This window comes from Fusarium graminearum, chromosome 1 (genome assembly GCF_000240135.3).
Source record: "Fusarium graminearum PH-1 chromosome 1, whole genome shotgun sequence".
Classification (NCBI taxonomy): Eukaryota; Fungi; Ascomycota; class Sordariomycetes; order Hypocreales; family Nectriaceae; genus Fusarium; species Fusarium graminearum.
The window spans coordinates 3,768,359-3,903,324 of NC_026474.1; the positions used below are offsets into that span (position 1 = coordinate 3,768,359).

Here is a 134,966-nt window from a genome sequence, read left to right on the forward strand (position 1 = left end):
CCCCTTTATACGATCATGATGCGCTTCGCCAATACTCCAGATACTGATTGATGCGTCGCATAGAGATGTTCTTCGACCGTGGTAACCATTACGAATTCCTGTCCCTGAACCAAGAGCTTGCTGCGCCTGGCGAGCTTCAGCACCCTCAGACCTTCGACTTCAACTTCAAGAACGTCGAGAAGCAGTACGAATCATACAACGGAATCAACGTTAAGCTGCGCTATTTCGTCCGCGTCACAGTCTCGCGCCGCATGGCCGACGTCATCCGCGAGAAGGATATCTGGGTCTACAGCTATCGCATCCCCCCCGAGATGAACAGCAGCATCAAGATGGACGTTGGTATCGAGGACTGTCTGCATATTGAGTTCGAGTACAGCAAGAGCAAGTACCATCTCAAGGATGTTATTGTCGGCCGTATTTATTTCCTGCTCGTCCGCCTAAAAATCAAGCACATGGAGCTCTCCATCATCAGGAGAGAGACAACAGGCGCCGCTCCTAACCAGTATAACGAAAGCGAGACATTGGTGCGCTTTGAGATCATGGACGGTTCGCCATCGCGAGGAGAGACAATTCCCATCCGACTGTTCCTCGGTGGGTTTGATCTTACACCCACTTTCCGCGACGTCAACAAGAAGTTCTCCACCCGTTATTATCTCAGCTTAGTTCTCATCGACGAAGGTCAGTCAATCCCTAGCTCGTCTCAAATCCCACTTAACTAACCGATTCGCAGATGCTCGACGATACTTCAAGCAGTCAGAAATTATTCTGTACCGTCAAGCCCCTGATGCGGCTCCCGTTCTAAACGCCGGTACCTCATCACTGCCTGAGAACAAGGCGGTAATCGCACAGGCATAAAAGCAGAAACAGAACCTGGCTGTTGGTCTGATGTATATTCACAATCAGCTTAATGCGCGTCCTTTAAGCATCGGTCCTGGCGTTTCGGGTTTCAAGACGGGAAGAGTAAGATGGAAGATTTGTAGTTCTTTATTTTTTGTTTAAAACCAAACCATCCTCGAAACAAATTAATCAATTCCACAATATGATGGTTCCCAATACGTATAACATGTCCGAGGTATCGCGCCCCTCCAAATTTTCAAAGAATACACCCCTAGTCTACATGAAGTGACCTAGCCTGTCCCAACTCTGCGCTCATGAAATTTCCATAACGTCGTCCGCCTCAAAGCCGAACTGGTTGTTGTGAATCGCCGTGATTCGGTCCAGCTCGTCTTGGTACTGCTTCCTAATATCCGCCAGTGAAACCACCTTGCGCTTCACTACATCTTTCTGGCCATAGCCAGCTGGAGCTTCATCATAGATCCAAGCCTGCTTGGAATCCACACAGCTGAGGGCGTTGATGAGCAGGAGGTACTGTCTGGTCACCGGAGTATCAAGAATGTCCTCTCCTGTGGCCTCGTCGCCTTCTCCAGCGCTTCGTAGCTTGTGAATTCGGTCCAGTACGACGGATGCAGCGCCGCGGTAGTTGTTGTGCTTGATTCGCCATGAGTAAAGAACCTGGTGGTAGGGGAAATCTTCTATAATATCAAGTGTCGCCTTTGTCTTCTGTGACAAGATGTCATCGACTTCCTGCTGCAGACCTGGGAATGGCATGGATACAAGCTCGATGTTGTGGTAAGTCGCACACATTCTGTCAACCAGCTTGCGCAGGTTTGAGATCTTCATTGCCTGATCCTTGATTGATACTAGTGTTGTGTGGGCGAGCTCAAATTGTGATGTCGCGACTGCAGCATTGAACAAGCGGCTTTGCATGTCAGTCTTAGTGAACATGGCATCTTGCTTGTTGCCAAGGAATTGCATAGCGAGACGAGCAAACTCGATCACGTAAGAGTAAGCCTTTTGCTTCTCGAACAAGGCGACGACGTGCGAGTAGTACTTTGCAGGGCCGTGGTTGAGCAGGTTCCATTCAGTATCGTCAAGCAGGCCGCTGCTGTGGCGGTCACTTTCGAGGTTTTCCGTGCCTAAATCATCGTTAGCTAACATCAACAAAGCACCAGTGGCTGACTCACTCATCCCGATGGCTGCCTTTCTGAAGTAAATAGCAGCAGTATTAAAGTCCTTCAAGGCCAGCTGCAGGCGACCTTGTACGTATGTAGAAAAGGGGTTCTGGTCACAGAAAGGTGCAATATCCAGAGCCAGATCAGCCCTCTCTCGCTTTATGAGAAAGCACTGGATCAATGATGGTGAAACCTCGATATCGCTATCGGGAGCACACAGGTTGGTAACCAGGTCAGTAATGTCGGTAGCAAGGGGTGTGCCCTTCTTGGAGAAGCCAAGCAGGTGACCAACATTCGCCTCTAGTGCCGTTACGCACTGGGCATCTTCAACAATCTTTCTCGAAACGGAACCGTTCTCGCTCTTCTCTCGGACGCTTGGCAATGTGATTTCGGTCTGGGCGAGCCACTTTAGCAGCTCCAATCGTCGCAGAGCTGCAATAAGCTGTCTGAATACATTGCCGACGTCGACTCGGTTATGAAGGATATCCGCCTCGTTGTCGAACTCGAATTCCATGTGGACGAGAAGAATCAACTGGCTAAAATACACTCTCCACTGCAACTCAATGTTGTCTTGAACCGCCTTCACAACCAACTTCTTTCCAAAGTCAGTGAGAGGATGGCGCAGATTACGGGTTTTGGCCTCTTCAGGTGCAGAAATGAGGTTCATCACGTCAATGTAAAGGTCATCCGTGACGGTGCTGAAGTTTTGACCGAGGACATCGACAACTTGGTTGCAGTCCTCATCAGTAATTCCCCGCCAGAAGCCAGACTTGTCGGAGAAATACTGAATACGCTCAAGATCAGTCTTGGACGAGTCTTCAAACAGCTCAGGTCGCAGTGTGGCTTGACAAGATTGTGTTAAATACTCGGGGAATCCTTCCACAAATGTCAGGCCCGATCCAATCAGGGCCGCTTGAGCCAGCTGGTCTTGTTCGGGTGAGGATATGTTGTAGTATAGTCGTTCCAGGCTACTGCATTCCCGGATGGCTGAAAGGAAGTCAGCGCAGACAACCCAAGCCAGGCCTGTGTGAGGGTCGAGGGTTAGTCCAAGTGCTTCTCCTCGTTGCTTATCCAATTCGAGCAATAGACGGTAGAACCTCAACCACTGGGCCTCACTCGACGCGCGAAAGGTCTCATATTCCATCGTGCCTGAGGAACCCCGATCCAGCGTTGCAGTCGATCCCAATATCGAGCAGATCGCCTCGGCGAGCCCTCGACCCTTTCCGGCATCCTTTGATTTTCCAAAGCCTCGCTCATAAATAGACAATGCTGCCTCGAGGGTCGATTTCGTAAATTGACCGGGCTTCAAAATGAGTTGAAGCCACTTCTCGGTGACATCAGTTGGATCGGAAGGGCCAGACCCCTCGGCGGCCTGGATCAAGTTGTCTGCATATACGCCATCCCAGTTATCCTCCCAGCTCTGTGAGATATTCTTACGATCCACTTCGAGCTTCTGCACCCTGTATGTCATGTTGTTCTTCCATAAGGTCCAAAGTTGGATAGCGCTCTCGGCGGGACAGGATAGAACGAAGTCGGCGAGGGTCCATACATCGGAAGAGGATGGCGTAACTGGGACCAAAGAGTTGTTTGGGAAGATATCTTCGACAATGACGCTGAAGGCATCCTTTGCCGTTATCTTCCAGAACGAAACTCTGAATTCCACCACATGGAGCTCAGCGCTGAGCTCCATGTGGTGGATTCGATTTCTCCTCGGGTTAGGATATCGCTTTTTCCAGAATCTGGCCATCATCAATGTTCCATATTCGCATTCTGTGGTCGAGACAGATGGTGATCGCAAAGAGGCCGTCGTCCAGCCCGAGACTGGTGACCTGAATCGATGTGGCTGAGCTGTACTCCATGTTGATCTTGCCGTGCTTGATTGTGTGCTTTCCTTGAAAGGGAAGAAGGCTTCGGAGGTTCTGCGCCCATCCCTGCACATTGAAGAACGATTCCTTCCAGACATTCGACGACACTGTAGATATTAGCATATGGCCCTTCTACATTTCGCTGCAAACTCACGATCATTTGTCTTAGTTTTATCCAGCCTGATCATTCCTCCATCATTCACCGTCACCAACAGTGTCTCCGCGTTCACGGCAATCATACGGTGTGGGTGCTTGAAGCCCAATCCCGCTGGTGCCTGGACCTTGCCCAAATCAGAAATCCCAGCATCGATGGCCGATCTCTTTCTGAACAGATCCGGTCGGAGATGGAAGCTGTATAGTTGGTATGCCTGATCGAGAACAAAGACGCAGAGTGAGTCGTGCTCTTCGTGATCCGAGAATGCCACACATCCTGGCTGAATCGGGACGGAAAAGTGAAAGTTCAGGAAGAGAGGGAAATCGGCGGCCTGTGATTTCTTGCAGACATCGACAGCCCGGATGCTGAGTAGTGTACCATCCTCGAGAATTCGCCAGAGGAAACTACGCGGTGTGTCGTGCCAAATTCGGTAGTAAATGGATGAAGAACTGGCCAAGTTCTTCACTCGAAATGATGTCTCATCCTCCGAACTGTTTTCTCCTGCCGCTTTGCGATGGCTTCGGCCATGTATCGAGTTTGAGGGTACTCGAATCGTAACAACAGAGGACGTCGTGGGAGGGTCGAGGTTTACTCGTGTCTCTTTGAAGACATATTGGGTATCGCCTGAGTCCATTTCGCCCCCATAAATCGGATCGATCGTGACGAGATGGTGTCGTGGGCTGGGCGATGTCGTTATTGTGATGGTCGCAAAGTGTTAGACTCTGGCGAGCGAAGTGCGGTCGCGTTGCCTAGCAGAATTTCTGAGGTGGGACTCGTTATCGCGACCGCGCTAACCGAAACGGGCAATCAGCTCTGGCTCACTGAGTTACGAATCACAATTGAACATTGACAACAAACGATTGCCTTTGTTTTATCACATGTTGAAAGGAACATTATGGCAGTTAATTAGATTGAAAAGACTCAATACTACATTAGTTAATCATTTTCATAGCCCGTACCCATTTCTAGAACAGCTCCGTCCCATTTCAAAAATACCACTCCATGAAACGACCATTGGAATCTACGCCAACCATCAACCATGCAAATAATCATCACCAGATACTCCAGCGCTTGTATAAACACAAATCGTCAATCAAAACTAATCCTTCTCCGTGTCCTTGGGCGCTGGGTCACCAATGCCCTCCTCACCAATGGCAAATAGTGTATCACTCTCTGGCAGACAAGGGCTGTCGTAGATTTTGGCGATACGAGTCTCAGCTCGACCCTTCTTGAGACTGATTCTTGTTGTACTGGCGTGAGCAATGATATTACCACCGATGGGCTTCTTGGGGTCGGGGTTGAACATGGCGCTTGGGCCGCCATCGACCTGAGCCACGACTTGATTTGTAATAACCACAGCGATACCGAATTCGTCTGCCAGTCGCTGAAGTGTCCTCATGAACTTGGCCAGATGAGTCTGTCGATTTGAGAGCTCACCACGACCACAGAAATCTGTTCTGTATAGTGATGTCGCGCTGTCAACGATGAGGAGGGAGAACCTTGTCTCGCACATCATCGCGGCAGCCTGGTTGAGTAATTGAAGTTGATGATCAGAGTTGTAAGCGCGGGCGTATGCAACATTGTCCAGAACTTCTTCCCCCGAAAGACCAAATCTGTTGGCTACTCCTAGCAATCGGACAGGTCGGAATGTGCCCTCGGTGTCGATGTACATGCACTTACCCTCGCCACCACCCATGTCAAAGGGCAATTGACAGGTTACAGCGAGGGTATGACAAATCTGACTCTTTCCTGTTCTGAATTCACCAAACAGCTCAGTGACTGAGCCGGTTTCGATGCCACCTGCGAGAAGTGTATCAAGGTTCTTCGATCCGGTGGTGATCGAGATGAGTTCGCTGCGGCGTTGGTGCATCTCTGTGGCGGTAGTGAAGCCCATTGGCACAAGTTTGGAAGCTGTTCTATCGTTAGTGCCGATTTTGGTAGCAAATTCGTCTCACATACCCTCAGCTAGAATCTTGGTCGCCTTCTGCTCAGAGATACCCTTGATCTGTTCCAACACTCGTCGTGGTGTGTAAGCCACTGACTCCACGGTATTGTAACCTCCATCGACAACGAGCTGAATATCTCGCTTGGTCAAACCAGCAACTCCCTTGAAGAAACCAATGTCAGCAAACAGTGCAAATGTATTTCACTACGCAGAAACTTACCTCCAGAGCGAATAGTGGTGTTGGGGCACCAGGACCGGGCATGCCGCCTTCCTCGCCCATCTGGGACTCGTCGTGTTCTTGACTCATTTTGACTCCAATTGTATTCTCTCAGGCGATAGGAACAAAAAGAAAGGAGTCAATGTCAGGTTTGAAGTGAAGAGGATGAGAAAAATTAGTCCAGAGGTAAAAGAAGGGGGGGAAGTTAAGTGAAATCGCGGTGGGACGCGTCTAGTGGGAGGCAACAGCGCCACCATTGTACGCCAAGTCACGTGTCGATGACTCTTACGATCCACATCATCTAGGCTGCCCATGTAGAAGGAAACCTAGTAGGTATTAAGATTCTCATCTCTTTTCAGATTAACAATGAGTCTTATCATCATGCTTCAGATTCGATGAAGCAATATTAATAAGTAAGGTACGAAGTAATCATTATTGCGCTTAGGAAACATTTTTTATGAACATCACTAGTTTGAGGCACTGGGAAACATTGTTTGTTATATAGTTGAATTATTATCTGCTACCATACAAGGAGCGAATGGCCAAATTGGCCTACAGTGAACATGCTAATGAACTTCCAAAAGACCCTTCCATGCAAGCTAAAGTCATAAAACTGATTCATTGTTGGCCCCGATATAAGGAATAGCCGCCGATAGAGTGGCTTTTATCGAGATCCGTGATGTGTTGAGTGCTGTGTGGTTGAGTTTACTCAACGTTGATGCGTCGAGACTCGTGCTTCTTGGCCTTGGGGACAACGATGCTCAAGATACCATCGTTGAATTTAGCAGAGACGTTTTCCTGATCAACACGAGTGGGGAAGTTGAAGCTGCGAGAGAATTCGCCGAAGCTGCGCTCGGTGAGCCAGTACTTGGACTGGTCGACGGGCTTCTTCTCAACTTCCTGGGGCTGTTCATGGTGGGTGACCTCGGTGCTGGCCTCGTGAGCCTTGGCTTGCTCCTCGTCTTCGACGGTGGCGTGGTGGGAGTTGCTGTGTTCCTCGCTGTCATCAGTGATGGCGCCTCGGGCTTCGGTGCCCTCGACGAGACCAGCGGGAGGGGTGCCGGCAGTGTAGGTGCGCTCGGTCTTGCCGCGGATGAGCATGGTCTGAGGTTCAGTGAACTCGATGTGAACATCAGACTTGTTCATACCGGGGAGCTCGCCGTGAAGCTCGTAGGATTCTCCAGTCTCGCGGACATCGAACTTGGGCTGCCAGTGGCTGAGGCCGCTGCGGCGAGCGCCACCATTTCCGTTGGTTCCCTGGCGAGAGTAGCTGTCAAAGTCGTCAAGGAGACGGAAGAGAGGAGTGAAGGAAGCGTCGGAGTTGTAGAAGTTGCGAGGGAAGAAAGCCATTTTGTTGATTGTGTTGGTGGTGGGTTCGAAAGTGAAGTGCTTCAGGTTAATGGTGTTTGAGAAAGAGTTGAGTGTGAGAGTATGTAGAGTTTTGAAGTGGTGATTGTTGCGAGTGTTGTTTGCTTGAGCTTGTTTGTGTTTGATCTGATGAAGAATAAAATCCAGCTTTGGAGGAAGAGAAGCCTTGCTTTATACTCCATGATGCGGAAGATGCTCTGGATATGGGACTTTCCTTACCTTTCGCGAAAGATCGATGAAACCTGTCACTTGGAGGTTCTAGAAATTACAAGAGTGCAAAAGAGGGGCATGGAAATTCGACAAATCAATCAGGCGACGATTTCGACGCAATATTGACATCAAATCATACGAATAAGCGAAGCATCACCAACTCGGTTGGCTGCTCGCACGTGCAAGAAACTGCTGGATTGTGGTAGAAGGTTCCAGGGAATACCAGCTGCACGCGGACATAGCAATTACACAATCGGATCGCTGCACTAGGTAAAAATCATCAAAGTTTCTCGACATTAAACCAAAAGCTATCAGAACCACACGGTATTCTCAAAGCAGCTTATGTCGGTAGACCACTGAGTATTTTCTGCTTTCCATTTCATGTTTGATGTACAGATGATACGCGATCGAAACGTCGAGGTACATCTCAACTCGGAGAATTAGTCCGTGCGCAGCAAATGCTGACATAATGATGTCAGTGGTATTGAGGCTACCCTATATCATTCGCCCCTCTGCGACTGGAAAACTCAAAGGTTACAGCTTCAATGAAACTGTGTTCCTAGGTAGCTTGCTGGATTTACTGGGCTGATTTCCTTATTTCAAGCATGAGTATTTTGTTGAGGGGTACTGTGTGGTTACACTGCTTGAAGAAATCGTCTAGTGGGTTCCTATAATGGCATGTTGAGAACGTGTTCACCAAGTACATAAAACAACGAAATTAATCAAAATATTTTAACAAATAATAAATTAAATAGTTATGCATACCGAACTTTTAGTATTACATTATATTGTGATTTCTTCTTATTGGTATTTGTATCATATCTTAAGAGTAGATGACTAGTGGAACAAAATAAGAACCAGACAACTTATCTACAGAAACCAAAAGAAAAAATATCAACGCCTGTAAACATACACTAAAAAACAAAGAGTACAATTTTGATAAAACGATTCCGAGTTGTTATTGTTGATATTATGGTAAAGTTAAATACGATGCTATGTCAGAGAAGAGGCTATCTGATACTGACAGCACCCAGAGCAAATAGTCAAAGCATTGGATAGTGAAAAATGTTGAAATAATTTAATAAACAAACTAAGAGTCAAGAGCGTAGTCCGTAAAGAATGAACACAAATAGAAAATTATTGAGGACTGGGGGCAAGACACAGCAGCTTCCATGTCGTAACACCATATCCTGGTCGAGTGGCTGGGCCATCCGGGGAATGTTGCAAAGTAAGATGTATTTGAATTGTATGATAAACGGTAAGAAACATATGAATGGTAGCGAGGAAGGTTCTTTGGTGCATGTAACAGTATTCCATGTGTCTTTTGACTGTGTTTTACTGACTCGTCCACCAACAGTAGAGAAACGATCAGGTATGAACGCGTCTACTTAGATCGCGATTCAAACACTATGGCACACAGAACAGAGTAATTTCATAACGGGAAATAGACTGTAATGAACAGAATGAAGAAGAACTCAAACCTCTGGCAAGCTTATGTCCCTGAACAATAGCTGTCGTTGATACCAGGATGAATGCAACTAGCAGGCCATATCTATCAAGACGACTTTGTTCGATAAACTGCATTGTACATCACATGATGAACTGCAATAGATAGTGATGGGCTTGTAGTACTCTTGGCAGTTATGTGATGAACGAAATCCTGAATGGTAGGCTTACTGAAGCTAGCAATGAATCCAGTGAAGAACGACAGGATTTTATAAGAGCTACCAGTATGTCCATAGCAAGATAGCTTCGGGTAGATGTGCAGAGTATATCAAGTATTGTGTTCGAAGGAGGTATGATATCGACGAGGTGTATTGATCGAAAAGGAATAGACATGGCCCCAGCTTGGTTAGACTGCGGTATTTACGACGTGATAGACTCGATTCGATCCTGTTACCATACAATTAGCAACAAGTCCTTATGGTAAAACGCAATGTCCAATGTGAAACTTGTAGAAAGTGAATGATATAATGAAAACACTCTCTGGGTATTGGGAATAAAAGAGTCAAAGAAAGACTCCCATGCCGACTGAGATTAAACCGACGAAATAATCAAGAATTGGATCCAACCTGATCAAGCTGTGATCTCGAATCGACCAAGAGACTTTCAATGACATATGAAAGCCACGTTTTCTTGGATGTTCTGGGCAAAACCAGGGTTCATGTTTAAAGTGACATCGAGGTGGATTTGAGTCGACATGGAAATCCTACAATGATTGTATGACGTAGAGATGTCAGAACCAGAGAGAACAGGGAGGAAAAGGCTGTGTATTGTACTGTTTTGTGTCACGATCTAGACAAGGTAATGAATCATATTGATCATCGTACGATGACCAATTCGCCTTGTCGATGATTCTTATTCGGGTCTCCATGCATGGGAATGGGAATGATTGCCATCACGTCAAAATGCCGACCCCCACATTCAAAGACACCAATAATTGATGGTGGGGGATCAGAAAGGTCTCGCCCGTCGGATCAACAGGGTCTAGAACATGACGTAGTCCATGACGCTCTGTGCCTCTTGAGCTAGTGCAAGTCCGAGCACTCGGGTCATTCAGTACTAGGTATCCGTAGGTGTGCCCCAGAAAGCCAAACCAGCCCAGCCCAGTCCAGCCCAACCCAGCATAAGGGATGCAAGACTGAGTGGCTGGCAGCCTTGGCAGTTGTGTGGCATCCCATGTGTACCTGTCCGTCGTCGGTCATTAAAATGACCTACTAGCGTTGATAATGCTGGTTCAGTTAGTATGTTGCTCTTTTACTATCTTTGGAAGACACACCCCACCGTGCCTTTTGCTTCAGCCACAACGTTGCCACAACGCTCCCAACATCAGATCGTCGTCTTATCGATTTGATCTATCGTCCTAAGCGTATACAACGTCAGAGACACGCCCCGAGGAAACTCGGACATGAGAGTAGCGGCCCGCCCACGGAAAGCAACGGGAAGCACCACCAAGCCATCCGGACTGACCGTTGCCACCTGGTACCTGACAATCCAAAAGAAAGCCACTGTTTGACCGGACCAGACTAGACCTGATCGACTTTTTGCCATTTTGATGATATTGTCAATACGACTTTGGTTCACAACCTCACTTGCCCGCAGCAAAACCGTTGGAAATTAGCTGATTATAATAATGAGACGTAAACTACCACATAGTGTCATTTACAACTAATATGAATGACCTTACCCGTAGTAACATGCCAATAATGCCCTGCATAGATTCCAAATCATATCATCGTATCTTTGAATTACCGTCTCGGCAAATGCACCTGCAAGAGCACTCCAACATGCCAATACCAAGATTACCATTTAGAGAACCTGTCTCGTTTCCAAACCGTCCCTCATTGTCCGTATGGCCGTGCTGGGGCGAAGCTTTGCATCATGGCCATGGGAACCCGCACACCCTGATGTACCACCTCTGGACTCTGCACGCGGTTGAAAAGCCCAATAAGTCTTCGACCAACTGAAGGTTCAAGCTCGGTTCCGTCTCGTGCAATTTTGACCTCGCGATTGGAATTCCACGGGTTGCGCAACCCTCGTGTACGGTAGAATGGTAGACGGCTTGTCGACAACCACTCAAGCTTAAAAGGCTTTCCCCACGTCTTAGTAGGGACCCCTTCCCCAGCATTGCTCTTGATGCTCAACACCTCAGCCTCACTCTCATCATCCGATAACGCCTCGGAATCCTCCCGTTCAGCTTCCCAAAATATAGTACCCCTGGCGGAATCGTCGATGATGCGGCCCTTGGGAGCCTGTTCAGTCGCTTCGGTCGGTATGGCTTTTGGAAGGTCGAGGTCGTTGGTCGCTTGGGCCGTTGGCGCAAACTCGATAGCTGCTGCAGGGTCTTCGTTGATTTGTGATACCATTCTAGCATAACCGTAATATTCGCCTGACTTGTTGGCCGAGAACACCAAGTAGACGCTGTCAGCAACCTATTGAGAACATTTAGTTGTTGCACCAGCTCGGAGGAATGGCTATGGTGACATACCTTGAACGCATTGTTCAATGCGTCCTCATTGTGCGATTGGGTAGCCCAAATGCCTGTGTTAACACTCAACTCGAGGTCTTCAACCGTCAGACTCTTGAGGATAAAAAACTTGTCTTTCTGTGATGAAGCATCGCCGGCGATAATGGGCTTGGGGGACACGTCCAATTCGACTATTGGGCCAGCCACTTCGGCCTCTACTTGCGCCTTGTCTGGGACGGGGTCAGTCTTGGGACCTGCCGTGACCACTGCTGGCCCAGTTGGGGCTGTAACACCAGCAGCACTCTCCACTGTACTCTTGCGCAGCCTGCTGACAAGGCGAACCGATTGGAATTTCGAATCGTGCAATTTCTGTTGTGCTGCGCTGCAGGTTTCTTCGTCCTTGAAGTTGGCAAACGCACAATTGCTCTTGGAGATAAGAAAAAGGGACTCCAATCCTGATGTTTCCTTGCAAACGTGGTGGACGAGGATCATAAGGTCGGTTTGTGGAGGAAGATTACCAATCCATATCGCGTGTCCTAATAACACAGGGCTTTAGTAAATGTTCACAGATTGTCAGGGTGGATTATCTTACCACTCTGTCGCGGCTTCCTAGGAGGACCCCGCACCGCACTTTGTCGTCTCTCCCTCTCTGACCCATCTGGGGTTCTCTTTAGCTCAGTTTTAGTAGGAGGTTGTTTCCCAGCCCTACCTTGTCCCTGCTTGTAAGGCTGTGGGTGAACTACTCCATACTCTGCCTGTTGCGGCATGATTCTTGGTTCGTTAGGCATGGACCCTCCACCAGGATAGTGTCCAGGGATGATGCCGTTTGGTACTGGCTGCGTGTGAGCCTGGTACTGGGGTCCGGGTGGATAGTAATAAGTTGACTGCTGAGGACCCATCATCATCTGGTTTGGGTAATATGCCATGTTCTGCCTTTGAACCATTGCATTTGCTGCTTGACCCTGGGGCATCTGGTTCCCGTAGTATGGTGGCATCTGCGGCTGTAGGTAGTAACCCTGCCCAGCGACTGACATTGACGGATGCCCGGGGAACTGTGACATGTGCTGCATCATTGGCGGTGACCCTGCGGGGTTCATACGTTGCTGGTTATTCGGAGGGTATTGTCCAGATCGGAAGCCCATCGACGGGAGAGCGTTGGCAACAGGTGCCATGTTGTATGGCCCGGGTCGAGGACCTGAAGGGAGCTGAGACATGTCGAACTGTGCTGCGAAAGCGTGCTGGGATGCATTATGGTGCTGTTGGGGCAGAGGAGGGAGATCGTGCTCATGACTGGTTTCTGGCTTGCCCTGAGTTGGTGGAGGACCACTAGGTGCCGCTGTGTTGACAACCTTTGGGGTATCCTGTTGAAGTGCTCCCATACTCGGGGCTTGGGTGCTAGCTATGTCTCCCATTTGTGTTGTTTCGTAGTTGCGATTCCAAGTGGTGACAGGATGGCCTGCTATGGTTTCAAGTTGATTAGCAAATCGGCCAAACCGACACAGTATCCCATGTAGAGTATTACTTGAAGGAGAATATCGTACCTTGAGTGCTGTATTTCGAGAGAAGATCACTTACAAACGACCCTACCAGAGGAAGTCGTGTCGTTTCAGTCCGAAAATAGGTGTACTTGCTAGCTGAAGCCACAAGTGAACAGGGTTTAAGCTGAGGAAAAAAAAACAATGACCTAGCCCTCTTTTGATGGCTGTGACTGACCAATGCTGGGGAACAAGTAGGGAGGGGAGTACCGAGCAATTTTGTGGCCGAGAACGTGTCAGAGCCGATAATGTTGCTCAATGAGTGGGGGATAGGTATGGACCCCACGACCTTGGACCCGAGAAGATGGAGATGAACTTATTGCTCTGTCTCTTTGTATGCACTTCTTGGGAGGCCAGGTGGCGGTGATGGTAACGACAATTTCTGGAGGATGGGTTCGAAGAAAGGCGTGCGTTGTCCCAACGGGGAAAACAGTAAAATCGTTGGGCAACTTGGAGCTCAATGCCAAGTTTTCGAAATGGAAAAGAGTTGAAATGGTGATATGATCGATAACGGGCACTGACTATATTTCCTTTGGACGTAACAGGGATATGAGCTTAGTTCAGGGACCAGTGCACTGCTCGAGGTGAAGTGTCGAAGTGCAACAAAGCCGCCTCCCAAACTGACAGTCAGCCACGCTGCTGGCTCAACGCACAGGCACTTACAACAGCACAAGACGATGAAATCTAGTGGCCGAAAGGCTTCCGGGGCGCCGGTGAAGAAACACAACAAGGAAACACCTGTAGAGGCGTGTGTAAGACCTTGAACCGTGTGAGGACGAACTAGCCAGCCTTGCTACAGCTGTAAGTGAATGCCCTTGAAGGTGTAAGTGGATTGGCAAAAGCAATTCCTCCTCCAGGGACGTTCAAAAGAGAAACGGCCTCTAAAGGGATAACAGACTAAAGAAGCCTGTGGAAGGGCAAGGGGCGAAATCTCAGCCCACGATCAAACAGTAGAGGCTTTAACAACGGAGATAGCGAGTGGCCAACAGTCCAAGCTTCCGAAGCTAGGGCTCATGAAAGGCTTGGGAGACACTGCACAGCAGGGACACACGCAGGGATAAAGGGAATAAATGACCAAGTTCAGACTAGATGAAGGGGTGCTAACAGGATAGACTCATGGGGGCGTGAGCCACAGATTCGTATGACAGATGGGAAATGTGATGGGCGATCTCTAAGTTGGCACAGCTCAAAGATGGGAATTTGCTAGGGCCGTGCCGGTGGAGGAGTGGGTGGAGGAAGTGGAGGAAGAGAGTTCGGACAAGAATAGCAGGCAAAGACAAGTGTAGCTATTGCCAGAACAACACTACCAGAGAGCTATGGTAAAACTTGAGAAGGATCAACAGTGTCGATAGGCCTTTAAGCCACACGATTGATGATCGAGAATTGGAACTCGTTGCGGACAATCTATGGGCAATATTCCTGGTCCTAACGAGACTTGTTGACAGCGACTCGGATCTACATCAGTCTGCCCGTCAAGTTTCGGCATAAACAGCTGCAGTCCCCCGTTGGGCAGTAGCAATATGTAAGTTGGAAAGACTACCGTCTCGTCAGACACTGGTGGCTGAGGTCACGTAAAGAGCTACCATTTCCGCCACCGTCCATCGGTCCACCACTTCGACGAACATTCAGGTACCGAGTGCCACAGATTTGCATTGAGAACGTAGTCAAGATGCCGTTGGGAACTGTGATTGGAAGCAAGGGCTTGAGCCGAGAAACGGTGCTGGTAGCAAGGAAACAGGGTCCAAGCAAGAACAGCCACAGCAGAACCTAATTCAGATTATAGAGAGAAGGGGGCGTGTTTCCATAGTCAAGGTTTCCACCTTGACAGGAGTCCGTCCATAGGTGGAGCGGCCATTAGTGGAGTGTACGTACAGTACAAGACTATTTCAAGGCCAAGACTTGAAATGATGTGGCGCGTTGCATATGAAGGTCTTCTTCTGTATGTAAGTATGCCGTTGCTGTGGAGAATTGGTTCTTCAAAATCGAAATTGCAGTCTACAAGTTGAGTTCAGTGCCTATTACTGTATTTCAAAGCAAAGTTCCTTGGAAACGGGTATTGGTGGGTTCCAGTATGTACAATCTCCGAGATGGAAAAGTCTCTGCTCTCATGGATAAGGTCTTTGAGGTAAGGCAGACAGGCATGAGGTAGGTACTGTATGCATGCATGACTGTGACTTTGCCTGTGCTTGTCTAACTAATTACCGGTATTAGCTTGAAATAGTAATAATAATTGTGATCAATGTATTATTGGGAAAAAAACATACACACAACTGGCACTCAGACACTCCAACAGGGCATAGTGCAACAGCGAGAGTACCTACCTTAGTAGGTAGTAAGTACGTCAAAGTTACGAAAGCACCACACAAGACTTGTGCGTGTGTGGATGCTTGTCAATGATGGTGGTGGCTTGAAGCGTAATGAAACATAAAACGGGCCTGAAGATTCTGGCTCTGACGTTGACTTGTATGTATGATCAAAGTCTTTTACTGGAGATGGGAACGTAAAACTCCCCGTCCCGCCGGGGCTGGTAGGAAGGAAGGAACCGTTTTGCCACCATGTCGTGATTTGTCCGTTTATGGCTGACAGGTCGTTACTGCCCCAGAATTTTAACTCTCTTCAGCAGGCAGTACTTGCTGGAGCAGTAAGAAATGTTACGGTGCTGTATGTGTTTGCCTCCGAGAGTTTAACATTTGGGTAGCGACTGCCATGCAAATCCGACACACACTAGAAAGCCTCAGCCTTTTTCATATTGGAGTCTTTGACTTCATGATAATTAGGTGGTATCTATCGAAAAGCACTCCACAGACGAGAGATACACGGTACATGCAATGGAAGATTTAAATGCCATGAGTTATATATGGCCAAGTTAACCACCCGGCATCGATTTGGAAACAACTGACCCTGAACCATGCAACTGTCGTGTTCTTCTCAGCGGACATGCAACCGCTCGCGATTCAGCAACGCGTACGAAGCTATCGCCACTCAGGCTTCGCGGGTAGCTTTCAAAGCTTCGCAGGGAAAGGATCTACAAGACAAGAAACAGCCGAGCGCGGTAGGGTGGAGGTCCCTGAGATCCGATCGACACGCGCGCGACAGACCCGCCAGTGGCCTTACCGTTAGGTACGTATCATTCGCAAAGGAAAGAAAAAAAGTCAATTCGTCTCGATGAAAATTAACTCGATTAGTAACCAAAACGTCGAATATGGGCTGTTTGGTGTCTAACTTCACTTACTACTACCAACCGTTACCCTCACGGTCCACCATGCGACCCATCGGATACCGTACAACTCGATATTTGATCCCCATGTTCGTGTGGCAATTGTTCCGGGCCAGCTCCGGCATCTTTGACGCTCTTTCACTGGCTCTCTTAGTTTTCAATGACGGGGGCACAGGGGCCTGAATCACTTTAGAGGGTCTAGCCCGGTCTATGTACTTGGGCCAATTCGTACACCGGCATTTGATTCTCACCGGAGGTTATGGAGGAAAATTCAAGTCGATCCTTATCAACCACCCAAGCACCACTCTCAGTGCAGCAAGTCTTTGCATGAGACTCAAAGTCAGGGTCTTGGTGACTTACAGGCACCGGTACGGTCACTGCGGACATACACACTCACATCACTGCTGTTCTTATCAATCACATCATGGCAGAGTAAGAGGAGTGAGTGCCTGCATATCACGAGACAAGAAGCCCTGAAACGTCACTGGTCTACAACAATTACTGTAGGGCCAGAAAAGCGCCATTTCTGGGCGTGATCCTTGCCACCACAGCAAGCCTCCAACATGTTGCATGAACAGCAGCATCAATGAGCAATGGCATGTTCCCTCAGTCCTTATTGAGAACGTCGATTGTCAAAGTCCATCCACCACCAACCTTTTACAGCACAGCTAGTGCGCCGGTGCCACAAGCCTCCCGTGACACTAGTATTTTATTGGAGGCAATCATACTAACCTGATGACTTGGGCAATTTTGTGGCTTCCCTTGAGAGTTGAGGTTCATGGGACTGGGTCCATTCAGAGGAACAGGAAGATATCCCCAACCGGTAGATCCGCCATGGGATTCTCCAACTTTACGATGTTGACCCAATCGCCTTTGGTGGTAGGCACTCTTGACAGCTGATGCACGTTAAAACTTGAATCTGCAGTGTTTCTCAATCTCAACGGCACCGAACTCGCATTGGAGCCCAGTTCCCATGCAACCGCCTTCGCAGAATGACGCCGACCAAGGTCCCAACGTCAGCACTCTTGTCGGTGCCGTTTTGGCTTGGCCAACGACCCCAGCTCCTGATGGCTTGTATAACCGCTATTTGGACTAAACACATGTGCGCGCCCTGTCGCCAGCCATGCGTCCAGGACCCTTGGATGGGTTACTGAAGACCAACGGCCAATGAAACGGAGCCAATGATGTTGATCGGATGAAACGCTCCGATGGGCTCTCAGCTTGTACACTCCATGATAAATTCGCACTACTCTCCGGAGTACGGAGTACCGTGTCTTGGTGCTGTATTCACGATTCTGCTGGTAGATTATTTCCAAGGCCACTTCTGAGATAGGCAGAAATAAATGTGGAAGATGGGAAGATTGTGGCACGAATTATGACCATGAATCAAAGTTATTGGGTCTTGGGTAGAGGGTCCAATGGTCAATGTTACCTGCTTGTCTGGCCCTTTCGCCACCCGCCTGTCAACAGGGATCCAAAACCTTTATCGCTGATCCTCGCCGTTTCAAGCAACCTCAACGCCCTTTATGTTTGTCGCACAATCAGCAATGACGCCATGACGATGATTGTCTGTTTTCTTGCCGAAACACTAACAGGTCGTCTTTGCTGATGTTATCCGAAACAGCATGCCATGGCAGACTTACTGTACTCAGTTGAAGCGCCGAAGCAAGGGTGAGAGCGTGGCTTGTGAGACAATTCATGGCAATGACCATAAGGTAACCCTTACAATTGAGGCTTGAAGCCAAAGTCCCCGATGTTCAACAATCACTCCTTTGATGATAGTCGGCCACGATAGATTTTTTTCGTCCATTTTTTTTCTCTCCAGCTAACTGCCGAAGACTGCTAGTCTCTGGAACGTACGCCGGAGATCCAAGAGAAAAATGTACCTCGGCAGTTTCCATGTAGTCAAAAGTACTATACTGCATTGTATGCATCCTTGTGGGTTGAGAACAACAGCTCACTCCCCGACCAAATTTCATTCCGATTTCAGCCTCGCAGAATAGCAGCAAAGCCTGTCCAGAAACCGTTGAAGAAGTTGGTAGGGTACGTTGGGCCTCGACTTCTCATCACATGCCTTCGTAAGTGAAAGGTGGCAAATGTCAACCGTACTACAGTGACGACAAGTCGTCAGCTTTAAGAGTTTAGATACTTCCGTTTAGGCTGGGATGTCACTGTCACTACCCAAGTCTTCTACGAGTGACATCTGTCGACACCAGCGCTGGCATCAGACTGACGAAGATGAAAGCCCTTGCAAGACAAATTATCCGTTTGACCGGCCAGTTGATACTCAAACTTGCTCGATATGTGCTTTCAACACGTCATTGTTTTCCTCCAGTGTGGGAAGTAATGCTCCAAGACATAAATGAGTATGTACGTAGTTTTGGCAGACAGAAGCAGACAAAATGACCACGTGTGGCTGATCCATCAAACTTAAAAAAGGACGTCGGGTCAAGCACGGAAATAAACTGGATGTTCCAATGATTCGTCATGGCTGTCTCTTTTGGACAGCCAAGCTTATTACATACATACAGCCAGGAAGCATTCGCTCATGTTAGCGTATAGCCAACCTCAAACCAACGACATGCATGCTACACCAGCCAGGCTTATCATAATACTACTACAACTTTCCTGGTTGTCAACCAGTCCGTGCCTAAATCTAGTGACACCACTCGCAGGAAATACCACTACATACCTACTTGACTGCAGCTCACGCTCAGGCCTTTGGGGTGGCAAATAAAATATCTGTCTAGCTTCAGTGGTGGCATGCCGAAACCAACAGCAACTATCTGCAGAAGCCATTCTCAACTGTTGGTTTGAACAAACAGCTATGCCAATTATTAACACCAGACTGCCTGAGACAAATTGTTCTGCTGCACATAGTTCTATTATAATCACCGGACTAAGCATTGCTAGAAATGCATCAACCCTCGACACAAACTTCCGACTCTAGCAAGACAAGACAATTCGTCGAGGATGGGCGATATCGGGCACTCCGTGGCGCACGATTCATTGAGATTGACAAGAATGCTTCATACGATCAAAAAGAGTCAAGCGTGCAAGGCACATTTCTCACCACAATAGAGAGTTATGAGTGGTAGACAGGCTGCCCACCCAGCTGCGTGATAATCACTGCATGATATTCTTAGTACTGGCTATTATGTCTTAAGCTCATTTCCTCGGGCACCAATACCAAGCCGAAACTAGGATGGCGGACCCCTGGACAGCTGAGGAGGCGATATGTCAAAATTCGATACCTCGAAAGATGCACAAGTTAGAAGACTCCAAAGTCGTGGGGCGGATTTGGATGTGGTGTCCAGCTAACGGCAGTGTATCCTTGCTTCGAGCTTCGTTCAGGGTTATACCTTGTGCGATGCTTTTAAACGCCACTACATCTGTTTGGTTACCCAAATATCTCATTAAACATGACTGTTGGTGTTTAGCCTGGCAGAAGGGGCACGGCAAACTCCGTCTTCGGGCTTGCCCATGTCTTTGTTGGCTCCATTGGAGTATCGCTTAGCATAGCCGACAAGTCTCGAGGGTTTGTGGTGTATATCCCACTCGTAAAGCCGTGAAGCCCTAAGGTAGCAGGACGGACTACCAGAGCCGTTTGATGCTGTAGGGTCGATGTAACCCCATGCCAAACAGCTTTGGCTCTATTGGAGCCCATGCTCCTTGAAAGACTGTTTGAAAGTGCCCGTCCTAGGCTTGTTCAAGTAACTACCGTGACTTGACAAAGAGCCTGGATGCTCTCGGGACCGAAGGGACTCAACATTCGATCCCTCAAGTTCCTCAACAGGGACCTTTAGCGCAGCGAGCCAATTCGTAGGTGTGTAACCTAAGGGTGGCCATGGCGGCGTAGGCAACACCAACCAGGCATGTCTTCGGAGTACTGGAAGTAAATTCGACGTGAGCATGGACTATGAACTGCGATCTATTGATTCCCCTGCCCTTGGAAGGATCGAGGCAGGGTCTAAGGACGGACCGTTGAACGGGTAATAAGCGCTCAAGGCTAACGGACCAACGTGGTGCTGCCATTTGCCGCGGTCATGGTGCCATTGAGGCGCTCCAGAAGAGTCTAGACGTGCTCTCAAAAGTACAAGTGTGTTTTACTCTCCCGGATGCAATGCTATCCGTGAGTTGGTGTCATTTAGAGTCTGTTTTGATCGTAGAAATAAGGCTGACTTCAGCTAGACATGGATCTTTAACATACTGTCCGTCGACGGCATCAGAACTCGTCAACGGTATTCCTGCCCAACGTGTGTGGCTGAGACATTGGTGTTGGTGAACGAGGAGTGAGGCTGCTCGTAGTAGCTTCGTATGTCTAATGCCATGCAAGCGCACTCTGCATCCGGGCAGGCAATTCTTGCAATCCTCGTGACATGATCAGACTACACGACAATCCCATTGTTCGTTCTAGGCGTGCCTTGTAGGCCACGACAAGATCGAGTTTGTGGCATGACTGTATTCTGATAGCAGATGTCAGTAGACGTCCTGTTGCACAGCTGGAAACAACATTCGTTCTCCAATGCCATAGCCAGGCATGTCTGTCACGCCATGAGACATGTTGATTCACCAGTTAGTACACAAGTGTAGAAAACGTAACCTTCATATTTCATCATCAAAGGCTACTTGTTGTAATAATCATGTCTTTGACATGGACAAAGCATCGCAGGTGACCGTAAGAAAGGCCCGTCGATTCTGTGACGTCTAAGTAAACCCTGTTGTACATTCTTATCCCACCACTCGTTTAGTCCTTCTTCAAGGGCAAGAATGTTTCCTCAATACCATCCGCAGTGATAATGAGCATTTGGAGGTTGTCACCAACTTCGATGTGTCGCTCGACTGCACCATCAAAGGCGTCCTTGACGACGGTCTCGACCTCAGTTCGTGTCAAAGGACGTCGTTCTCTCTCCTTCAACTCGTGACCCTCTCCGCTTCCGGGAATGTACTGGTTCTTGAAGTTGACCTGGTTGTCGAGGAAAGGCATGATCAAACTGCCCGCAGCGCCGCCTGCACGGCATTGCTCTCTCTCGTAACTTCCTACAGGATCATACGAGTATACAGCGCCCCTGCCCTCCTCGTCCAAACCGCCGAGCATCGCATGCGAATAGTATGGGAAGAATCGCTTGCCATAAAGAACTGTAGAGAGACGCTTCGCGCAAGCGTTGACAGACATGGGCTTGCCGTGGCGATAACGGTAGATCTTGCAGATGGTGTCGAGGTGATCGCGGAGGGCTTCGCCGTCGGCGGCAAAGCCAACAACTGATAGGACTAGTGTGGCGTCCTCTTGGGATGCGGTCGTGCCGCCAATTCGGAACACCTTGGGGGACATGCGAGAGTTGATGCTGTAACCGCTGGTGTGGCGAGTGTCACCGGCCATGATGGTGAAATCGGCGCCAGCGATGGCCAGAGTTGAGCCACCATTGTCGGTGTATCTTAACTGAGTTAGCTGTGAGCTTTGAAAATGCTCAAGAAAGATGTCTCACGGGTTGAATCGATGCTCACGAAACTCTCCATGGTTGGTCTTGGGAGCTTCGGAGAATGAGTAGTTGGGCCCATTCATCAAGGGGTTTTGGCTAAACATGGCAGCCATGGTTGCAGATTGTGATGTGAAAAGAGCGGTAGTACTGGGGGCAAAATTATTTTTGATGCGCAGGGCGACGAGAGTCGATTTCGGTGGTTGGTGAAGTTGACGTTGATGCTGCCTTATCATTGACGATAGAGCTGAGGTTGAGACGCACGCGTCAAGCTTGCAGCCTTGCCCACCTAACCTATAGAGCTGGGGTAGCTCCGATGACTAAGCTAGAGCTTGACAGGGGTTCACCTCCTAAGTTCACCTAACAACAATCGTCATTTAGAAAGTCGCATCTGAGACACATATTTGTTGACATTGCTCTCTCTCTAAGTCTGCTACCTGACTTACTGTGCTCTGCAGTGGTTGCGCTGCCTGTTTATTAAAAATGACAGGCGACATCCGCTCCAAAGCGCTACAAAAGATAGCTTCGCTATCTGCGAACAGCTCTACGACATCGTTTGACAGATCTGATCTCGACCGACTGTGTAGGGCCTGCCATGCTGGCGCGAAGAGCAAGGACTATGTCAATGGCAATCAAAATAGAAACTCGTTAGGCCGAGTACCTATAGTAGGTTGTTGATGGGTTGTGCAACTATAATAGTGGGAAATTGACACTTGCAGTCCATCCGCGAATTCGAGGTCCTAATCGCATTGTGTAAAACGGCACCCAAGATCAAGTCGAGCCAGAGTGCGCAAAGGCTCTCTTACCAGTTGTTTCCATACATCCTCGAAGCCCACGTACAACTGTTCGTCCCATCACCCTTCTTTCGAAAGATCGATCCATCTCCCACCGAAGCTTTGGCCTTTCATGTGACAGGGGCCCTCCTGGCTCTTGGCATCAACTACAACGACCTTCAAGAGACTGTCACCGATAAAATCTGGTCTTTTGTGAACTCTTGTAGACGAGCCAGTGAGAGTATCATCTCTCCTCAAGCTGGAGACCCCGAGAACCCCCACCTAGAAGACGCCATTCGAACTGTAACAATTGCCGTGGCCTTGCTCGGTTTTCTCGATGCGGCTGCAGCTCAAGCCGACTTTTGGAGATCTGGCGGGCGCCTGGCATTGATTAAGAAAGTCAGAGAGATCTTGTCTGAGCCATTCCTGATTGCAGTGGAAACGGCACTATCAACAATCCGCAACTGTCACAGTCAGGACCGCGACGTTAAGGAATGGAAGAGGTACTTGCGACAGTACGCCTCATCAGGCCGGCCTTTGGGAGCTATGCTCTTGCACAAGAGCTTCGCTCATTTTGTCGTTTCCAGCACTTCTCTAATGGTGAAGGATCCAGCTTCTCTGCGACAGTCTCATGTGCTTGACATATACATTTCCCAGGGTGAGAGTCTGCGCGACATTGCCTCAATTACTCTGGAAGCCGAGTTCAAGACTGTCGAGGACTATGCGCTGTTGGCGGTTGAGGAAATTCAATACATCGAGGGTGGTGCCGATTTCATCCGCATGGGATCGCCTGACCAGCAGAGCCTCGCCTACGCTGTCAAGGCTGCGGCCCTTATTTCCTACTTGAACTGTGCTCTGCTCAACGAAGACGCTGCTGACCCAGAGATTCTTATGAACTGGCTTCAGGAAACCTTGGATGACGATGTGCAGATGGCTGATCAAACTCTTGCCTCTGTCACGCTTCGGTGCCTGGCTTTGATCTGCCAGATTTCGCCGTCATTCTCGTCCAATGTCAGCCGTATCTTGCCCAGATTCATTGTTCAGGATGCGCCTCAGAAGAACATTGTTACTATAGCCTCTAACAGCCTCGCGTATGCTCTCAAGATGCTTTCAAAAGATGCAGTGATTGGCACACTCTACACCCTTGGAAACGTTCTCAGCCCTGGATCAGACCAGGGATTTGCGAACGACCAAATTGATGGCACAGCCAGTGAAACAGGGCTCAATCCTATTTACGCCAGGCGGCAGTCTATTGGAAGCTCCATCTCTGTTCAGCTGTATGGAGAGGAGGAGACCGCAATTGTCTCTGGCAATGTCGTGCAAACCATCTGCGGAATCGCTGCCGCGTTCCAGGACGAAAAGATCACTGCTTTAGCTCAGTCAATGCTGCAACAAAAGCTCGAGAAGGTCAACACAGGCGTAGACGCTCGAATCATTAGCGGCGCTGCTGCTCTGGCTCTAGAAGGTGGCCAGCTTGAGTTCCGGTCGTTGCTCAAGCTGTTCAGCAAATTGTGTCATACTGGAGTTGTCGACAACCAGTTGTTCCTACTTGAAGCCGTATGTTTACCCACCCCCTCATGTTTGACTGGTGTACTGACTACTGTAGGTGAGAAATGCTCGTACTTTCATATCGGCCAACCTGCGACGCGATTCGCAGCTGTTCGATATCTACTTCGAGTACTTGCTTGACGACATCATTGGACTTGGTGATGTCCACTCTTCTGGCCATACCAAGGAATCCGACGTGCAAATGGCTGCCAAAGAAATTGCTGAGCTCTTACACCCTCTAGCAATTTTCATGTCAAGCAACGATTTTGCTTCCAACCCGGTCACTGATGATGAAACTTATTCTCTCCTCAGAGATGCTTGGTTCAACATCGTTGTGCATGGCTTTGCTACCAACACAGATCGTGGAAAGCAATATTTGAGAGAGTTGCGTATGATTGCGATCCACTCACCACCCCTGGTGGCCGAGCAGCGAGGCGAACAGGTCGAAAGTGACATTGAACTCAACACCGTTCTTCGACGAGGTATGAGTAATGATAGAGAGTCTTTGCAGAAGAAACTCCTCAGCGAACTCGTACCATCAAAGGCCAACGAAATCAAGAGCCTCAGCTATCGCAAGGTAATCTTCCTACAGGCTGCCTACCTCATGGAAATTCTCCGAGCCGATTCGGGAGACTGCACCAAGGTCTTGTCTTATTTCTTGGAACCAAGCATGGCCAAGGGTGATGTTAGTAGCGCCATGGAGGGTGTTGCTGCTGCTGTCATGGATAAGTATATCCAGAAGACCCAAAGTGGCATGGATCCTACCTTTTCTGCCCAATATGCCGCTGAACAACTCGCTTCCATTTTCTGCAGCTGTTGCCATCGTATCGAGCGAGTGCAGCAGGCTGCTTTTGTCTGCGCAGACCGTATCCTTCGCGATATACCCTCAGCCCTTTGTCATAGGTCATCACTCTTTGCCTTGATAGAGCTGCTCTCTCTCATGTGGTTCAGCTGCCTGGAAGCAGAGACAGATGTGTACGCTCCTCGATCAACGTTTACATCAGAGCTCGGTGGTGTGACTGTGGAGCTGTCAGACGACTACGACTTCCGAAGATGGACGGTAGACATTCTCAACCGCAAGGCGAGGGTGTGGGTAAATACCGCTATCAATATTTCTCCTCTCGATGTCAAGGGCATTTTGCAGACCTATCTTTCTGAATTTAGCGACGAGGGAGCCTATGGTCATGTCTCCCTGGGAAGGTCGTTCGCTCTCGAGCTCGGATCAACTGTTCCTTCAACGGACAATCGCCTGCAGTCCATGGATAAAATCGGTAACTCGAGTGTCAACACAGCATCTGCCTTTGTCGCGCAGTATACAACTCGCCAGGAGTATCGGTATGGAGAGACACTTCCAGATCGTGGCACAGAACTTATGAGCTTCATGAGCCACAACCGCCGAATGTCATTTGCGCAGTCATCCGTGAAAGAGAGTGCTAGTGCCACTACTGCATTGGCTCACATTGAGGCTAGAATTCTTAGCAAGAAAAGCACATCTACTAATGAGGTTCGCGACATACTTCGCAGAGCAGCAGCTCTTCTTTGCCGCACAGACAAGGACGAAGCCGCCGTGGCTCATCATCTTGTGAGCATTCCATTTGCTCTCTTCACCAAGCAGTCTATAAACCTTGGTGTTTCTCTATGGCTTGGGGTAATCAATGAGAACCCGAGACAGGAGTCGAGGCTATTAAACGAGATTGTCCAACAATGGGAATTCACCCTCGGTCGAAAGGTCGGCCTTTTCAGCCCGACTTTGCACCATGTTGACCCATTCTTCTTGAAGGAGGAGTTTGCTCCCAGTGAGCTGGAAGCTCTGGCTAAGAAGAAGCAGATTGTGCATGACATTCTCTCCCCCCATACTCGACTGCTACAATTCTTTGCCAGCCACTACAACGCTACCAGACTTGGTAGCCCTGATATCCAGAGAGTGTTCCTCCGCATGTTGGATCTGACGCTCGAGGCGATGAAGCAATCTGCAACCCATCCCATGGCTAGAGAAATTCGCTTCCAGCTCATTTTGTTTGGTCTGCGTGTCTTGAAATCCAGCACTACTCTTAAGCATGCGGCACAATGGAGGCTCAAAGAAAGGATTCTCACGGCTGGCCTGTCTTGGTTCAGGTCAGCGCCCAAGTGGTCTTTTGGAGGTAACCTCTTGCAGATGAAGACTGAGATTCGTCTTATTTCCGACGTACTTGCGGCTTTACAGCTTGTCTCTTCTATCGGGGTTCAGACTGCTGGTAATGTCAAGTCCTTGCAGTCGAAGGAGCAGCTCCTCGACCTCATGCTTAGAAACGAACAAACCCGTTTGATTGTCTGGGTCAACCCACTCAACAACCCAAGTACCCAGGCTTTGACTCAACCGGCAGGCAAGGCACCAACTGAAGCTGCCCTCTTACCACTTATACGCACTGCTTGGTGGCAAGACCCTGCCATTGCCATCGAGTTGGCGACCCGATTTCCCTTTCCTCGCTTGCAACGCGATATCAGGTTCCTGCTCCTTACCATGCCGGAAAAGGCTATATTTGAGCCTGAGGCTTTGAACCTGATCTTTGGCGGAATTCTTCCTGATGACGTTGGTCCTCAGCAGCTCAAGGTATGTTTCGTATGTTGATTTGCATTTGCAACCCTAACCTTTGGTAGTATATGTTGTACTGGGAGCCTGTGAACCCCATAACGGCCGTCACCATGTTCCTGCCAGCCTATCAGTACCATCCCTTCATCATCCAATACGCTATGCGTGCGCTCGAGAGTCATTCCGTGGATGTGACCTTCTTCTACGTTCCCCAGATTGTCCAATCTCTCCGTTACGACAGTCTTGGATACGTGAAACGATACATTCTGGAAACGGCACAGTTCTCTCAGTTGTTTGCTCATCAGATTATTTGGAACATGAAGGCCAACTCATACAAGGATGATGATGCTCAGATCCCTGATGAAATCAAGCCAACCCTTGATACAGTCATGACACAGATGGTTGACGAATTTGCGCCCGAAGACCGTGACTTCTACGAGAGAGAGTTTGCGTTCTTTGATGAAGTCACAGACATCTCTGGCAAGCTCAAGCCCTTTATTAAGAAGTCCAAGCCGGAGAAGAAACAAAAGATTGAAGAGGAGCTACGCAAGATCAAGGTCGAGGTCGGCGTCTATCTTCCTAGTAACCCCGATGGCGTTGTCATTGGAATTGATCGCAAGTCCGGAAAGCCTCTGCAGAGTCACGCAAAAGCGCCGTACATGGCGACATTCCGCATCCAGAAGAACAAGGGCGGCGTGTCTGAGGTGGACGAGATGATGGACGAGAAAGACGGAGGGGATCACGGAACTCCTGAGAAGACGATCGAGGTCTGGCAGTCGGCCATTTTCAAGGTTGGCGATGATTGTCGACAGGATGTGCTGGCACTGCAGATGATTGCTGCATTCCGAGGCATCTTCCATGATGTCGGCCTCGATGTCTACGTCTTCCCCTACCGAGTCACTGCCACTGCCCCCGGCTGCGGTGTCATTGACGTACTGCCCAACTCGATCTCCCGAGATATGCTCGGTCGTGAGGCCGTCAACGGTCTGTACGACTATTTCATCTCAAAGTACGGCAATGAAAACTCGCTTAGGTTCCAGCGTGCCCGCAGCAACTTTGTCAAGTCGATGGCTGCTTACTCGGTCATTTCCTACCTACTGCAGTTCAAGGATCGACACAACGGTAACATCATGATTGATGATGCCGGCCACATCCTCCACATCGATTTTGGTTTCTGTTTCGATATCGCTCCCGGAGGCATCAAGTTCGAGCGCGCGCCCTTCAAGCTCACAACCGAGATGGTGGCTGTCATGGGAGGTTCAATGGAGCACCAGAGCTTCAAGGCTTTCGAGGAGCTCTGTGTCAAGGCCTTCCTCGCTAGTCGTCAGTACTGCGAGAAGCTCAGCCAGATCGTCTCGCTCATGATGGACAGCGGCTTGCCCTGCTTCAAACCTGAAAGTGTCAAGCACTTCCGCGAGCGTTTCGTTCTGGACAAGAGTGAGCGCGATGCCGCCAACTTCATGAAGCATCTCATCAAGACCAGTTACTCGAGCCACAGCACGGGTATCTATGATCAGTTCCAGCTGCTGACAAACGGCATTCCTTATTAGGGGAGGCATAATACAAGAGGAGGACTTGTCAAAGGATTGAAGTTTTTAATTTCATTGTATTCCGACACCTGTGCAGGACTCCGCCCTGCTCTTCCAGGATGAACGGTTGCAGACCAACATCTACACCCGCAATTCTATAGTAATTAGCTTAGCCAAGCATTTTTGATAATATATATTGTACAGCCAGTTTTTCCCATATCCAACGCAATCCAAAATTCTGTACCATGGCTGACCTGCGGGGTTTGTTCTGACATAGATTTTTCGAATCTCCAAGAGCCTGGCCGGGAAGACTCTGGAAAACGAGTCCTTCCTTCTCACACATACAGTGAGAGAACTCCCATGGTCGCTGTTTGCTGCTAATCCCTAGCACAACTTTATTTCGGCTTCGCAGCCGATCCCTTGAGCATATGAGTTGGGGCGTTGTAGCTCGTGTAGTCGACATGGACAAACGCTCTGTCGACGATAGGCACAGACTCAAGGAAGTAGGTGAGAACCTCGCTAAGATCGTGGCTGTCTTTGAGTGGCGTTGCGGCAGAGAGCACAATATCGACCTCAACAAACAGCTTGTCGCCGGCGTGGTATGCGCGCAAGTTCTGAATCTGACGAATGGCTGTGGCAAAGCGCATCGTCAGGTATAACAGGAGGTTGCGCTCGTCAGGCTGAGCTGAAAAGCCCGAGAGGTTACGGACGTGGTGCGCTGATGTTTGACTCCAGTTGAAGATGACTACTAGTGAGAGAAACAATCCTCCGAAGGCGTCGAGCCACCAAACTCGTCCGTAGAAGCCGACTAGAAAGCAATGGTTAGTGGGGGTTCGGTCTTATGTCGTACATTGTGAGCACTTACTAATAGGGAACAGGATGGAGCCAGTGTTAAAAATAACATCTGTCTTTGCATCTTCCGCTCTGTGCTTTGATTAGACGTTTTCAACAATCGAGAGGATAAAAGTCAAACTTACAGTGCCCTAACACTCGAGTTCTTAACGACGCGGCACCAGATCCAGCAGGCACCCTTTATGACAATGGTAGAAACCATGATTGCGATGGCGGGAACGCCCAGTTCGAGAATAGGATGCTCGGGGCTCATGAGGCGCTGAATACATTCGAGTCCGACCTGGCAGAAAGACGTGATCATGATGATAGAGAAGACGAGAACACCAAGAGGTTCGAGCCTGCAATGCTGTTAGCTTACTTCACGTCTGCGCTTGACGGAAACTGTGTAACTTACTTGCGACGACCGACAGGATAACTGTGCTGGTCGCTTTGGCTAGAAGAAATGAGACGTGTGGTGACCCATACGATAACAGTACTGAGAAAGTCCAGCACGGCATCGACCAGACTGGCAAGAACCGACATAGAGGGGACGGACATGATGACGACAAGTTTTCCGGCAAGGAGAACGGCGTTGGCAATGAAGTTGACCCAGATAGCCAGAGTGACAATAGGATCATCACTGTCAATTTCGGCATCCTCTAGCCATGGCAACAAAGGCCTGGGGCCGTTATCGTCGTCCTTGTTAGCAGGTTGCGAGGGCTGTACCTCGTGCTCTTCATCATCATCGTGATCCTGGTGCTGTAGCAGAGGCAGGTTCTCGGACGACCGGAAGATGTCTTGAGGTGTGCGAGTAGCAGGAAGCTTGGTGGAAGAGTTGCTGTGCTTGACACTGATGGCGCCATAAGATCCTGGTGTGATTGAGGCAGGAGTCGAGGTGTTAAGAGGGGAGGTCTCGGATGTGCTGATCGAGGGCTCCTCGTTGATGGTATCCGGTACGTCAACTGGTCGGAAAGCAGATGCATCGAGCTCCGCCTGATACTCGTTCAGAAGATCGTGGGGGATCGCCGAGTCGAGGAGAGCATCGATGTACAGGTATTGCTGAATGAGATCGTTTGTTCTCTCATAGTAATCGCGCCTGTTGGGTTTAGTTAGCACCTGCGCGCAATGGCACATCTTCAATCGCAGGATCCTAGACTTACAGATGCTTGGGCATAGAAGCCAATTCTTCCTCGGGTCTCCAGTACTGCTCCCAGCGGTATCGAGGGTTGCTTCGGCCAATTAGCTTGGCGCTGCGGTTCTGGGGACCGTGAAGCAGCTGGGTTAGACGGCGCTCATCGGCAAGCAATCTGCCAAGCTCATCGTTATCGTGGCGAAGCAATCCAGTCTCCTCATCGTCGCCCATCCAGAAAGCACCAGAATGCGCAGGGAGGGAGCTGCTCAGACTCTGCATGCTCTGTTGGGAGCGACTGCGGATTAGTGACTGGAGATGGCCACTGCGCGTGCCGAGGGGGTTGTGGCTATCATCGTTGGAGAGGAATGAAGGGCGACGGAACTGGCCATGGCTGCCGTGCTTTGAAGGGGTATTGGGAGAACTCATTATCGCAAGAAGGGTTATCGCTGTTGTTCGCAGCGACTTGCGAGAAAGCTGTTAGAAATTGGCTTCGAAGGCGCAATATATATCGCCGAGAAAATAGGATAAAACGCAAAGCGAGTCAGGTTTGAGATTCCCTGCGGTTATCTGAAGCGTTAAAGTTGATAGTAGAAACAAATGCGACTATCCGATGGCACCTCAAGTTACCTAGTTGAAACGTTTCTCCGCGTCTCCGACCTGATGCTCAAACAGGACCCTTAAATCCTGAATAGATGTGAGAATGAAAGAGAGAAAAAAGAAGGAATTGGCATGTAAAGTAAACAAAAAAAGAGAGTTTCAAAGGTTTGGCCGAACAGACCGAGGCAGGCGAAGCCAAAAAGTACATTTCGGAGGTTCGGAAACGGAGAGAAAGAGCAATTGAGATTGATTAGATTCAGCTTGTCGAAGCTATCCGTTTGTATGCTTGCTGCTCCGCTGCAAAGAAGTGCTACCCTGGCAGATTTGGCCTTGGCCTCTCTGATTTAAGGGTCCCTTGAGTCTAAAGACGGTCTAGTGAGATCCCCTTGATGGGTCATTGTAACCTTTTTCTCGGCTGTTTTAATGTTGTGCTGCGGACGATCCTTGAGAGGTAGGTAAAGAAGGGTGAGCGATCGATGCAATTCGCGCGCGAGTAGGAGTTTCAAAATAGTAAAGAGCTTATGTGAGCGTTTTATACTAAGGGTCCAAAATCTTTCTTTTTTTTTTCTAGGTCGTAGTATAAACAAATGCTAATGTTTGTAGATATCGTAGATATATTCCATTACTTCTCAGGTTGATCTTACCGATATAGATCTGCATAACAGATGGAGATTTACCTTAGTAAGCGGAGCTCATGATCTCCGTGGATGGCAAGGCGACCTGGACCTCCTGGGTACCTCCTTCCTGCCTGGGTAGCACGGAGGTCCCTCGGCGGCAAGCCTCCACTATAAAACTCCCAACTCGAAACCTTTGGCCACTGGAAGATACTCCATCCGATCAGCGAACGAGGCGAGGCAGTGAGGCATCATGAAACTTTGATTGGATCTTGGTTGGGCTATGTTGAAGTTTCGACAAGACGGGACAATTACAGGGGCAATGCAATTACCCCTGGTTGCAGAGAAGATGGGGTAAAGGCCAAGACCAAGACCGAAACCAATACCCTAGACCCCCATCAACACCATTAACAAATGCCGTGAATACCTTATTTGTATGCTTATTGTGATTATCAAACGCTTCTGCGACCAGACTGTTCTCCTTACTGACCGATTGGTAATAGTCTGTCGTTGGTCTAACAACCCGACTGCCTATATATACGAGATGCATTCCAGTTACGCATGCAGTGAGTGCATAGCGTATCCGCCAGCCTCATCAAGGTCAATTGACGAGGTTGGTCTCGACATCAGCACGGAGAATAATGTACGGAGCGTGGTCAATTGATTGAATGATTTTTGATTGACTGCAGCACACAGAGTACACCATTACGGGAACGGCGTATCCGTCAATAGCCACTGTGGGCCAAGACACGATTGCAAGGACGACTATCGTCATGGCCACATCACAGCCTACATGACATCCATACAAATTGGACATCCAAATGTGCATAAAGGAATGCGCAAGCACCGTTGGTGGTGACTCGATGATTACTCTGCAGAATTACGCTTATCAGTCAGTCAGTAGAAGCAAGCAGACAATCAGATAGAGGTCATATTTTAATGTTTGTTTGCCTGCAGATTTCCTTCACAACGGCTGAGATGGCAACACGTTGATCGATATCACGATAAGCGGAGGTTGGCTGAGTTGTGGCTTGGCCTCTTCTCTGATTGACTTTCACATGCCCTCACCAACACCAATTCGAAGCAGAGCACAGACGAGGCTGCTACAGATTCGTCGATCAACGCCTGGTCTGGAATGCCGCTAATTGTCTTACTATTCCAAGAGACAGGCAAAGTAGTCGACGCGTGGTGATAGAGTTGAGATATATGCATCGGCTGCATGTCTCACACATACACTGTGCGGCGCGCATCGCGTCTTTGAATCCTACCAAGTACTCTTTACCTGTCGTCAAGTTGGTGTTTCGGAGGGGGGAGCAGGTTAGCGTATCGGGGATAGATCGAGGAGGAGCTGATCCCAGATCCACCAGGCCACGCAATTCAACCCATGCGTGTGTCTTGAGACTTGTTGACGTGCATGCATCGTCCAAGTTAAGCCGCCCCATGTTTATCGTTGTTGGAGCTGGAGCCAGCCAAACGGAACACTTTGCTTGACAACCGCGGAGAGCATAAAATCTATGAGAGACAAGAAGCATTTCTCAACAAAGCACACAAGTGGAGTCGTATGTACTCATTTTCTCTCTTCCTTGGTTGATCCCCCGGTTGTCAAAACCCATCTGCTGTATCATCCGTTTTGATGGCTTAGGTACTTAGGTTTCGAACAAAATGAAGATGAGCAGTTATGACGAAAGGCTCGAGTGATGAAGAGTCATTTCATTTATCCCTGATACAGTTCCGCGTATGATGGAAAAAAGAAAGGAGAGACGACGGCTATTAGGCTATGTACCGGGTTGATTGATCACCTTGTCTTGCCATGTCTTAGACGCGCTTAAATATTAGCAATGGCAACAACAACACGAACGAAATAGAGGAAAAATAATCGCAAATCTTTAGTACGGTCCCCGACTCAGTGGAGAATCCAACGTCTACTCCATACCAAGAGTTACAGGGAAGTTCCAAGGAAGAAAACAAGCTTTGCTTTGGTGTTGGATCGGGTGATTTCTCCTGTGGGCGATTTTGTGTGTGTCTCTCTTTCTTTCTTGGATGAAAATAATAATAGAAACTGTAACTCAGCCCACCACGTAACTAAAGCCTTATTATTAACCCCAACTCTCATCGAGTTGATTTCTTTTTTTTGTGGGCAACTGACGTGAGACGGCAAGTAGCCCAGCCCTCAGCTGTAACTGTGGCTACCGTATCATCATCAACTATCAACTCGTGTTATCTGGGATTGAATTGGATTGGATGGATGTTGATATAAACGTTTACGTGATGGCGGATCATCGTCTTCAAGTCGATAAACTGTCAGCCTGCACCTGGCACTCCGCCACTCGTTCTATGGCGAAAGTTGCCATTTCTATTCCCTGGGTCCAACCTTTTGTAGCGATTAGATAGTTGTTGTTCTCTTTCCAAGATGGAATCCGGGTAGCTGTCACTGTCCGTATCCGTACTCCGTCGGTTGACGCATCAACGGGAGAAGAAAGCTGCTGTGGCCATGTTACACGGCAGATGCTCGCTCATCGGTCGTACAGTACACGAGCTTACTTTACTTTTGTGTAAAGTTTCCAAGTCAAGACAAGAAAACGATGCGGAAATAACTTCAAAACACTCATCATCTCCGTTTTCTACTATGTACGATGTCGGTCGTCTTTCTCTTTCTCTCCACAGGTTGAGCCCCTAATTAAGAAGCATTGGCCAAGCTTTGATCTAAAAGGAGACCAATCTTGATCCACTCACACGCTCAGCCAACAGGAGCTAGAGGCGACGAGAATTTAAGAAAAACAGGGCCAGTGGTGAATCTGAGTTTTTTCCAAAGTGTCGATGATTTTCATTCAAAGCAGCCGCGTACCTGAACTTGACCCGATCAGGCTTGAGTTTCTGTGACGATGAAGTTTGGCTAGCACTCGATTGGGCTGCATACAACAAGACACAGTGCGGAAGCATAATTGACTTTTGTCAACTTAATTAATTGATCAACTATCACTCTTATTTTCTTGTTGTCAACCTGGGAATCCGGGTTCTTGACCAAGTTTTTGGATGCAAAACATGCCAGAGTACCTACATATCCACATGCCGTGAAGCCCGAGTTTTGCTATCAAGATCGTCAACTCCCAGCTCCTCCTGTAGATCAACGACGTCAGTGGAAAGGTAAGGGCCTGTTTAGAGTGAAGGGAAGAGATCGAGAATAGAGAATAACCAGGGCCAGGGCTTTTGTCTCCTTGTCATTCATGCCATGCCATACTTTACGGATATATCCAAGCATGATATGGATGGGAGTGGAAACTGTTATCGTCGACCAAAGTAGCCCTAGCCTTCATGAATGGAACGGAACTTCTTCATCTCAGTGGAGAATAACCCAAGGGTCAGTTGTTCAGTTGTTCGGCTGCCGTGGATCATAGTGGAGGCGACCGTCCCCATGTGGGCTGTGCTGTGCCTGAAGTGCGCCTGTGCCCGCAACCCCCAGCCCGTAACAAGCCCAAGAGTACAGGGGTTGGGAGTTGTGAATGGAAGGGTCACGGCGGGAACGGCGCAACCAATTCAGCCAATAATTAACCCTCCAGCTTGTTCTGCTCTCTTTCAGAACCAATATCCGATGAACCCGGGGAATATAGTCAAGGTACTAAGACAATATGTTGTGACGGTACTATTACATGCAAATATCAACTAACGTGATAGAAAAAAAAACAAGCAAGCAATTACCCCGAGTGGGCATTGACTTGCGATTAATAAACGCCAAGCAAGTCGAGCATCATTGAACCCTTATCTCCACAGGAACTCCAGTCTAGACGCTGCTGTACTGTGCGTATATTGTCAGGGAGATTAATAGACCAATGCCTTGACTCTGTGCCCATAGTTGGGAAACACCAAGGGGTTCGGCACGGATCAATGGACTCACTGTCCGTATTCTGATACCATTTTGTCTGTGTGTCTATGTCTGTGTGTGAAAGACAATATTGAACCGTGAACCATTGCAAAGCAAAGCCCTCCACTTTCGTCTCAGCAATGTCAACCTATACGTGCCCAATTAATTAATCCTCACAGTATCTATCATTCCTGCATCGATTACAAAAATAACTAAGCCTTGGCCAAGAGCGCAGATCATGGACATGCCGTTCGTATTTTGTATCGATCCTTGATGATGTTGACGTCTTCCCCCCTTGTTTTCCATGTCGGCCATGCTCATTTTTAAGGGTACGTATAGTACAACAGAGAATTCGAACATGACAGAGTTTTCTATGAACGTGGAAATGAATCTGTGAAACGAGTGGTTCATCATGAGCCAGGCTCACCCATCGTCATCCGCCGCCTACTACCTAGCACCCTTGAACTTAGATCGCTTTACGATAGAAGGCTTAAAGGCTGAAGGATTCTTGTGAGCTTTGATAAACAAAACTTGAACGACTTCAGATGCACGAAACAGCGCTACCTATTGACTGAACAGAAAGAGTATGCACTATCTGGATGTTGGTTGCCACGCAATTTCCCCCTTTATACACACGTCCGACCTAGAGTAATTGGGGTTTTAGGGTCCTGCACTTTGCAACATTGAGTAGCTGTTCTAAATAATTAATATCGGAACTATTGAGTCTTTGGGCGGCTTTGCCCGTCCTGGCTTGGCCTGCCACACCTCTTTGGAAATTGGAGATGAGCCTGCGACCGCAGTCCAACCCAGCCCAGCCTCAATATCAGCTTCAACTCGCCCGAGAGCTGGAGGCTTTGGAATATTGTTTCGGAAATCTAGAGACTAGCGTCTGTTTTATTGACGCTGTTGGTCTCGGTGTGCGTGCATCGGTATTCAAACCATGATTCGACGCCGTTTGATTGTTTTGTTGTGATCTGCCGGGCTGCAGTTGCAGAGGGCATACATCATAATACAGGGCAGCTGAACATAACATAACATGACATGACATGATATGTGTATCATTGACACTCGCCCTTGAAGTGTAGCCAGCCATGGGTTCAACCCACAGCGGTGACGGCGGTCCAAGAGACAAGGATTGTTCGTTCAGGTTCTCTCATCTCATGCTAGTGAGGTGGTAGTCGGAACAAGAGGTACGATACGGGATGTCGCCTGTGAGTGACGATGGATGGGGCCGACAGGGGTGCTGGATGCCATTCATCATGAGCCAAGAGGAGAGACTTTATTATCGGGGCTTTTCTCATGTTTGTAAAAGATATTCTGGATCCGATTTTTCTGGTGTGTTCGATACTGACAGGAGTTGCTGGTATTGAGTGAGTTGTGGGCAATAAATAGCTGTAGGCTTACGAATTGAGCAGTTGGTTGTTTTTATGGTTTATGGGGCTTGGTGTGGTTGTAGAAGTTCCCGTCTTTTGAGTTACCCAGACACGTCGTCTCACCAGTTCTTTTCTACTCACTCTTATTATTTGACACCCTGCTGGTAAATGAAATTGATTATTTTCATTTTCTATACTAACAGGCTTTAGAAATATATATCAGATACTGTTATCAATGAATCGATTCAGATGCCAGATTCAACTCACAACCTCCGAGAACTTTCCTCTGAGAGATACCCACCAAGTTGGACTCTATCGAGACGGAGGCCGTGCGCAAGTTAACGTTAACGACCCGACGAGGTTCTATAACCAAAAGCGTTGAAAGGGCTCCGCCGCCGCCCATTACGAAGAACTGTGCATGTGCACTGTGTGAGTGTGTAACGCCTGACCCTTACTCTTTTGCATTTTGGGAGGTACTAAGTTCTTAGTTCACTCAATTGCCTGTGCTTTTTGCTTGTGCTTGTGCTTCTTGCTTGGCTTGCTGCTAGGTACTCTGTACAGCACCTTACATCCATCCATATCCATCCATTTCATACATGGATCCAATCCATGACCTGTCGGGCCACTCAATCCATCACTCCAACCAACTGACTGGGCTGGGCTGGACTGGGCTGTAGGGACCTACCTAGACCTAGACCTTGACCTGGACCTGGACTCGCTTTTCTTTCTCTCTTTCTTCTCGTCTCGTCTTGTTCAAACCTCACCACTCGCTTCTTTCTCCCCCCCCCTCTCCCCTAACTTAATCATCTCCGCTTCCTACTTTCTTCCATTGCTTTTCTGTTATTGACGTTAGCCGTCTGTCTGTCGTTGCCCTATCGAGAGAAAGAGAGTGAGAGAGAGTTTTCTTTACTTTGTTTCAAGACCAATCAACCAAGGCAGAGACGAAGCGTGAGATCATCTCCGTCTTTAACTTCATTCTATACATACATAACATACTTTCACTTTCGCTCTCGCCTTTGCCCGATCGTCTTGTTCCGGCTTCCACCAGCCACCTTTTTACTCCTAATACAGACCAAACCGTCTTTCGTTTCTGGATTGGAGATCATATACATAATGTGAGTCAACTCTTTTTTACCTTTGCGCTTGAAATGGCACATGCCGGTCTCCAACCACCTGGTTTCTCGTGTCTCTCTCACTCTCTTGTCATTTCGTCAACCTAGAACTTGTCTCTACTCTTCATTCCGATAAAGCTTCCCCGTCGCCTCGCCTCATCTCGCACCCTCTCATACCCACTGCTGTTATTATCGCTTGCTTCTTTCCCCTGTACAAAAATCCAATCATTTACGTGCCCAACGACTGCGACGACCACGACCCTCTGTGCAATTTTTTTTTTGTTTCTCAACCTCGGCTGACTTGCGATCCCATCATGCAGTTACCCGCATTTATTATACGCATCTTGCTACCTTGAATCGATCCGGCTTGAATACCCTCGCTAGTCAACAACCGCACTGAGACCCCGACTCAGAACCCTTGTTTTATATTCCTTTCGATTCCATACCTACGGATCCACTGCCCCCAAGTATATCGACTCTCATCAAAAGACACCCCAAACAACTCGCTTTGAACTCGGTCTGTTCCGAGTCTCTTTTATGGGTTGCACCTAATACGGACCATTATTCCCATCCTGCCATCATAACTTCTTCTACATGCATAAATTCAGTGTTGCGTTCAACAGGCGGAAGTCAACCGCGACCTCGGAGGATTTCCAGAATGGCCCAGTGACACCACCAGAAGGGCAATCATCATTCCGAGTTATTGAACGATCAGACCCTTCTCTCGGCAAGTCATTCGACGGCGGCGCCAGAATGGCCAGGGCTTCTGGCGGTTACATTCCCAAGCCAAGTCATCTGGATCAGCTCGACCATGAGGACAACATGTTTGCAGACCTCAAAAGTGGCAACAGGTGAGTTTTCCCTAATTACATCTCCCCCCGCCCTCTCCTGTGTGACTTGCCAAGGAATGTGTTGCACGGCTACCGTTGGGTCGGTTGGTCTGGAAAAAAGATAAAAATAAGTCATGCACCCAGGCGCTGACACCTTCTCAGGGGAAGTGGGGCGTCTAATACGACCAAAGCCACATCAACTGATACCTCCTCAAGGCACAGTAATGCCTCGACCGCTCCATCTTCAACAAATCTCGAATCACACGACGACCATAAGCACTCTCAGAAAAAGAGTCAGAAGCAAAGCCAAAACCAAAATCTACACGACATTGCTCCTCGAACCGCTGTCAAGTCAAGCGGGTCCGGATTTCTGAACCGAGCCGGTCGCACTTTTTCATTTGGTGTTCAGAAAAAGCATAACGCTTCGCCCCCAAAGATCGACAACGATATCCCACCCGTCCCAACTATTCAACAGGATGCTTATGGTGGAAGATCGCGAGGTCTGACCGAATCCACAACCAGCACTGCTACACCGCCTCAACTGGAGATGGAGAATAATGGTATGGACATGGGAGGAGATTTTGGTTCCATGTTCTCGTCGTTCGATAAGAGAGCGAGCGTCATAACAATGAGAGCTGACGGATCCGCCGCTCCTCGGTCCCTTACCAGCAACCGACCTATTCAGCCTCCCCCTCTGAGCATCAATAAAGTCAACAACGTCGAGCCAGGTCCCGAGTCTTGGGGCCGAAACGAAGACGATGGTCTTCTCGGTCCCCAGCCGGGCTCTCCTGAACTCGACGATGTACCACCTCCTGTTCCGCGCCATCAGAGTTCTTTCAAGACCTCGAGCCGACCGTCCGATATCATCGAAGATGAAGACGCGAAGTTGTTGCAAGACTCGATTGCGGTGGGCCGATTGCTGTCAGAGTCTAGCAGCTCTAACGCGCCCTCTGGCCGTTACCGACGAAACGAAGACTCTTTCTCGTCCTTTGAGAGGAAGCCTCTCAACTCAAGCTTCAACAGAGGCGACGATAATCTCTTTGAGGGAACTTCGACTCACAGCTCGCGCGTCGCCAACCGCAACAACGCGCGAAACCCCAGCCCACAGCGTAACACTAAGGTTATGACACCAGCCCAGTTCGAGAAGTACCGAAAGGATAAGGAGGATCACGGTTCAAGCGATGGGATTCGGCAATCAACCACAAACGATGATGACGACGAAATCAACTACGATGATGATGAAGATGAGATGGAGAAGTCCAAGCAGCAAGCAAAGCAAAGAAGAAAGCAGGAGGCCCACATGGCAGTCTACCGACAGCAGATGATGAAGGTCACTGGAGAGCAACCTGATATGCACCCACACGACCGACCTGGCCTAGCAGGCTCGATGAGTGCTCCAAAGCTTCATCTCATAAAAACGCCATCCCTGGGACTTCCCGCTGGTGCTTCTGATGAGGATGATGACGAAGAGGCGCCTCTGGCCATTCTCCAGGCTCATGGCTTCCCCATCAAGAACCGGCCACCCGCCCGATTGAGCACCATGGGCTCGAACCCAAACCTGCGCGCATCTACTCAGTTGGCGCCACCACGACCTGGTTCGGCCATGGGCGAGAGCAGCCAAAACCAGCGCCACTCAATGCTTCCCGCCTTCGCTCGTGGCCTGCCTCAAGACCCTTTCGTGGGTGCCAGTATCTCAAAGCCTGCCATGCGTGAATCGTTGACCTTCAGCGGCGGTCTACCTGCTTCTGAATCTCAGCAATCCCTGCCTCCTGGAGGCTTGGTTGGTGTCATTGCCAACGAGGAGCGTTCGAGGGCTATGCGACGTGGCGGCCCCAATCCTAACGGCCAAAAGTTTGTCCCCGGCATGAACGCGCCACAAGGCCCTCCATTTGACAACCCCCAAGCCATGATGAACGCCATGAACAGCATGTACAATATACCCGGTATGGGCATGTCACAGCAGCAGATGATGCCGCCACCGCAACTCACGGTCGGAGACCAAGCACAGCTTCAAATGACACAGCAGATGTCCCAGTTCATGCAGATGCAGATGCAGTTTATGCAGATGATGGCTTCCAACAACCAGCAGCACCAGCCTGGCATGATGCCACCGATGCAACCCCCTTACGGCGGAACGTCCGCCACTCAGTCTATGAACGACCTTTCATCGCGACATTCGATGATGCTCGAGCCGACTTTGGAGCCTCCTCGCCGTATGGACGCTGGAATGCGTACTATGAGCATGGTCCAGCCCAGTTCAGGCAGTTCGTTCTTGCCGCCAATTGGCGGTTACGCCGGCTCTATTCACGGCATGCCCATGGGTTACACCCCATCCATTGCCCCTTCTGAGCGAAGCAACATTGGCCTGCCTGGCCGCTACCGGCCTGTGTCACATATGCCAGCCGCTGCTGTTCCCGAACCACACCGACGAACTAGCACCATGTCTGGAGCGCTTGGTCACTGGGATGAACCCAAGACAAAGTCAACTATCAACATCGTCACCACTGGTGATGGGTCAGACGATGATGACGAGGAGGGATGGGAGGCGATGAAGGCAAAGCGCGATAAGAAGCGCAGCATGTGGAAGTCAAAGAAAGGACTAGGAAGCGAATTTGGAACAAGGATATAATCAAAAGGTCAATATTGTTGAGAAATTACTACAAAAGAGAAGGAGGTCAAGATTGGTTTATATGCTTTTATTTTTTGCATCTGGATATCCACAGGTTGGAATAGCTCAACCTTCGTTTGGAGAGCCTCATACAATTGTATATTCTAGAAAGTGTGCTTTTCACGAGGGCGTCTTCGGGGAAAGATATGACAGGCACCGGCTCCCTGGCGCATGATAGATAAATCTTTTATGCCGGTAATTGACTAATTGGGAGGTCACCTTTATAATACGATGTTCGTCTCCATCCATATGCATGCATCTCTGCCGTATATACCCGTTTATGCATTGACTTGTATTGATTGTACTTGCATTGTAATTTCGCGTTTATGTATCTATCTTTTTTAACCATCGATAGTACCGTTGGACCACTCCTTTCTCTTAACCCCCATCTCAACAGCTGCCATTCCCCAGTCCTCGCCGTGGTTGTGACCCTTGCCATCAACTCCAGCGCGGGCCTTTGCCTGGTCCTCGGTGAGTACGGTCAAGACACCAAGAATGACGGGCACACCGGTGTCAAGCTGCACGCGCATCAGGCCTTGGCAGGTTGACTCGGCAATGTACTCAAAGTGCATGGTCTCGCCCTTGATCAAAACGCCGACGGCAATGATGGCATCGAAAGCACCGGAGGGAGCAGAGAGCGAAGTGAGATCGGTGGTAGACGAAGCCAGAAGGTCGCCAGCTGAGGGTCCGCCAGTTGAGGTGCCCTGGATCTGGGAAGCAGAGAAGAGGCTGGAGTAAGGCAATTCGTCAGCAACTTGTTCTACGTACAGACGATAGAGAAGCTTACCGTTGGACGGCGATAGGCAGCTCCCAAGAGCCGGGGCAGGATTGAATGACAATGTTAGATTCCTTGACGCCGGCTGCCAGGAGCTTCTCCTTGGCTCCAGTAACAAGAGGATCAATGATTGTCGAGTTCCAGCGCGCGTGGACGATGCCGATGCGCAGACCGGAGCCGTCGTGATGCTGAGGAGAGGGGCCCTTGAGAGACATTATGGCGAGATGAAAGTCGTGATATGTTCAGGTAATGCGATAGAGTTGTAGCTTTCGGCAATTGAAGCAATGCTTTCGAAGGGGATCTAGCTAGCCAAAAGATAAATGGTTGAAGTTAGTTCCAAGGTAGAACAAAAGCCTGGGAAGTCCGGAGGAAGGACGCGGGGCTCGTAGCGGGGTTTCTAGGTCACGTCACAGGGGACATGTGCTAAGTTGAGGTTGGGACAAGATGCAGGGACTGATGGGGTACGTACCTGATCGCACTTTCCTATTTCTAAAGCTTTAAGCCTGTCCTTGCCCATTGACGATTGAGTATTGTGTTCTTTAGTACTGTCCACTAACTTGAGGAAGGAGACATCATGCGGACTTATGATCTCCTTCTTTGTGTGTGCGCAATTAATTTTGTAATGTAAACAAGATGAATCACTACCCGTTAGAATATCTCTCCTTCTTTCATCTTCTTCCATCGCTAATACATATTGCATTAATTCCTCCTCTTATACATCTCCACCAGCATTATCCACATGATCCATGACCCATGATCCGTGTTAGTCTCTCGGGCAACCAGATGCTGTGTCTCAATACAGCATAAACGGCACCGAAGCTCTTATTACACAATTCAAGAAATCTTCAAGAAATCTCTAACGCTATAATGTCAATATCTCAGCTACCGCCATCTTCGGCACATCGCCTGAGATCGTCACATCAGCTTCCAGATCCTCTTTCTGTTATCAAAGAGCTTGTTGACAACAGCATCGACTCGGGTGCCACTTCCATTGAGATCACAATTGCGCCAAACACTGTCGACAAGATACAAGTGCGAGATAATGGCAGCGGAATACAGATTGAAGACTTTCGATTTCTAGGATGCCGGTCTCATACAAGCAAAATCCGAAACTATGACGAACTTCATCAAAACGGCGGCAAAACACTAGGCTTTCGTGGCGAGGCCCTCGCCAGTGCAACTGAAACGGCGGCAATCAAGATCACAACTCGAACTGCACAAGATCCAATTGCATCACTTCTGATGTTAAAAGCAAAGACGGGCGGTATCAGCAAGAAACAGCCAGTATCTGGCACAATCGGAACTACTGTCCAAGCGACAAACTTGTTTGATAAATTCACCGTCCGCAAACAGAATGCTATTAAGACGAGCCGCAGGTCTCTGGTTGAGATCCAACGCCTCCTGGAAAGCTATGCGATAGCGATTCCCCATCTCAAGATCTCATTCAAAGTATCCAGTCCTTCAACCCAGTCATGGTCTTACTCTCCTTGCCCGCCATCGAGCACGCAAGAGGCCATCACTCAGATTTTTGGCCACACTCTTGCCGCTCAGCTTGTCGAGGTATCATCTGATTCAAACGTTGAATGTGGCTCAACAGGGGTGCAACTGGGAACTTTAAGAATCACGGCCCTTCTACCACGACCTGGCAGCGATGTTCAGGTCATAAAGGGTAAGGGGGCTTTCATCTCGGTTGACTCGCGGCCCATTTCATCTATAAGGAGCACTGGGAAAAAGCTGGTATCCGTTTTCAAGTCAAGCATCTCTAAAATATTTGGCTCGCCTGATAGTTCGCGGGCGCCTGCAAACCCCTTTCTACAAATCAGCATCCAATGTCCACCAGGCTCATACGACCCCAATGTGTCGCAGCTGAAGGACGAAGTGATGTTTGACAATGAGCCAGCGGTCATCAGTTGTTTTCAAGCTCTTTGCGACGCCATCTACGTTAAGAAGGTTCCAGGCAGTAAAGGGATGCAGAACAAAACTATGCCAGCAGAGAATACTCCTACACCCACAGCCGGAGCTTTGAAAGCCCCAAAAGCAAATGGAGGCGAGGGAAGATTTCAGAACAGGAATGGGCATGAAAGCTTATCATCCGACCATGATCTTATCGAACCCCTTAATGACGAGTTCGAAAGGTTACTCGTTGGAAATTCTGGCGCGTTTAGGAACAACGAGAGCACTATTCCTAGCGTTTTCACCCACTCTCCTTCGCCAAGCAAAACACGACACCAAATCAACAATGTGATCAGCGACACTAATCAAAGCGAAAAAATCCAGCAGATGATGAGGACGAAATTGTGCATCAATCTTTCACACAGGGACAGTGATTCCACCGACATTGACGGCACAGACGGGCTGGTTCCTGTCCAGGTAACACCCCGTCGGGCAGCTTCACCACCTAAAGAGCAATTGTATTCTCATTCTCGTCGTAGGACGATGACCCTAGGCCGGCGCTCAGAGGACATTGGTTCTTATTTTCGCCCTGTGCGAGACAAGCCGATCGTAATCGCAACAGACGAAACTGCCACACCTGAGAACACTCAACTCGGGAACAGTTTGGCGAGCCCTTGCGAGACTAATCGTCGTCCACTAAAGGAATTGACGCAGTCAGAGGTCAACACGTTTCAAGAGGATGAGGAGGAGGATTTCAGCGACGGTGAATCACTGATAGAGCTCCCTCCTACAGAGCTAGCTCTTGGACCTTCTCCTCGCACATCTCCACGCCGTATGGCCCCTCCTCGTATGCCGAACAGCCCCTTCCGACCACCCACAAGGCCGCAACAGTCCTCCAACCTTGATACAGGGCTGGAATTGTTGCCAAATCTACAAACTCCTCCGCCTTCGGACCCCAGACGTGTCGACAATTCAACTCGTCGTGATTCGCGACGTAACTCAGCCAACGTCTTCACTCGAGGCCAACGGCCATCTCAGAGTAGCATGGTGCCGTCACCAAACAGAACAGGCGACCAAGGACCGAGGCAAAGTCGTATCCATGTGGGAAGTGGACCGACTGTATCCTACAACAGACGTCGATCTGAACAAATTGGACGTGGAAACGGATTAGCCGGTCGCAGAAATGCCCCGACCAGTCGCGACAGCTCGGACGCACACCTCAAGGACTGGTTACACAACATTCACGCAAATTCCGAAGACCAGGAAGGTTAGCAACCTCCCGGTCAAGGACAACTCTTGTCCCAAGCCTACTCGCACCCTAGGCTATCTATCGAGGAGTCACAGGGTCAAATACCTCTTGATAAAGCTAGCGAACAACAGAATGATATCCACTGGTCCCACTCCATACAGGCGTTGCTGATGAGAACACCACCGCCACGAGAAGAGAGGTCCGGTAATGAAACTCAGAATGAGCATTACCAAGTGCTGGATCATAGTCAAGACTTGTGCAATGGAGACATCAACCCGAGGCCAGCCAAACGACAACGACATGACTCGAGCATCACAACTCCGACAGACGAAGAGCCAGACCCTAGACAACTTCTCATCAAAAGACAACGCATCCATACAGGAGGAGGACAGCTGAAACGCATTGCGTCGAAGAAGCTCCCGCTTGAAACAATTCCTCAAGCCGATCTCACTGTGAATCTATCCGCCAGTGCCAGTATTCAAATGAGCGCGCTCGTAAATGCGGCTCTTGAATTTATGGGATCAGGCCGAGCAGCTGAGCAGGACTCTGCCATACGGTTCGACAACATGGCAGAAGTTGACAAAGTAGACGAGCTGTTGAGGCATGCCACGGAATCATGGTTAAGCGGGGATTCATCAATCGAGGTGGAGTACATGCTGCGGTCTGGAGCGAAGGGCAAATCGAAAGCGTGACATTTGTTTCTAGCCAATGCCCAACAGTATATGCCTTGCTGTGGAAGCTTCATTATATTGATTGCTCAGTTTTATAATTAACAAGGGTCAGTGGGGAAAGGAAGACGAAGAAGGGCACTTGCTTGCGGAAATTGCTTGTACGACTGAACGACTAAGGAGATCAAAGATAGAAATGAAGCTACGTAGATAGTCAACTTAATAATGGAACTAAGGTTGAGGCTAATGATGTTCGAATCCAAGACAAAGCAACCCGATCCAGTTAGTTACATGCCGGGAGCCGCGGGGCCAATTCTGAAACATGGCTGGAGTATTCTCGACTAGAGGTATGCAACGCGTGCATACCTGCACAGTCCTATAGGGTATTTACATAGGAGTTGTTCAAAATGATGATGTGTGGCATGTGGAGAAAGTTGCGCCAGCGATGCGATTAGATATGTGACGTTTTACGAGAGACCAACGTCTCGGTCGAATGCTACAATACTTGTAAGCAAATAAGTATCATGAAGAACATTGCATGTCCAATGATACGGTCGAGGGGTTGCGAGACAAGCTACAATCGAACGTGTTGATCTCTGTACGCCAGCCGCGTGGCCTTTTAGGGATTTGGGCTTGAAGAGTGAGGCACTGTACTGTATAGCATGGTAGAGGGAAACAGGATACAAAGATACATGTCATGCCACGGTTGGGTTGGTGGCTGACTAGGTAGGTTTGGGTGTGATGCTGAGACCTTGCTAAGGCCTAAGAGGGTGTCGTTGATGATGAGATTCTGATCTGCTTTAGGGGACCACTGGAGATATCGTCTGTTGATGGAAACCCTGCGATAATGACATAACTGACATTTGTCTTTGTACGGGTTCCCAACGGCGTGGCTATAAACGTGTGAAATATTGACATGGGGATGATTCTGTAAGCTTAGAAATTGCTGGAAAGTGCCGGGGATATGGATGAATGGAGATGGAGTGGAGGGATGGCAACACAAGCATACTGCCTACCTATCTACTCACTGTACAAAGTATCCGTACTAAAACCAGATTTCTAGCAACCATTAGCAATACCGCTAAATCAGCGATGAGTAGATTGATGAAAAAGACTTGATACTCAGAGGAAAGTTGGGATACTGGAACAACTGCCGTAGACTACATACTGAACCTAGTCGTTCTGTAAGCATTTACTCTTATACCTACCCTAGTAAGTTAGTACTTGGGTATTTAGGTTCTGTCCATATATTTTAGTGAGTAGATTTGGTGAATAAGAAAACCTTTAGGTATGTTGGAGAGTTGAATGAGTGCAGTGCATGGGGATGGGATGATTGATGGATCCATGTTAGTAGGTTCTCAAAATAGCACCCCGGCTAGTCCGCCCACCTATAAACTTTGACACTAAGTCATGCCAACCCTGCCTGGGCTCGCCAAAATAAACGGTCAGCGCATGTGGATAGGGCCAATCCAATGTGAAGAAAAAGGGTCGCCACGATGAGAAGGGAATTGTCAATGCTCATATTCATCAGCTCCAGTTCCAGTGCCGGTTCTAGCTCAGGCTCGTATCTGCAATTGCTCCGCATGAGAAGACAGAAAAGACAGATAGGAGAGGAGTGAGCCGACTAGCACTGGAACAAACGCATGATATTTGGTTTAATGTTGTCATGACTCACATGTTTGCCTTGCCTGCTCAGATCTCGTGAATTCAGCTGGGTGGAGAGATGGCGATGGTTCTCGATGCGCCTCCTGTGTAGCAAGTAAGCAGACATGAGATGGCGTCCAATGGAACGTGTCGAGATAGGCAGTCAGGCGGCTGATATTAATAGAGCCCAGCGTTATATACAACGTTGTATGAGAATGTGAGAGAGAATAAAGGCACAATAAAAAGGTAACTTGATGGTAATATGCACTTCGTTCCATTGTGGCTGTGGCTGACCCAAGATGGACTCCTTGCATGCCCTGGCTCCTAAACGAGGATTGCAATCAAACCTATATTCTAATTTTTCTAATTTAGTCTAACTTGACTTTATTGATATATGAAAACTTCGGAGTGATGATGACCAATTTATGAGATACACATATATTGTGATGAAGAAATATCCCCATGGCATTCAAGAGGGGAAAAGAAAGGGTCAACAACGACTAACAAGATGTTTTATGATTTGGCGAACGGCCTTTGCCTGTTTTAGTAGCCCGTCGAAATGGAAACTCCATCTCGGGTTGAATCTAAGCCGCACGCCATGACGTTTTATACCAAACGTCACAAGCTAGCGCAGATTGGGATTGGAGGGGAATTTGTTTTACGAGAATTGCAGGAAACAAGTACCCGGTACTTGTAAAGCTCAGCTCACTCCAGCAACAACATGGCTCTGGATTAATGTGCTGTGGTGGCACAATCACGAGCCTATTAGCCGGGATAAGTAGAGTATCGGATCTCAAGTGCCTCATAAAGTCACCTGGCATGCCACAGTTAATCACAACTCTTATTACCTTGGTAGCACAATAATCACCCTTCTCCTGATAAGCATACATCCATGGCTCGATCCAAGATGACCTGAGATAAAGATAGGACTGTGGAGGCTCTTAGCGTCGACCCAGCCACAACACCCATCGACCCAGCTTCGTTAGCACCAAAAGCGACCCTTTTATTCATTCCACAAAATCTCACTCGAGGCCAGGTGTCGACATTTTTCTTTCTTTCGGTTTGGACTGAGCTTCCTGCTCGCTAAGGGGGAAATGCTAATACTCCGTTTCTTAATACCTTCATCAAGTTACCCGAGCAGCGGACTGATGAAAAAGAGGTGATACACGCAACACGTATAAAATAGCCCACTTATGCTGTAGATCTTTACAGGGGGATCGTCAACGCTTCCATCCATCATACAGGACCTCCCAGGTGATCAGTCCTGTTTTAAGGGGAGTCCTTACAGGCTGCTTCTAGCGTACTGCATCCGTATTACAGAGGAGGTTCCTTCCCCCGTGCTGGCCCGGCCTCGACTAGAAGTAGGTACCAGGTACTCCGACCCGATCAGGCAACACCCTTGTCATGGTGAAGGAGGATTGGTTCCCCGTCACATTTTCCCACTCGCTCCTGCTCCATCTCTTTCCTGGGCCCCCCAAAAAAGAAAACGAAACCCCATCGCAGCCCGTTCAGGATCAAGGCACGCACGCAGAACTGACACACGCGCAACAGCACAGCGCAGCACACAGCACAAGCACAAGCACACCACCTGGGGCTGGGCTGGCTGCTTGTTGGGTCCCTTTACCCTCTCTACCCTTTTTTGCTTTCTTTTTTTTCCCTTTGCTTAATTCGATCTCATTCTTTTTTTCCCATCTTCCATCAACCTGGATTAATTTCTCACTTTCGCTCACTCGCTCGCTCGTTCACGTTCACGTTCCATCCCATCCATCGCTCGATACCGTTTCGCTTCGCTTCTCCATCCTGTGTTTCAAGTAGTCTCTATCAGCATCCTTTTTACCTAGGTAGCTCTAGTAGCTTTCGCCATTTGATCTGATCCGTGGTCGTCTTAAACGTATCGTCGTCCACTGCCGTTTCGAGAATTGCATCCGTCGTTTGCTGGTTGGTCTCAAACCATCCGTCGGCTTACCCTTCCTCGACAACCAAGATGATCTCAGTCTGAGCCACCACGAACACCCCCGATCCGATCTAACTCGACTGCTCTCGCCCTGACAGCTTCAACCTTTCCCATCCGCCTTGGGCTACTAGTCCCTGTCGGCAACTCAATCTTGATTATCTCAACTTTATAGATAACATAAACTTGAAGCTATGCAGCCTGGTCTGGCCGGTCAACAACCCGTCGATTGTTGTTCTCGCACACCTTATCACGACCTCGCCCAAGGCTTGCCTGGGAGGCGACATGTGGCACGGCCATCGAAACGCCTATTCTCTGGCTCTGCGCCTGATGCTCTCGTCACTGTAGATTCATCTAATCACTCACATCAGCAGCGGCGACATTCCACAATTATGTCACAAGTTGCCCCTCGACACAGGGCATGGGTCCCTCGACATAGCACGATATCGCAATTCTCCAAAAGTATATTAGTTGCTCTTCTAATCGCACTGCACGCCGTATCGCCCGCCTATGCCGTGAGGATTCCTTTTACAAACTGCCTCAGCGACGCCTACCGTTTGCACGAACCGACAAGACTACAATGGGTCCCCCTATATGCCGATGCCGTATTCGATATCGAGAACGATAAACACAGTCTCCGTGTCATCGTGTGGGGTAATGTCACAGGTGCTCGAACGACGAGCCAACTGCCTGGACCTGATGATCCTTCCTGGAAAAACGACGATGACATCAATGGCAAAATCGCTGAGCTTCCCCAAAGCGGCTACCGGACTGCGACGACCTACTTCCCAAGGGTGAACTTCTTGACCTATGCTCCGTACAACCAAAGGTTTAATTTCTGTAATACTTCGTTGGTCAACGGTTCATGCCCCCTCGGTCCCTACTTTGGAGAGGTTGATTACAGGTATGTAGCTACACCACGCCGTGAGTTCATTCGTGGACAACAGACTAATAGAAAATCTACAGTGATGCGTACAAGTTGCCTTCTCTCAATATCACCTGGGACGCATACGCATCATATGCCTTTGCGTCCCTAGCACCAAGCATGTCCATCGTTGACGGAACTCGGGAGGCCCCGCAGATCGGGTGCGTTTCTATGGCCATAACTCCTGATCTTGGGGGTCTCTCGTGGCTGCTCAAGTTTCTGCCCATGATTGTGTTGCTCTTCACAGGTTTCGCAGTTTCTTTCTCAGCCATCTTCAGTCCCTGGGGCTCAACTGATGTCTTCCACTGGACCTCGAACTATGGACGCGATGTCGACTTGCTCCGCCTCGTTACCCCTGGGTTTGGCGATTGTCTTCAGTATATCCAGTTCATTGCACTGAGCGGCAGTCTTACGCTTGACTACCCTGGCTTCTATCAACCTATCGTCAGTCAGATGGCATGGTCGACACTGATGTTTAATGAAAGCTTCGTCGCCGATGCTCCTTCATGGCAAAGCGTCGTGGATGGCATCTATGTCACCAATGCTACCTACGGACTCCAGGAGCTTGGCCAGTTGGTTGGCATGGCAGAAAGCCGAGATATTTGGGCCGGCATGATGATTTGGCTATGCGTGTGCATCGCCTCAGTGACCGTGCTCGTCCAGGGAGGATTCGCAGTTCAGTGGCTATTTCGCAAGATCAACAACACACCTGAGGAAGACTTGCGCTCAAAGAACGTCCCCTTTTCCGTCGGTAATGCCGTCCGCATCGTCTTCAACTACTTTCTGTTCCCCGTTGTTGCCCTGTCATGCTTTCAGCTCGTCATTGCGGGTGACTCTCCGACTTACACAATTGCTCTGGCCGTCGTTACTCTAATCTTCCTCATCATTTTTGCCTCGTATCTCTTCTATCTCATCATCAGGACAAGACCGAAATCCGTCCTCTACGATGACTTACCCACTGTACTTTTGTATGGGCCTCTGTACAACACCTATTCTGACGAGGCTGCTGCATTCGCCCTTATTCCCGTTTTCTTGACGTTTCTCAGGGGCATTACTGTGGGTGCAGTTCAACCAAGCGGTATTGCTCAAGTTGTTTTGCTTGCCATTTGCGAGGTTATTCACATCCTCACAATCCACGCTTTCCGGCCATTCCAGCGCTCAACAGCGATGAACGCTTATCACACGCTTTTTGGCTCCCTTCGTCTCGTATCCATCTTACTAATGGTAGCATTTGTGCCGACACTTGATGTGTCTGAGGGGGATAAGGGTTGGATAGGATACATCATTTTGGGTCTTCACGGCACGGCTTTGATCTTTGGCTTCTTCCTCAACGCTCTGCAGACCATCATTGAGGTCACGGCTCGCATGCTCGGTGCGGGTGGAGATGACGCTCGAGGTCTCACCCGTGGAGGACTCACAAAGATCTTTGGTGCGCGACAGCTGTCTCGCCGCAACACACAGCATCGTAACACCGGCCCATCCCGAGCTAGCCAGCTGTCAACTGCCGCAATGTTGGACCTGGACGATGGTGGCAAGTCAGGATATGTCATGCCTAGCGGAAGGGTTCGTAGCGAGTCCGGTGCTAGTCTCGGTGGACTCATGAACCCTCGGCATAGAAGCAGCTCAGCCCTCGACAGCATCGACGTATACTCCGGCATGCCGCATGGCATCGACAGCAGCAGTTCATATATGCCTCACACGCCTGGAGAGAGGAGTACATTTTCTTTCTTGCCTTCGCCCAATGCTGCCCGTCATCATCCGACACAATCAATGGATGCCGCCGACCCCTACTATCGACCACCCAGAAGACGGCGCGAGGCAACGAATGGATCAATTCATTCGGAAGGACCTGGCGCCTCGAGTCCCCCAGATGTCAAACGAATGAGCCAGCCGGGAGCCCTGGGCGACCCTGCAGATATGGGTGCAGATATTTCTCGAGGACCGACACCGGCCCCCCCTCCTCCTGCTGGGTATTCTCAAGTCAGTATTCCTCCAAACCGACCTGACTATGCTACCCGTGAAGTGGACTTCTACTATGGTGTTCGTGGACCAGCCCTGAACTCCGATGGCCCGGGCCGGAAACTTGGAACTGGGCCTGCTGATCCCACGGGACCTGTGGCTACCGCTTCAGGATGGTTCCGAACTCTTCTTGGTGGTAAGACGAAGGAGAAGGGCAAGGGCTTCGAGGTTGTCAGAAGTTCACGGATGCCTCCAGCCATGATGGCCAGGAATGGTGGAGAGTCGCCCCCTGAGGGCATTCCTGTGGCTATGGGCGTGCTACGCAACGGACCTATCGACTCTGATGATGATGATGAGCCTCAGCCAAGGCGCTCACCTGGTCGCCAACCACAGAGTGCTCTTCTTGACGACAATGGCGATCCTCAGGACTCTGAACCAGACAGCCCTGTTTTGGAGCGGCCACAGCGAACCTTTAGTGTTGGCAGCGAGAGCGTCCCAAGAGAGCCGAGCAAATCTTTATCCAAGGCACCACATATCGCACTGCGCGAAGCTGAGGACGATGCCCCGGAAATCCCTCGCAAGAGCTCTAAGCGTGCGTCGGGCCACTTCGCAGGTAGCAGTGATCACAGTCACAGCCGGGCACCGTCCCTTAACCTGATGAATATGCCTGGCTCAACAATATCATTCGACTCACAGTGGCGAGATCACGATGCAGTAAGCCGCGTCTCGAGCCACCACCGAGCTACATTATCAGGATCCTCTCGGCTACCGTTCGAACGGACGAACTCCCAAAAGCGATTGTCGTCCAATTCATCCATAGAGTTCCCAGGGGAGTTCACACAAATTAACTTCGGCTCATCAATCGACGAGCGACCGGCCAGTTTTGGCATGGTGTCGCAACATGGTGTCAGCCGAGTTGACCCGTTACACCGTGACGTGGATCTGCTCGGCAGCTCTGCTGAGCTTGTCGAAGACCTCCCCATGAGGCCTCGCACTTGATCATGTCATATTGCTTGGTGTCACAACAAAACAAATGTTGTTATTTCCTAAACGCGATCGCCCGCCATGACATGCTCTCTCTACACAAACATCACTCACTACACCCTTTATGGGTTGCATCTTAATATCATTTTCTTTTTGTTTGGTTACCCTCAGGGTTAAACGCTATGTACACGATCTATAGATCAAGATCCACGGGGATCTTGCACACGAGCACACATGCTCTCACCTCTCTCTTTCTTTCATTTTTGGTTATGGATCATACACATTCAATCACAGCCGTAGAGACTTGCGGCGAAACACAAGCTACGAAAGTACAAGCGAAAGGACAGGCGTTTTACATGGATTTCGTGGCATCTTTGCTCTGACTGGGACCTGGTTTTCTTCTTTTCTTTGTATCTTTGGGATTTGTACTTTTTGAGAATGTCCATACTAGCGTTGGCGTAACAAAAAAGCTGTCCGAGGAGTGGATTTACACAAGGGGCGGTCGATATGGAAGCTCATTTATGCTATCTACTTCGTGATTTTGTAGTATATTACATTGGAAAATGAGTGTGGTTGGCATATATAATTTTTTAGGGGGGAAATATCTTGTCAAGGGTCTGGATATGCCCATCCTGAGACGATGGGACAAGAACCAGGGTTTACATTTGATAAAATCCTAATGAGAAGTTGTAATGATCCTTAACTGCAAAATGCGGTTTCTTCTTGACATGTGTATTTGTTTTACATATGTCTTCATGAAAGCAGGCGTTGTTACTGTCCCGTGCTTCTACTCTTTATCTTTAATAGCTAAACTGGTTTGCGGCCTGTCTACATCAAAGTCTCTCTATCTATACTAACTCAGTTCTTACAATCATCATTTCACTGTGATAAAACCAATACCTGATCGGGCCCTTCTCGCCGCTTCCTTGAGCTCTTGGTCCTCGACGTCTGTCCATTTGACGCTGAGGTCGTTCCAGTTCTTACCAGGGGTATTGTACTCCTTGCGCCACTGCGCGTGCACCTTCTGCAGGCGAGACATTTCGCGCGGGTCGCCTGAGCCGCTGTACAGCATGAAGGCCGTGCAGGGCGGCAAGGCATCATAGATGCGTTGAATGCGCTCTGTGAAACGGACCAACGCCTGCTCGAGATGGGATCTGTCTGAGAGTTCCTCGGACTCTTCGGGGGGACCGCCATCGCTGTTTGTGTTTTCGACACGGTTACGGTTCCACCAGCCTTGGAGGGCCTCAAGCTCACGCATTCTCGCCCAAACAAAGTCGACGCCGCCGCCACGGATTTCGAGGCCGTCCGGGTCTCCTTGCACGGCACGGATCACGTTGTTGGTCACATCCTCGTCGTTCTTGCAGCCAAGCTGATATGTCGCGCCGGCTCCTGCGCCCTTGGATGGGTCACCCCAATCAATAGCGGCGCTTGTCTTGCCCACTTCAAGGCCTCCTGCAGCGCCCCCTTGAGCCTTGTATGCAGTTCCAGCCCGTGCAAGACGACGGAACAGATTCTCTCCTTGGGAATCGGATGTGCCCCAGGTTTTTCCCTTTTCACATTTTTGCTTAACAAGATCGAGACATGTTTTGGCGTCCTCAATACTGTCATGGCCGTTTGCACCGCCTTTTTGAATTTCCTTGGATAGGTACTTTTGTGCGAGCCATTTCAAAGAAGACTTGAGAGGGGGCCCACGAGGATGAGGGTAGATAATGGAGGTGTCGATAATGAAGGGATGAGAGATGCGAAGAGCCTTGGTGTCTGACTCTAGAGAGTGTCCTATTAGGATTGTGCGGGGGGTCAACAACTCGAGGAGCCTCTGCTGGATATCATGTAGCGTGGTTGTAACAGGTGCGAGCATATCTTCTGTGATACCCGAAAATTGGGTGACATAGTCAATGATGGGCTTATCAGGCTTGACAAGCTCGTCAAGTACCACTTCGCCGACCCAATCGATTACGCTGATTCGTGTCAAGGAGAATTCGTTTTCCCCTGTCATGCACATCTCGCAATCCAGAGCCAAGACGTCTCGTCCGGCCGTAATACTACCCTTTTGAACTTCGTCCTTAGGGGGCTCTCCGTCTTCAAACTTATCTACATTGGTGATCACCCAGCCAGGAGGAAGGACGAACTTGTCTTTGGCGGCACCTTCTAGCATAGCTGGGTGGACCAGATAGCCATTGTCACTTAGGTCGTCGACGGTGCAAAGAAACTCGGTGATGGATGTCCTCTCATTCTTCCACCCTTGGGGCTCGAATGCTGGCTTGGGACCTTTCTTCTGTCCACTCTTTTCCTTAGGAGCAGGGGCGGTCAGAAAGGCAGCCAGCGGTGAATGCATCTTTCCATGACGGTCATCGCCTGGAGTCTTGACAGGCCACAAGTGTGTAAACATTTTTGCGAAAGGCTGCAGTGCTGTTGGTAAACGCTCTTCCTTCAACTCCCTGGGATAATAGTCGTCGGGCGATGTGGCAATAGTGTTGTTTCCCTTTGCAATATCGTTGTACGTGTCGAAGTCGACTGTGTGCTTGAACATAGCTTCCTCAACACCGGGTATCATGATAGCCACAATCTTTCGAAAGGCAGGACGGTGGGTAACGCCAACCCACTGGGGACCAGAACCGTCGGCGAAGATATAAGTTACCAGATCTCGTAGTTGGGCGATGTTGATCTTTGATTGGAGCCGCGCGTTGGGCGAGAAGGTAATCGTGGGATAATTCTTGCCTGGCTTGGGAATCTTCTTAAGCTTCTTTGAAGCTCGCGAAACGACCTGCCATTCTCCTTCGTCGTCATCTTCATGCGGCTTGGAGCGCTTGAGACTGCTATCGCTTTGTGTGGAAGTAGCAGTCTCGATTTTTGAGACTGCGGTTGTCACGGGTACACCCTCGTCGAACTTGTCTGGCTGCTGAACCACATCGTTGTGTTTGTTGGAGGAGGACTTTTCGGTGGTGTCGAGGACTGGGTCGGCTCCTAGGACGGTAAGGGTTTTGTCGACGAGTTGGGCGGGTTTTCTCTTTGATTTCTTACCCATGATGAGTTTGTGCGAGCGCAGAGAATGCGCCGCTAAAAATAAAGACGTAGAAAAATTTACGTCGTGATTTAACGAAGTTGCAAGGAAGTAAAATTCATTGACGATCAAAGTCAAGAACACAGAAAGCATTTGCCATGCGAAAAACTACGTACCTTTTGAGTTGCAGCCGTTTTTACCTTAGACTACGGAAAGTGGGGGAAATGGAAGTCTGGAAGCTCACTGAAAGATCGACCAATAGTACTAAGTGCTTGTATAATAGCCTGTAACAAATACCTGAGTTGGCAAGCTAATTACTTCATATTTCATAGATATTTGCTCGATAGATTTCAAAAAATGAAAGCTTTGTATCCATGGATATATTCTCTCACTGTCCAAAATCCATCTTGAGTACCTCCAATCCTAGGTTAACCAGGGCATCGACTTGCTTCACTACAGCGTATTCAAAGAAGGCCCTCGCTTGATCAGCTTCAGGATCCTTTCTCCAATCATTAATCAGTGATGACTCTTGCTCTCTTCCTGGGAGTTGGATTATCTCATCCAACATCTGCTTTGCAGTGACTGAGACCTCCCACTCTTGCACATAATCCTTGGGAACAGACTTGAGAATCATGATGAGCAACATCTGGCACAGTGACACTTGGTCGATATCCTGAAGTGTCTGCAGAGCCCTTTGGTTGAAGTCCCCCTTGATTGTTACCGCTTGAGAACTTCCAAGGGAGGCTGTGTCCGCTGCGGTGTTGGCCAGGAGTTTGGCAACGAGTAAAAGACCCTTGATGCGGACCGGGTGGTAAGGTAGGACATGTCGATAGGAGTCGCAGGAAGTTGTGATAAAGCATGCCGTTACCAAAGCATATACGAAATTACCTTCCTCGGCGTACAGGATCGATATCTCTGATAACAGTTGTGGGAGCGGCGATACCGCCCACATGTCTTTGGCGGCCAAGTCTTTACATCGGTGGTAGCGTTTCTGTAGAGATGCGCGGCGAGTTTCCAAAGAGCCAGCTGAATCTTTCTTGTCTAGAAGTTCGGAAAGCTCTTCACTCTGTCTTCTCGCCGTGGAGACTTTGTTCGGATCTGTTGCTCCAGGATGTCGACCAAGTTTGCCAACATCCGCGACAAGACTATGACGATTCATGTCGATGATAGGTGAGCCAGCGCATACTTGGTACACATTGAGGTCTTTTTCACACCTCAGACACATGCAGTCAAAGAAGTATGGTGCAAGTGCCAGTTTTCTATTTGACAGAGGGAACGTGTAATCTGGTCGTTTGTTAGTCAAGGCCAATCGATAAATCTGAGGCTTGAAGACACACCTGTGTAAGAGATTTCGATCTCATCGTCAATCTTGATCGGCTTCTCTGCTCTAAGTATAGCTCTCCTGCCAATAAACTGCACCATAGCATTTGGGATACAGGAGTGGTTCGCCATGGCAAGCTTTGTTCCTAGAAAGATTCCCACTTGGCCTAGATCGGTGTCGTATCTGTGAAAGGCGTTCGTCTGGATCTACGCAGGATTAGCGAATGGCAGTACACAGCTGTCAATCTTATACTTACTTTGCAGAGAATAGTCAGTGCCTTTTGAACATCCTCTTGACCTGTTCCCAGCCCAGCAAAGGCACTCGCACCCATCGCCATCATCTCCATATCCGCCCACTTCTCACTCTTCCGCCAAGACGCGGCGTTGCCCTCCAAATCCTCTATAGCATTGCCAATCTCTGGCTTAACCAGCGCTTGGACAACTGCACGTATAGGCGTTGGTAGTCCGGGGCGCCCTTGTTCGGTGACCTTGCGCAGAACTTTGCACTCTTTGGAGTGGACAGCCGTCCAGTTTGCCGCCTGACAAGCAGCATCACAGTAGGACACAGCATGGCATCTGGAACAGGCGCGCACTTCTGCTTGTTTAAAGCAATGGCTACATATGGTGTTTATGTGAGAAAGTGAGGGGATGAGAATCGTGGGTGTAAATGGGAGGATCACATCGCCTGGAGCAAAGGACTTGGTGGAGAAGATGCCGCGACCTTTACGATGAGATTTTACTCGGAAAGGTGCTGATTGATCCATTTAGACGGAAACGAATAATTGAAATAATTTCTTGGGCTGAACTGGGGTTTCGAGAAGTGATCGATGCGGATATTGATGCTGTAGAGTGTAAGTGGGATGATGCAAGGTTAAGTCTCTATGAAATTCTTTGCTTGCTGAGCCATTCATTGCTAACCCAGTCAGTGGGGGGAACAATTCACCCATAACATCCACCACCAATTTGAACCATAACATCACAAGACATGGAAGGTTTTAGATATTCTACCAAGAACAAAACAGGATTTCTATTATTTAAAACCCCGGGTACGTAAATATTCTACAATTCAGGTCGAGGCGGAACCTTGCCGCTCTTCCTCAATGCCGCAAGCCGGTCATGTAAGTCCCGGCTCCAGTGGCTGCTATCCCTCTTGTTCTCCTTCAAGATTCTCGCAACATGGTAATCCCAGCACCCCTCTTCGGTGCTTGTCTCAAATACTCGACACTTTGCATCGCTGGTTCGCTCTGTTCGGGGCCACTGACCAAGCTTGGCACCCATATCCTCGTCCAAAAACGTGTCGAGGACCAGCTGTCCAACTTTGCGCTGAGTCGTACCCCATTCGTTGCCTTCAGGCACAAGGACTTCGAGGAGAAGCTTCATGCCATCGTGCTTGAGGAAGTCTGCTCGGATGATGTCGCTCTTCATGAGACCGTTGATGGCCCCGACCTTGGCCTTCGCCGTGGAAGCTAGTGTCCTGGTGTCGATCGAGGATGGAACATGAGAAGGTACGAGAGATGAGTATAGAGACTCCTTGAGAGACTTGCCGTTGACAGGGCACTTGGCCTCCATCAGACCAGACCACTGCTTCGTGACCTCTTTTAGGGCCGCTGCGTTGTTTTGGAGAGAGGCCCCCAGAATAGCAGCTGCTTGGTGATCACGGGGTGTGACACCTGCGGGAGTGGTGGCCGTGGAATCACCCATCATACAGAACAGTGCCTTCAAGACTTCCGGGTCTTCTGTGACCTTGAGACCGTAGTAAATGTCATGAGACAGTTCCTCCATTCCTTCGAGCGCATCGTCAAGCTCACTGCCTTCGCCTGTCTCACCAGCCTTCAACATCTTCATGGCTGTGAAAAATGGCTTGCCGACAAATTCTTCGTCTTCGGGCTCCTTAATTTTGCCAATGGGCTCATAAGCCGGAGCACCTTTAGGAATCTGAGGATCCTCCTGCTGCTGCTGGTCTACGACGACAATTGCTTGATCGACAGGGAGCCCCTCAAGGGCAGGGTTCCCCTCATCAGGGACGTTGATCTTGGCCTCCTTCTTGCCGTTGGACATGTTCAGACGAACGTGGAGTCCATGAGGAAGTTCTTGGTCATCGTGAACAATTTGAAACTCATCTGTTGGTTGGAAGATTTTAGGGTAACAATCCTTGGGATTGTCTGTATGGCAGATGAGTTCTACGTCTGCGCTAGGAGAAGGTTCTGAAGGTGAAGATGCGAGTGTCGGTGCTGCGAAGACGCAGAGGACGATGCCCAAGACCAGGGCGACGATGAAGGACAATGATTTTGCCCTAGAAGGAGCCATGATGCGAATGTAAAGGAGAAATTGTCTCCTGAAGTTGCAAGGGCGAGGAGTGGTCTCGACTAGGGAGAGTTTGTCCGGGTCTAACTCTTGTTATTTGCAGGTATTGAAAGGGATTATTCTGTAGAAGGTGGTAGAAAATCCCAAGGGTAAAGTAAAAATGGAAGTGAGTGGGTATCAAGGGAATATAAGACAAGAAGCAAGGTTTAACAATGGAGAAGAAGTATAATGAAGGCAAATGAAGAGAGACAGACGATTCTATCTATTATATGTTGTCCAAGAACTTCAAGATATGAGTCAGTCGTGCAAAAGGACACTTCACTTGTTTGATCATGAAATCGAAGTCACTAGAAATGGCAACTTGTCAAGAATAGATGGATCCGCCAATTAGTCTACCAAGTTACTAAGGTAGTCTAGGCACTACTGAGTTGCAATGCTTGTGCCACTATAGAAAATAAAAGAGTTTTTGGCATTTTATGATTGGTTCAGAGTGTCAAGTTCGCTTAGTCATGTCTTTATAGGCGGTTGCCATACAAGCCGACCTCATGATGTGAAGTGTGAGAAAACATCAACTGTAATCATCTTGGCAAATCTTGATATGACTCTATACTGGCGACAAATTCGTTTGGAGCGCGATTATTGAATGTGTCTCACTAATACTAGGAATTCATACCAGCCTACCCTTTCCCACGAGGGCTAACCACCGTTGACGATGCTTTCAACGGCCAAAATGATGAGCCAACATAAGCTATTGAAACATGACCCGATAAACTTGGTTACAAGCAGAATGGCACATGTGACGTATGGAGCATAAGTCAAAGGGGCTGTCCTCACTACAAATAGCTCATTGTTGCAATCAGTTCTAGCAGGTGATTGTCTCAGGGCGGCCCACGACCCTGTAAATTCCTTGTAAAGGGTCTCGAGGAGGCTGAATGCGGTAGTTGAAGTAATCGAAATACTTAAATCACTCGTCATAAAGTCTTATGAGCTGCAAGGAGTGGGCGGCCTTGAAAGATATATAAGAGTCGCCGATATGGCAGACTCCTGAATGACAGGAAGCAGATATTCAAAGCAACCATTTTCAGTACTTTGTGATAGATCCGACCGTACATACATGTCAAGATGTTGTGTTCCAAGCTCTCTTACTCTCTAACCTTTTTCTTCTGGGCCATCGCCCTCGAAGCTGCACCAGCAATGGAACATCATCATCACCATCATCGCCACGGCAATCATCATCTTCAAAGCCTTCACGCCGAAAGAGCAGCACTTCTTCACCAAAAAAGATCGCATTCGCAATCTCATAATGGATTTCCCCAAATTATGATCGAAGAGTCGCAGCAACCGAGTGAGAGTCTACCAGCCCTGGTGGTACCTGACCAAGAACTGGATGGCCATTCCGTTGAGAGGTTGACAGTATAGACTGCATAGACAGTGGTAAGCAAATGATTTAATTTCGCCTGGCCATATTTATTGATTTAACGATAGCAAGATATGAGTATATGCAGGAGAACTGAGAGCTTGGGCATGACTGGGTAGAGCTGGCTCATCTAGCCTAGAGGAATTTGGATTGGATACTGGTCTATTTAATACTGGATAAGGGAGGGATCTGGCGCTGCGCGTCGGTGGTGGGATATCACTGGTTTCGTTCTATCTTGTAATGTTTCATTGACTTGTTATCATTTGTACAAAACATTTTATTTGTGTTATACCGACGCGCATCAAGATACACAGTGATGGTGACATGTTATACTATCTTATCTCCGTATAATCACCCTGATTGGCTCTGATGACCTACCTAAACCCTCCACTGGAATTGGGGGAGCTGTCGGCTCTCCCTTCAGTCTGATCTGTCCCTGGGGCTGGCAAGATTGGTCTCTTCTTTTGCTCTCCAACAAATCGCCCTCGGTTCAACGCCCCGGCTGACCGATACGATACCCTTTCCCACTGTCCTTTCTGTCCTTTTCATCCTTTCGACTGTCTTTTAAACCCACCAAACTCGATCAGAATCCGTCGCGCGACCTCAGGAGCTCTCCGTCAGACCAGACCAGAGCCTGCTCTTTAGCGCATCCACCCCTGGTCCTGTCCTGCGAACGATCTTCGTTCCCATCCCACCCGCGATGCCTTCTCCACGCCGAGTACGCCTACTGATCCTGGCGACAATCGGCACCTTCATCTTCATTCTCTTCTACACCTCTGGTTTTGACGGTCACCACGATGCTGAAACATCCACCGGCCAAGAATTCATCAAGAAGACCCAAAATGCCATGAGCGCAAACGAGATGCCTGCTCCCATCGTGGACTTTGCCACTGGCGAGAAGGCTGGATCAGCCCACAGCGACAAGGACGGAGACGGTGATATCGACGAGGAAGACAAAAAGATGGCCGAAGAGATGCAACAACGTCTCAAGGCTGCTGAGGCAGAAGCCAAGGGCAAGGCGAACGAGAAGGGTGGTCTGCGACCGGACCCCCCTAAGAAAGTCGTGGGCGTCGGAAGTTCTGCCGAGGGACAGAACAAGGACAAGATTGTCAAGCCGGCCGCTGGAGAGAAGGGCGCTGCTGCTGCTCCCGATGCTGCTGCCGCTGACAAGAAGCCCGTGACAGAGACAAGGACCAAGGAGGAACTCGAGGCTCGCGCAGAGCTTGATTCAATCCTCAAGAAGTCACCTGGTACGTCAAGAACAAGCAGCAAAGAACAAGCTAAGTTTACTAACCACCATGCAGTTATCATCTTCTCCAAAACCTATTGTCCCCACTCGAAACGAGCCAAGGCCATTTTGATTGAAAAGTACGCCATCACTCCCGAGCCGTACATTGTCGAACTCGACGTCCACCCTCAAGGCTCAGCCCTGCAAGACCAACTACTCGAGACGACTGGACGAAGGACTGTGCCTAATGTCATGGTCAACGGCGTGAGCTTGGGAGGCGCCGACGACATAACTGAGATGGATCACGCAGGCAATCTCGTAGGCAAGATTGTCGACCTCGGAAACAAGCGCGTAGAGGTTACGGCACGAACCAAGTAATTCAACACATACACAACGTATTCTTTTTCCTTTCTTTTCTTTATATGCTCCTTCAGGACCTATCTGGTCTTTGTCGAGCTTCTGTATGAGGATCTACTGCAGGGTTGGGTACGGACGGGCTGTCGTCCGGGTCTTTTGACAGCGCAATTGGAGTCTGGGCGCTTGGGAATTCCTTTTGTTATGTGCCGTTAAGAAGGGGCATAAGCTACTGGGTCTCCGGTTGACATGGCGAGAAGGTCGACGATGTTGATGTACACTATAGCTAAGCTAATGATTATCAGATATATATCCCTCTACACGCACAGACTGAACACTATAAATCTTGTGTCGCATATACTACGCTTGAAAGGTGAAATGGCGCTTTGGGCTCGATGTATACCATTCGATATTCAAAAGAGGCGCAACGCTCACGCGACAAGCCAAACCAAGAGGCAGTTAACAAATAAACCCGGCTGCTACCAGCCGAGGTAGTATTCGCAGCCAGTTGGCACATGATTCTTCTAATTGGTTAGGCACCAGAATGATATGATAGTATTATGACTCGAGTTGGGTAAATTCCCTCACAAAAGACTGTTTGACCTACTTCAGTTTCATCACAATTCACCATTACTGAACAACCAAGAACTTAATATAACAATGGAGTACAAAAATAATATAGACGGCAGTTTCTTCGTTGCCGAGTTGCTGGAATCAATCCTCTTGCACCTCGACATGAGGACGCTGCTTGTCTCTGCATCCCGTGTGTGTCGTTACTGAGCCACAACGATAGCAGACTCGCCGAAGATCCAGCAAGCGCTGTTCTTTCAGCCTGTGTCTTCAGCCGGGGCAGGACAACCTGAGTCATTTACACTCAACCCATTGCTAGTTGAGAAGTTTGGGAGGTGCTTTTTCGATATAGAAGGCAAGTACACATACAGTCGAAGAGCATACTCGTTTCTTCGACTACCCTGAGCTCCCGAGGGCGCGGTTGCAAAGCAGGGTCCGCTAGGAAGCTTGGCGTTGGAAAAGTCGAAATGTCTTGAGATTTTGACCAGGAGCAGTTCCAGTTGGGGACGGATGCTTGTATCCCAACCGCCGCCGCCATCTTTGGGATACGTGAGGTACGACGATGTTGATAGATGGTTCCGTGAAAGCCATAATACGCAAATCGAGCCAGGCTTTCCTCAGCAGGGCCTCACCATGGGGCAGTTGTACGACATGGTGCACAGCACGATTTGTGGCCGAGAAGACTATTCCGCCTGGTACCGGGTTAGCTGGGGCAAACCCCGTGATTCGTATCAGATCGAAGATCACAAGGAGGTCTTACAGCTTTTGAGGGAAACGAACGTGGTGGTTGCGTTTAGCAGAGAGAGACAGTACTACCCCGACTTTGATTGCGGGCCATGGGATATTGTCAGCGTGAGGGGGGCATTTAGAAGGGTTGTGGGTATGGCTATGATAGACGGCCACATCAAACATGAGGCTATCGGTGATGGGAGGGTTACATCGGGTTGGCAAGGCTCACAGGGCAGATAACAAGATATGACAAGGGGTAGGTGTCCTTGCGAGCCTCAAATACTACCTATTAAGAGAGCCAGAGTATTTCAGTGTTTTTATTATTATCCGACATATGATTGTGATGAGGTTGTCTGAATGCTCCAAGTCACTGACTGATGTTGGTCGAGATAAGTGGAACACATTAAATAAGGTTAATTGGAAAGCGGGCGCACCTGCTGTAGGTCTTGATAGCGCGGGGTTACCACTAACATCACCACCTAAAGGCACCCAAACAAAGATCTAGACCCACTCAGACCTGGTAGAGCTGAAAAAGAGGTGCATGCCCAGAAAGATAGAGAGAGTAGCACCTCATTTATATATGGAGGGACTACTACCGCCCTTTTTTGCTCTTTCTTTCCTCATCTTTACTCCAATTCTAACCGATTGAAACTTGCTTCAAATCACATATCGTCAATACAACATCCAACTACAATGGAACGTCCCTCCTCAAGCTCAGACACAGCCTCTATCCTCTCAGGGTCAACCGTCTTCTCCAAAGAAGCCCAAATTTCAGTCTCAGTCTCAGACTCACCGACAAAAGCCGAGATAGACACCTTGACGAGCGACGCTTCAAAGCAGCAACGCAAGAGCATGCGGCAGCGAGTCCGCAACGTCGTCGCTGATCTCGGACGTCCACCAACTACAAGAGATGATTTGAAGAGCGGCAATGCGACACAAAAGTATGTCGATGTTGGGCCTGCTTCTGGTACGGTTCTGATGGGCTCGACGACTGTTTGAGATAGGGGAAAACAGATGGACGGGAGTTTGGATTCTTAAATCAATGATGATAATGCAATATGATACCTTTACTATACCTGTTGGTAATACCACACTCACTACCTAACCTGATGATGTGAGGGGAGTGTTTGCTTTCGTACATCGTATTACTGTACGCCATGTCGATCACTCCCCATCGTCTCACATCAGGCCACCTCGATTCTTGTGTCTTCATCTTGTGCTCCTAGAAACCAGAAGTTTCTGTCCTGTCCCTCCCTTTTTCTAAATCAAGAAGTCCTTATTTGTAAAGCTTCCTTTTGTAGAAGTTGTGAGATCATATATAGTCCGGTGGGGCCAAGTCCGTAAATATTCCACGGAGCTCCGAATGACAAATATCGAAATTGTTAGTAATAAGGAAATAAATTATACTACAACACATTACAAGCTTGAAATCATATCTTGATGATATATATATATATATATAGACACGTTCGATAACTAGATATTAGCACACCATCAATTTAATCACAGTCTCACTTATACTCACTCACCTGCATCACAATGTCTTCTTCCATCCCCTCAACTCAGCAAGCTGTAGTTCTCCCAGCGAAACGCAAGCCTTTCGCCTCTCAAACCGTCCCAGTTCATCTTCCATCGCCAGGAGAAGTTCTCATCCGTGTCGCCTGGACTTCCTCAACGCCCCTCGATCTCCACCGCGCAGATGGCGGTCTTCTCATCTCCGAGTACCCATCTCAAATGGGAAGCGGTGGCGCGGCAGGAAAAGTCGTCGCCGTTGGAGATGGCGGTGATCTTAAGGGCTTGAGTATCGGGGACCGCGTCGTCGCTTTTGCTTTCCATGGTGGAAAAGAGGCGAACCACCAGGAGTACATCACCATCCCTGCGTATCTCGCCTCGAAAATACCAGACAACATTTCATATCAAGATGCTGTGACAGTCTCGGTTAATCTAGTCACTGTATTCCATACTGTCACTGCAGATCTGAAATTGGAGCTTCCCTGGCCTGTACCGGAGAATTACGCTCCTAAGCAAGCTGATAGTCCTATTATCATTTGGGGTGCTTCCAGCAGTGTGGGCATTTATGCTCTCCAAGTTCTCAAGCACTGGGGCTTTAAGAATCTCCTAGCTGTTGCCAGCCAAAAGCAGCACGACTATCTCAAAAGTATTGGCGCAACTCAGACTTTCGACTATCACAAGGACGATGTTGTCGATCGAATCCTCAAGTCTCTCGAGAACAAGTCAGAGCCTAAGCTGCCCTATATCATCGACTGTATCGGATCACTCGAGGGTACCCTAAGGCCACTGACAAAGATTGCTCAACCTGGCAGCATTGTGGCAGTCATGCTCCCTGTTATCCTCAGAGACGCGACTGTAGACGAGGAACCAGAATACGAGATGGATGTCGGCAAAGTCTTGACTGAAGAATGGGCCGATAGCGTTCAGGTCCGAGGTGTTCGTACTCACTTTTATCTTTCCGTAAGTCACCCTAATCGCTTGCGCAAATGTACGTCACTAACTTAAATCAGAACGAGTACTTCAAGCAAAACCTACAGCCAGAGATTGTACCTAGACTTCTCACAGACGGCGTCATTACACCCAACAGATACCGCGTTGTGGAGGGGTCGTCAGCTGTGGAGAGGGCTCAAAAGGCTGTTGATATCTTGAGAAACAAAGAGGTCAGTGGTGAAAGGCTCGTCTGGAGAATCACCGAGGAAGATATATAAAATGCGAAAAGGAAAAAAAAGTGTAAGCCAGGTGTTGCATTACCAGCGCCCATGGCCATTTCCATCATTGTACTCCTGAATAATTACCAGCTCTTGGCAGTCAATCTGTTCTTCATGCCAATCCAGTCCCGTGATATCATAAAAATTCCCATTAAATCCAAGAGAATGGCCCCGGAATACCCAATCAGTATAGAATAGTCATACAAATGTGTTTCATCATGGTTCCTAGCACACATGGCCAAGCATAAAGTGGTCGATGGCATCAGGGCCCATTTGGCTATTCGGCAGTTAGTCATATTCAACACACCCAAAACAAGAACAGGGTTACTCACGCAGTCAACATTAGCTTCGTAAACTCATCAACATCTTCTGGCTGCGCATGCATCCAGACACCCTTAAAGTCAAGGTTCCGCACTGGGTACTGCGGCTTTGTTTGCCACGCACGGAAGAAGGCCATGGAAGAGTCAGCCTCCCAAAGATATTTCGAGGCTGTGAACTGAAAGTTTGGTTCCATGACATCGCAGGGCGCTATGAAGAGGTTAGTTTAGACCTCGTGCAACACAGGAAGGCTGGTTAACATACGCTCGTTGGATTTTAGTAAACTGATCATGCACACGAAAGCAAATGCCATGACGGTAGTTCGACGTGTACTTTCGGCGAGTAACCAAGCCTGTGCAAGCATTAGCAAGTTTCCTGCATGGGCGACATGGCTTATCCAAAAAAAAAACTTACCTCCCAGCTTTGTGGTGGTGAGCCCTTCAACAAAGTAGCAGCCGGGTCATCCCCAATTTTTAGCTCTTCCTCCATCTCCTTGAGAGCAAACATCCATGCCATAAACTGTGGCATCTCACGTTCGCTCGTTGCTCTCATTGTCACATCACCGTCGAACATACGTATGGAGTCTAGTATCACAATAGCCTGCACCCTTGCTAGTTTCTCCGCCGGCGTTGAAGCGCGCTCGCCCTCGCGGTGAATTTCCTTTGCCATGTCGGCGATAAGCTTGAAGACCCATCCTTTGTTCTCTGGTGTGCGCGCCAAGTATGCGGATGCCGCCGAGAAGGCTGCCATTAGTGTTTTGGGGAGGTTGGAGCCGTAGAGACGAGGATGGATAAAGGGGAGGCGACGAGTCCTTGCAAAGTCGCGGTATAGATTGGTGATGGTATCGACGGTGTACCCCATGCGAGAGCGAGGATCATACACGTCCAGGGGGTTGATATCAACCATGCAGGGCTCTATGCTCTCGAAGATAGCTAGGTCACGAATTATGACCTGTGTTGTGGGCATAGATGGTATAGACGGTATACCCAGCTTGCTGTTGCTGCTGCCATAGTCACCCAGACTCCATAGCTCAGAACCAACAGACGTGTCGTTGGCCATGAGGTGGTCGATGATGGAGAAGTCGAGGGGAGAATCGAGGTCTATGGTCGAGGTGGTGACTCTGTCGAGGCTATCTGGGGAAGTGTTGCTAGTGCTAGAAAGTGTTGCTGTTCCTCCCAAGTTGTTGATGTCAAAGCCCATATCAAAGTCAGGGACGTCGTTCAAGGAATCCGCGATGCATATATCGTCGTCGTGGAAGCTTGCGCCTGGTGGCAACCTCTGATAGACGCAGTCGAGCCCTTTTGCCGCACAGCGGGTGCACCGGGGCGTCTTCTTGTCGCACTTGCGCTTCCCTCTCACGCAGGCATTGCAGCTCTTCTGTCTTGAAGCAGCTGCTCTGTCCATCTTGCGCGTGGCCAGTGGGCTGAACGAATCCATGATATATATGTATTATGTGAGAGAGCAAATGAGACTGAAGGATAAGAAAGCAGAGAGAGAGAAGAGCGGAGAGGCTTGAACAATTCCGACGGACTTGATAACGTCGGAGAATGAAAAAAGAGGAATCGAATCTCGATTTTGCAGGCCTCACAGTATCTAATAGTTGTAAGTTATGGCTTACACTACTAAGGGATTGTAAGCACTTGCTGCCTCTGTCTCCGTCTCGTCTCGTAGACCAAATCGGGGACTTTTCCTCTGCGGGGCCTTCGTAAACTCCGCAACTCCGCAAATCCCACTCCGCCCACGCTTCCGTTTCCGCTTCCCGGACCCATTCCCAGCCGGACAACAATTGAAGACCCGGCTTCTAATTAATACGAGTGAAATCATCATATAGTATGGACGGGTTTCTACTATTCATGGTATGTTATTATCAGATCAAACTTGTTTCATCGGAACCATGTGCGCATAAGCCATGATGACTGATACGATGCAACTTAGTCCCTACTAACAACGACGAGTCTCGGTCACAGCAATATCAGAATCATGTCCTGAACCTGGTTTGTTTTATTCTCACTGCCGCTATCAGTCTTTTAAGATGACACAGCATATCAAAGTTGTTCTTCAGCACAATCACTTCCCGTGTCCTCGCAAAATGGGTATATACGCCTTACAACACCTTCACGCCATTCTCCTGTTCCTCATGCCTTCTTTTTGAGCTCCCAAATCCCAGAGCATTTATTCCGGCCCGTTCCGCTGTACCCTGCCTATACCATTAAGTGACCTGTTCATCCCAAGAAGAAAAGAAGAAAATAAGAGAGAAAGAAAGAATATCTCCATCAGAAGCCTGCAGTGGGCCCTTGCATTTTTGGGTCCAAAGATCAAAGGAGAAGTTGACGTAAGAAAAGGGAGTCCACGGGCCGCTCGCCGTACTGATCGATACAAGGGAGAAATAAAGCAAACAAAGATAAAAAGCAAATCTAATGCCTTGAGGCATCGCTGGCACGACAGTAACGACGGTCCATCTCAGTCTGTACTCTTCGGAATTGTAACCACAAGGCTGCTGTGGTGCCGCAGTCGTCATAACTTTTTTCTTTTACCGTCATTCATTCGTAAACCGGGCTTCAATAATTAATATTAAAGAATGAGAAAGAAAAAAAGATGGCGGGTATACCACTTTCAGAATCTCTCCTGGCGATACCCATTGCTTTGAGGGTTGTCGTACTGGACACCCGTCATTGAATCTGGTCCGCCGGGCATACTGTTGCTCAGTGACCGGATAGGTGGCAGCTCTGGCCCATTTGAACTGGCATACCGTTCCGCTTGATGAGTCGTTGACGGAGGCCCTGAACCCGGTGTTGGTGCTGAAGATGGAGATCCCCGAAGCTGGCTGTTCTCCACCCGTAACCCATGTAGCTCCCGACGGAGCAGGTCGATTTCTGATGCCACTGTGGTGCAGTGACTTTGGAGCAACCGGATGTGCTCCTGCTGTTTCTGATGCTCAGTTATGGCTGTGGCCTTTATTAGCAACACTCTTGTTCTTATAGTGGCACAATCACCAACCTTTTGTCAAAATTTCCCACTTGGAAGCCTTTGAGCCTCGCTCCTGCGGCATGAGATCACGAAGCTGATCGAATAGTTCCTTCATTTCAGTTCTCCTCTTCCGCTCAGCGAGCTTGTGGCTAACTCTGAGTTCCGGGGTCCTGCTATAGGGTTGTGACCCTGTAGACCCATTCCCTTCCTCAGCTTGAAGATCGCTCAACTGCTTATGTTGCATAGAGTGGTGATGGACAGGAGGGAAGTCCGAGGCACTAGACATGCGAGAGTACTCGTTCTCCAGTCTTAATTGCCCAGCAGGCAGACGCGACTCGGTTGTGAACTGACTACTCGCAATCGACTCGGTAATGCTGCTGCGCCTCGAGTCAGTGAACGTAGGTGCACCACCGACTCTTTGAATCTCCTCTTCGGGGAAAGCCCATGCTTGGCCTTTGGTGGGTTCTGCTGCTCGTGCAATGTGCCCCGTTGCTGGTCCAGTAATGGCAGGTGCCGTCTTGACGGTCTTGGTCTCGGGATTGCGCTCCGCGTTGGGTTGGTAGCCATTGGAGATTCGATTAACTGAGAGGTGGTGGGGGTTCCGCTGGCTGTGAAGGGTGTTTTGAATCGAGCTAGTTGAATGATTGTTGGAGGCATATGGGGAGTTGTTACCAAGGCGCATATCACTGAAGTTTTGGTTAATGCGACTGTCGACACTTTCCCGCCTCAGTGCGGCCATTCCTGGTGCCAAAGTTTCGCCAATTGTATGGCCTGTACCGTTAGATTCAATCGACGTAGGCCTATCACGACGTGGGTCGAAGGTAGCGGGCGGGTTAGGAGACACCATTGCGGCGACGCTCATGTTGGTTGCTGACGGCGATATAGGTCCATGAGGAACCATGTTGGAAGTTGTCGGCGAAGGGGTCTTATCATGCGACGAAGACTGGTAGCCAGAACCGCTTGGACTGAGGCCGTTTACATTGAAAGAGGCTGCAGATGTGTCTGGATAAGTCAGGTCAGCGGTAGAACGGAGGCGTTTAGACGGGTAAACAATGAGCAGCGTACGCTTACTGGAGGCGTCTCCGTTAGAGTAGAACCCCGAATCTCGCATGTGCTGAGGGCCGTTTGGGACGTGACCTGGAGCGTGGTCGCTGTTGAGAATATTGTTGAGACCAGCCGCCTTGGGAGGAGGTGGGCGTTGCTGGTTGTGGCCGTCCATGACTATTGGGTAGTTGGTCGATACTGAGGTGTCGCGTACACAGTCGAGTCTAATCGAGCCGGGTTGATCAAGTTACAGTGAGCCCCCACAAAGTCCCCTGAGAAACGAAGCCGACAAACGGTAAGGAGAACACAATTCGATTGGTTGCGCTTATGGCGAGGCCGGTGTTGGAGTACGGTCGCAGGAATCGGGCAGGAGGTGTCGGTACAACAAGACAAAGTCCAGATTGCAATTGAACCGAGCCGAACTGAAACTGAATTGAGCTTGCAGCTGGCAGGACAGGACGGACGCGACAATGCGAGGTCGAACGGCTTCGAGTCGAGAAATTACTGGCGTGTCAGAGCATGAGCCCCAAAGACGGATTGAGAAAGGGGACGTCGATAAGCTCAAATGCGATACACAATACGTGGGAAGATGATGGAAGGTAAATTTGTGAGAGAAAGGAAAGAAAGTGGACTTGAAGAGGGAAAAGTGCACACGAGACTGACCCTGGCGAAAGTGACAGACGGGGATGGATGGATGGATGGCACTAGGTCACTGTACAGGGAAGAAAGAGCCCGGGGAAGACTGGAGCCCCATCAGTAAACCTGCCCGCACCAATGCGACTCTGGATACTTGAGTTGGTAGGTAAATGTTGACCTAGTAAGTACCTGTGGATACTTGTACTCGAGACTTGCAGTTTAGGTACATTGCGTCGAGTGAGGAAGAAGGGGTCTAAGCTGGACTGAACTGAACCGAGAAAAGCACTAAGGTTCTAAGATTTGGGGGGGGGGTCTTGGAAACAAACAATAAACTGAGAGATGACAAGAAGGAAAAGGGAAGCCAGCAGGTTGTCCATCCACTTCATCTAGGCTGTACAGAGCGTGATGAATCGATCAGAAATCAGGAACATTGAAATGACATGCGTTCAAAGCCCGGTCCCTCCCAGTACATAGGTACAAATGGTAAACTCCCAGACTCCATGTCTTAAAACCTCTCATCCCATGGATCGTAGCACGCTGAAATGGTCCCCCTGCACTTGCATACGGTAGGCAACGCTTAAAGTCAGCTCCAAAGCAGGGGAGCAGAGGGACCTTCGTCTGAAGCAGACAAGCCCAAGTAGACAAGGAGCGGCCGGCCGTGGCTTTGGCTTTGGCTTTGGCTATCACTATGGCCATGGCTATGGATGGCTATGGCTCCAGGTTTCGTCCAGGTCAGGTCGGGCCAGCATCTACAGCCTAGGTAGGTAGGTAGGTATGCAGTTAGTCAAGGCTCCTTGCCTGGTGGACGATGCATCCGCCTTCAGTAGGCATCATTGAAACAGTGCTACGGCACTTGAAAGTCAATCCGCAACCCTTGTTCTTCGAGGCAGCGATACGTACCTGTACTTATGCAAGCTGTGCACCAACCCTCGTGCCGTGCTCAGGGGTTTTTTGTACATGTTGACAACCTTGTGAACAGCATATTTGACGGGTCGTTCCTCACAAGAAGCAACTATTTGCCAGTCTGCGATTGATGGGTCATCAGGTCGCTTTCTTATACCTTTTGCTGTCTTGGATAACTAACTATCTACCAATCTGAGTACTAAGGTAGTTACCTAGTTATACATTCTTGCACCTCATGGCGCAAGTATCAAAGGCTTTAAGCCAACGATTTCGTCCACGTCGCAATGCAAAGTATAGTTGACTTGTGAACCTTGTAGCCCCCACTATCACCTCGGCCCATGTGGTCGAGTAGAGTACATTGCGTCTAATAATGGAACGCCTGGCGCTTTCGTAGGGAGTGTTCCAAAGCCTTACTACAGTAGGGGTGTAAGTTGATGAGTGGCCCCTCGGGTAGCGTCAGAAGAAGCCACCCTTAAGTTCAGGATCTCCTCTCTTCATCCCCCTCTGGGTCCCCCGAAAACCTTGTTTTTTTGCCATTGTCGAGAAGTCGTGGAGGTGCGGAGAGCTTGGGGATCGTGGAGGCGTACATAACTGGAATTGAATGCCATGTGGTTGCCGAGGATCGAGGCCTGAGCACCTATGCGGCATCAGGGCATTCATCACCCAACACCACTTGAGTCGTGACGACTTGTCAGTTGTATCCATCGCAAAGTAAACAGGCAGCATATCGTTTTCCCTTTGTTCTATCCAGCTATGTACCGAGTCCTATCGGGAAGAGATGTTCGTTTGGCCAATAAATTCTCTGGTCTGAACCGTTGCTGAAGCTGGCTGAATACTGTACTTGACACCGCATCAATAGTGCTGAACCGCCGAATTAACCAGGCTGACCAACCAACGAACAAGTCTAACTTTACAGAGTACAAAGCACATTTATGCCAGAAGACCCTGTTGTTTGTTTTGTTTGTAGCCAGTGTCCCTTCAAACCTGGTTCAGGATACCTATTTACCGGCCGGCCGGCCACGATACGGAATGCGATCACGTAGATGCCGCTGTTGTTCACTACCACCGGAGACACTAGCTGCATTTGTGAACGACTTCTGTTCGACGAATTTCTGACAGTTAGTGTTTTCAACTTGTTGAGAATGTTGCTGACTAGGTTGAGAAGCATAATGCAATACGAACTCCCTTGGGTCCGAACCCGTTTGCGCATTGTTCTCTGGGGTCTGCTGTGTGATGCTCACCAGTCAACCAGTGGTTACGTGAACGCGACAGTGAATCTTGTGAGGGGATGGCTTACACCAAGCCAGGGCGCCTCGTGCGCCGTCACTAGTGTGTCTATGACCCTGTCAGAAACCATGGTTCTTGGGCCATGCTGCAGTGACCAGGGTCTCAAAGACCCATGTTTTACACATCTAATGGGATTGGCTCAATTTGTCTTTCTCCTGCCTCGTCCCCAAAGCTAGACCCCCCATGGTTGGGCGACTAGAAGCGGAGCGACCAACATCCCAGCACCACATGCGCGATCTTCCGTAGCCACGTGAGAATTCTCTTTTCAGAGCAGAACGTGCCGCAGATCGTTTCGTCCACCAATAAATCTCTGCCCAGTGTCGTAGATAATATCCATCCACGGCATCAACATGTAGCGTGCCCGTCCTTCTTCCTCTTCTTCTCTAGAGGGTGATCCTGACACGCAGCTCTATGGAGATGTTTACCCAGAGCATTCTAAGGCTTGCGTAATGCCATGTGGCAGACAAAGTAGCCCAGGTACGCCGAACCTTGTAGATCCCGCTGGGATAGTTCGCGCTTGGTGATGTGGTTCCCAGATAGGTAGGTACACTGTTCGTGCGCACAGTACCTGCCATGCTCGAATTTCCCAAACGTTACCACCTTGAAACAATCGGCTGGAATTGTGTAGGTACAAAATCTCGTTAATCTTTGCTGCTTGTGTCTAGCAGGCGCTTGCAAAGTCTATGCTGCCGACAGACACGTGCGTGAGTGTGTGGGGTGTAGCTAGCCAGTGTGCCAAAGATCTAGCCGCTCTGGGGTGAACCGGTACGATGAGGAGCGTTGATCTTGATGAGATAGCTGGGCCAATCGACCAGGGTCTCCGTTGTGGTGCAGTATTGACAGAAGCAAAACGCAGATACAAGTACGGCCGAGTATTTACCACTTTGAAAGGGCAAATAATTTTGGGTTCCAAGGTACGAATATCCGTACCTACCTACCTTAGTAGTTATCTAGATTGTTGAGAACTGTAGAAGAAACCCGAGTTGGAGCCGAAGCGAAAAAATACTCTGTTGTTCCTTCCCCAGAGTTGTTGCCAGCTATACGTTTGTGTTCTAACCTGAGTAGGTAGTAGATTTGAAGGTTCCTTCCTTGTTCACATTTATTGCTATTATTCAAACTTAACTGGATACCTTGGTTGGTAGGTAGGTACTACCTAACCACTGTTATCCCATTAGGCACTGTCCCCGCCTACGGGCTAACTTCCTTCCTAAACTCCCTTGTAACCTTGGCAGTACCTACCTATGGAAGTAATAAACTCAACATCAACATCTCAAACATTGCTTCGGCCTAGAACGGTATTTCATTCCATGCCCCAAGGTTCAGCTCATGCACTTCATCACCTCATCACCTCAGCCCAGCCTTCCGTCTGTTCTGTCAGCCTGCCTGGGTTCAGTATCTCTGTTCCTATCTCTACACCTAGGTAGTATTGCAACAAATTGCCATTCGCCCATTTCCCGACAATCTCAAGTCTACGAACCTTCAAGCCAACCAACAACTCGTCTCATCCTGCCACGCGAGCGTCTTTGGATCTGTATCTGTGAAACTCACACGCCTCGCGTCATGAACCCAAGGTCGCACAGGCGGTCCAAGAAAGGACAGCGCAGGGCAAACAAGGAGCTACCTGGGCACCTCACCGAGTAGTACCGTTCCGTTGTACGACTAAACTAATGGTACATGCAACCAACATTGGCTGTTCTCTGCTGTTGAACAAAGATCCCTTCCTGTGGGTTTTCGCGCCAAACCCGAATGGAAAAACGTCAACCATGCCCGGCTTGCTTGTCCTTTCGGGGGATTTCTCCTGAAGATCCCTTTTCTCGCCCACGATTCAGAGAAAATGCCGATCCCTAATAGTACTCCTATTTTCCCGTCGGCTCGTGGCTACAGGGTATTGGCGAAAAATGGGTTGTGCTATCCCACAGCACCTTTGGTCACGAATTATTTTCCTTATGATTGATCCCTTCTACGGTTGCCATCTCTGCATCTTCTCAATGGCAAGGCCCGATCAGCGTCCAAGTTGCAAATATTACTGCACCGCTTTGATGTCTTCAAAGTCAAGTTTGGACGCTCAACCTCACAATAGTTATGCACTCTATATAGTGTTCTGCCATTTCATTATTTGTGCCATCGGAATAAGCTGACGTCTGCTGTCTGACAGTTCCCTTATGCGGCGGTACAATCATGAAAGAAAACCGGCGCTCTGGTGCTGCACGCTAATTAAGCCTGTATTGGAATATCCTTCAGACTAATGTCACTTAGTAGACCAGCGCTGACAATCCAATGTCTGGATCTCCGGTGCATTTTTACTCACTAACGGGCTAGCATCTCCAACTCTTCCCTGTCACGGATCTCGATGGTGCTTTGGCAATGACAAGCAATGGATGTCAGAAAACTGACCCTATAACAAGTGCCGGTATGGTAATTGTGATGACAGCCATACCCATACGTGTTTGGCTTGGCTGGTAGCACAGCTAATCATGCACCATCACGTCAATTCGCTTGCCGCTGGCTACACACTGCGTCACTGAACTGAATCAAATTAATCATTGCGCTGGAAGGTGGCTCATTGATAGCACCTCAACCGGACTGCTTGCTGCTTTCTGGCCCCTTTGCGTTCCTATCAGTCATATGCATTGCATGATGGTAATGTGGCGGGATAATGAGAGTCATTGCTTTGCTACTGTGCCTCGAACTGAAGGACCCAAAGCATCTGAACAAACTGGGCCAATTGCCATCATATGAGAGAGAGCGTTTTCAGATACTGGACTTGCTGTCACTGGCACAGTCCATCCTCGTCCACAGCGGGGAGCCGGCTCTTTGAACCGAACGCTCCTTTTTTTGACGTGAGACCCTCATCAACAAGAACCCAAATCTGTTCATCTTCTTACAAAATAGATATATATTGGCTCACAGTTACGGTGGATATGACAAGGTTGTGTAGTATTAGACCCAACCGTTTGATAAAACCCACCGATCTTGAACAAACTAAAGAAGGACTGCTGGCTAATAGAGTTGGAACTAATGGATAACTTGTGTAGAACTGCAAACTACGGTGTGTTTCAAACTTATCTTCCAGATGGTTTATTCGCCCTCTGCTCAAGGAAGAAAGAATATTGTAAAGGATCCGATCTGTCTTGCAATATCACAATGGGTGATGAAGTTGATCAAGAGTCCGACGACTTTCGGCCGATTGGGTAAGAAAAAAGACAGGGGTTGGTGACCAATGACTGACAGAATATCACATCTCAACTGATACATTTATGCCGAAATTGAATTTGACAATCAAGGTTGCTTGCCATCTCAGCTGAACCGGTCTCGTAATCAACACCTTGTCTGGTGGTCGGCTGGTATCGATTTATTGAGAAGCCTCCGAGTCACACCCTCGATTAGCTTATGGTGCTCTCATTAAACTCGAGTCTATGGGTGGTACAGTACATAGGAGACATGTCTTTAGCTCCTCATCGTTGGCATCCCATCTTTTGGTAGAGTTTTGGGCTCGCTATAATACCAGTCCATCGGTGTCTTGTTGTTAATGTCGTCAACCGTCAACCAAGAAGAGAAAGCACAACAATTACCGTCCACACAGATTGACATCCGATTCACTACTCCACTACCCCGATCTAAGACGACGCACTGCACAGTACAAAGTTGTGTCTCAGGTCTCCGGGTACACACAACACTCGACAGGCTGATATCGTCACTCCTGCGCCTCGATCAAGCACTCACTTGCATCGAGCCCACGGCCCCTAAGTCCATAGTTCAACGCCCTCCGTCCCCACCAACATACCAAGAAGCCACATGTTTACCACCACCACTAAGAAAACGGCAAATACAACCGCTTTTCTGCCTGCTTGAGCTTCCAGATAGCCCGGCCTTACTTATCGGACTAGGCCAAACGAATCGTATTATCCCCTCAGTGGCCGCCTTTTTGCAAATTATGCGCCGAGGCTTAGTACCAAGGGAGAATAGAATCGTAACTGTGCAGGATCTGGTCAAGAACATGACATCCTACGGCACATACATCTTCGAAATAACCCGATTTTCAACAAGATAGCTCGAGCCGCATCCCTTCCCAGTCACCACTTGGTTATCGGTCTACCTATTGTCCAGCCCAATCACGTCAGTCAAGTGCCTGGAAGACAATGTCACCGACTCTGTGTCTTACTTTCTTTCGTTGCTTTTGTCGATATCTCGGAATCCAACTCTTGACTCTCTTCCATGTCGACGTAGTTTCCCCTTGCATACTTCAGCTCCCATTTCCCCACATCGGGGAGAAGAAATCCAATAGTCTCACGCTGCCGCCTGTCCAAAGCAGCACGCATGTCCGTACAGTATGGTATTTACTGGTTTCTGTAGCGGCTGCATGGGTTGAGTCTCCTTTGGGCGAGACATGCGTTCGGCAGTGCACTTTACTCATTGTGGCTTGACCTATTCTACCCTGAAGCCTGGAATTGGCCAGCTAACCATTAGTGATCTCAAGATACCCGAGAGATCGCTTTGTCGGAAACTTACTCAACCTCCACACTGCATCGGCAGCTCGGCTGGTGGCAAAGGACGACGTGAGATGAGATGAGATTGTGTAGGTGGAGATGAGAGTTTACCTCATCGGCGAAGTGTTTCCCCCTACGAAAAAGAAGAAGGAAAAAAAACTTACTTGAGATGCTGTTCATCGGGGAAATCTATCACGGCAGTCTCTTCAGAACTCACACCAATTGTCGCGGCCGGCAACTGGGATAACATATTCGAGGGCCCAGGCGCTCAAGAAGCGCCTTTCCCCTCCTTACGAGTCATAAGCTATCAGACTAACAAGCTTCGTTGAATCGCCAAGACTGTAGCAGGGTGGGTTTTATCAGTGAAAAGGTTGAAAAGCCTTCCCCCTTTGCTTATTCCCCCAGCACTTGTTTGTTATTAAGACTTGTGTGGAGTTAGGCAATAGTTTAAGCCTCAAGGGTTCAATCCATCGGCGCCAGTTTCGCTTCCGTAATGACCACGGTCTAGACTATGTGCTTCCTGCTCGGCGTTCTCCTAGGCTCGAAGCCAACTGCAGTATGTACATTTTCGTTTCTATGACACCCAATGGAAGAGCCCAATCAGTGATGCCAATAAACCGAATTGGATTGGCTGGTACGTCAGGCAGAACAAACAGATGCCCTCCTTGCATAAAGACATACTGCAGATAGTTACACGTAACAGTGACCTTAGCACGGCAGATGTAGATAGGCCCTCGGCGTTGTTACAGTGAGAGATGATGGATGGTAGCCTTATTTTTAATATGCATTCATATTTGAACGAGCCTGGAAGCAACTGTACGCCATATCATATTGTTGCCCCAGGGACAACGCATCTGTGATATACAATATGCTCCCAGGACTGTGAATGTCTCTCAAGTGCAACATCTGAACGGATCCAAATCCAGACAGATACCCGTCATAAATACACCTTAATTTCCCCCTCATCTTCCACAATGCAGACCGCTTCTTCATGTAAGTCATTTCATTAAAAATAAGAATCCTGCAGCCTTAAAACTCAAACTCTGGTCTGAACACGTCTGGATCTACACCCGCAATGGTCTTCTCCGCCAGATCCCGTCGACCCATCTGCGTAAAGACACGCCTGAGGGTGTCGTATAGGGTGCTGCTCCGGTTCTGCGCCGACATGCGGTCAAGTGTCTCATCGACCCCAGAAGCGTTATCGCCCAGGATCTCGTATGCTTTGCTCCGGCCCGACTTCTCGATGGCCTTGTGCATCTCCAGAGCGGCCAAGAAGTGGCAGGCAGCTTCGTGATGGCAGTGGATGTTGATGCAACTGACACCCAGGTTGTAACGAGCGCGTACGAAATTAGGGGCCATGGCAAGCGCCTCCTGGTATGCCGCAATGGCTTCCTCGGATCGTCCACTGTTGGCCAGCGTGGCTCCAAGGCGGTTCCAGAGGAGATGAAGCTGTTCTTGCTGGTTGGACGAACCGACTTCTGACGAATGAAGAGCTGACTGGAAGCAATCGACTGCTTTATCATAATCCTCTGCACCGTAGAAAAGGACACCGAGGCCAACTTGTACATCAGGATCCATATGCTCACCATCGGGACTCAGCTGTGCCGCCTTGATGAAAAGATTTGTCACCTTATCATGCAGCTGTTGGCGGTCTGTAAAGCCCATTTCTGCGGGAGGATGCAGGTCTTTGGGGTTGAGAATGTTGGGATACTTGACCGACAACCATCGTTCAAGGGTTCGATAAGCTGTGCTGTCATAACCTTCGTTGGTATACGATACAGCCAAACCCATCAAGGCTGCTAAGTTGTTAGGATCCTGCTTGAGCGCTTGCTCAAGAGCTCGGATAGCTGCTGTTTCCTTCTCGTTCTGCGCTTGAGCCGTTCCCAAGTATACCCAGGCGTCGGTATGGTCGGGATTTTGTTGGACCGCGGACTCAAAAGCCAGTGCAGCTAGAGATAGATTACCGCCTTCTTTCATAATGCGTACACCCTCCTCGAAAGCGTTCTTTTCGTCGCGGAAGAAGTTATCTTGTTCGAATAAATAGGTTTCGACGGCCGGGTCACCGAGGCGGCCCCAATCGCCCATGCCCTCGAAGTCGGGCATCATATTGTTGTTCCATTCGCTGTCGAACTGGTCAAAATCTTGTCTAGCAGCAATCGTCTCAGCTTGTATTCCGTTCCAAACAGATTCAAAATCACTGTACTCATTGGTTTCGGACGTTAGACCTTTGTCCATTTCATTGAGCTCACGCTCTGCGACATTTGCCTCTTCTTGTTCCTTGGCATTGTCTTGAAGCTCCATCGAAGCGAATTGCTCCTCCCACTTGTGGTCATCGAGTTCCACGAGCCGACCCTTACCCTTGGCATCCTGTTGCTGTGGTTGATGCTGCTGCTGCATAGGCTGCTGGTTCTGGTACATTGGCTGGAACATGGGAGAGTAGCCCATCGGTCGATTCATCATGCCGCCCATCATGGGTCGTTGTTGGTTCATCTGGTTAGGGGCGTTGCTCTGCATGGGGCTTGCTCTCGCCGAGGAACCTTGTGCGTTGAGCTGTTGGAATCGGGCAAACTCGTCAGCGTTGAAATGCGCCTGTGCAGCGGAAGGTGTCTGGAAGGCCGATTCCATCGCTGGCTGGCCGTTGAAGTCGTGCGCCCATGTTGGCGACGCTGAGCTAGCTCGCATATGGGACTGGGCTGGGTTAAGAGGACCCATCTGGCCCGGTTGCATGGGGAATTCTTGCTGTAGGCTCGGGCCCTGGTTGAGAAATCCATTCATCATCTACAGTATCAAGATATATGCATTAGTAATAGGCTCATCGGCCCTGCTCAAGGGCATACCTCATCTTGAGGCGCATTCGCGCTCTGGCTGCGAAACCCGTTGAGTTGTCCACCAGGACCTCGACCAACAAGGCGGTCTTGCTGAAGGGTTCTATCATTTTGAGTATGCTTGTGAAGCTGGCTAAGAGGGTTTCCAGATGTCGAACATTCAGCGCCACCCATAAACGACATGATGATTGGCGGTATATGTGATTGCTTTTAGAATTTCGGGATTATCGGCGCGAAGGAAGAGATATTGACGCTTTTAGATTGATGATGATATCCTCGATTTATGTACGTAGGGGAATAGTGAATACGAGGCGTAGTTTACAGGTCGAAGTTGGTCCGACTCCTACCATGATCTAGCGAAACCCGACAAGATGCCTGCGTGAGTATGGCGGGGAAAATACCGAGGCTCCGCCGTTCTCGTTGCCTCTATCGGTACCACTTGCCGATGAGGGAGTAGCAGTACACGTGACTGCGGGGTGGGAAAGAAACAGGGGTATCCATCTCACCGAAGACAGACCTTTCTTCTCGGTGAGCAGGTGAGCAGAGCAGCGCATGCTTTATGCTTTATCGATAAGAACATTTTTTTTCTTACGCTTCTTCAAGTCTCAAGCCAGCCTCCGTCCCATTGAAGCACCATCACCAATATCACGGCACATCCAATACCACAAATTGCCAAGATGCTCCGTCAAGTGTATGTTCAATACTTTTTTGCTGATAAAATCATTCCTTTGATATACTAACATCCGTCAAGCAAACCTCGCAATGCGCGTTCAAAGCGTGCGCTCGAGAAGCGCGAGCCCAAGGCCAACGAAAACCCCAAGACATGCCTTTTCCTCCGCGGAACATCGTGCTCTCAGATCGTCCAGGACGCCCTCAACGACCTTCACCAGATGCGCCAGCCATTGGCTAAGAAATTCACCAAGAAGAACGCTATCCACCCTTTTGACGATGCTGCTTCGCTCGAGTTTTTCTCCGAGAAGAACGATGCCAGTCTGCTCGTCTTTGGCAGCAGCCAGAAGAAGCGTCCCCATACTCTAACACTTGTTCGTACATTTGGATACAAGCTTCTGGATATGCTTGAGCTCTACCTCGATCCCGAGAGCTTCCGAACCATTGCCCAGTTCAAGACTAAGAAGTTCGCTATCGGCCTGCGACCCATGGTTCTGTTTGCCGGCACTGCATTCGAAAGCCCTGTCAGCAACGAATTTACTCTTGCCAAGAGCATGTTTCTGGACTTTTTCCGAGGCGAGCCTGCCGACAAGATAGACGTCGAGGGTCTTCAGTACATTATTTCCATCAGCGCTGAGGATAGCACTGGTGACGGCGATGCCAAGCCTGCGATCCACCTCCGAGTTTACACCATCAACACTAAGCGATCTGGCCAGCGCCTTCCACGTGTCGAGGTTGAGGAGATTGGGCCTCGCATGGACTTCCGTATTGGTCGTGTCCGAGAACCCGATGAGTCAATGCTCAAGGAGGCCATGAAGACACCTCGCGGCCTTGATGAGCGCACCAAGAAGAATATCACGACTGACTCCATGGGTGACAAGATTGGTCGCGTGCACTTGGGCAAGCAGGATCTTAGCGAGTTGCAGCTCCGCAAGATGAAGGGTCTGAAGCGAAGCCGAAAGGACGCCGAGGATGTGACGGACGTTATCGAAGAAAAGGAGGAAGAGACCAAGAGGATAAAGCAGTAGTAGATACACCGCATTGCAGGCTCGGAGTTGGGCGTCATGGAAAAGGTCCTAGGGAGACCATATCAATAATTGACTTAATGAGACAAATCCCGTAAACATGGCGAGCAGTATTGTCTTCCTCGTATTCCAGACCACCCGTTCTCGTTCTTCAACTATCCCATACTTTATGCGGAAGCCAGTGTATCTATCTACGGATAGTAGTTTTGCGTTGCGTCCTACCTCTAGACATTGTTTTGCTACTAAGAAACAAGGATGAATGGGTTGTAAATCGCATTTATCTATTGCTATAAAGACATCATTATGTACTAAATTAAGGCAGAGAGGCCAAAGAAGCCGACTGACTTGGCCCTATCTGGTATCCGATATAGACTAAAAAGCCACAAGCTCAATAATATGCACTTGGGCTTTGTGTCCAATCGTGCTGTTTCCCACGTCTATTCTACCCTCCAACTCATACAATTCATGGTCGGTCATAGACTTAATAGTGTGGAGAGAGATAAAACAATGTGAGTTCTGCCAATATCGGGCAACGAACGCCCAAAAGCGACCTCATTTCTGCTTAATGCAACAATACATTAAACAATTTGAGTCGACAAAGGATACAAAATCGTTACCCAGATCGTAACTGGAAATATTCCACCGCTTGGTATCTAGGTTCGATCCGCATTAGTCCAGTGATAAGGAGACAGTCGTTATTCATCAAATGTATAAAATAAAGTCGGGTGCGCTTCCTGATTATGTCTTGGAATAGAAAGATTACCAAACCGACAAAGATCGCGCTGAAGCTGATTACCGACAAAATGAAAAGGGCCTCGAGACCAGCTCTCAAACCCAGGGTCCCGCCGTCGTGGCTACATGCAGTTGCCAACCCACCTTAGTCGGGGGAATCAGGCACAATGAGATCCTCGTCTGCAATGGGAATGGGGGGCTGCGTGTGCTGATTCAGCATCTCAGCAAACATCTCGATGTGCTGTGTCATGGACCCGAGCACATTCTGCTGTTCTGGTGCTTGTTCCTCCAGTTCGGTGCCCCAAATATCTTGCGGTATAGAGCTGCCGTCCAACACGGCAATCCTTATTGGCCACTCAAGGTGACGCCACCATTTCGATCCTGGCTCGAATAAGCTGACCAGTCCCATAACCTCGCGGCGAGCAACATCTTGCAGCCACCAGACGTTATCCATTCGCTTCAACAAAGCAAAGAAGCAAGCGAGAATGGCAAGAGCTCGGGGTCGCCTTGCATCAACAAGATCGACATATCGCTTAGAGACAGTGGCAGTAAACGTAAGGGCAGCGGCTGCGTGGTAGTTTTTGTGTGCCCAATTGAGTACGCTGACGGCGTGTGAATAAGCCTGGGTAGTTGAGGCAACCAGACGGGGATCTTCGTTACTCAATTCATCAGCCAACCCTTCGAGCATGTGGCCAAAGAAAGAGTCGGGCGAGCGTGGGTTGAGGTTCAGCTGGAAACTGGGCTGCGAATCAATGATAACTTTGACAATGTCGCTGTGGTGAATCCACTGCCAGGAGTTTGCGACCACGGTCTTGACGCCTTGGAAGGCATGGAACCAAGACAGCGGGGGCACATATCGAACTGTTGGGTCGCCAGGAGCAGCATCACCATCGTCCTTAACAAAGATTCGGGATGCACTAGCTTGGAAAGCAATCAAGGTTGCTGTGAGGAAAAGGGCCTCTGCGTTCTCAGGCGTTATGCCCGCGCCGAGAGATGCACCAAAGGCAGAGAGAGAGGAGGCAGAATAGGCATGCGAAGCGCGCACCAATGCCTTGTCGTTCGGGGACATGGAGCGCAAGTGGAGCGCTGCTACTGACAAGATGGCGTCGGCGAGGTACGTCTTGCCATTGCCAGAGAATGCCATCTGCGGGACGGCACGTTGCCAGATGTCCTCGGCGGCTGGCGAATTGGTCAGAAGCGTCTTCGAGGTGACGTTGGTGTAATGATGCATCAAACGCAACTCGAGCATTCTTTCGCCATGGTCTATAGTGTTGGTGGACGAGCTTATCGAAGGTTGTGAGTAAACAGAAGTCGGAGGAGAGGGATTTGGTCTTGGCGCTCTTGCTGGACTTGAAGGGGCACGTGGGCGTGTTAACGGAGTCCTTGGAGCGGAATTGAAGTTGACTGTGGGTGCTGGTGAGGGAGTAGGTGCGCCGACGCTCTCAGTGCTGGTGTTGGTAGAGATTGCCAGTTCTTCTAGGACATCGGGGTTGCTGAAATCGCAAGGAACACCATGCTTGGCACAGTTGCCGCATCGTGGATGAACTTCGTCGCACTACAACCGAAGGAATTTTCGAGTCAGCAAGAGAGCTAAAAAGACAGAAGTCCAGCCATTGCGAAAGACAGAACGGCCAGATTGCGGACGTGCAATAAAGCGCGATGCGCAGAGGATCGAGAAGGCATACCTTTATCTTCCTATTTTTACACCTCCGGCAACCGGCGCGAGACTTTTTGTGAGACCGACGAGGCGGCATGATGGCGCAGAGTTGGAAACAGGAGAAAGAAACAGAAAAACGGTTTCAGCTGTTAACAAGCTCCTGAAAAATATATGGAGAGAACCCTAGATCGTGAACAAAATTGAAGCATGGCCGCAGAGGCAGGGGGCCTCAATTGCTGTTCGCTTTAAGTATCCGTAAAGGAGAAGGGGAGAAGCAATTGTGGGGAGAGGTGAGAATTATAAAGAGAATTCCATGACGCGTGTTGAAGATCCAGAGAGGCAAGCAAGAATCGTGGTTGAGCACGTTGATTTCTTGAAAGAGAAAGGGTGAGATAAAGTTGAGATAGGAAGGACGGAAGGAGCTGGGCTGAGATGGTGGTGGTGGTAGTATTGGTAGTGGTGGTTGCTTCGCTTGGAAGCAAGTGCGGTGAAGGAGAATCGGGCGTATTTTGATGTGATAAGATGCAAATGAGGGCAGGAGAGCTGCTGGGACAGCCAACATTGGGTGACCTAGGTGGAGGGGCGGTCCCGTCGGCAGGACTCCTAGTGCAGTGGAGTGAAGTGCTAAACCCCCAGTAATGGATCTGATGGATGGGGAGTTAAAGAGAAAGAGCAATGGAAACCTATCCTAGGGGGGAGGCCTGTAGGCCTGAAAGGCTTCGAATTTAGCGAATGGAAGCTGTGGAAACCAGAAAGGCTGCACTGCCACAGCATGAAGAACATGGATCTACGAGTACCTGCCCGCCCTGCAGCATGCCTGCCTGTCAGGGCTGTCGTGTGCTACGCTGTGCTGTGCCTGTCTCATCTCATCGCGGGCCGGGAAAGTCGGTGGTTCAGTGGGGGGTTCGGTGGGTTTCGGCGCCGGAGCTTGTCCTGACAGGACATAAGTGGAGCCGCAAGATTGACGCTTAGTCGTCTTTGTTGATGGTAATTTCTTTCTTTGGCCCAAGGGAGCCACATACTAATAAGGTAGGTAGGTGGACTGAGAATAACATCAGAAGGATCAGAATCTTTCGTGTGTTTTGCTCTACGCGATAGTCAACTCACCCTGAGGAAATAAAAAAGAGGGTAGAGACCCTGGGAATGAGAGACACCTCAGAGACATGGACTCTCACGCAGACACACTCCAAGATTACGCATAGACCCCTATCTATGCGCCGGCACGCATATACATTGCATTTTTTACCTACAGTATGTGCAGAACAGTCAGCAACATGGTGTCCTCCAAGTTTAAATGATTATCTCTTCCTTCTCAGCTCGGCAGGTGAGATAATATGCCCCGATTGGGGCTATGTCAATGGGAGGAATTAATCCATATGACGAGTACATCTCTGGGGAAACGCACCCAATCTGCCTACTAACCCAGAGACACGGAATTATTAACTTTTAGGGGTTCTAGTCGGGCGTTGTATGGTCCGATCGTATCATGAGATCTACCACTTTTTTTTAGGGAAACAGGACAGTGGTGTCCAATAAAACTACAGCTTCAGTCAACCCAAGCTGAGAAAACGTTGAGCCGTCGGGGATTGGTTATTCCGGAAATTCGGGATGCTACATGTAAGCTGAGGATCCGGCAGATGAACATGAGATATACTGGTCTAGTGCAATCCTGCCAATATGCAATGATGACCATAAGCACTGCTTCAAGGCTACGTCGGAGGTTTCTAAGAATCCTATTGTTAGTGCCCGATGAGTCCAAGCTGTCTGCATGTGTCTTTCCCCGATAGATGCCCCCAAAGCTGGTTGCTGATGAAGTAGAGGAATCCTGTACGGCTAAGGCAGAAAGACGATGGATAAGGCATCATCAATTATCGATATCATGGCCCAAGATCACCATAATATATAATAATGCCAGTCTCAACACAATATCAACACTTATCCACGGAGTACAAACACTTGAGAGAAAAAATGATTCAAGGGTCTAGTCAATTCAAGCACCGTACTCCGTAAAACATTGACTTTTCCTATCTCTAAAATCTACATTAGGCCAGCTGACTGACCCCATACTAAGTACCTTTCGGGGCAAACATGACGGCACGCACAATAAGAACGGGATATCACTAGTTAGACGGACGGGCTGCAAGGAACCGCTTATCTTTTCTCTCAGTTCACCTCAAGGTGCGTGAGCTGCGAGCTGTGAGATTCTGCGTGGGAGAGAAATAGTCACAAAACTGCATGCTTACATACTGACCTACCTATTGGCGCGTATCTGGCACAGTATTACGCTGTGCAGTTGAATGCTGCCACACCAAAAGGCTCGGGAACGGGTGTTGTCAGGTTGTCCACACCAAAACATGTACCCTTGCACGGGATGTCGGTCGTGAATTCTATTTGACGATGTCCCAGATCAATGTATGGTTGCTATTGCTGTAATCTGATGGAATTAAAGCTTCCCGAGAATGATCAAAACTCGAGGTTTGGTTACAATTTCATTATCATGGGGGTCATGATATCAACCGGTGAAGTGAAGTGTGGCGTGAGTGGGTTTGTCAGATGGGCTTACAGCGAGAGCCGAAGCTGAGCAAAGACTTTTGTCACGATGTTGAGCACATAACATGCCAGAGCCTTGCCGGTCAAGCTTGGACTTCCTAGTGATCTGCTATCGATATTATGCTTCAGTATGTCTATCTCTCCAAGTTCATGGATCAATTCTTGTAGATCGTATGGATGAAGATACAGCCCCCTGTATTCTGACCTCCACTTATCGCCGAGAGCACCGCATCTGCCCGGCGCAAAGCCGTCGTTAGATTCGCGCGCATTGCGCGACAAGAGAAGGATTTCCTTGGAATACTCCATATCTGTAAGCTTGGGCACGGGATAGGAAGGAAGAGGAAGGAGGTCTTTTGTTTCTGCAGTGAGCGGCATACTACCTAGTATGCAGTCCTGTATGCAAAACAAACTGATATCCGGTTACAGTGAGTGTGACTGTACCAAGAGCAAGATGCTTCTGTAAGCAGCATGAGAGTGACACATTTGTCATATCTCAAGGCCAAGTTGGGTTGATTGAGTCAGGTCAGGTCAGATCAATCATCCGGATTCCGTCACGGACTCACCCGTAACGGTACACGAAACGGGTAATGGAATCAAGTGTAACAAACTGTAGTATGTAAGCACTCTTCGGCCGTTCGCTCTCCCCTTCTATTGTCCTTGCTCTGACGGATGACGAAAGGCGAAAGAGGCGATGCAATCCTAGGTAGGCTACCAAGTAGATACGGTCCAATACATTGGGTGCTTACAAAGTCTTGGTGCAGATATCATGGAGGGGCATGTAGACAGGGGTACTCGGTACCGGTTGATCTTGTAATCAATTAATTTTAGGTTCTGTTCGTTTTTTTCTGTCTTGTTCTTTTTTACCCTCGTCTAGTCAGTTCGACTTACAAATGAATGGAATGGAATGAGCCGTGGGACATGTCCGATTAACTCAATTCTTTCCGTTGTGTAACTCGGGCACTAGTAGAAGCAAATATAAATTACAGAAGCCCAGTTTTTCCTTCGCTGGACCCTTCCATCATTCCACAATCTCCATCCAAGTCTGCAGCGCCTACTACTAGTCTAATCCGTGTCCCGACGATACCTCGTCCTCCAACTTGCCTGTACTCTGTACACCGAGAGCCGATACCCGACCAAGCAAAAACTACCCAGTTTCAGTTACATTTCGCGGGCACGAGTCGAGTCACATCAATTCTTTTTACGTTTATTATCTACGTGTACCATTGACTATTATTAATCTGTTGAGCCAATCCTACCAGGGATTCGCGGTGTTCCTCCTCCCTTGCTAGGAAAGGCTGCTGTGACGTGATCGTCAAAGGTTTCAAAGCCGACCGCCCTCTTGTTCACTACCTATCGACGACACGTCTACTTGTGGAAAACAAGACTAGATCAATTTCGTCCTCCGCCCTTTTGTGCATCATCCAAGCCCTGTATCGCGTCAAACCGAGGCATTCCTTTGTTTGTCAAGTCAGGAGGGAAGAAGCTCCGTAACTTGGCGCAGCGGAATTGCATACAAACTGCTCTAGCTCTTGATATAAAAAGGGTCCATCTACCTACCTACCTACCTACTCTAGCCTGCATTACAGGAAACTACCTACAAAACAAATCACACCAGGCCGGACCAGGGTGTCACAGGAAAATAGAAGAAAAAAAGGCTTTTTTTCTTCTCGATTTTTTCTAGCCCCGCCTCGACCTCCACTCACCTTTCCGCTGGAACGCCGAGTTTATACTCATTATATTAAACAGGTCTTTGACCACATCTATCCACCGCTACATTTTCTTCCTTCACTCCTCTCTCTATACTCTCGACTACTCTCTCTAGCAAAGACCTCACTCTACTAGAAAACATGTCTTCCGCTCCTCTCAACTCAGACCCCGTGGCCACCCCACCTCGTCCTCCGTCTCCCGTCCACAACTTCGGTACTCTCGCCGTCCACGCCGGCGCTCCACATGACCCCGCCACCGGAGCCGTGATCGAGTCTATCTCATTGTCCACCACCTTTGCTCAGTCCGCTGTTGGCAAGCCCGTTGGCGAGTACGAGTACTCTCGATCCTCCAACCCTAACCGTACCAACTTCGAGACGGCTGTTGCTGCTCTCGAGCACGCCAAGTACGCTCTCGCCTTCTCCTCCGGTTCCGCCACCACCGCCACCATTCTCCAGAGTCTGGCTGCCGGCAGCCATGTCATTTCCGTCTCCGACGTCTACGGCGGTACCCACCGTTACTTCACCCAGGTCGCAAAGGCCCACGGCGTCAAGGTCACTTTCACACCAGAGATCGAGGTCGACATCGCCGAGCACATCACTCCCGATACTCGTCTGATCTGGATCGAGACTCCCAGCAACCCTACACTGCGCCTCGTCGATATCCGAGCTGTCGTTACTGAGGCCCACAAGCATGGTGTCCTCGTCGTTGTCGACAACACCTTCCTCTCTCCCTACGTCCAGAACCCTCTCGACTTTGGTGCCGATATCGTTGTTCACAGTGTCACCAAGTACATCAATGGTCACAGTGATGTCGTTATGGGTGTTGCTGCCTTTAACAGCGACGAGCTCAAGGCCCGCCTGAGCTTCCTCCAGAACGCCATTGGTGCTGTTCCCTCTGCTTTCGACTCCTGGCTCGCCCACCGTGGTCTCAAGACCCTGCACCTGCGAGCTCGCGAGGCCAGCCGCAACGCGGACGCTGTTGCCCGAGCTCTGGAGGCTTCTCCTCTGGTCATTGCTGTCAACTACCCCGGCCTTGACTCCCACCCCCACCGACACATCGCCAAGAAGCAGCACCGCGACGCTCTCGGCGGCGGTATGCTCTCTTTCCGTATCCAGGGCGGCCACGCTGCCGCTGAGCGCTTCTGCCAGGTGACAAAGATCTTCACCCTCGCCGAGAGTCTGGGTGGTGTTGAGAGTCTGGTGGAGGTTCCCAGCAGCATGACCCACGCTGGTATCCCTCGGGATCAGCGTGAGGCCGTCGGTATCTTCGACGACCTTGTCCGCATCAGCTGCGGTGTCGAGGATGCTCAGGATCTCACCAACGATGTCCTCCAGGCCCTCGAGAAGGCTACCTCCGCAGCTAAGGCTAACGGTCTCAACGGCAACGGCGTTAACGGCTCCAACGGACACTAAACATGTTTTTTTTGGATAATTCCAATTGCGCGCGGTTTTCCTTTTGTTTATTGTTTATTTTATAGAAGATGATCTATGATGACATGTTATGAAAAACTGTTTCCTTTGTCTGAGGATGCTTCAAAGCAAAACAAAAAGAGAGAGAGAGAGAGGGTATCTTATTCAATTTCCTATGGGAAGGCATTTTATACAGCGGCTAGGGTTGAAAAATGATGCAAATCGCATCCGTTTGGTATTGGGGCTTGATAATGGTAAGCCACCTAAAGAATATTATTTCAGATTATCCGAATTGTCTCATCAATTGTTCGTGATCTTTCGTAATACGAGACAGGTAGAGCCTGACTCTTCATCAACTGTGTTCGTCTTCAGAGGCAGAGATACTGAACAAGTTTTCCGTGAACTCATTTGCCATACTGTTTTCGGCAGACCATTCATTACGACGCCGGTGTATTTCGTTCATGCCCTGACATGCGGTCTCAGCAATGTAGTGCAGCTCGTCAAGAGTGTTGGAGTTGCAATTGGGAAAGACGCCATCGATACTCCGTTGCCACTCCGATGTTGAGTTAGCGACGGCTGTCTGGTATGCGTTAGTATCGTACTCTACTACGCTCAAAGCGCGGTTTCTTGAGTGAAGGTTGTTCAAGAGGTTGTCGAATTGGGGGTCTGCAGGTAGATATTCGACTATATCTCTCGCAAGTGCCGTAGGTTGGCGAATTCCCATGACCACTTCAACAAAGCGTTGAGAGATACTTCGACCAAGACCACAAGGGTCCACCAAATCAAATTCTGGCTGGCTGGGCATGTCTTCAGCTATGTAATGGTCGTATGCCAGGAAAGCTGCTCGGCATATTCTCAGGTGAGGCGTAGCGCATCTCAGTGCCATGGCAATCCAGTGACAATCATCTCCGGGGCGCTGGTTGTGCATTCCGACCCAAAGGATCTTCTTAGAATCTTCGTTCCAGTCTCTTGACTGCTCAACCTTGAGATAGACTTCATTCAGATAAAGTTCTTGCAGTGTAGGTCCGAAATTCTCCGCAGTGCGAACGAACACTTCGGGGCACAGTTCAATTCGCTTCAGCTCGAGGCATGTCAAGTTGGAGTGTATGACATTCGGGGCAGGTAGCGACTTTGCACGCCACTCTTCGACTGGCATCTGCCAGGATTTTGTCTGCTTCAATCCTCGGGGTGGGCGATCGTCATGATCCATGCCAATCAAGCAGAGGCTCTTTAGATCCCCTGCATTCTCGACAATATTCCAAAGGCAAGATCCAAATAGCCCAACAGTGGTGGGTTCGTTTTCGTGCCTCCTGAGTGTCAAAACAAGGTGTTCCAGCACCTCCAGCACTCTCATAATATTCATCACGTCGATCGGGTTCATCCATAGGTGGCGTATCGCAACATCGGTTACGTTTTCTATGACGAGTGTGTTTAGCTTTGCCGAGTCTTCTTCTGGTCGCTGTGCGAACGCCTTGAGCGTGTTGGCCAATATCATCGTGGCGGCGTTGCAATGGCGACCGACAAGCTGAAAGGGGAGGTTGAGGCGTAAACGGTCGACGTCGCGACAGTAGAATAGCATTTCCTCCACGGTCTGGTAGTAATCTGACTCGGTGAATGATGTCTCATTCATGCAGTATTTCTTGTGTAGCGTTTGACAAAAGTCTGTCATCGATGGAACCCGCGCAAAAACAGTCTCAAGAAACTCAACCTCCACTGACCAATTGTTTATATTAGCGAAGGCATCTTCAGAAACACGCCATCATGACTCACGGTCATCCCGTAGAACCATCAAGTCTATATAGAGACTCTTGCAGTGGTAACCAATCGTCTGCAGCGCATCCATCTGAGGCGGTGTCACGCCGCTCGTCTTGCTCAGGCGCGAGAACTCTAGGTCAAGAGTTCGGCATGCAAACGGCTTGAGGACCTGGTCAAAGACGCGGCAAACAAGCCGAAGGCTGAGGACTGTGTTCTTTGGTCCATGGACTACGCATTGCTTGAGTATTGAATCAATGAGTTCTCGCGGTAAACGATCCATAGTGCACGTGTTGACGTCGATGCGTGCAAGCAAGGTCCTGGAGACGATGGAAAGGAGAGGAGATGGAGGGGTCAGTGAGATTCGGACATCGGCCGGGTTTTGGTTTGTGGCTGCGTATTAAGTTGGTAATTACATCAACGACGACTTGCTGTTGATTCCGTCTCGATATAGTTGATCAAGGTTGATAGACAAAAGTTGAGAGGCTGTATGTAACTGACATTAGCAGTACTTTGAGTGATGAAGTTGGAATTGTGCTATTGAGCTAGCCAATAGATGTTTGGAGGTTAAGATCGTCATGCAGGGACGGTGGACCGCGTTTTGACTGTCTGAGCTCCCCACCCCCACTGATCCCTGACAGCTGGCTGATTTTGTAAGTTGGTTACCCTGTACTGATAGGTCCTCATGTTTCTTCAACTCTCCAATGCACCTGTCTCATATAGTTCTAAGACTATCCATAACTTGATTTAATTGCTGCTCCCTGAGATGAGAGTAATATGATGGGATTACAATCACTATTCATGAATGAATGCTGACTCATTCGATCTAAAAAAAGATGTGAACTCGCAACCACTATGTATATCATCAACTATTGTTGAACTTTTGTTACACTACGGTTAGGAGCATCACTTTTTTTTTACTGAGAACGACAACTCGCCAGCACGTATCGTCAACAATAGATCATGCACGAACTACTGCAAGTAAACAACAGTATTGCTACCAAGACTCCTGAAAGTCTTCAAGAGCCCGGCATGTGCTGTCCCTAGAACACAGACCAGAGGGGATAAACACACATCCAATTAACGTGCATGCTAGATAGGCTCGGGTTGGGGTATCAATTATGGATTTTGACCATGACGAATGCCCATGTCTTAAATACGAGGAGAAAACACATAGACGCGGAAGATCGTGCCGAGCCACAAGGGAATGCAACAAGATTCACATATCAGACCATCATTAATTACAATGGAACAGACGGCATCTTTACAAAAACGCATTGCCCTTGATAGGGGCTTTTCAGTTCAGTACCGGAACAGAAACACGAGCAAATTTCGGTTTGCCTGCATCATTGCACAAGTCGTCACTCGACCTACCTTTTTTTATGATTGCCGAAGGAGGTACGCGTGGCCGAACACCAACTCATGCATTGTTGCTAGCAGTCAAGATGGGACGAAAAGCAGACTAGCTGACGTTAACTTTACCCGCGATGTGGTACTGAGGCTAAAAAGGTCCAGAACGCAGACCTGGCCAAAACATTGCGGCTTGGTCATACGTAATTGTTCTTGGAAATCAATTAAAGCCTCTCATTAATTCACAGGAGGTTGGCTTAGGTGGCAATGGCGAAGTAAACAACAAAAAACGGCACGATGACTCTGTTTTCCAGACCAAGTAATAACATCAATGGTCGAAATAGGGTTTGTGAAGTTGATAAGTCGCCCAACCTCTTTGCGACCAACTATGTCAAAGGGGGTTGGAAACCAGCCACGGAACTAGGACTGCGAATAGCAAACAGAACAAGAACCATGTTGTCAACTGACATCTTTGGATTGAACTGGACGAATGTCGATAGCATTAAAGCCAAGTAGTTAATAGTCGACTTTGAGCCTACAGGGTGTATCTCGGTACATGTTCGTTCGGGTGGCGTTCACTGGTTTGTTCATCGTCTCTAGGGTTCTGATGATTATTCTGATTGGTGAGAGCTGACGGGAGGCTTGTAGAGCTCTCGTCAAGGTCAGCGTTTGAGGAATGGTCCTGGTTTCATCACGAGTATCAACAGACTTGAATGGATAGTGGGAATAATACCCATACTGACTGTGGTAACCTGTTATCATTCGGTCTATACATGTGCTGCCAGTGACTACAGGTGACAAGTAAATGAATCGGCAAGGCCATGAGGATTCGAATGACCAGGGGGAGCAAACGGGTATGATGGAGTGACGCACTTTAGATGGGACATAACAAGGGGGACCTGGACCAGGAGTGGAGAATCAGGCCTCGCCAAGTCCTCTATCGTCCGCTCCGGTTGTCACTCTGCTTGACGAGTTGATAATTCGGTGAAAAGCGAGAGAGATAAAAAAAAAACAATAACACTGGGCCATTTTTATTGCCCCTTCCCGTGCTTGTTTTGTAAAACAGAATCACGCGATGCAATGCTGGTTGGCGGTTAACATGAGCATGGTGATACTTTTCCTCAGACCAATGTGAAACCTGTATGTATCATGACACGTCTATATGGCCAAACCACGGATATGTGGTCGGTGGTTAATAACAAGGGAGTACTCCGTATGGGTGATGATGTTGGGCATGATAAAATACCTAACATACTACCCCTCAACATGGACAAAAGGTCCGAGCATTTGATACGTCGGCGTTGAGGTGCCGTAGCCCCGTCAAGATAGATTAGCATCTTGGCGGCGGCCATTTGTCCCATGAGTGAGCAATGGGGGGAATAAAATGAGAATTGTCTTTTCCCGCTTCCACAATTCCGTCTGTTCCGGAGCGGCGTCTCCAGACAGCTCCAGTCTTAAGTCGCGCTATGAGAGACCAACCTCACATGCGCCAAGCACTTGTGGTAAACATTGCTCGGCCAACCTTGTCATGAGAGCTGTGTTGTCAAGGATCGCCATTTGCGACCGACCTCCTCCTCTAAGAAGCGACTGTTTCTGTTTCCGTTTCTGTCTAGCAATGGGATAATGACGGTGATATGGTAGGCCGCCAAGATGGCCCGTGTCCGAATTCAGAGACAATGGTGTCGCAGACCACCTGAGATAATTGGCTCGTATCAGATATGGATGGGCCTTTATGGTCGGAGCTTTCGCTTGTCCGCCAGGACCAAGCATGGAAGATAAAGTGGTGTAAGTCTGCGCTGGTGGTCATTGTGGTAGGTGACGCTGTAAAACGCAGAGGAAAACACGCTGGAATCTAGTGTAATACTGCCCGCCTGCCCAGCGCATCCTGGTGCCCATGGCCATCCATATCCATGCATTGATGCAGAGTCCAGTCTAATCCTGTCGTTGATTGTCCCACTTGCCTCTTCGGTTGTAACCGCTTGCCTGGGCCCTGTCGTACTCCTTCCCATCCCATCCCTCCTTTCGATAAGACGTGTTTTATCCGGGAACAATCCATGGCGATAGCCTGCATCTCGATCGTTACTATAGAAGTCGCAGCTTGGCTTTCGTGATCCTCACAGTTCCTGCGCGGGCGCGGAGAAATGTGGTGGTTGAGAGTAGCCATGGCGACTAAGCCGGAAATGGTGCCGACCAAGCACGGTGAGTGGCCAATGCAAGGAAGGTGTGGGCACGATGTTACCTCTAGCCGACTTGTGCCTGTGCGTCTTTTCCCTTGTTGAGAGATGGGAGAGTTTTGCGGCGATTGATGGAGCAAAGTCAATGGCAGCTGCTGCCAGGTGACCATTCCATTGGTCAAACAGCCAGCTCAAAGCTACCTGAGATGGAGATCTTGGACCCGGATTGTGGGTGCCGGGGCCGAGAGCTGCAAGCCCAGTGCAGTCTTGGGTCTTGCTTGGGTCTTGGTACAGACATTTACCTCCTACCTAATCAAACCGAGGTCAGTGGTCGCGCCTGCCCAGACAAAGCCAAGCCCAGGCCAAATCCGATCGTTACCTTCCCTCCCAAAAAGAAACCTGCCCAAGGTTTTTCGGTCTCTGTTCCTTCCCGTCGTTTAAAATCTAACGCACTTGCCCTTGGCCCTTCGCGTTTGAACCTCTATTCTTCTCTTCCTTCCGTGCCACATTCTCACATTCTGCATAAACAACGACATAAAAAGGTCCATCCATCTCATTCACCTTGCGAAAGCATCACTCCCAACGAGCGCATATCATCGTTCCACTTATCGTTACTCACCTTTCATTGAAAAACTCTCAATTTTACGCCAACTCAAAACATCATTCAAGATGCGTTCATCCTTTGCTATCCTCGCCATGGCCGTCTCGGCCATCTCGGCTCAGTCTGTCAAGACATACAAGGACTCTCTCGACATGACCATCGACCCCAACTCTGTTGATCTCACCACCAGATGTACGTGATGAGAACTATCGAGTCAACAGATTCGGCCTATGCTAACTTGCCGTAGCTAGTTGGTGCGGAGCCCAGCAAAACACTTGCGATACTCTTTGCTCGGACAACACCGACAAGAACAACTGTAACGACGTATGTACAGTTCAGCGTAGCGTCCAACTGTCGCATAAACTAACATATCGTTCCAGGATACCCTCAACTGGGAATGCACATGCTCCTCCAACAGCTCGGCTCCCGGTCTCCAGTACTACACCCAGACCATGCCCACCTTCATCTGTGAAAACCTCTTTGCGCAATGCATTTCGCAAACCAACACTCAAAGCGGAAGCGAAGAATGCAAGAAGAAGATTCAGTCCAAGTGCGCCGAGCAGAGCCCCCCTAAGAACCTTGCCAGCGACGACGACGATACCAGCTCCACTGCCACCGACACTGCTACTGCTACTGCCTCAGCCACCAAGACCTCGTCGGACGCTAGTGGCACCGCAGCGGCTGTGTCCACAACAAGTTCTGATGCCTTTGCTGCCCCTACCATGGCGCCAGCGGGCAAGGGTGCCGCTGCCGCCGTTGCTCTCGGCATGTTGGCCTACCTCATCTAAGTGTTTTCAAGGTTTAAGCGTGGGGTGCCGCGATCAGCAGTGCCACGACACCATCCCAGCACCCCACCACGTGCCGTACCTTGCTGGTGGGTGTCGTGTCGGGGTTGCTCTCAGCAGCTTATTTTCACTTCTACTACCCATTTTATTACACAGTACACCTTTTCGACATGCAACGCGATACCTTTTGATGAGTAAAGACCCGATGATGCAAGCTTTAGTAAAGCTTGGATGAGGTAATGACACGCTTCGGCGTAAAGGTAGGCGGATTGGGGAATCATGGATTGGCCTGCAAGTGAGTGACAGCCTTGCACAGCCTTTCAGGGGATGAGAGAATGGCAACGGCCATGGTGGTGGTTATTTGTTTGTGCGTTACCATCCAATTCAATCATAGCAAGAGGCGAAATGGAGTAGGAAAACTTTTGATATTGAACAAGCAATGAAGAAACATCTTTTCTGCAAAACTCGTCCTTGCCCCCCTTGATGATTTGGTCTGCCAGAAGTGTGTTGAGTTGACAAACAATTCGTTTATCATTGTTCATGGTTATTTAAAGTGTTACGATGGCTTTGTGTTTGGTGTCGTGACTTGTTCAAGGAACATGGCATCCGGACAAGTCAACAAATAATTGCCGGTTGGCATATTGACTTGTTCGTCTGTGAACATCAGGGATGCTGAACAATGTCGAAGCAATGTATATATACCTAGAGATATCTTCCAGTCTCTGCTAATCACTCAACACTCGGAATCATTCAGCTTTTAGGATACATCCAATACTTGCAACATTTTGACCAACACGAAAACAACAGAGCAGTCCCTTGTTGATTGACTATCATCCTCAAAATTATACTCAAGACCATCCTAGAAGCGATTCACCATGGCAAAACTGCCCAGCAGTACAGAACAACCAACCATGGAGCAGAAAGGCAAGAGTGCTGCCCAAGACCAAGGGTCAAAGACTGACAAGATACAGCAGGACAACTATACGCGGCCCCCTCGCGTTAGCTTTGGTATCGAGCTAGAGTTTCTCGTGGCTCACATCAACCGAAACCGTCTCGACGTGGACAAAGATATGCCAGGTCTCGCACCAGCTGAACAAAGCAGAGGCATTTTTGCCGTCCAGGCACTGCTGGAGAAGCACGGGTTCCTTACCGCCCTCGAATCTGGCGAACATAGCTCAGCAGATCAGCTATGGATCATTTCGGCAGACCTCTCTGTCAAGGAAAGGGATAATCGCAGCGACGACACTTACTGTACTCTTTGGGATGCCGTGGAAATATCTAGCCCGCCATTGTATGCCTCTGAAGAGGCATATAACCTCATCTCGGCGCTCGTTCGACTGCTGACTACCAATCTGCGAGTCCGGGTAAACTCCACCTGTGGCTTACATGTTCATGTTGGTAATGGACATCATCAGATCGATTTGCGTGCGCTGAGAAACTACGCCACCCTTCTCTGGGCGTCAGAACCACTCCTGTCGACGCTCGATTGCCCTACACGGGGTTTCAATTACTGGTCAAAGTCCATCCGACGTCGACACAGTGTCAACTTGGCCCGGGGTGCAACTGCCAATGAGGCACATGGTGAGATGGTTGCCAAGCAGCCGCGATTAGTGCCTCGCTATGTGTCACGGGAGAGAAGATTTGGAGAAAGCCCTGTTGCCTCCCAAACGGCATTGCTTCAACACCTCCGAGTAGACGACGATAATCCCCTGATACTAGAGCTAGGCTGTCACGACGACGAATCTGAATGGGAAGATGCAGACAGTCAACCTTTCCAGCGGCGCCGAAAACCCAAAGGACCACGACGTGAGGAACTGAAAGAAAAAACAGAGCTGCAACGTATCTCAGAAACCAATGCTAGACTTCTGGACAACGAATCAACTCGTCGCGAGCTGCCTCCTCAAACCGTCTTTTCAGCTTCGGGAACCATGGCATCTGTTGCATCAGCTGGTAAACTTCCATTGCTGGACGATCAGCGTACAAAGAAGAAGCCCATCTCCGTACGGGACATCGATACCCTCCCAGAGAACAGAAGCCATATCTGGCCGACCTCCGAGATCGAAGATGTTCTTGGCGGCATTGATGCTGTCGAGCCTAACACGAAACTTACTTGGAAAGGAGTCGCTGAGCTCTTGGCTTGTGATATCGGTGCGCACCAGATTGCATACTTGTTGACTGATTTTGAAAATGGAAGGACCAATGATAGGAGCCTCAGCAGCAACTGGCAGGGACAGCTCCCAATTAATCTGTTCCCCGAGAAGGATCGAATATGCAAGCCGACCGTCGAGTGTCGTTTCGCCGGCGGCACTCTTGATGCAGAATGGGTTGTTACTTGGGCCAAGATCCAGTGCCGTCTGCTCGAGTGGGCTCGAGACGCGGATCCTGCACAGTTCATGAGCGTCATTGGTAAGTTATCTCGCGATGATCATTCTCAGGAGTGTACATACGATGTCCTGGACTTCCTGAGGGATATTGGCATGTACACAGAACTCAAGTATTGCCAAGAGCGTCTTCGCAGGTGTGAGGAAGCTTGGTACCAGTGCATGCTGTTGAAGAAGGCCCAGTTGAACAAGCCTGACAAGTCTGACAAGTCTGCCGAGTCGAATTGATACAGGCCGCATGGTGATTTCCTAGTGGACAACTTCAGCCCCGTACAATCGTGACGGTAGAGAAGCATGAAAAGGAAGGCATCTACGGTTCCGACTACGCTGTCAATCTGTGACGAGAAGAGAACGACAAGTGTCGTCCCAGCAGAGTTTCTGGCTGTAGAATCAAGGGACGATTTGGGATAGAACGCCAAGTGGCATATTCGCTCGACTGTGTTTTCCTTTGTTTCTTACTTCGTTTTATACCTTTATAATGTCATCTCAAATTGTAATCTCGTTTGTAAATACACCTTGCTTTCAGTTTTGTCAGTGTTTGTTTGTATAAGTATATCGACTGGTGATGTGACTGCCAGAAAACAGGCTCATATGAGAAAGAACATATATAATTGACACACGTCAGGTTTATATTCAAATCACTTTCATTGAACTGTGCATGTTAATCAAATCCAATCAGTTTATGTACTTACCCTGCACCAACGGACAGGATCGTCACTTGAAACTATAAACACACCGCCAGTCACGACACCTCACTGTATATCCAAATACGAAACGATAGTATAAAGTTTGAAGACACGGTCAAAGCTTTCCAAGTCTGTGGCTCATTGGACATTATGCACGACAATGTCGGGGGCGTGAAGCTCAGGCTATTACAAAAGTGGCTTGACGAGTCGGCGTTGTCGTCTCAGTTCCATGTGTATTTCACAGACTAACAGAGTCACTCAGATGGTTTTAGAATACTGATATCTATATCATGTGCGTAGGTAGTAGGGATGTGCTGATGGGTTTATCTGGTAACGATAGAGCACAGCCTACTCCCGGGATGTTGTTGAATGACTTGATGACGACCATGGAATCACATATATACCGAAAGAACTGATATGACACGCGGACGAAAAGTGCAACCCCACTCGGAGATAAAACTCAAATGTAATCAAATTAAAGTGACCGTTATGGGTGTATCGTGATCAATCTCCTGTAGCGAAGCTCGGAGAAAGGCAGTCATATCACTTTGACGGGTCTATACCTGGTTCATAATGAAGGATATATCAGTATAACCTATAATCGGAAGCCGGCAAAGAATAATAATCTTGAAACACCAGCCTTGGCGTGGGTGAGAACTAATTAGACGTGTGGCTATAGTGGTATCGTATTGCCATGGTCAAGCTGTCAGCAGCTGCATGCGTGTATAGTTTATGCTCAATAAGCTTTACTATGAGAAAGCTGGTGTTTCCCAGGAAGAACAAACACAAACACAGGAACAGGAAGGTGATATAGCGGCAATGTAGCAGTAACCTGTAGGCTATGCCACGTTTCATGCGACCACCTTTTGCAGCCCTAGGCTGTAATACAGGAACAGGCCGAGGAACGACAGCCAGCCAACGGATCCCCTTTGACCAAGATGCGGGCCTGATTTTGAGGCCCTCTACTCCCCCCTCAGTCCTGGAAGGTGTTTGCAGCACAAAGAGCACAACAGAACCTCAACCACAGTCCTGGAATGTGAAATGACAGGACAGTCGGCATCGTCCCATGCTGCATACGATCCGCTGGCACCGCACGCGGCCTGCATACGGTTCTCGTGTAAATGATTTGCCGAAAGACCCTTGTCCCATCACAACAACCGGTTGGGCTCCTTTTCCTTCTTCTCTCATGCTTTGTGAAGTTTAAAGAGCCGCATCATTGCCTAAAGGGAGGATGTAAAAAAAAACCTCGGTCAAGCTGGACCATGCGCTCGTAAAGCAGAGCCCGCATTGGCAAATTTCACGGTGGATATCACGTCTGTTGTGACTCTGTCGGATTGGATCATGGCATGGTAACTGAATGCGAGTCAGCTTGGAGTGCATTAGTTATTATTAAGAGATGGAGTCCAAACTCCGCTGAATGCGCAGTGGCAAGACGAACTGGGCGTCTTCTCTGCAGGAATGATCAAGAACAAGTTGTGGGGGAGTTGATTCTTGAACGTTGTGTTTCTTGTATACTTCCGGTGCCTCTTGGTCGCAGTATCGATCCAAGGTCTTGAATTGGCCACCGTGAATAAAATATTGGTGGAGAATTGGTCAAAGGGAGTCAGTCAGTCAGTCAATTCACTCCAGTTCAGTCCGGCCCGAAGTCGAACCTTGTTGTGCAAACTCTGCATGTACTCGCGTACAGAATCATTCGTCAAGTCTTTAGAGCAGCAAATTTTATAAAGCATCATGCTTGAGCAAGCGAGCCTTGCTCTGAAAAATCCTTAACACATTCTTTAAGAAGTCGCTTAACGATCGATCATCCCAAGACAGGGATGATGCCTGTGTACGGTCCCTGCCTCACTAGTTTAGTTTGCCGCAGCCTCAGAAGCCGTTCAGATTGTCAAACCAAGCCAAGCCCAGCCACAGTTTATGAGGGCCTAACTAGGTAGAATGAGTGCTTTCTTGCGAACCTTATGCACGGCGTGAGGAAACGGGTCCTGCGGCTCTTGTCGGGCGTTGAATACACGAGTCATGCAACTCGTTGTTACATCAAATGACAGAGAAGACAAGAGAGGGAGAATTCGGGGTTTGTTTTGTACTGCCCCATTCATATTGTCCGCCAGGATCGGAGACGGGAGCAGTGGATATCTTGTATCATGTTGGCTTTTGTCATATTCACAACGGGGACTCAAGGGTCTTGTCGCATGCAAGTGGGTGGTTGCGCTGATAGCAAAATAAATAGGCCGCAATTGGAGGAAGAAAACATGCTGACAGCTCGTGCTAGATGAGAAATCGGAGACTGTGTCAGCTAATACCTACTTAGCAGAGGGTCGAGGGATCATCGTACATTGCATTAGCAAAAACCGAACAGAAAACGGTCCCTTGTTTAGACCGCGTTCAATACATGTCAATGTGGAGTAAATTCCATGTTTGAAACAGCGGGGGAGGAGAAAGGCATATAGAGTGGGTTCTTGATGATGCTGTTTGGTGTTGCTGAGCTGCGAAATGGTGTGTGGGCTAGTCTATCCCTTGACTGATATGGATGGACATGCAGTAACATCGGCTGTGAGGACCCTAGCCTAGGCAATGCAGCATACTCGACATAGGCTTTGTGGTGTTGAGTATAGTGCCAGCCAGCTTCTCTTTGCTGGGTTCCATTGCGTTATTTCCCTAGCAGGAGAGGTGGGTGACAGGTAGACGATGAAACATCACTGTGAATGCCCGGGTATCTTGTATATCCGCATCCAGAGTTGGACGGATACAGAGATTGCCGAGATATGGCCCGTCTCCGGTGTCGTTCAGAATCGGCGTCGATTAGAACACCGCAGCTGATATCAGTTCCGTGTGTCGACCATAATGTGGACTTACAGATCCCGTTGTTCATGACAAGGTTTGTATTTATTATCAATGTCTTTAGGACGATGGACAACCTGCCCCCTCCCATCTATTCCCTGGCTTCTTCTGATGTTGGAGCGCAATTAAACTAACTGTCACAAACTCACTCAGCCTTGTCCCGCACGTGCACCATCTCAGGAAGCGAGAGAAATATCGGGGTGATGCTGATTGAGCTACTGCTGCAAGTCATGTCACCCCTCAATATAAATTATTACTATGCCAGATGCGAATGTTTTGACGAATGGTAATAAGATGGAACGGACGCGGACTTGATCTGAACAGAGTGCTTGGGGCCCGATCGAATAGTCAGTAGTTAGTAGTTAGAGGGCAAGATCAAGACAGACGAGGTATTGCACTGGACCAACCAGCGGCCGACCCTGGACGTGGCTCTCTTTGTCCATTCTACCCCTCGCAGAGTTCGCTACGCCGTGGTTAAGAAGGCGCGTGCCTTGCAGTAGAAGCGCGATCAAGTACGAGAAGGCTGGGCGCGGCTGGCACTTCAGCCCATTTCAGTTGAGGTGTGCCTTTCTGTTGACTCAGAGTCTTGGTTCAGCATCCTTCCACCTTTTTTTTTTGGATGAACCTGCAGGCTGACCACAGCATGGAGAGCACAGCAGAACGCCATGCTCAATGCTGTGGGAAGAGAGTCAACACTGCTGAGGCTGGTGGACAGCTTGGGACTTTGGTAGGCCTTTGCTCTAATATTAGCTTGGTCTCTTGCGCCCACTGAATCGTTGGTGAGTGTGCTTGAACAGCGGGGGCTCGTCTCGTCTCATCGCATCCTCTGATAAAGAAGCGGTGTATCGTGTATGAACTTGGTGGAGAGATGTTCACCAACAACTTTAAGAGCCGAGCTTGGGCCCCTGATCTTCCTTCTCCACAATTGGAATGAACATGGACAAGGGTCGACACTTATTGATATGTTTTGCCTTGGTTCTTCTGCTAGGCATCTCACCTCTCTAGGTAACCTTTGGTTGAGGTCATGAAGCAGCAACGGTAGGATAAATGAATGAATATATACCTTTGATCAGTCAATTGCTTTATTATGGAGCCATCTTGTCTGAACAGATACTCCAATCCATGAGAAGATCAGTATCACATCGGCAAAGAGTGGAGAAACAGCAAGACTCTTCAAGTCTGTGCTGCGGAAAAAAGCGAAACCGATCAATCAAACAAGTAGTCGGGTGACGAATCAGGCCCGCTAGAAGAGAGAATCGCAACTGAGACCGGCGGCCAGACAGAAGAGGTTTAGACGACGAGGATCGCTCATGGACGAGGGGAATAGTCAAGAAGCTAGAGAGACTAACAGCAAGATTGGCCAGTGTGCCGTCCCGCTGATAGGCTCTTCCCGCCCGTTTATCATGGCACGGTTTCGCTTGGCCTCCCGGAGACCATGGCTCACTCGGGCAAAGTCAGTCAGCACTTGGGCTTTCTTTGTTTCTCTTTCCCTTGTTTGTCTGTTCTTGAGATAGGAATCGCGATCATGATAAATGGTCATTTAACTGTGAGACAAAATGCCGTCCATGGCATTGAATGTTGGCAACGAAGTAGCCGGGTGTTCTATTGAACAATGGCTTGTTCAGGTAGCTAGCGGCAAGCTTGTTTCGCCTGTACTATCGATTAATTGAAACCGTCGCCCAACACGATATAGCGGTCTGTATCAGGAGCAAGCTGTCACTGGGTGGCGTGATCCGTTCAGGAACCAGGAACAAGCAACGCCGAGTGGAACCTGTAGATTCGATTCTAGAAAAGCCTCGCCAATAAACAACAAAGAACCGTATACGTAGTTGCCTCGTTCATGATGGTTTTATAAATTTGTATAGAACAAGCTGGCTGGCCGCAGTATCCCCCGGTGAGCGCACCGAGGCAATGACCTTGCCATCATGACTTGACTTGGATGATATATGGGGTTCTGTTTCAAATAACTCACAGTGGTCCACAGTAATAGTAGCCGATAGTTTCTCTGTGGCTTGACCCCGCGACAACCGAAACGTCGAGGTGAAGAGTCTCAGCCTCAAAACCTAACATTGTCTCATTGAACTCTGAGATGCGTATCTCAGGTCGATACGTGGCCTGTGATGAGGGATAAATTCGACCAACGAACTTTGAGAGACGGGCTAAGGAAGCTGAAGGCTTCCGCCATGGTGTTGAAACGGCGAAGATGATAGGTAGGCAGTCTCCCTGCCTACCTAACTAGGTAAGTTCATACCGGCTATATTGTCACCCAAGAAGAACGGTGGTTGAAGTTCTGGGCTTGTTAGGATGGTCGATGTGGTGTTGCCATATACCTCCGCTCGGTGTATCGGATGCCGAGGCCTTGCATTCAAATGGCACGCATTCATGTGCAATAAGGCGGCAAAGATTCTTCGATGAACGCCTGCACAACAAAAGCAAAGGCATAAAGAATCATAGAACATGCCAAGAACCTACTCAGCCAAAAGCAATACTTGATCCCGTCGAATTGTTCCGCTCAATGCCTTGTCAAGATATCAAGTCCCGTAAATGAAAAACATATCTCCACAAAAGTTGACTGTCTGATACTCCCTTGAACGTCACGAATAGATTGGATACTTGCATGAGGATGCTTGCCAAGCCTAGCAAGCGATCGAATCCGTGTTAGCGAGTCGTTCGGGCACTCGCGATGCCGTATGTACAAAACTGGGTTGTCCACAGGAACAGTACATAACATACGCAAATAGCCGGCCCGGTCCAGATGGTTCGGTTCAACTGGATGCACCTGTAATGACACAGCAAAGTATGATGGGATTCCACAGTACAGAGTACGACAGTGGTAATTCCACCGCAATGTAACATATGACCAAACGGCGCAATGGTTCAGGACACAGGCATAGGATAAGAGTGTGCGTATTCGCCAAGTTATTCCACCCGAGGCAATTTCCCGTATTCATCCCGTGAACAAAGATAGATTAGATTGCGGAGAGCCGTCGAGTCTGAATAACGCCATATGGCGCGTTTTATTCTAGACCGCATGGTCGACAACAGATCGGGGACGTGGCATAGTGAGACACAATCGTTTCCACGATGGCAGAATAAAGACAAAGCCCGAGGTAATCTCCACGCATTCCAGACTAGGACGCGTTTTGAGGCCATGTTCTCAACCTTGTCAGTTGGCCTTTGCCCCCTTGCAGCTCCGTCTCCGCCTCATCATGCCAAGAGCGACGACGTTATCAGTTGAGGTGCTAGTTAGTCTGCGAGATGCGAGTGTGACGTGCCGACCACCACGGGCTAGGAAATAACCGAGGGGCCGAACCGTACATAACAATAGTCGACTGTCTTTGTGGGTTTTATGCTCTTGGAAAAAGTATGGCATATTCTTGTTTGTAATGAGTTGCAAGGCATCATCTCCAATATGACATGCGCGTATCTGCCTCCCTTGACACATCGCATAGGTAGTAGTAAGCGTCGGCTCAGCTGCATGTCTTAGACCCTTCACGGAGCCAGACTGAGCCCGTGTTATTAGACGAGAAAGGGGAAAAGGCGGACAGTTCAATAATATGCGAGGGGCTTGTGAAGAGGAGGTGAGGCTGTGAATCTGGGGGATCCTGGCTAGAACCTCGATTTGTGGATGAGTTAATAATATCGGTCAGAGGTTTTTTTTTTTCTCTTCAAAGGGGATGAGACAGGTAGGTAGGTAGGCGCGAATCATTTCACGATGGATAGGAATTTAGAGTTGGAAGGAGCTTCGTCTCTACATAGTAGATGCGATACGTTTTCTAGATCGAGATCGGGAAGGAAGGCAAGAAACAACTAAGAGAAAGCCGATGTACACCTTAGTACCTTCCTTCTTCTCAACACAAATAAGAATTTTGGGTTGCACTCGTCACAATTATCTACGCATTTGCTATATACAAGCAATATACTATAAGGCTGACATAAGAGTAGTAAGGCAGATATACTCCATAGGGCTATAGAAACAATTTGCAACGCATAAATAAGTAAATATCACGATACAAGGCTCAACCTGACTGAACGATCTCTGTCACTATCACCAGCCTTGGACGTCTCTAAGGATGCCACGTTCAAAGAGTTAGCGCATCTTAGCGGCTGAAGTGGCCCACTGAAATCCATCGTGCAGTAGCACTAAAGCCCATTAAGGCCCTGTTCGCCCGTTCTCTCTGGAACCTGCCGTGGCGTTCAGAGACCCCACCGTACTGCATTGCACTAGAAAATGTGGCTCTAAAACGTCCAGGGGTTTCGTTCCACTGACTGGACCGAATGGATGGATGGATGGAAGACACGGACAAGAAAACAAAAGAGAGCGAGTGAGACGCAAGGCACGAGTCGAGGATTGGTCGTGCGGGAATTGTTCCAGTTTCACTCTTTTTCTCAGGCACACGTCGAATATCGATTTGTACTGGCTGCAGGCAGGTTTTGATCTCCCTGCGTTGGGTTACTTCGTACAGGATGTATGGATCTTTCAAGTATGCGTTGTCTTTGGACTAAAAATGGATGGACTGTCGACTCTTTGAGAAGAGACTGCAGCGCGGTGCAATGCAATGCAGGGCATCTTCGAGCCCTGTACCTGATCGGAAAAAGAAAACAAGCAGAATAAAAAGAAATGCTCTGTATCCACAGGCGAAAACTGCAGTCGAGTTCTGTTCTGTTCTTGGCTCTTGGCAGGTCGGTTCCTGGTGGTTTCCCGACCAGGGGTTTCCTGTATCAGCAGCTCACCTTCACTTGACTTCACTTGACTTACACCCACTTCCACTTTACCCACCACCAAGTTCGCTCCACTCCGCTCCTTCCTCACGCCTCCTCTCCTGTCTCTCACCATCTCATTTGTCTTGCACTTTCCCTAGGCCCTGAGGTTGACAGCAAAACATGCAGTAACGGCCATCGAGTGACCCATCTTAATAATTCCTTAGCACTGCACGCTGACCGTGATGATCCATGACGCCACCTACCGTTGCTGATGCAGTAGCTGCTGCACACCCTTTTCCACCCCATTGAAACCCCCAGTCTCTATATAGCTTCAATCGGCCCCCCATCTTCATCCCACAGCTGGCTCCTTGACCTTCGTCCATACACAGGGCCATTGAGTTCCCTGGTCCATATATTCTCACCTAAATTCCTTCACTTCATCTGACTCGACCTCGGACGTCCTAGTCAACGTCCAAAGTTCTAAGTTGACTTATACCAACTCGATCCGTCCTGATCCCTGTCGAGTCAAATCCTTTCGACCGACCCTGTCACTGACGGAATTCAAATCTGAGCAGTGACTTGACTGTTAGTTTGCCTTGCCTTGCCTTGCCTTGCCTAACCATCGCATCTTTGCCTTCATCAAGAGTACACTACTTCGCATGAATAAGATGCAATGGTTGTCACATTAAATGTGACCCCCAATGCCTTCTATCACCAAGCATCAACTTCAACTACATGATACTTGTACTAGATTCTAACCATATCTTCAGTTGTTTTGCCGCTTGAAGCGTTTCTTCCTCTCAAGTTCAAACACTCGCTCATCTATATTCACTTGTCTTGGCACCTTTCCGCTAGCAAAAGGTGCTTTTAGCCAATACTCAGTTGCACCTTCAACGCCTCACATAGACACAGGATGGAGATTTCACTATGAAGGACTCCCAAATCCAAGTCATTATTATCGTCCTCGCGACTGTGGTTCCCGTCACCGCAATCGCAGCAGTTGGGTGGTTTCTATGGCGCCGTAGCCGTCAACGTCGCAGATTTCTTTTCATGAAAAGAGGTATCACGCCCATCAACGACGAAGAAATTGAATCATGGAAGAGGGATAGGAGCCATGAGAAAGCCCAGATCATCGAGGCCGCAAACCGGGAAGCCAGAGACTTAGAGGGACAACAACAACAACAAAAAGAACACGAGTATCTACAAAGACAGAAGAGCACCTCATTCAGCTCTATTCGCAAACCTCCAAGTGTTATTGTCTACGACCGTCCCCATCCTCGAGTTTCCGAAGAGCTCTCCCCTCGATCAATTCATTATAAGCGCAGCATCGATCTACCGTCGACTCCAGTCCTTGCCCGCGCCCCCAACTCACGCCCAGGTCTTACTGATGAGGCTGTCCAAGGTGAAGATGCTTTCATCTCACCCATGAAGCGTCAGCCCTCACGGTTGGCCAAGCTCCCTCCTTCATCTCGTCACAGTCGGACTCGCAGCAGCCGCAGCAGTACCATGAGCGCCGTTTCACCCCATGATCCTTGGCATGGTCACTATCCCGATGCGTTCATCGGCACTCGCAGCTCTAGCGAATACCTGCCTCGGGCGCACCAATCACTGGACATCAGACGACAGCAGCCGCGAACGCATTTCATGTCCAGCACGAATCGTCTCTCATTTGACGAAGAGGTATACCTGGGAGGCCTTTCACCACGACCACTCGTTCGCCAATCAGAGATTGGTAGGGCTATCGGTTGAGATCGGATTTTCCATCTGTATCTGAATTACAGAGTACAGGGCCATACAACACAAAAAGCAAAACCAGACGTTTCTGGTCTGCCATCTCATCAAACAACCAAGCGAATGGAGCATGCGTACCCCAGTATCCATGGCCAGGTACCTTGTCATCCCAAACCGCATGGAGAAACCGTTTCCGTGATGGCTTGTTTCAAACCCCGTCATGACCCTAGTCACAACGAGATACGGCGGGGCCCGAATCGTCTTGACCCATTTCTAGAAAGACTTGTCGGTCCACAGACTATAAACATTGGTCATTGCTGTCTTTGCTTCGCTGTGCTTTGGAAGACGATGGCCATGGATGGGAAAACGGGTCTCCGGCATTAACACTGAGATATTGTCTCATTTCGTTACTGGCCAAGAGGCCCGGAGACATGACTCTCGACGTAACTCTATCATCTCACCACACTCCAACATTCTTTTCAACAATACCCATTAATCCACTCTTTTTATTTTGTTGTTTTTCGTTTCCCACTCCTCTTACAAAGAGGCAGTATTGCAATGAGTCTCGGCTGAGACCGCCTCATTTTACTCCCTTGATGGAGCACGATTTTTTATATCCTGGCCTAGGCTGGCTGGAACACGGAAGATCTTTTTGCATTTTGATGATGGATATACCCCGGACTTTCCTTTACCTTTTTTTATATATTTATTTTTTACATGCTTTTATGATGAAGCAAGCGAGCGGTTTGAATGGAACAGAACAGTGTCCGTTTCATGCGATGGGATGCCATGATACTGAGTCGAGCGACACGAGAGGATTTCTGTCAGAAGTTCGGGGAGAGAAACTTGACAGATGCTATCTTTTGGCAGAGTAAAATGAGCTGCCAATCGACTACTACCCTGCCTAGCTATATAACATTATTGCTAGATGCATATATACACACACAATACAACTGAACAAGATTGATTGATACACATTTCATCTACATATTCTTGTGATTGGAATCGGCACATGAGTGACAGGCGATGTAACTTTGTATTGTAGGCAGCTTGTGGTGTTCAATGGAGCTGCGCGGCTCTCCACTCACATAATAAGATACTGTACTTTGCCCAATAAGTCAATTGATTGTTTTCAGAAATATTTGATTGTTCTTATTCATTGTGATTTCTCACTCACTCAATAAAAACTTGTCCCACAATGAAACCACTTAACGCGTTTCTAGCCACTCGCAGCGGGGCATCGCGTCTTGTCAAGCCACATCTCGCGTGTTCACTAAACTTGCAACTAACCTCACTTCACTTCCACCTACTCGCTCACTCACTCTTTGGACCAACGATCAATTAACACCATCAAATACAACCCAGCAACTGAGCAGGAAGCTGCCATTGGAATAGCACTTATATATTTTCTTTTGCAAGAGGAAGCAGTTATCTTACTTTGATACCTCTCCTCTCTCACTTTCAACCTGGATCTTTGGTAGAAAGGGGTGAGAGCTGGGTGATCAAGTGGTTGCTGTTTTAGAAGTGTTTTATTTCATCGAATTCGAAAAGAGGATAGAAAACTGTTCACACAATCCTTCGACACGCCCCAAACCAACCAGAAAAATATCTTTCGGGTGCGGTCAACTCTAAGGACCATCTTATCTAAACAACAACATACCGACTATCATCATTCACAATGCCGCCGCGTAAATCCAGCTCGCGCAAAAGCGACACTTCTACCGCGCGATTCGTCCCAATGGACAATGTGTCACCATTGGAACCAAGCCCGGCACCAGCATCCACACAGGTTGATGCCCCTGCACCAGCGTCAGCACCCATAAGTGCTGAGACCATCCCCGCTGAGGGTGATGCTGGGTCTTCACCTGTACAGACCACAGAAAAGAAGGATAAAGACAAGGAAAAGGAGAAGGATAAAGAGCATAAGGAACACATCACTATCGAGGTAGGCCAAACGAACAGAGAAGCACTTTTCAACCAGATGAGAGCACACAGACTGACCCGATGAACAGGACCTAACTCTTCCAAAGTCTATAATAACCCGATTATCCAAGGGCGTACTGCCTCCCAACACACAGATCCAGGCCAATGCTATCATGGCCCTTAGCCAAAGCACCACAGTCTTTATCAACTACCTAGCCTCCCAGTATGTCTTTCCCAGCAAGACCTCCCTTTGTGAAGGTCACATCACTGACTGAAATCCCTAGCGCCAACGAAAACACTGTGAACGCTGGCAAAAAGACCATCGCCCCAGCAGATGTCTTCAAGGCCCTGGAGGAGACCGAGTTTGCTTTCCTGCGTGAGCCTCTCGAAGCTGAGTTTGCTAGTACGTCCATATCCCTTCATCCCGTCCTCTGCCCCCTTGGAAATGACGGTCTATATATATACTATTTAGAAGTGAATCAAGACTGCTAACACGACGCCAAGAATTCAACGCTATCCAAACTGAGAAGCGCACATCCTACCGCCAAAAGGTCCGCGCCAAAAAGTCAGATGGTGCAGACACCGACATGCCTGATACGTCTCACGTTGAGACTGACGCAGACACAACGATTCCTTCGACAGGCCCACTGGCAAAGCGCCCCCGTGTCGAGCCTGGTAATGCTGACGCCGAAGAGGATGCCGTGACTGAAGATGAAGTTGAGATTCCCGAGGATTCCGACGATGACGAGGTAGAAGACGAGGAAGATGAAGAGGGTGAGGGAGAAGCTAGTGGCGACGACCCCCAAGATGCCCTCGAGGCCAAGGAAGGAAAGGAAGACAGAGACGAGGCTCTGGATGGGGATGAGAGCGATTAAACGTTTGCAGAGCAGAATCAAGCCATTCCCTCTTTGGACTCTCTGGACGGTTAGTTGAGATTAATAGATAACGGTATTGTACCACAATCCACACACCGTTAGTTGACGTTATTATATACTTCTTACGTGCCGCTCCAAGGATACACGCCTAACAAGCCCTTCACGTATCGTAACTATAAGCGACCTTGACAGCTCACTACCCGGACGCTTGTCACATTTCAAGCTTGCATATTAACTGTCGTGTTACGCAGCTACACAAACCCTCTCTCAAGCATGCCTTTCGCTGCCCTCTCACAAAATAAATACAGCCGCAAGTGAATTTACGGACACAAACATCCCGACGGGTGTCACCATGCTGCCGCCTCGATGCTGGACGACAATAACCCCAACAGCCCGATTCGCTGGGTCGGGTCAAGGGCATGCTGTCATGATGTCTGCACAACACTGTACGAATACGGATAATACGTCGAGTTTGTTACACGAAGCCTAGGCGTAAGCGTGTGGACGAATGTAGGAACTAGACGAGGAGCGAATCACTGAGATGAGGATCTTATCAAGAATGGAACTATCTTTGCTGCTACATCCACCTATCTCGTGTTGATTGCACTTGCAGCAAGACATACGCGACGTGCATTGCCGTAGCACGCGCAGGAAAACAACTGGATAGATGGAAGTGAACTACAACTTATAGACATGCACTAGAAGGTCAACAATCGGCGCGTGAGAAACAAAAAGACGAACCATTTCCCCAATCAATATTAACCGCTTCCAGGACAAGACTGGCCGCAAGGAAGCGCTTACAATGAGACGAAAGCGTATCTCGATAGTAATGAAATATCCAAAAAAACGAATTTAAGAGTGACGTGGTATCAAAATGAAAGCCTAGTAGATATATGCCTCGCCAGCACAAAGAACATCCTGCAACGCATAAGCGAGTCGTCATCGAAACTTCACTCGCGAAACCGCAAAGAAAAACCAACCAATAGTTTGCCCAAAGAGAAGATATATAAAACAAAATTCAATGCCTCCCAACTAGCCCTCATCGGCTTGTAACAAGAAATAACATGGTATGTTGTGGTTCACGCATGTACTCAACCAAACCAACCCAGAGTAAATTCAATCCCACGAGCAAAGAAAAGTAATAGAAAGAAGAAGAAAGAGGCAAGCAGCGATTCCATATCCCTATCCGTGCGACTCCTCTATCCCGGCTAGTCCAAATACTATAAGCAATTCTTGAAGCCAAATAGGCCCATTGATATGCACATAGCCTCCCCACCGACATATATGCTTGAATGTCTAAGGAAGGGTTTAGACCAAAGAAGAGAGTAGTCTTCAAGCCCAAAATATATGAAACACAAAGACAATGGGAGAAGAAGAAAACAATAATACCGTACGAGCAGCTCGAATCTCCGAATGAGAGAAAGAAGTAAATGTAGAAGATCATTCCGTCATTTCGTATCACCACCATGGGCCTCCTATTGAGGCTGCTGCCCAGGAGTCCACCATTGCTGGGCTGGTGAATGCTGACCAGACCAACCCTGTGATACAGAAGGTGCCCCTGCTCCGCCTTGAGGCATGTATTGCCGGGGCGTCTGATCCGTGGGGTACATGCTCTGTCCCGCACCATACTGCATGCCAGACATGCCGGGGAATTGCATACTCTGCATCTGGCCAGAGCTAGACTGGCGGAGATGTGAAGAAGGTGACTGTGAGGGGTGAGGCGCTTGGGACTGGGCAGTGTAGCTGCCATAGCTGTGCTGAGGCGCCTGAGGAGTCTGTGGCCACATTTGACCTGATTGGTAGTTGTAGCCGGGCGTTCCTTGTGACATGGAGCCTGTGGAACCTGGGAGTGTTGGCCTGATGTTCGACTGTGTTGGTGAGTGAGCCATACCTCTCATCGGCGCCTGAGTAAGACTGCTCTGGGCGCTGATAGACTGTGAGTAAGGCGCGGTGGTCATCATCATCTGAGGGCTCTGCGTGGATACCAATCCAGGCTGCTGTGACATGGCCGTGGCCGTGGTATGGGGTGAATGTGACGGTCGGCTGGTTGCAGGATTGGAATTATCGGCCGGAGCCACAGGCTGCTGGGTCAGATTGGAGGGAGGCTGCTCGTGTGGGCGTCGCCAAATGCCCTGGAGATAGTCGTTGCGCATATCTCGCTGCTGATTAACTGACCTGCTGAAATCTGCGGCATGATGGGCTTGGGCATTGAGCTCCCCGAGGGGTGAAGGACGAGTCTGGTCTTGGTAAGCAGGGCCGGTGATCTCCTGACGAGGTCCGCCTTTGAGGATTCCCGAGTAATCGCGCGGCCGGGAGTCGCTGAGGTCTGATCCTAGTGTCAATCCGGGCATTCTTGTCGTAGTTCCGGGTGGCGGTCCGATCATACCTGGTTGAACAAGGTGCGGCTGTGGGGGGCCGGGGAACGGTCCTGGGTTGTTGCTATACACAATCTCTGGATGGGGTCCAGCCAGCAAGACGTTGTTCTGCTGCGCCTCGGCCGCCTCTCTTGCCTTTGTAGCACCGGGGCGCTTTTCGCCAGCTAGGTCAGCTTCGGTGAAGCCCTGTTTCCGAGCCTTGGTTTCCCAATAATCATCGCGAACTCTTCTCCCGTTGACAATTACACGGCTTCCAAATTGTCGGAACATTGACCTGGCGGTAACAATGGCAATTTGCCTAGAACGATACGAGAAAGGAAGGATTTCTTGCGCGACCAAATCATCCTTTTCGGCCTGGCTGGCAATAATCTTGAATAGTGACCTGTTCTTGTTAAACAGGAGATACGAGTCTCGGTAACCTAGAACCCTAGCACACTCAGTGGCAAGCATGAACAGTTTGTCTCCTCTGTTAGGAACTAGAAAGGTTCGACACTTGTATTCTCGACCTCCGTTGAGTGTGCCGTTCTGCTGTACTTTCTTCTCTCCAAACTCGTCAATCTCACGAGGCAGGTATTCATCGCCAGATGCATTGAGCTGATCAGTTGTATGGTCTCGTACAGTTGGCAGCGCCTTCAGAGTCGACTTTGTTGGAGTGGTCTTGGGTGGCATTTGCGTCTGTGCCGGTGTGTAGGCAGGGCTGGCTTGTGGCAACGTCGAGCCTTGAGATTGGGGAGTCTGGGGTGGAGGGATCGCCTGAGGGAGGGTCGAGGCTGCAGCCTGCCCAGGAGCCTCAGAAATGCTCCCCGAAGATCGTTTATTCATTGGTTTGGCTCGTTTCCGGAGTGGTTTCGTATCACCTGTGATAATGGTAATGATTAGCACTTTCCCCTTGCACTAACTTTTAAGCAAAAGCTGCGATAGAGAGCGAGGTAAAAAGAAAAATTCAAATTCAAATAGCAGTTCCGGTAAAGAGGGAAATGAATAGAAAATGATTGCGCTGTCTGGCACGAAGTAGTCGGATGTCGCAGAAAGTATAGCGGCATCCGACTACTTGTCCGCCGACATACCATCATCACCGGACTGTAGCACGTCGTAAAGTACAGGAGAATGACTGCGCTTGAGCGAGCGTTGCGGTTGGTGCGAAAGACCTATAACTTAACAATATCTGTTAGCACGTTTGGCCATGGAGTAATCGAAAATATGATTGTGAAAGGTGGCGCAAGCGCATATCCCGGAGGAGGGACGCGAGCGGCGCAGTGCGGGGCAAGTGTATCCATCATGGAGTTTGCGCGCGCTCATGATATGGCAGAGTTACAGGTGAATAGTTTGAGATGTGATGCGATCGTGGGGAGAATGGTATGGAGTTATTGAACTTACTAGGCGAGCTGAGAGCGGCGGGATTGATTGTCGCATTATCAGCGCCGGTTTGCTGGGCGGAGTACATGGCAAAGCTACCAAGCCAGCGGGGGACAGGGAAAGTTGCGACCACGGGAAGGTGATAGCGACGTGTCCTGAGATGTTTGGGCTGGCGAGCTGAAGGGTTGGAGAAGATGCAGAAGGAGGGCAACGTCAGTCGCACGTGGTTGGCAGCCAGAAGGAGGCGCGTCGTGAATGGCGAATTGTCGATTATATGGTGAGCTAAAGTGGGAAACCTGCCTGGGCTTGTGATGTGAGACTTGGCCAGCCAGGCCTTGGCTCGGAGTCAAGCGCAGGTCGGGACATAGACTCCAGCCGGAAGATGACCCAGACCGAGACAAGATCGTTGCAATCCAGACAAAGTGCGCGGTAGCGGCGGGATGGGCGTGCGACGAAAGGCGAGAAAAGAACAATGTAAGAAACGAGACAGAATAAGACAAAATAGCGAAAGACAAGTCGGAAAGAAGCAAGTGCCAAAATCAAGAAAACAAGCGACGAAAGGACAAAATAAAATAGAAAATAAATCAAGACATTTAGAAAAAAAAAGTGCGCTGAGTTTACCTTGGTCGGGTGATGGAACTGTATGCGATGCAAACGCGGATCGCGTTGTGCAACGGCTGCGACAACGACGACGTCAAAAAGAGGCTCACGAACAAAGCGCAACTATCAATCAGCGCAGAGCGCGCAAGTAAGACGAAAGAGCTTTCGCGTAACAAGCAATACTCGATAAAGTGGTCGAATACTCGAGAATACGCGTTGATTGATAACAGGATGGTTAAACGACGCTGGTATGCGATGCGATGCGATGCGACGGAGCGGGTGTGTGCGTGTGTGATGGCGGAAAGCCGATGGTGGATGGAGGGTTAATGATGGACGATGGAGATGGGGATGGGGATGGGATAGAGATGGTATGGTGGCAGGCAGGTGGGAGGGGACGGGACTGCGTGCTGAATCTAAATGGTGTGTGTGAGGGGAGCAGGAGCTAGGCTAGTGCGCGCAGCTAAAAGGCAGCTAGCTACAGGTAGGTAGGTACCTTCCCTTAGGTGCAGCCGCAACTGGGAAATCTGGGAAACCAGTCAGTTCAGTCACACTTGCTTGTAAGTGGCGACGTTGAGGACCGGGAAGCTTGGGTGGAAAAGCTCTCTTGGAGGGGTAGGAGCACGCCGGGATAGAAAGGGAAGGATCCAATCAGACAATCCTGAAATGGTTCAAGAAGCAGAAGACTCCACAAAATGATACCAGGGATCAGGATCAAAGAGTCAGAGGGAAAACCCAACCTAATGCCCAAACGAAGTGAAGAGAAGGGAAATGGAAGTGGAGGAGGCGGCGGCGGCACAGCGGGGGGAGGGGGTGCGTCAGCGGAAGGCGAGTGACTCTTTAACCCCAAAGAGTGAGTGAGATGGATTGAGGGTTTCCAATACGGATGATTGCGTGCCAGTAACAACAACCTATTTGTTTGGCTGCTTGCACAATAGGTCCTACATACACTGTACCAAGGCAAGGCAAGGCAAGGTATGGTATGGTATGGTATGCAGTGTAGTATGAGATAATGCGACAGAGGAGGCGCCGCGCGTGGTTGTGGAGAAGAAACGAGGTTGAAGAAGCGAGCGTTCCGTCCAAAGCGGAGGCTATTTAGCGCCTAAGCTGTACAGTACCGAAACGTAGCGCAATTTGTGGTTCAACGTTAACGCGATACGATGTAATGCGATCGCTGCCTGTGATGTGATGGGAGGGATATGATATGATATGATATCGTGTGCGCTTTGTAAGAGAAGGGCGCATGCGTGCTGAGTAAAAGCCCAGCTGGGTTGAGATGTGTGATGAGGAGGCAGCAACAAAGATTCGCAATCAGCGATATGACATATATCGTGACTCGAGTAAGAGAGGATTTAGACAGGCAATGGTTGTTGATACTTGCTGTGCTATATGGATGCTGTACAAGATGCAGCCGGTATGCGCGCGTGCTCCGTATTGCTTGGAACTCAAAATTCAAACCAAGAAGGAACAGGCGCAGGGAAGACACAGCTCTGCTGGTGCTTCTGTTTGCCGCTCAAGGTGGTGATGTGCAAGATGAGGGATAATAGTATGCCACATGCGACTGAGGGTGAAACGAAGCTGTTGGTCGTGTAGTGAGCGACACAAGATACTGATGGTGCCGACGATGTTTAACGACCGTACTTCCAGTCTGGGCGAGGCGGTTGTTTGATAGACAGATAGATAGACAGATCAGATAGATGGATGGTTTATTGTAGGTGCGGATGGTCCCCGGCCTTGCTTGGTAGGATGCGATGATGGAGGAGGGAGGAAGAGGAGGAGGGAGTGGGACGTATGTGCGGGTTCAGTCCAGTAGAGGCCTGCTGGGATATCAAAGAAGATGGAGTGGAGGGGAGAAGGGTTTACCGTTGGAAAGGCGGCGCGATTGAGGGAGACGGATGACGAAGGATGGTTGGCTGAGATGGCGCAAGCCCGGGGGAGGGGGATGCGAGTGGAGAGTCAAGCCAAGGTGATGGACAAGAGCAAGGCTAAAAGAGCAGGGGAATGGGAACTGTGGTTGGCTCTGGAAGTAAGAGGGTGTGTCCCTATATATGTGAGAGAGAGTCAGACACAGTGAGCAAGAGGAGTCAACGAGGTCCAGGCGGAGTCGAGCTTTGCAAAGACAATGATGATGGTGATATTGTCATTCAAAGACGACAGGGAATGCGGTGTAGGCGGCACCGGCGGGTTGAGGTGACAGCATGTAAAGACAACGTTTCCAAGATAAGAAGTCAATGATTGACATTGGTTATGTACGAGATTCAAAACAACATGGTCCAACTTCCTAGGATAGACGCATACATCAACGTCCGCATCATCAGCATCACTAGATCCTCTTTTAGTTCAGCTTTGGTCATGGCCCCAGAGGTTCTCTGACCAGTCTCTCGGGCAGTGAAATGTCATCGTACAAGGTTATTGAACGAGTTTCCAAAGAAAGTAAAACCCAAACCAGGAAATAGCACAACGGCTGAACCTCACGGTATGTACACTTAGTTTTGGTACTGTAGGCTAGTAGTAGAGGTCTTGGTTTGGTCTCGGATGTATCATGTCAGTCAGCAACCCGCAACTCATCAATGTTGAGGATGGGCGTTGCGCTGGTATTGGAAACATGATGATGGCTGTTTCGGTCTGATTATAGTAGCCTATATCTTGGGTTGGATATAGGGCAGGTTTCTTCTTGTTGCAACGAGAGGAAACTTGTTGCGTTTGTGAAATGCAAACCGTTTCTTGAAAGCCCACAGATGGCATTCGAGTTGCGGCCCTTTTCGCATCTTCCTCTGCGACAGACCCATCCACTAAACTAAGCACCTAGTTTCGAGATGGACCCAGGCCTGCGAATAAGACAGATCCAAATACCTTAGTATGCCGGGGCCTTGTCATTGATTGAGGGCTGTTCCGAAACTAAACTTCACTTCTGTTGTTTCCTGTCCCCAATCTTGTGATGGGAAAGGAAGTGCCGCAGTCTAGGAAGTGGATTGATATCGATAGTTAGGGTCGATCAAGAGCCTCGCTGCCTCTGACCCGCTATACCGGGTCTGATTGTTGCACCGTGCTATGGTTTATGTATGTGTTCCGTTCTCTGTGACCGGGGGGTGAGGGCGTGCCCTTCTGCGCAAGCGCCCTTTGTTACTTTCTTTTGTCCGGGGGTACAGAGTCCGTTGCAGTGCTAACTGCATGCAGATTCAATTACATTGCTAGCAGCTCTTCTTCAACGACATGAAACCATGTTGCTTTTGCTGCGCCGCAGAGCTTCACAAATAATGAAGCACTTTCTCTCCCACAGTACAGCACATAACACATGGGTTATGCTCAGTTTCCGGCTGTTGCGAAATTGGGACAAGTAGCGCTCTAAGCTCAGCAATTGAGGAAAATACCCATGTACTATCAAAAAGAACGCAGTGGAAGTCGTCCATGCTCGACTAGCTTCATTGTCGTCAATATGATTTGCATCTCTCGGTCAGGCTAGGGCCAGTGCGATCTGTCACAATGCTCACCGAAGTGCAGGTCCAAGTCTCGCACGAGAAACCCTTCAAATGCCGTGTTGCGTCTCGTGTCTCACCTTTTTTGGCCCGTGATATGTGTCTCATATTGTGCGTTTACCAGCGTCTGACCCACATCGCATGTCTGCGAAGTGGTCTCACTTTAGCAAAATCCAAAAACAGAACAGGACGCCATCGAGCCAGTCGTTGCCTTGTATCTTGTCAGTGCGAAGCTCATCACATTTCGACCATGAATGAATGTCTCTGTTCATGACGTGCATTGTCCACCGAGACACAGAACCCTGAACGTTTGGTTGGTGTCGATTTGCGGAATATTTGTAGTGTTTGATTTAGTAGAGCAGCTTTAATGCAGTCGATGGGAAACTGCCTGGTGATTCAAACAGCAATCGATCGCTTCGCGCCTGGCCTGACTTTTACTAAATGATGAGTCGCAAAAGTGAATCACAAATCCAGAACGAGTTGATAGAAACACTCAACCATTTTAATAGAGACGGAGAGAGAGAGAGAGAGAGATGTTTGAAGATGGCGAGAAGCCATGGATGCGCTAAATTTGATCAGCCACTTACAAGGAACCCACCTGTAATTAATCAACGTTGCGAATCGGGCTTCTGGTGTTTGGGCTCAGCCGAGTCGATCAACCCGTAACCCCAGACAGAACCATGGAGTCAACACGGACACTTTCCGTTCAACCGAGGAACTGACGACTACTTCATCCTCGTTGCTTGTGGATGCCACATACGCCGTCCCAGGGAACATCTTGAAAGCAGGTCATGTTGAGGACCTGGCTTGAGATACATACCCATCAAACAACAGATAGTTTCCCAAGTAAATAGTCAGCAACCGAAAGGAGCTGTGAAATAGACAGAAGCAGGAGGAGGATGGACGGAAGCTAAGAGGGGAGGTGCGGGAACGATCGCCCCCAAAACCCCAGACCACACCAATTCACATCCCAACCGAACCTACCAACCCTCGTTTGTCACCCACCGCCGTCTGGCCATCGCCTGCCCGCCCACACACGCGCGCGTTCCCGCTCTGTGGCTATCCTCCATTGACATGTACGATCATGGAGAAATGCCATTTACAGTGCAACACTCAGAGGGCTAAAGCTGTCGTTACTGCTGCGAGTGCCAGTGCGAGTGCCAGTGCTAGGTTGTGTCTCTGCATGCCAGAAAGCGACCCGCTATGCCAACCATGCGAGTGTTCCAAAAATGCTATAGATCCAAGCCCCCCTAGATCTTCGTGCCCCCCATGCACTGTGAGGCCAACTTTCACCCCAGAGTCTCTGTCCTGTCTCCGCCCTGGGTTGACTAACGTTGCAGGCGAGATACGCGAGAAGCATGGCCCATCACACTCCTAAAACTGCGAGACAACTCTGCCCCGCGTGGCCCCTCGTGATGCTCAGCTCTCATCCACCCTTGGCTCTAATGAGTCTAATCCAGCGACTCACAGACGCTTTGCACGCCAGACTAAACGCAGACACGCCTGTGAACTAGTCAACAACAGGTTCCGCCTATCAGCAAAGTGGGTGGAACCTTGTTTGGATCGCCCGCCGTCCTTTTGATGTCTGTTTGCCCCGCCGCGGCTTTTATTCCAGACCACATCAGCCTTGGGACCGTTGTCATCTCGTTAAGCCTCCTCCTGTTCGCCATTTTCCGATGCTCGTGTCACAGATCTCTTGTATGATTTCATTGGTCTTTGGCTCTGATCTGTCCCCCAGCCGTAGACCACGTCAAAGGCGCCCTAACACGAGCCTTCAAGTTCAGTACCTGCCTTAATCCGCAACGTAAAAATCTCGCTTGTAGATCGCCGGTAGACATCGTATGAGCTGATCCGTACAAAACCTTGTCGGCACCGAATAAAACCCCAGTCTGTTCGCCTCGGCTTAATCCCTTGTGGAAAATCACCGCTAGGTGGCTGCGTTTTCCCCCCTCGCCAGTATCCTGGTTTTGGAGCCCAAGGTATAATTTAGCCTCCCGTTGTGTTTGGCCACGTTATTGTCACCTTGTGCAGTTCCTCAATTCTTTGAATAACTGAGTCGCCATTGTCTTTCTAGCCCGCTGACAATGCTTGAGTCAACGACCTTCTCCATAAATCCGGGTCCCTATTGCATCATGCTGATGCATTACCCTTGCAAACCTGTCCTCGGCTCGCTGTCTTGTGACGCTTGACCGGCTGGCTACTTCGTCTTTTGGCTGACTTGCGAGTACGAAACCAATCACATCAGTCTGTGCGGCCGATTCTTTGCTACCAACAAGAGGCGTTTGTCTCGGTCCTCATTCCAATAGCTTCACACCCGGGTCAGACCCCTGTTCTCCATCATATGCTTGCTGCTGCTAAGATGATTGTTAATATTAGCGCAGTGGTGCTTATGACTCTGATTTTGAATCTCTTTTCGATTCGTCCTCACGAGTGGTTAATTCCATTCTGTGGCACAAGAGTATCTCGTTTATCACAAATCGATCCTTTGTCGTGAAGCCAAGAATCAAGGTTGCCTGTTGTTGCTAGGTTGTCATCCTTCTGACACGCGCCACGCTGCAAAGATATGTGATCCAAGAGCATAGCGGCGTATGCTGTCTCTCAGCCTTTTGCAAAGTCTCGGAAGATTATTTTCGATCCCAACGAAAAGAACGTATATTTTCAGGCCGTCGGCTTGTCTGGCATTCTCCCAAGTATCGTTCGAGCCCTGCTGGAATCTGGATACGACCTCGTTGGCTCTTCTCTAACGCGCCGCATTCACTCTCAAGCAGAACACCGGGCTTAGCAATACCCGGCGTCATGCGTTTCCCAATACAGCAGCCTGCTGCTGCCCCTTCTCATCACATGGATCGGCATGCTGCTCCTAGGGTTCTGCTCACCGGCCGCAGCCCATGCCTGCAAGCAATATTACCGATGCTGACAACGCCGAGAACAATATCATGGCAGACGTTCAATAATCGAGAAATTATGGGATGTCTAGTGCTGTACAGAGTACTTGTCAAACTATCCCAAGTGTGACAAGGTGCATCTAGGATGCATAGATCATAATCCAGGCCCGCAATCTCAAAAGCACCTTGGTTGGTTGCATATTCTTGTCAACAGCAAGGCAATTTAAGTAGTAATAACATGCTGTCAAATATGCCCTTACAATGTTGACATCGCATAAGCCATCCTTATACCAGGCTGCCTTTGTCAACTTGTCTCCGATAGTGTATTTTTAACAACTGTAACCGTAAAACACCAAAACCACAGGGGCTCTGATGACAGTCATATCGGGACTGGCATCGAGCTCCCAGGGGCCACTGGTCGATGCGAATCGCTTGACAACCTGCTCAGAGCTGGAGGACTACAGTCGCCACTGGGGTTCTTCTCATTTGGGGTTTGCATCACTAGGCGTACGGGTAATCCTTCGAATCACCCTGCCTCGCCTCCGGGATGAGACTCGGCAAAGACCCAATGCTGGGTTAATAGTGTTTCTTGCACCAATAGTTTCCCAACGGTGATAAATCGCCGCCAATAATGGCATATGTTGGTGACCAACAAACTTGGCTAGAAGCTATGGATCCGAGGATTAGAGAAATTGTGCCAGTAGGTGTCGTATTGGCCGCAATAATGACGAAGCGTTCATGTTGCTCGCATGGTCTATCGTCGGTCTCGGCCATGCTTTATGGCGCCTCTGTTTATCTTGAGTCGTGAATGTCTAGCAAATTGACACATCGCGAAAGCCTTGGTACATAACAGAACGTGGCTCATTGGCCATTGGCGCAGAACGTTGCATGCATGCTGAGGCTAGCCATGGAGGTTGGCTCTGTTGCAACGTTGGATGCAAGTCACACCTGGTAGTTATGGTTCGTCCGTCCCCGAACAAGAAGTTGCAGTAGGTTATCGTTGGACAGTCCTCAGCAGCCAAGTCCACTCTCCCAATCGTCCAGTTTAGAGACGGAGAGACAAGATGGACAAGGCGAATAACATAAGAACATCTTGCCGTACTCGTAGACATGAGTGGCATTAAACGTTCAGTGGAAAATCCCAGAATTGCCACTTAAATTGTTCATAGTTCCTGTTTTGTTAACAAAAATCTTATGCCGAACTCGGACTCCGGCAGTAGTAAGGGGTGGAAATACTCACTGAACTCACCAGTGCTGCGTCAATATGGCTTTCGATGGGTTGTGACACAAGTCTGCAGCGACGAAAGCGCATTCTGTTTCCACCAACAGCTATAGGAGTTTTTATTCCAAGCAGCCGAACTTTCTCAATACATACCTTTCGAAATGATTTGTTGACTTAATCAGGTGATGTACTTTGGCTCGATACAAACAATAGGAATCAACATCACCTCATCCAGGTAATGGGCGCGAGCTAGAGATGCATATTTGCGTACAATAAATATGAATGTATTAATATACAGTGCGCTCTCACTCGCCTTTAGATACTATGTACTTATGTAGTCGTTCGTCGCATCTTCAAAGAAGAGTGCAACATGTCTGCAGTCTCTCGGCATTCTATTATGAACGTACTTTTGTGTTCAATGTAGACCCTTGATGAGTGGTTCAACAGATGCGATAAGCATGGCAGTTTGCAAAATAGCGAGCTCTGTTGAACCAGCTGCGTGAAAGTCGTGTCTGTCAGATGAGGAAGCGGAGCAGACTGTGGGCGAAAATGCGTCACCAAGTGTGGGCGATATCCCTTTAGAGTCACTGAAGATTAACTCAAAAATTAATATCGAGAACTTCATATATAATTTCGCAAAATCTTAAAAACATAAACAATTACAGAAGGCAAGGTCTGAGAGAAGGTCAAGTGAGGTTGATCTAATATGGCACGTGATTAGTCATGTGATGACCGGTCTGTGAGGATCTCTTTTGAAGCTGCTGACTTATCGGTTATTTGGTGCTTAGCACAACTTTGAAGCCAATAAACTTTTCTATTGCCTTGCGAAAAAGAGTCATAAAAAGTAAGGTAAAGAAGCAACCTAATTTTCACACAATATAAAAGCACTGCTCAGCAGCCTACGGCTTCTCCCTTCGACACAATCTACCCAGGAAATACCAGACTTATCAGTTATCGATAAAGAAACTTGTTATCGATAAAGAGACCCACTATCATCTACTCGAATGCTTTGCAACCAAGAGTCTTTTCATCATACCTACCTACTCATCAACTCACCACATCATTGAAGGGAGAATCTAACAAAGATGGCGAGCTTAAAACGGTCAACCGAGTCCGACCCGTTGGCTTCAAATATCTCCAGCAAGGTTTATGTTCGTTCAACTAGAAGTGGCAAAGTGCAGAAAATTGTGAGAGAAGTCTACCTACGAACGGATATTCCTTGCTCTTCGAAGCTTTGCAAGGCTTGTCTTCACGACGCTCCTAGAAATGCCGCCCAAGAAGGTGGAAAAGCTCTTGACTCTCCATCACTGCAGTTGGCTAATACTTTTTACAGCCCAGCCTTTCGTCCTCTCGGACAAGCCTGCGGGCACCAAGGCTTTCCCTCAAGGTCATTACCTAGTACCTGATACTAACGCACTGCTGAACGCGATGGATCTCTTTGAGCAAAGCTCGGCCTTTTACGACGTGGTAATCTTGCAAACAGTGCTGGAGGAACTACGAAATCGATCACTGCCTCTTTATAACCGCCTAGTGGGGCTCACAAAGAGTGAGGACAAGCGGTTTTACGTCTTTTTCAACGACTTCAGGCTTGAGACATTTGTCCACCGAGAGACAAACGAGACCGTCAATGATCGCAATGATAGGGCTGTTCGACAGGCTGTCAAGTGGTACGGCGAGCATCTTGCCGGAACAAAGGCGAAAAATATCCCCGCGATAGTGATGCTTAGTGATGATCGGGAGAACCTTCGCAAAGCTAGAGAGGGCGGGCTTCACGCATCCTCTCTACGGGAATACGTCGGCAGCCTTGAGGATGGTGAGAGGCTCCTCGACATGGTGGCAGAGGCGCAAACCCAGGGATCGTTCAAGACGCAGGGCCAGATGCTCTATCCCGAATACTTCACCCTGTCAAAGATGATGACTGGAGTCAAGGCCGGTTTGATGCATCAAGGCATCTTCAACGTCTCACCGTACAACTATCTCGAAGGTTCTATCAAAGTCCCGTCATTCCCAAAACCTCTTCTGATTCTCGGTCGCGAAAATATCAACCGATCTGTCGATGGTGATCTTGTAGTCGTCGAGGTTCTTCCCGAAGATCAGTGGAAGGAGCCCTCAACGAAGATCATTGAGGAGGATACCATCACCAAGAATGAGAACGCCGATGTGGAGGAGAGCCAGGATTTTGTTTCGGAAAAGGAGCGCAAAGCTCTCCAAGAACAGGTAAAGAAGACTCAAAAGAGCGCTTCCGAGAGCAAGCCCCAGCCCACGGCCAAGGTTGTTGGTGTAGTCAAGCGTAACTGGCGTCAATATGTGGGCCACATCGACCCTTCGTCAGCGAGCAAGGCTTCCAGCCAAGGTCGCAAGCAAGACAGCGTCTTCCTCATCCCTATGGATAAGAAGATTCCCAAGATTCGACTCCGTTCACGACAGGTGGCCGATCTTCTCGGTAAGCGTCTGTTGGTAACCATTGACGGCTGGGAGCGTGACTCCAGGCATCCTATTGGCCACTTTGTGCGGTCTCTGGGTGAGCTGGAGACCAAGTCTGCCGAGACTGAGGCTCTATTACTCGAGTGGGATGTCCAGTATCGACCATTCCCCAAGACCGTGTTGGACTGCCTTCCCAAAGAGGGACATGACTGGAGAGTGCCTACGAGCATGGATGATCCTGGCTGGAGGCAGAGAGAGGATCTTCGAGGACTCCTCATCTGCAGTATCGATCCTGTTGGTTGCCAGGATATCGATGACGCCCTTCATGCCAAACAGCTACCCAACGGAAATTACGAAGTTGGTGTCCATATTGCTGACGTCTCCAACTTTGTCAAGCCCGCCAACGCCATGGACACTGAGGCCAGCATCCGAGGTACCACTGTATATCTGGTGGACAAACGTATTGACATGCTTCCCCCACTGCTAGGTACAGATCTGTGCTCGCTCAAGCCATATGTTGAACGGTTTGCCTTTTCTGTACTCTGGGAGCTGAATGACAATGCCGACATCGTCAATGTTCGCTTCACCAAGTCTGTTATCAAATCACGAGAAGCTTTCAGCTACGAACAGGCCCAGCTGAGAATCGATGATGATTCCCAGCAAGACGACCTTACCAAGGGTATGCGCATGCTTCTCATGCTCTCCAAGAAACTCAAGAAAAAGCGAATGGAGGCTGGTGCTTTGAGCCTTTCTTCCCCAGAAGTCAAGGTGCAGACCGAATCCGAGACATCTGACCCCATTGATGTCAAGACAAAGCAGCTTCTTGACACCAACTCCCTTGTCGAAGAGTTTATGCTTTTCGCAAACATCAGCGTCGCGGCCAAGATTTACGAGGCCTTCCCTCAAACTGCTATCCTACGTCGCCACGGCGCTCCTCCGAAAACCAACTTCGACGAGCTGTCGAACCAGTTGCGTACCAAGCGTGGCATGGAACTGCGCACTGATTCCAGCAAGGCTCTTGCTGATTCTCTGGATCAATGCGTTGACTCTAAGGAGCCCTTTTTCAACACCCTCGTGCGTATTATGGCCACTCGTTGCATGATGAGCGCCGAGTATTTCTGCTCTGGTACTCAAGCCTATCCCGAGTTCCGCCATTACGGTCTTGCGTCAGAGATCTACACTCATTTCACATCCCCCATTCGTCGTTACGCCGATCTTCTAGCTCATCGACAGCTCGCCGCCGCCATTGATTACGAAGCCATTCACCCCAACGTTCGCAGCCGAGGACGCCTTGAGGCCGTCTGCAAAAACATCAACGTGAGGCATCGCAATGCCCAAATGGCAGGTCGTGCCAGTATCGCCTACTACGTTGGCCAAGCTCTCAAGGGCAAGGTTGCCGAGGAAGATGCGTTTGTTATGAAGATTTTCAGCAACGGTTTTGTCGTCCTTGTTCCACGCTTTGGTACCGAGGGTTTGATCCGACTGAGAGATCTTGCGGAGCCCGAGCCAGAGGCTGAGTACGATGCCGAGACTTACACGCTTACAACCAAGGGAAGCCGAGAGATCAAGGTCGAGCTATTCCAGAAGGTCAGGGTTAGAGTCCGTGACGAGAAGGATGAGATGACTGGCAAGCGGGGTGTCAAGATGGAGCTGATCGAAGCATAGACAAGACAAAAAGTTGATTCAGAGAGGAGGTATACGGCATAATGCATAATCTACGATTCACTTGGTGAAGGCAACCATGCAGGCGTTTTTGGGTAGACAGATAGTTTTATTTTTTATTTTACGAATGTATATGCACGGATTTAAACCGTTCTAACAGCCATCCTTGAAACGCCAAACTTTCCAGTGAAGAACTCATATAAAATCGTCCGTCAATTTTGACAACAAACCACCAAAAAGCTTTTTTCGTTCTCTCTTTACTCCTCCATAGCCTCATCGACGTCAGCACTGTTGTCGCCCCATAGACCCTCGAGTTTGAATTCGGCAGCCCACTCGGTAACAATCTGCTTCTGATCAGGGGCGATATCATCCTCGCCAGCGTTCTTGATGGTTGGCTTGGCAGCGGTGGCTGTAGATCCGACGGCAAGAACGGGAGGCTCGACCCATCCCTGGATGCGACCGTCACGCCAGTCAGTAACAACTGTCATGGCGGCAGCAGGAAGGTTGGGGATGCCACCACGACCCAGGCGACCTCGCTTGCGGGCGACCTGGACAAGGAAATCAGTGGTGAAATCGCCGTCAGCGCGGTTAGGTAGCAGGGCAGGAATGTCGTAGACGTTTGTGAGCTTCTGAATAAGATCAGGAGAAGCAGAAAGGCGCTTCAAGAGAAGGGTGACAGCAGGGATGGGGTCGTCGATCTGCTTGGGAGGAACAGCGTTGAGAAGGACCAGGTGAGCGTGTGCCTCGGTGGCGTTCTTGAGAGAGACAAGACCGGCAGACTGTGTCGAGGAGGATGAGGGGAAGACGACACCGGGGGAGTCGAGAAGAGTGAGCTTGCTGTCAATCTTGACAGAGCGAATGCTCGTAGTAACACCAGCCTCGGCACCGGCAGGGCAGGCCTTTGAAGAGCTACCACCCTTTCCGCTCATCCTTGAAAGAAGAGCGTTGATGACTGAGCTCTTACCCACGTTGGGGTAACCAATAACACCGACGGAAACAGCACGCTTGAGTTGTCGGCTGGCGGCGAAGCTCTTGAGAGCTTTGAAGAGTGTAGCAGAGGTGCTCTGAACAGTCAAGTCGCGGTGGTTGAAAGTGTGTGCGTTGGGAGCGGCGCCAGAAGCTCGGAGAGGCAGAGTAGGGAAGTAGCGGCGCAGGTAGACAAGCCAGTCTCGGAGAACCTTGGGAGGGATCAAATCGCACTTGTTGATGATTAGGATTAAACGCTTGTCGGGAGAGGCCATAATCTGGCGCTCGACCTCGCGAGAACGGGTGCCCTCGGGGTCGCGGGCGTCAAGGACGTAAAGGACGACATCGGCTTGCTCAACAACCTGCTTGAAGACTCTGTCGTAAGTCTTCCTTGAAGAGGCCTGACCAATGGACATCTCAGGGCCGTGATCGTTGTCGGAATCATCACTCTCGTCGTCGTCATCCATATCGTCGTCGTCAGCAAGCTGTCGGTCATAGGTAGCGGCAGCAGCGCGAGCACTGGCGATAAGAGCAGCCATGGGGTTTGACTCGTCGACATCGTCGTCCAACTCCTCATCCTCCTCCATCTCATCAGAAACGTCGACCTGAACGTCGGTCATAGCATTGTCGTCTGTGGCGCCAGTCTTTGCGGCCTTGGTCAATTCCTTTCTTCTTTGCGCAAGCTCGGCCTTCTTGATGCGGTTCTCCTCGATCTCATCCAGCAGTTTTTGCTTGTAGGGGAACAAGTTGGGAATACCAGGGTCCTTCTTTAGCTTTGTTCGCCATTCGGGATTCTTCTTTGCGAGCTTGCGCTCCTTCTTTTGCTTTGCGGCGGAAGCCTTTTGGATCTTGTGACGAAGACGAACGGGAGTTCGCTTGGACTTGGGCTCTGCAGAAAGTCAGACATGAAGTTCTATTAACTGCGACAAGAATTGGCGACTTACTCTTGGGCTTAGTGATTGAGCCGGCCATTGTGAAAATTTCTGACTTGGTTATGTCTATGAATACTAGCCGACCTCGACCAAAAGTTTGAAAAATTAAGTGGGATGGCTTCATTCTGCCGATTTATTTTTCAGACCGCCTTTCTCCCCCACTCCCGAAAGGTACGTACCTACTTCTGATCACCACCTGCGATTTCTACTATTAATGCCATGAATAGAGAATTCTACCAACATTGACAACTCTAGCGTTGTTTAACGGGTGAATGTATATTTGCCCATGATCATCATATATATTTGATATATAGCGTAGTCACGACTAGAACATATGGTTTGAATAATAATAATAATAATAATAATAAAAACAAGACACAGACATACAAGTCATGCATCATCTTCAGATACTACATATGGATGAAGCGTCTAGGTAATTAACAAATAATCAATAAGTAAATATACATTCTAACACTTGACAGCGTGATCGGAATCAAGTAAACATTCAAAGGCTCCTGAGTTGTCGTTGAATGACTGGACTTGGATGGAACCAAACCCGAAACCCGATACTGGGAACCCGAAAACTAGGTAGTACTACTTCTCATGTCATTCATCGACATCGCAATGACCATCACTTCATCCCGAGATGCGAAGGTCACTATATTTAATATCTTGGTTGACTATAACATGATTCAATAGCCCAAGCATACAATTATCATTATTCTCTTATATCTTCAAGCTATCACTAAATAAAATAATTCACATTCATCAAATACAGCAGCTATGTCTTCAGATCTCTCCCACCAAATTCAGTCGAAACTCGACGCTGCTATAGATCGATATGTTGCTCGCAACCCACGATCCAAAGCTTTACATGAAGAGGCCCTGAAATCAATGCCAGGCGGGAACACAAGAACTGTTCTTCATACGAGCCCTTTCCCGGTTGCCATCAAGTCTGGCCAAGGATATCAGGTTACGTCCGAAGACGGGCATGTGTAAGTGGTCTAATCTATTGCACCCATAGAACTATAGCTAAAAACTTATAAAGATATACAGATCTGGCCGGAGAGTTCACGGCGGCTCTCTATGGACATTCCAACCCCGTCATCACGTCGGCAATTCGACATGTGCTGGATAATGTTGGCATGAATGTGGGTGGTCACACAGCGCAAGAGCAATTGTTCGCTCGCGAGCTTTGCAGTCGCTTCAACCTTGAACATGTTCGCTTTTGCAACTCGGGTACCGAGGCCAACATTCATGCTCTAGCAGCTGCGCGGGCCTTCACCAAGAAGAGAAGAGTGGTGACTTTCTCTGGAGGCTACCATGGCGCAGTCATAGGTTTCAAGGGAGGGAAGCCAGAAGCTAACAATGTGGACACGGATGACTGGGTAGTGGCCAGGTATAACGATCTTGGTAGTGCTCGTGCCGCCATCAAGAGCGATGGTGTCGCTGCTATCTTGATAGAAGGAATGCAGGGCTCTGGAGGTGGTCTTCCAGCGATGCCTGAGTTTCTTCAAGGCGTTCAAGATATTGCTGCAAAGGTGAGTGCTTCTTGCGTTTACAATCTACTTTTTTACTAACAAGAGAATAGGCCGGCGTCTTGTTCATCATAGACGAAGTCATGACTTCCCGTCTTTCTGGGGGAGGCATCTCGGAACTAAGAGGCCTCAAGCCAGATCTCAAGACTTTTGGGAAATACCTCGGCGGAGGTCTCGCTTTTGGTGCTTTCGGCGGCAGGGCGGATATCATGGCGGCGTTCGATCCTCGGTCTCCAAATGCCCTCTCCCATTCAGGCACCTTCAACAACAACACTCTAGTGACTCACGCTGGACATGCTGGTTTGACCAAGATCTACACACCTGAAGTCGCAAATCAGTTTACGAAGTCTGGTCACGAGCTCAGGGAACGGCTCAATGCCGTAACGGAGGGTACAAGAGTACTCTTTACCGGTCTTGGTACAATCATGGGAGTGCACTTCACCACACATGGTGATCGGGTGATCGAGCGATCTGGAGAGGTTGAAGAGATCGATGCTTTGAGAGACCTGTTTTGGTTTGAGATGTTGGAAGAAGGATTCTGGGTTGTCCGTAGAGGGTTCATTGCTCTGGTGCTTGGAACACCAACAGCTGAGTTTGACAGATTTGTCAACTGTGTTGAGGCGTGGGTGTCCAAGCATGCAGACCTGGTGAAGATCTAGAGAAAGTGGCCATTTATTTGTATTTCAGTGCCTTTTTAAGAAACTCAAGACTCGGTTCTCATACTGTATCATGTTGAAGATGTATAATCGAATTCAAGCGCCTACAGAAGTTCATTGAAGTACATGGTTTTAAGCGTTGATTGGTCTGACGCACCTTGAGATTCTCCACATAATTCTTTAATCCAGTAACTTAGTCCAACTTAAATGTATATCCATACTTTACGCATACAACCGCGCTTTTCTTTCCATCTCAGCTTCGCGCAAATTGACCTCAACGCCAACTCAATTGATACCCGCTCTCGTTCCGTCGCATTCACATAAACCACAATGGATTTCCAAAATCGTGCCGGCTCGAAATTCGGCGGCGGCGGTGTCGCCTCTCAATCCGCCACAAACGCCGACCGTCGCGAACGTCTTCGCAAGCTGGCTCTCGAGACCATCGACCTCGACAAGGACCCTTACTTCTTCAAGAACCACGTCGGATCATTCGAGTGCCGTCTGTGTCTTACTGTCCACCAAAACGACGGCTCTTATCTCGCCCATACACAAGGAAAGAAGCATCAGACCAACCTCGCCCGTCGCGCTGCCCGCGAGCAGAAGGAGGGTCGTCAAGGTGCTATTGACCCAGCTACTGGCCTGCCCATCGGTGTCACAGGCGCAGGCTTTGCGCAACGTCGTAACATCGTCAAGATCGGTCGTCCCGGATACAAGATCACAAAGATTCGCGACCCAGTTTCTCGACAGCAGGGCCTGCTCTTCCAGCTACAGTACCCCGACGCAACACCCGAGACATCGCCCAAGTGGCAAGTCATGAACGCCTTCACCCAGCACATCGAGGAGCCCGACAAGAACTTCCAGTACCTACTCGTCGCCGCCGAGCCCTACGAGACAGTGGGTTTCAAAATCCCAGCGCGTGAGCTCGATAAGCGCGAGGACAAACAGTTTGCCTTTTGGGACCCGGATGCCAAGGAGTATTGGATCCAGGTCATGTTTATGACAGAGCGTGAGGAGCGTTTCAATGCCGCTCCTGGACAGGCGATGCGGAGGTAATGATACATACTTATATACCCTCCGTTGTGGTTATTTGTACATAGGGAGTCATCAAAGGAAGTTTCTGGTCACGGTACGGCGTTCAAGGATTTTCAAACGATGACCTGGTGTTCGATCATCAAGTATAAAGACAGGCAGCATAAAGAGTTATTTTGATGCAGTGTACTGGCGAATGCTATTCATGTTGGATCGTTAGGACTTCAAAAATAAAGTTCACTATTCAAGACCTGCCAAGACAATAACAGACCGTTGATTTAAAATACATTCTTGCAGGAAGTGATCCGCGTCGATGGGCACTCGCAACATACAAATACATCTTGCTCAAACGCCACTTTGGGTTCTGTTGATTATTATTGACTTGTATGGCAATGTCTGAAATCTCATATTTTGTTCCATTCCCCTATAATGCAAATCGCATACCGTAACCGTCTTCACTCTCCATCTGCGTGTGTTCCTCTAGACTTGTCCTGCAATCATATCAACATCAAAAGATGTGTCAAAACAGCGGAAAAAATCATTAACAAAGACCAGGCTTTGCTATACAAGAGTTCCTTGGTCTCATCATGCCACAAACAGCTGTTCAATCAACATGCTTCTGCTCGTGCAATCTACCATCCCTATTCTAGTGGTAGCCAGGGGAAGCTTGTCCACACAAGCGAGTGTATTTCGTGGATGAAACGGTCTCGCAACCCAGATGTTCCTTTGTATTTACCGG

The 134,966-nt window shown here is 49.1% G+C and overlaps 38 protein-coding genes across 38 annotated transcripts in view; 18 read left to right on the forward strand and 20 right to left on the reverse strand.

The window, feature by feature from the left end:
• The window catches only part of FGSG_01155 (vacuolar protein sorting-associated protein 26B-B), a gene marked incomplete at both ends in the record, with an annotated part of 1,084 nt that extends 229 nt beyond the window's left edge, over nt 1-855 (forward strand). Inside the window, 2 exons of the mRNA XM_011318621.1 lie at nt 64-678; nt 731-855. Coding sequence (XP_011316923.1) covers nt 64-678; nt 731-855 — 740 coding nt within the window. The remainder of the gene's footprint in view (nt 1-63; nt 679-730) is intronic.
• Nucleotides 856-1,149: 294 nt separating this feature from the next.
• Nucleotides 1,150-4,665, reverse strand: FGSG_01156 (uncharacterized protein; the record flags this gene model as incomplete). Its single annotated transcript, XM_011318622.1, has 2 exons — nt 1,150-3,782; nt 4,032-4,665. The coding sequence occupies 2 exons, from the start codon at nt 4,663-4,665 to the stop codon at nt 1,150-1,152; spliced, it is 3,267 nt and encodes a 1,088-aa protein (XP_011316924.1).
• A 214-nt stretch (nt 4,666-4,879) lies between these two features.
• On the reverse strand, nt 4,880-6,414 carry FGSG_01157 (DNA repair protein RAD51). Its single transcript, XM_011318623.1, has 3 exons — nt 6,197-6,414; nt 5,991-6,138; nt 4,880-5,942 (listed from the first exon to the last, which is right to left on the reverse strand). Exons 1-3 carry the CDS (start codon nt 6,281-6,283, stop codon nt 5,131-5,133), a joined length of 1,047 nt encoding a protein of 348 aa, XP_011316925.1. The 5' UTR covers nt 6,284-6,414; the 3' UTR covers nt 4,880-5,130.
• A 173-nt stretch (nt 6,415-6,587) lies between these two features.
• On the reverse strand, nt 6,588-7,845 carry FGSG_01158 (30 kDa heat shock protein). The gene has a single exon (XM_011318624.1). It carries the CDS (start codon nt 7,541-7,543, stop codon nt 6,899-6,901), a length of 645 nt encoding a protein of 214 aa, XP_011316926.1. The 5' UTR covers nt 7,544-7,845; the 3' UTR covers nt 6,588-6,898.
• A 3,055-nt stretch (nt 7,846-10,900) lies between these two features.
• FGSG_01159 (uncharacterized protein) lies at nt 10,901-13,117 on the reverse strand (the record flags this gene model as incomplete). The annotated part of the gene is made up of 4 exons (XM_011318625.1): nt 10,901-11,703; nt 11,760-12,274; nt 12,331-12,396; nt 12,448-13,117. 4 exons carry the CDS (start codon nt 13,115-13,117, stop codon nt 11,113-11,115), a joined length of 1,842 nt encoding a protein of 613 aa, XP_011316927.1. The 3' UTR covers nt 10,901-11,112.
• A 7,982-nt stretch (nt 13,118-21,099) lies between these two features.
• On the reverse strand, nt 21,100-22,203 carry FGSG_01160 (proteasome component C5). The gene is made up of 2 exons (XM_011318626.1): nt 21,977-22,203; nt 21,100-21,925 (listed from the first exon to the last, which is right to left on the reverse strand). Exons 1-2 carry the CDS (start codon nt 22,081-22,083, stop codon nt 21,238-21,240), a joined length of 795 nt encoding a protein of 264 aa, XP_011316928.1. The 5' UTR covers nt 22,084-22,203; the 3' UTR covers nt 21,100-21,237.
• Nucleotides 22,204-22,450: 247 nt separating this feature from the next.
• Nucleotides 22,451-28,407, forward strand: FGSG_01161 (uncharacterized protein; the record flags this gene model as incomplete). Its single annotated transcript, XM_011318627.1, has 4 exons — nt 22,451-22,633; nt 22,687-24,297; nt 24,347-26,878; nt 26,926-28,407. 4 exons carry the CDS (start codon nt 22,451-22,453, stop codon nt 28,405-28,407), a joined length of 5,808 nt encoding a protein of 1,935 aa, XP_011316929.1.
• Nucleotides 28,408-28,464: 57 nt separating this feature from the next.
• On the reverse strand, nt 28,465-31,188 carry FGSG_01162 (uncharacterized protein). The gene is made up of 5 exons (XM_011318628.1): nt 30,378-31,188; nt 29,633-30,313; nt 29,364-29,576; nt 29,252-29,310; nt 28,465-29,194 (listed from the first exon to the last, which is right to left on the reverse strand). Exons 1-5 carry the CDS (start codon nt 30,773-30,775, stop codon nt 28,782-28,784), a joined length of 1,764 nt encoding a protein of 587 aa, XP_011316930.1. The 5' UTR covers nt 30,776-31,188; the 3' UTR covers nt 28,465-28,781.
• A 4,150-nt stretch (nt 31,189-35,338) lies between these two features.
• On the reverse strand, nt 35,339-35,740 carry FGSG_11907 (uncharacterized protein; the record flags this gene model as incomplete). Its single annotated transcript, XM_011318629.1, is given in 3 exon segments — nt 35,339-35,451; nt 35,453-35,567; nt 35,597-35,740. Coding segments are annotated over 3 exon segments (372 nt in total).
• A 2,758-nt stretch (nt 35,741-38,498) lies between these two features.
• On the forward strand, nt 38,499-41,363 carry FGSG_01163 (uncharacterized protein; the record flags this gene model as incomplete). The annotated part of the gene is made up of 2 exons (XM_011318630.1): nt 38,499-38,755; nt 38,897-41,363. The coding sequence occupies 2 exons, from the start codon at nt 38,499-38,501 to the stop codon at nt 41,361-41,363; spliced, it is 2,724 nt and encodes a 907-aa protein (XP_011316932.1).
• Nucleotides 41,364-41,439: 76 nt separating this feature from the next.
• Nucleotides 41,440-42,511, reverse strand: FGSG_01164 (6,7-dimethyl-8-ribityllumazine synthase). The gene is made up of 2 exons (XM_011318631.1): nt 42,190-42,511; nt 41,440-42,131 (listed from the first exon to the last, which is right to left on the reverse strand). Exons 1-2 carry the CDS (start codon nt 42,390-42,392, stop codon nt 41,744-41,746), a joined length of 591 nt encoding a protein of 196 aa, XP_011316933.1. The 5' UTR covers nt 42,393-42,511; the 3' UTR covers nt 41,440-41,743.
• Nucleotides 42,512-43,044: 533 nt separating this feature from the next.
• On the forward strand, nt 43,045-46,011 carry FGSG_01165 (uncharacterized protein; the record flags this gene model as incomplete). Its single annotated transcript, XM_011318632.1, has 2 exons — nt 43,045-45,337; nt 45,701-46,011. 2 exons carry the CDS (start codon nt 43,045-43,047, stop codon nt 46,009-46,011), a joined length of 2,604 nt encoding a protein of 867 aa, XP_011316934.1.
• A 3,765-nt stretch (nt 46,012-49,776) lies between these two features.
• Nucleotides 49,777-53,465, forward strand: FGSG_01166 (uncharacterized protein; the record flags this gene model as incomplete). Its single annotated transcript, XM_011318633.1, has 2 exons — nt 49,777-50,486; nt 50,549-53,465. 2 exons carry the CDS (start codon nt 49,777-49,779, stop codon nt 53,463-53,465), a joined length of 3,627 nt encoding a protein of 1,208 aa, XP_011316935.1.
• An 859-nt stretch (nt 53,466-54,324) lies between these two features.
• FGSG_01167 (uncharacterized protein) lies at nt 54,325-56,475 on the reverse strand (the record flags this gene model as incomplete). Its single annotated transcript, XM_011318634.1, has 1 exon — nt 54,325-56,475. The coding sequence occupies one exon, from the start codon at nt 56,473-56,475 to the stop codon at nt 54,325-54,327; it is 2,151 nt and encodes a 716-aa protein (XP_011316936.1).
• Nucleotides 56,476-56,839: 364 nt separating this feature from the next.
• On the reverse strand, nt 56,840-58,535 carry FGSG_01168 (uncharacterized protein; the record flags this gene model as incomplete). The annotated part of the gene is made up of 3 exons (XM_011318635.1): nt 58,025-58,535; nt 57,789-57,978; nt 56,840-57,735 (listed from the first exon to the last, which is right to left on the reverse strand). Exons 2-3 carry the CDS (start codon nt 57,901-57,903, stop codon nt 56,840-56,842), a joined length of 1,011 nt encoding a protein of 336 aa, XP_011316937.1. The 5' UTR covers nt 57,904-57,978; nt 58,025-58,535.
• A 277-nt stretch (nt 58,536-58,812) lies between these two features.
• Nucleotides 58,813-60,078, reverse strand: FGSG_01169 (uncharacterized protein; the record flags this gene model as incomplete). The annotated part of the gene is made up of 1 exon (XM_011318636.1): nt 58,813-60,078. The coding sequence occupies one exon, from the start codon at nt 60,076-60,078 to the stop codon at nt 58,831-58,833; it is 1,248 nt and encodes a 415-aa protein (XP_011316938.1). The 3' UTR covers nt 58,813-58,830.
• Nucleotides 60,079-62,192: 2,114 nt separating this feature from the next.
• FGSG_01170 (uncharacterized protein) lies at nt 62,193-63,098 on the forward strand (the record flags this gene model as incomplete). The annotated part of the gene is made up of 2 exons (XM_011318637.1): nt 62,193-62,742; nt 62,797-63,098. The coding sequence occupies 2 exons, from the start codon at nt 62,193-62,195 to the stop codon at nt 63,096-63,098; spliced, it is 852 nt and encodes a 283-aa protein (XP_011316939.1).
• A 1,179-nt stretch (nt 63,099-64,277) lies between these two features.
• Nucleotides 64,278-64,613, forward strand: FGSG_11908 (uncharacterized protein; the record flags this gene model as incomplete). The annotated part of the gene is made up of 1 exon (XM_011318638.1): nt 64,278-64,613. The coding sequence occupies one exon, from the start codon at nt 64,278-64,280 to the stop codon at nt 64,611-64,613; it is 336 nt and encodes a 111-aa protein (XP_011316940.1).
• Nucleotides 64,614-65,066: 453 nt separating this feature from the next.
• Nucleotides 65,067-65,372, forward strand: FGSG_11909 (uncharacterized protein; the record flags this gene model as incomplete). The annotated part of the gene is made up of 1 exon (XM_011318639.1): nt 65,067-65,372. One exon carries the CDS (start codon nt 65,067-65,069, stop codon nt 65,370-65,372), a length of 306 nt encoding a protein of 101 aa, XP_011316941.1.
• Nucleotides 65,373-65,912: 540 nt separating this feature from the next.
• On the forward strand, nt 65,913-67,093 carry FGSG_01171 (uncharacterized protein; the record flags this gene model as incomplete). The annotated part of the gene is made up of 2 exons (XM_011318640.1): nt 65,913-66,845; nt 66,896-67,093. The coding sequence occupies 2 exons, from the start codon at nt 65,913-65,915 to the stop codon at nt 67,091-67,093; spliced, it is 1,131 nt and encodes a 376-aa protein (XP_011316942.1).
• Nucleotides 67,094-67,421: 328 nt separating this feature from the next.
• Nucleotides 67,422-68,848, reverse strand: FGSG_01172 (uncharacterized protein; the record flags this gene model as incomplete). Its single annotated transcript, XM_011318641.1, has 3 exons — nt 67,422-67,621; nt 67,676-67,763; nt 67,826-68,848. The coding sequence occupies 3 exons, from the start codon at nt 68,846-68,848 to the stop codon at nt 67,422-67,424; spliced, it is 1,311 nt and encodes a 436-aa protein (XP_011316943.1).
• Nucleotides 68,849-70,024: 1,176 nt separating this feature from the next.
• FGSG_01173 (uncharacterized protein) lies at nt 70,025-71,597 on the reverse strand (the record flags this gene model as incomplete). Its single annotated transcript, XM_011318642.1, has 3 exons — nt 70,025-70,356; nt 70,409-71,380; nt 71,450-71,597. 3 exons carry the CDS (start codon nt 71,595-71,597, stop codon nt 70,025-70,027), a joined length of 1,452 nt encoding a protein of 483 aa, XP_011316944.1.
• An 8,167-nt stretch (nt 71,598-79,764) lies between these two features.
• On the reverse strand, nt 79,765-81,743 carry FGSG_01174 (peroxisomal targeting signal receptor; the record flags this gene model as incomplete). The annotated part of the gene is made up of 2 exons (XM_011318643.1): nt 79,765-81,513; nt 81,573-81,743. The coding sequence occupies 2 exons, from the start codon at nt 81,741-81,743 to the stop codon at nt 79,765-79,767; spliced, it is 1,920 nt and encodes a 639-aa protein (XP_011316945.1).
• A 494-nt stretch (nt 81,744-82,237) lies between these two features.
• Nucleotides 82,238-83,257, forward strand: FGSG_01175 (ribosome biogenesis protein RPF2; the record flags this gene model as incomplete). The annotated part of the gene is made up of 2 exons (XM_011318644.1): nt 82,238-82,251; nt 82,312-83,257. 2 exons carry the CDS (start codon nt 82,238-82,240, stop codon nt 83,255-83,257), a joined length of 960 nt encoding a protein of 319 aa, XP_011316946.1.
• An 874-nt stretch (nt 83,258-84,131) lies between these two features.
• On the reverse strand, nt 84,132-85,740 carry FGSG_01176 (uncharacterized protein; the record flags this gene model as incomplete). Its single annotated transcript, XM_011318645.1, has 2 exons — nt 84,132-85,541; nt 85,672-85,740. 2 exons carry the CDS (start codon nt 85,738-85,740, stop codon nt 84,132-84,134), a joined length of 1,479 nt encoding a protein of 492 aa, XP_011316947.1.
• A 2,462-nt stretch (nt 85,741-88,202) lies between these two features.
• On the reverse strand, nt 88,203-88,971 carry FGSG_11910 (uncharacterized protein; the record flags this gene model as incomplete). The annotated part of the gene is made up of 3 exons (XM_011318646.1): nt 88,203-88,573; nt 88,757-88,800; nt 88,940-88,971. 3 exons carry the CDS (start codon nt 88,969-88,971, stop codon nt 88,203-88,205), a joined length of 447 nt encoding a protein of 148 aa, XP_011316948.1.
• Nucleotides 88,972-90,001: 1,030 nt separating this feature from the next.
• On the forward strand, nt 90,002-91,611 carry FGSG_01177 (cystathionine gamma-lyase). Its single transcript, XM_011318647.1, has one exon. It carries the CDS (start codon nt 90,041-90,043, stop codon nt 91,310-91,312), a length of 1,272 nt encoding a protein of 423 aa, XP_011316949.1. The 5' UTR covers nt 90,002-90,040; the 3' UTR covers nt 91,313-91,611.
• A 50-nt stretch (nt 91,612-91,661) lies between these two features.
• On the reverse strand, nt 91,662-92,978 carry FGSG_01178 (uncharacterized protein; the record flags this gene model as incomplete). Its single annotated transcript, XM_011318648.1, has 1 exon — nt 91,662-92,978. The coding sequence occupies one exon, from the start codon at nt 92,976-92,978 to the stop codon at nt 91,662-91,664; it is 1,317 nt and encodes a 438-aa protein (XP_011316950.1).
• A 4,107-nt stretch (nt 92,979-97,085) lies between these two features.
• Nucleotides 97,086-98,435, forward strand: FGSG_01179 (uncharacterized protein). Its single transcript, XM_011318649.1, has 3 exons — nt 97,086-97,378; nt 97,434-97,510; nt 97,567-98,435. The coding sequence occupies exons 1-3, from the start codon at nt 97,255-97,257 to the stop codon at nt 97,972-97,974; spliced, it is 609 nt and encodes a 202-aa protein (XP_011316951.1). The 5' UTR covers nt 97,086-97,254; the 3' UTR covers nt 97,975-98,435.
• A 1,464-nt stretch (nt 98,436-99,899) lies between these two features.
• On the forward strand, nt 99,900-100,580 carry FGSG_01180 (uncharacterized protein; the record flags this gene model as incomplete). The annotated part of the gene is made up of 1 exon (XM_011318650.1): nt 99,900-100,580. One exon carries the CDS (start codon nt 99,900-99,902, stop codon nt 100,578-100,580), a length of 681 nt encoding a protein of 226 aa, XP_011316952.1.
• An 8,927-nt stretch (nt 100,581-109,507) lies between these two features.
• Nucleotides 109,508-110,329, forward strand: FGSG_01181 (uncharacterized protein; the record flags this gene model as incomplete). Its single annotated transcript, XM_011318651.1, has 1 exon — nt 109,508-110,329. One exon carries the CDS (start codon nt 109,508-109,510, stop codon nt 110,327-110,329), a length of 822 nt encoding a protein of 273 aa, XP_011316953.1.
• A 1,720-nt stretch (nt 110,330-112,049) lies between these two features.
• FGSG_01182 (uncharacterized protein) lies at nt 112,050-113,109 on the forward strand (the record flags this gene model as incomplete). Its single annotated transcript, XM_011318652.1, has 4 exons — nt 112,050-112,256; nt 112,324-112,457; nt 112,519-112,637; nt 112,739-113,109. The coding sequence occupies 4 exons, from the start codon at nt 112,050-112,052 to the stop codon at nt 113,107-113,109; spliced, it is 831 nt and encodes a 276-aa protein (XP_011316954.1).
• An 892-nt stretch (nt 113,110-114,001) lies between these two features.
• FGSG_01183 (uncharacterized protein) lies at nt 114,002-116,928 on the reverse strand (the record flags this gene model as incomplete). The annotated part of the gene is made up of 3 exons (XM_011318653.1): nt 114,002-116,341; nt 116,552-116,632; nt 116,862-116,928. 3 exons carry the CDS (start codon nt 116,926-116,928, stop codon nt 114,585-114,587), a joined length of 1,905 nt encoding a protein of 634 aa, XP_011316955.1. The 3' UTR covers nt 114,002-114,584.
• Nucleotides 116,929-126,105: 9,177 nt separating this feature from the next.
• Nucleotides 126,106-129,109, forward strand: FGSG_01184 (mitotic control protein dis3; the record flags this gene model as incomplete). The annotated part of the gene is made up of 2 exons (XM_011318654.1): nt 126,106-126,301; nt 126,354-129,109. The coding sequence occupies 2 exons, from the start codon at nt 126,106-126,108 to the stop codon at nt 129,107-129,109; spliced, it is 2,952 nt and encodes a 983-aa protein (XP_011316956.1).
• FGSG_01185 (nuclear GTP-binding protein NUG1) lies at nt 128,543-131,044 on the reverse strand (the record flags this gene model as incomplete). The annotated part of the gene is made up of 2 exons (XM_011318655.1): nt 128,543-130,961; nt 131,017-131,044. The coding sequence occupies 2 exons, from the start codon at nt 131,042-131,044 to the stop codon at nt 129,364-129,366; spliced, it is 1,626 nt and encodes a 541-aa protein (XP_011316957.1). The 3' UTR covers nt 128,543-129,363.
• A 743-nt stretch (nt 131,045-131,787) lies between these two features.
• Nucleotides 131,788-133,201, forward strand: FGSG_01186 (uncharacterized protein; the record flags this gene model as incomplete). The annotated part of the gene is made up of 3 exons (XM_011318656.1): nt 131,788-131,999; nt 132,053-132,545; nt 132,596-133,201. 3 exons carry the CDS (start codon nt 131,788-131,790, stop codon nt 133,199-133,201), a joined length of 1,311 nt encoding a protein of 436 aa, XP_011316958.1.
• Nucleotides 133,202-133,528: 327 nt separating this feature from the next.
• Nucleotides 133,529-134,251, forward strand: FGSG_01187 (uncharacterized protein; the record flags this gene model as incomplete). Its single annotated transcript, XM_011318657.1, has 1 exon — nt 133,529-134,251. One exon carries the CDS (start codon nt 133,529-133,531, stop codon nt 134,249-134,251), a length of 723 nt encoding a protein of 240 aa, XP_011316959.1.
• A 708-nt stretch (nt 134,252-134,959) lies between these two features.
• Nucleotides 134,960-134,966, reverse strand: part of FGSG_01188 (serine/threonine-protein kinase cot-1) — a gene marked incomplete at both ends in the record, with an annotated part of 2,102 nt that continues 2,095 nt past the window's right edge. Inside the window, one exon of the mRNA XM_011318658.1 lies at nt 134,960-134,966. This exon is cut by the window's right edge and continues 258 nt beyond it. Within this exon, the coding sequence (XP_011316960.1) occupies nt 134,960-134,966 (7 nt within the window).

Excerpts from the sequence above, each read along its gene's own strand:
- FGSG_01164 (XM_011318631.1), bottom strand. The coding sequence starts at position 42,392 with ATGTCTCTCAAGGGCCCCTCTCCTCAGCATCACGACGGCTCCGGTCTG. Across the intron at positions 42,132-42,189 it reads CTGCCTATCGCCGTCCAACG|CCTCTTCTCTGCTTCCCAGA; the intron begins GTAAGCTTCTCT and ends GCCTTACTCCAG.
- FGSG_01177 (XM_011318647.1), top strand. The coding sequence starts at position 90,041 with ATGTCTTCCGCTCCTCTCAACTCAGACCCCGTGGCCACCCCACCTCGT.
- FGSG_01158 (XM_011318624.1), bottom strand. The coding sequence starts at position 7,543 with ATGGCTTTCTTCCCTCGCAACTTCTACAACTCCGACGCTTCCTTCACT.
- FGSG_01157 (XM_011318623.1), bottom strand. The coding sequence starts at position 6,283 with ATGAGTCAAGAACACGACGAGTCCCAGATGGGCGAGGAAGGCGGCATG. Across the intron at positions 6,139-6,196 it reads CACCACTATTCGCTCTGGAG|GGAGTTGCTGGTTTGACCAA; the intron begins GTAAGTTTCTGC and ends GGTTTCTTCAAG. Across the intron at positions 5,943-5,990 it reads GACCAAGATTCTAGCTGAGG|CTTCCAAACTTGTGCCAATG; the intron begins GTATGTGAGACG and ends ACGATAGAACAG.
- FGSG_01160 (XM_011318626.1), bottom strand. The coding sequence starts at position 22,083 with ATGGCTGCCATGTTTAGCCAAAACCCCTTGATGAATGGGCCCAACTAC. Across the intron at positions 21,926-21,976 it reads CGTGAGCATCGATTCAACCC|ATACACCGACAATGGTGGCT; the intron begins GTGAGACATCTT and ends AACTCAGTTAAG.
- FGSG_01179 (XM_011318649.1), top strand. The coding sequence starts at position 97,255 with ATGCGTTCATCCTTTGCTATCCTCGCCATGGCCGTCTCGGCCATCTCG. Across the intron at positions 97,379-97,433 it reads TGTTGATCTCACCACCAGAT|CTAGTTGGTGCGGAGCCCAG; the intron begins GTACGTGATGAG and ends AACTTGCCGTAG. Across the intron at positions 97,511-97,566 it reads ACAAGAACAACTGTAACGAC|GATACCCTCAACTGGGAATG; the intron begins GTATGTACAGTT and ends ATATCGTTCCAG.
- FGSG_01162 (XM_011318628.1), bottom strand. The coding sequence starts at position 30,775 with ATGAGTTCTCCCAATACCCCTTCAAAGCACGGCAGCCATGGCCAGTTC. Across the intron at positions 30,314-30,377 it reads GCTTCTATGCCCAAGCATCT|GCGCGATTACTATGAGAGAA; the intron begins GTAAGTCTAGGA and ends TAAACCCAACAG. Across the intron at positions 29,577-29,632 it reads TATCCTGTCGGTCGTCGCAA|GCTCGAACCTCTTGGTGTTC; the intron begins GTAAGTTACACA and ends ACAGCATTGCAG.